Source organism: Cibotium barometz, chromosome 12 (assembly GCF_041138505.1).
Source record: "Cibotium barometz isolate CiBa-2024 chromosome 12, ASM4113850v1, whole genome shotgun sequence".
NCBI classification, from domain to species: Eukaryota; Viridiplantae; Streptophyta; class Polypodiopsida; order Cyatheales; family Cibotiaceae; genus Cibotium; species Cibotium barometz.
The window spans coordinates 26,183,536-26,327,714 of record NC_141057.1 but is presented as its reverse complement, the minus strand read 5'-3'; the positions used below and the strand labels follow the sequence as shown (position 1 = coordinate 26,327,714).

The window sequence follows — 144,179 nt, the reverse complement described above, 5'->3', positions numbered from 1 at the left end:
GAGACCAACGCTTTTTTCCTCATAGAGAGGAAGAGCCGTTGATTCTTTTCCATAGAATAATTTTATCTGGGATTTACTTCATCTATTGTACCATAACAGAATTGAGTCTCATTTTAGGGATCCATCATTCCAGCCTAACCCCATCCAATCCCATGGGTTAGCCAACCGCCCAACCATTGTAGTGATGGGATCCAATTAGGAATTTGGTTAGGTTTTGTCCTGGGTACTAGGGAAAAGAGTTCCCAAGCCCCCTAGCTAGATATTCATTGAGAAGCTAGGAAAAATAAAGGAAAACTATTCTCTACTTGAAAGACTACATAAAAATCAAATCATGTAGATGCATAGAACTTGAAGAGAGCTTAATGCCCATATAAAAGTTTTGAAAATAGACAAGAGTAAAACATTATGCCTATTTAACTAGAGTGGTGAAAAACTATTAAGAATGACTTCAAAATAACAATAAACCGAGAGTTGTAAAATTTTAGTCTTGTGGTTGCACCGAGACTAAATCACATAGGTGGATCGAGCTTGAAAAATTACAATAAACAAAGAATTATAAAATCTTTCCCCTATGGTTGCACCAAGATTTTAGGCATTTTTATTAGTGGACATTTGTCCTCCAATGCTATTGGCCCACTGCTCTACGTAAGATGTATATAAGCAATCATATAGGTGGATCGATCTTGAAGAGATCTTCATGGACATATAAAAAGTTTTGATATTGCTCTAATGAGGTGATAAATAAAGTGGTGAAGGTGTTTACCTAGGACCAAGAGGTCTTGGGTTTCAAAACCCCCCTTGGTGCTTTCTCGATAGCATTGCCTACCGAGTGGATAACTATGGGCCGTGCAAAAACAATAACTATGGGAGGATCTTGGCCAAAGACTAGTAGAAAAAAAAGTTTTGATATTGGACACCAAAGGGAAAATTTATAATGATTTTAGTAAGGGTTTGAAAACTACCAAAACTGTAGTTCTCTCTTATATTTGCATAAACACTCTTACCTTGTGGCTTCCTCATCGAAAATAGTGTGGATAACTACATCGTACAAAGAACTAGTTCCCATGTTTATTATGACATTTATTACCACGTTTATATAGACTGAAATACCGATGGATGCAGGGGTTTTCCGGTGCTTATATTGACGAACACAGGTGCATACCGACGTTTATGCGGAGTAAAGTACTGACGGACATAGGTATATTTTATTTTTAGCATTATGGTGCATACATGTATAATTCTATACCTAGATACACCATTATGCTAAATATTTAAAGATTTTGTTGCATTCAATTGAAATTTTGCACACTTAAGTTATCACCACAAACAAAGATACGTTGATGTACAAAATCATGTTTCATCACTTGATGTGAAACCACAATGAGACATTGATCCAAATTTTATGGTATGCATACTTATACGATAAATGTTTATACAGAAAAATTGCCGCATATGCGAGTGACCTATCCATGCCCAAAAGGGGTGCAAAAAAGATTTGTACAATTCCAAAACCAAAAAGATCTATATAGCTCCAAAACTATGCCAGCTAAAGTAGATGTCCAATCTGTGAGCTAGCATCAATGAGGAGGCTCAAGTACTCCTCTCTGCAAAAACAATGCAATGCCAAAAACCTCAAATTGGCATATGGTACGATGTACTTACCAAAACCACATTTGTCCAATCTATATTTTTTCCATCATGCTCAATACGCTCAAGCAAGGCATAAGTGCCATGGTTGAATGCATAACGCTCCTCCAACTCGATAGCCTAGTGTCCAACCACCCTCTTCTTCATACATGAAAACAAAACATAAATAAAAACATACAACTATACACTAGTTGACATACAAAACGAGAGGCTACATAAAGCATGGATACCTACAAAATACTCATAAAATGAGTCTCATCCACCGCTCCCGAGGTGTGAACTCCCATGCTCTCTAGTTGCTTTGTCACTGCTCTCTCTTGCTCTGCGAGTATTGTCGAGGATTTTCAGCATGCTTCATCACCTCCTCATCCCATCTCTCTTGGACAATGAACCAAGGCTTTTCTCTCCCTATTTTCACCACTTGGGTGATATCGGACCTCATGTGTTTCATACAAAATCTCATGAGATTGTAGATCCACTTGTTAGGTGCTTCCTCGCTACCTGGGGAAGGCTTGAACTCACTCTTGAGTTGATTGCAAATTCTTATTTTCTTCTCCAATGGAAGGTGGAGGAATTTGGTTAAAGTTTCATGGGAAAATACTATTTTACATAGTTCCGTCACACGACTGCACATCTCCTGACCAACATCATCAAGAATGACCTTCCCTTCCCGCACCACCGTGTAAAGATGATGATCTACATTACGGAGAGGGCTGCTACGAAAATGCTGACTCAATTGACGTGATGAGATGGGGGTGTCGGACACACTCTATATGGGTGGACGCTCTTGTGGAGGGGTAAATGCATCTGTGGAACTACCACTGCCACAACAACCACCACTGGCCCTAACACGTATTGTGACTCCTATATTGGAGGAATGGCCCGAGGGTGGGGGGTTTTGAGTAGGGGATGGTATGGGTGTGCCCATGGTCGTGGGGATGACGATGATGGGCGTGCACCTGGGTCGCCATGGGTAAAATAAGCCAGCCATAACATATTTGTGCAATGAAAGTAAAAAATTGGTCGGGGCTCATGACACATGGATTAGGTGGGATAGTTCGTTGGGGGGTAATATCGGGTGTGATTTTCGAGCTATATGTATGGTACTCCATCTGCATATGTGCATGAAAATGGTTATGCAAGTTATGAAACACGAGCATATGAACATGTGACATGTAACAAATATATTTAAAAAAAACAATAAGACCAGAGGACTTACCTCTGCGATTAGTTGTTAGAGTTCTTGGATCACAAAAACATAAAACCCACACTAATCAACACACTAATTAGCTACATTTTAAAAGTAAAAAATCAAAATAATATGGAGAGATTAGGGAGAGAAAAAAGGAGCTTACCTCTGAGAGTTTAGGGATAGATAGTAGAGATATACAACCTACAAAAAGAAACCAAAAATTAAAAATTAGAACACTATGCAAGTGTAAGAAAACATGAAAGCAAGAAAGGTGGAAACATAGGAGAGTGCAGAGATGCAGTAGAGAGAGAGAGAGAGAGAGAGAGAGAGAGGACAACCAAAAGGTCACCGGGGGGAAGGGGGGTTGAAGATATGCAACTTGCAAAAAGAACCCAAAAAAAGAGATCAGAACATTGAATATGTAAGAAATTATGAAGGAACCAAGATGCTAGTGTAGAAGAGTGTAGGGATGTGAGAGAGAGAGAGAGTGAGAGAGAGAGAGAGAGAGAGAGAGAGAGAGAGAGAGAGAGAGAGGGCATGAAAATAGGGGGGGAGATTAACTTATCACGCACAAAAGAAGAGGATTTATTTTTTTTGTGAGCTTACATTGGTGAGCTTTATAAAAAATGAGTAATATTTACGAGCTTCAAAGCACCCAATAAGATAACCACAAATGCTTATCATCACTATGAAGACTATTATAAAATTAAAAAGATAGAAATATAATGGCACTTGATAGAAAGAATTTTCCTTAAAACCATGATTGTACCATCTATCAAGTTTTAAAATCCCCTTTTTATTAGACAATAATAACATATTGTATGAGATCTACAGGATATTCATTAAAAAATGCATCATTTTTTAATGCCTTAAGTTAATTTATTATCTCTTAATAATGCTTGATGTTGCCATTTAAAGTAAACATTTGTATAGATCACATCACACAAAAACTTTCAATGTAAAAAAGACAAATTTGGTCTCACATGCATCATGCTATGTACACCTTTTTTTAAAACAAAATTTTGTAGTTAGTCTAAATACATCGCTCATCTGATTATGTTGTCATGTTACAAAAGCATCCTAAGTGCTCAAATATCAAGTTTGGTGCATTTTCACATTTTTCTTACATGGAATGGTATCTCAAAATAAAGTACCTCATCATAAGTGTTTGTACAGCAAAACTTTTGTCTATATATGACCAGTTAGCCATAGTTCACAAAACTATCAAAAACCCAGGTAGGAAGAAGTACAATCTTGCTAATAATATGCCTTATCCACTATCTCAATAAAGTTTCAAAATCCTAAATGCCAAGCTTAAAGATAGGCACTAACTTCTTGGTTTTGAGGACGTGATAACATGTTCAACACATTCTCTTGTGATAGATTTGGCTGGTGAATTTCCATATCCTCTGTCTTATGCAAGCCTAACACATGTAAGTAGACAAAATAAATATGCTTACATGCAAGGTAAGGCTTTCCTCTAGTTTCTCTCTCCATAAAATTTGGACGAGTGCACCAAGGCTTCTCCTTTATGTGAACAAAGTACTCTTGTCCACTCTCGCATGCTAAATGAAAAATAGAGTGTGGTGCAGGGGTCATGGCACTCTCATTGATCGCTATTGCTAGCATGGATTGCGCCTTAGAAATTCTTTTCTCTGCCTCTTGAGAAATACTATGTCTCCACTTTGTTGACCTCTTTGTATTGCTGATAGGTTCTTGCTCTCCCTTGCCCATCTTCATTTTTCTTGCTGCTTGTGCAGAAGTTTCCCCAACCCCTGAGTCAAAAAGATTAGCAAGTTTAACATCCAATTTAAAACCAGCTTTTAGCAACTTTTCTATCTCTTGGGAAGTGATGTCAATGCCAATGCCCACTTTCCACACATCCGGGTATGTTGGCTTATAAATTATGTTTGGATCCACATGCCATGTGTGTGAAACATCAGATGGACAAAACCACATCATTTGAGGTTTTGGACCTCCAGGTCCAGATGTCGTCTCTCTGAGAAGAAGCTTGGGGCAACTACTCCGGTGGAGCTCCCTTGTATGTAAGAGCTACACTTAGTCTTTCCATCAATGATTCCTAGACATTTTACCTTGGAGTTCAAAGGGGTGCACCTAATGGTCCACATTGTTCATGCGGGACTCTTCCATTACTTGCATTTTTTTTGCAACCCTTGTGTTGTCATCTTGTATAGTGTCTTTATGAAAGTCATCATTTACTTTTGTGTATTCTTGAGATGACCTTCATTACTCACTGTTTTGGACCTCTGTTGCCCTTTTTGTGAAGCTCTTCAATGCCTGAATGTATTGTTGGGTTGCCCCCTCCAAAGCTTACTCTCCTTGCTGCTGCTGGTCCCTTTGTCGCACAATGCCTGGTCTCCATGACATACCCTGGTTTATGTGAGCATTTATCAATTTCGGTTGCCCTCATCCTCTTTCGTTGGATAGTTTCTTTATCGCCATGTAAAGGCCTTGATTCTTCATACATGGGAGTACCCGCAACTACTTTTTGGACTGTGCGAGCAACCTGTGCTACTAGGGTTGGTGTTGCCCTAGCTGCAAACCTTTCCATTAACTTGATCAAGCTAGGCCCTTCACCCTTGTGCTTCCCCATCTGATATGCATATTGCTTGGCACTTTGCAGCAAAGCATTAGCCATATCTAAGATGCATGCATCATATAAGCTTATTTTTTCCTTGTATCCTTCTCCTGCAAGCCAACTTCCATGCACACTTTCAGCTAAGTTTGTACGAGGAGTCTGTGCTATTTCCTCTGGGCTTAGGACAACCTAGAAAACACATGAAGATTAAATTTTCAAAGCATAGAAATGTTAATACGCTCAGTCTAATGCCTTCAAATATGTATGTAATAAAAATGCTTACCCTTGACATCAAATTTCCCCAATGTCTCTTTGCTTTTTGATAAGGCTGCCTCCTTATTTATTGCCAATCGCCATTCTTCACATAAGCTAATATGGTCTTGTCAACTCTCTCTCTTCACACACTGCTTAGTATGTTTAAACAAACTTTGCTTCCAATGAAATAGGCATGTGCGCTCCCTATCCTCCAGCCACCGTTGAAGACAGTCCTAACTGCACACCAATTGGCCCCAGCTTCATCAGCCATGAACCCATGGAAATTTGTGGGCTGATAACCACATTGCTGCATTATTGTATTATTGAGCATCTCCCAAAATAATACTTGGCTTTTGGTATCTTCCTCCTTCATTTCACATGTAGCTATGGTTAAGAGCTCTTGGACACTGGCCAAATAAAGAACATTCTCCCATAAGAGGATGTAATTATTGAAAAATAACCTTAAGAGAAAAGAATAAGTCATACCTTGGGTCATAAACATGGTAAGCCATAGTCGACCAGCCCAACACACGATGAGTGTGATCAAACGAAATCCAAGATGTTGATAAATCACCTCCAGTTCCACGACGCATGTGATTGACTAGATCAACCCTAGATGCGGGTCCTTGTAGAGACATCTTAAAGACGTGACACTTGTCCTCAAGACCACCTTGACCTAGAAAACGACTCCCTTGAAAAAATGAATAGCGAGACCTTCTTTGTAGAAGGAGTATGCTATCAAAGCCTTCTCCTACTGGCATTAGTTTCCTTTTCTCTTGATGCACAATCCGTCTAAACCTGTAAGTGGCTCAACATAACAATTAAAGTGAGTATTAGCCCCATTATTTATAATTAGACCATACACATCTTAAACAAATGGAGAGGGCAAAAACATTACCTTTGGTCCTCCACTAGAGGAGTCGATTCCTCTAAAAAATTGCATAGCTCATGATCTCCAACATCTACAGAGATGTCTTCATTTTTGCTCATCATGTAGGAGAAAAACATGTCTTTTACAATGTCCATCTGCAACTTTCGAGGGCCAACACTTCTTTGTCCCTTTAGCATTTGAGAGACATAACTTCTTACTCTCTCAATCATGTGCTTAGATGTCCCTAGTTGTACTGAATGATCATGCACCCCAAGATGCAACATCATCCTTGTGACACTTGTATCTTTTGGCATCACATAATACACCACACACTTGCAGATTCGCACACAATGTGCAGTCTTACGACAAAAATGGCACACATGCTGCTTCATCCTCTGCTAGAAGTCCAATTGCAATTTTCTTTGAAAGGTGTCCTTGAAAAAACGTATTATTAAATTGCTTATTGCTCAAATAAAAAGGACAGTTGATCCTATGGCATTCTAGAGCACCAATGCAATAGCTAACTCGCACAGTACATTGTATGGCCATGTTAGATGTGATAGGGCGTGTCCATAAGTGACCATCATACTTTTGCTCCATTCCGTCCATATTGCCTTTTTTTGCAAAAGTTGGCGGAAACTCCATAATACAATCTCCATTATATTGCCTAGGAATCTCCACAACCTGGACCACCTTTTGAATCTTTTCCAGCATTGATTTCAAGAGACAAGGCTGTTCTTTCACTTGAATGACACTAAGAGTACTCTTTGATACTATGCAGTCATCCTTATTTGTACAAGGTTGTGTGTTAGCTCTAGCATAGGGCTCAAATGCAAAAGTCGAGCTCTTGTCCACAGCCACAGAGGTCATTTTTTGTTCAGTACACTCATTAAAGGATGAGCCACTAGATACTTCAACAAGGGGAGTCTTTGGTGTACTCTCCACCTCGTTGTAGGACTCCTTTAGATGAGCTTGTAGTGGATCCTTGCTACTTGAAGACTCTAGAATATCAGCAGTCAAAAGAGAGCTCAAAATAAGCTTATACATACTACTTAAGGTGGTGTCAAGAAGATAGTTCTTCTTCCCATCCATGTTGTGATGAGCAATGATGTCCACAAGCTCGCCATTCTCCAAAATGGCATTAACAGCAAGAAGTGTGGTAAATGGTGGTAGGAGTTCTTGCAAAAACTCATGACTAACTAGCATAGATGGGTGAAGAAGTGATATAGAGTGACACATCCTACTGCTTCCTTCCAGCTCCCACTCAAGAGTGATAGAGTGTGCCATTGTGGAAGCAAGTAGAGAATGAGAGGCTGTGAGGTATAGAGTCTCTATTGGATAACGAACATGTAATGCTAAAGGCACTATGTTGTGCAGAAAGAGATAATCTATCTGAGAGTCTAGTGAGTTGGTGAGAGTACAAGGTTGAAGTGGGCAAGTAGTGCAAAATCTTGCTCCATAACGTTCAAGGTTCAAGGGGCGAACAATGCAAAAGGTCACTCCATAATAGTGAAGAGAGGCCATGATGATTAAAGTTAATGAATGATATGGGACATGGCTAGAATAAATGGCACTAGAAACAAGAACCCACATTACAGAGCAACCACTTGCAGAATATCCATCATACTCCATAATAGTGAAGAGACGCAATGATTATGGAGGACGCGGCTAGAATAAATGGCACTAGAAACAAGAACCCACATTATAGGCCAACCACCACATTGAGAATATCTGTCATCCTCAATTAAAACTACACAAAAGAGAATAGAGAAAGGCTTTTTTGTCTCCAAAAGTTTTCAAAAAAAAATTTGCAAATCGACCACGTGGTTTTTTTTAAAAAGAAAGGTCAATTTAAGTATCTATGAGGTATAAATAAAAAAGACACATTTTGTAAAACTTGAGTTCCCCAAATCAAAGTTTGCATCTTCATCTCGCTCACTACAACTCTGGCTCCTTGCAAACAGGTATGCTTCTCTCATCCTCGACCTTGCCATCTCTATACTACCTGTGTTTTTTCTCGCACAGAGGGGTCCTCTGCGCTAGCGCAAAGGACCTCCTTCTTCGAGCTCAACAGTGCGTTCACTAAAAAATTAGGGCAAAATTTGCACAAGTTCTCTAAGCCTATTGAGCACGTTTTAGCATTAATGTAGGAAGGGGGTCCTCTGCACTAGCGCAAATGACCCCCTTGTGCAAGCTCTCAACAGTGAAAAGCTGAAAAACAGGGCCATTTTTGTCCTTTTTTGGTGTCGATCGAGAGTGTGCCATTACATCGCTGTGGGAAGGGGGTCCTCTACGCTAACGCAGATGACCCCCCTATTCCAACCAAATCCTTTTTTTCCCTAGAAAGTCTTTCTAAACAAGTAGACCGCCCCCATGCATCGGCGGGCTTGGGCAGGGGGCGGTCTACTTGTTTAGAAAGACTTTTTAGGGAAAAAAAGGATTTGGTTGGAATAGGGGGGTCATCTACGTTAGCGCAGAGGACCCCCTTCCCGCAACGATGTAATGGCATGCTCTCGATCGTTGCCTGGGACAACTCTTTTTTAGGATCTTTATTGTAAGTTTTTTCATAATATATTGATTTAATTTTTTGCTACTTTGATAGGTTGTCTCTCCAAGCCATGGCCCCGAAGAAAAGAGCACAAAAGAAAAAACACATGGACAAAGGTTTGTGTTTAAACAATATGTTTTGAGTAACTTGGTGAGTTTCAAACATTAACTCGATGACCACATGTGGCTATGTTTTGCAGCAGAAAAGGGATACTCACTTAGGTCAGGACATGTGCGTCAGACCATTAGTGAGGAAGCTCAATCAAAGACACTTGCACGTTCCCAAGCACCTATTTCTCAAGAGGAAGAAGGGATGGGTACGTTTTATCTCCGACCAGATGCTACTCAAGTTATGGAGCAACAAACCACTGCAATGGTATCGCATAGCGCCCCTCCTATTGTCTCCCTAGCCCCGAATGTTAGTCATAGGGGATCAGAGATGCTTGATGCTACCAATGAGCCAAGGGTTGTGCATCAACGACTTCTTGGGAAGCCATTGGATGTGGGTTTTTTAGGTGATGTCTTTTCCAAGTTCTTTGTGAAACGGAATACATATCCTCCATTGATCCCCTTATGTAGATTGATTCCCAATGAATCCATACGCATAGTCTCTATTCAAGTTGAGAAATTTCGTGACTCCTTTGATAGCCATGGCTATGTTGAGGCCTCTACACCTTTCTTGGTCTCTACTGCTCACCCTGGAAGCTCCTTGCATTTTGAGGTCACAAATTTGGATTTGCAAGAGTGGGGACCAAATTGGGTCACCCAACATGAAGCCTTTGAGAATGAACTTAGAGGTACAGAGTGGAAGGATCTTGGGGGCAAAAAGTTCCTCGTTTGGGATGGTAACCATCGTGTTAAAGCATGGATGTCACGTATTCATGAAGGTAATATGGTTTTCTACACATTTTTGGTGCTTTTTGTATCGTGAGTGAGAAACAATTTAATATCTTTCTTTGTTAATAGCTTGGTCAGAGGTTCCATCACGTCATGTTCGTGTGAAGTGCCAATTCTTGGTGATTGACAAGAAGCAAGAAGGAGAACTACTTTTGGCATTATAGTCCCAAAATGAGTAAGTAAACTTGTCTTTTTTAGCATTTAACTTTCAATCTTTATTTGAATAAGTTATCTTGTCTCGTAGATTGGTGCGCACAAGTGTTACCCCTACATTATCGCATGAAATATTTATGTTTCAAAGATTTGGATTGGCGGATAAAACTTCAATATTGGATTATTTGGGTGACGACCTAAAAAGGTGGGCCTCCATGGAATTTAGTCTTGAACGACGCACAGGTGAGCAATGGTACAATGTTCCTGCAACTATCCTTGGACAACTTGTATGGAAGGTAGGGGACAAGTTCTTATTCTTCTCCATTTTTGTGATTCGGAGTATTAAACTATGGTATTAAGCATGGTAGTTTTTACTATATGCAGACAAGTTTTGATAATGCAGTGAAGCTAGCTATAGCTTCCATTGACAAACATAGCATGGGCTTGGAGGAATATGCGACAAAATGTGAGAAACCAAGAGCAACAGTGGAGCAAACATTTAGGGATAGAGCATACAAAATGCTCACAATTGCAAACCCAAGCAATGGTGATGGGTTCTTCCAACTCATTTACAATTATGATTGGTCAAAGAAGGGCATGGTTGCAATCACAAAGGAGAAACTCTACACGCTAGCCACATCTCGAGTTCAAGCAGAGAGGTATGCCAAGTCAATTGACTCTATTTCATGTTACTTTTCCATAATATAATTTAAACACACCAAATTTACATTATCTCAATTTTACAAATAGAAAGAAGGAAGTGTTGCACATGCTTGACTGGGAAGGTGAAGGATGAGGCAACAATTGATATGTTTGGGGACTCCAAAAAGACATTAATGTACATGAGGAAGGAACTATACTGGGAAGATCTCATAGAGGAGGGTGATTCTCTTTTGGAGGGGCCACTAGTTTATGATGATTTGCCTAGTGATAGATTTGGAAGGTGGGTGAAAGAGCAACGAAACATGCATGTGCGATGGGCTTTTCATGAAGTATGGAATGAGCTTTCCAAGGTAAAAGAAGGAGAAAAGCAACCTAGAGCTGAGGAAGCTACCAAGAGAGTTGTATATAGGTATCTATCTAGCACTCATGTTTGTACTTTTCATGTAGTTCTAAAGCAAGGACACTCTAATATTTCTTTGGCTTTCAAATTTCTTTTTCTTAGGTGGGTCCAACAACTCATTGGTGAAGGTTATTTGGATGAGGAGGGAGAAACTATGGGAGATTGGGCAAATGTGAGCCACAAGTACACAATGTATCCCAAGGCATGGGTTGAGAAAGGTGTCTCCGAGTGGGAGCTCAAGAGATGCCCTTGGTGGTTGGATTACCCGCTAGGACATGTGCCTCAAAATGAAGAGGACTTATGGAAGGGTATTTTTAACAATGCTAAGCTTTGAATGTTCTTAACTCTTTCCATGTCTTGCTGTGAAAATATTGGGCCTTGTAGCCCTCATTGCTTACCTTATATTTGTCTCAATGTTTTGTAGAGTTTGAGAGCATTATAGCCCAATCTACTAGTCAAAGAGAGTCACCACTTCATCCTGCCCCTCCACCAGCTTCACCACCACAGGAAAATTTAAACCAATCTACAATTGCCTCCACCTCAAAAAAAGCATCTACCTCCACCGCATCCCAACACCCTCTACGTGAGCACCGCATAAAACGACGTCTTGACCCTATACATGAGACTCAAGAAAGAGAAGTCCATTCCCAACATGACATGGACAATACAAGTGAGAAAATAAAGTTTAAAGTTGACATTAGTACAAGCCTTGTCTTATTTTAATATTTATTTTAGTGGTTGCAGAGTGCTTATCAAAGATGTTGGTAGTAGACATCCATGTGCTTAATGAGGATCCTCATAGGTGAAACCTTCCCTCTTTTCAATGAAAGTGCTCTTTATCTTTCTTGTTTTTTCTTTGCAGTGTGGATGATTTTTTTATGAAGATTCCTGCTTCATTATCTTGCTTCATTATCTCATACAGGTGCTCCCTCGAGTACAATAGCTCATCTTGTGTGGGCTGATTTTCCTACAGGTTTATAGGTTGTGGATGTGAATGAGAATAAGTGTCCAACATGGAACAAAATACCTACATCATTGATTCAGGCCACACTGAGCTTTGCTGCCTTTTTCATGGCTGATGAGGGATGGTTTGTGTGCTTGAGTCTCATGGATCACCTTCCTAAAATACACAAGATAGGAAGGAAGGTTGGGTTAGTCATGCATCGAGTATTATCACTTCATGTTGAGTCAAGTTATATATATGAAAATGGGGAACAGGTAAGCTCCCTCCTCTCAAACCTTATATTTCATTTAAGCATATATAGCAATGAAACTATAACTAAGACATCATTTGTTATTTCAGGTGGGAACATTGGCACTTACGATGTTCTATAGAGAGAATTGTAATCTTCCCATTATTGATCGTGAGGCTGGAGAGAAGGTTGCCAAAAAAATGTTCAATTCTCAAAGAAATTTCATATTTGAGAGCCAAAAGAAACATCCTTTTCAACGCACCTCGATACAAGGTTATTATGTGAGGGGTGGTGCACAAAGGTCACCTTTGTTCTTTAGGTAATGATTAAACTTGTCAATTTTCTTTACATGATTTCCTTTTCTTGTTTTCATGAGAGGTGATTCTAGAATTATTCTTTGCAATAGATGGTTAGTGCAGACTTTTACAGATGAAACGGATGCTATTGTGGATATTTTTGCTGGATATGGAGGCCTTGGACATGCATGCCAAGAGCTAAAGAGACACTACTTAGGGATAGAAAATGATGTTGAAACATGCCTTGTAGATCTCTTATAAGACATCAGACATAAGAGGAGTTTTATATATGCTTTTATGTTTTTTATGGAGGCAAAGACTTTGAACTTTAAACTTATATCAGCTGTGTGGTGCTGAATTTTTATGTTTTTTATGGAGGTAAAGACTTTGAACTTTAAGCTTATATCAGCTGTGTGGTGCTGAATTTTGTTATGTTTGTGTTGTACTCCATGCTATCTATTTTTTCATTGTGCATTCTCATTTCTACATGGAATGGTTAGCTATAAAAGGACTTAGTCGTATATATTGACTTGTAAATTTTTGTTTATTTTACATTCTATGCTTATATGTAAGATGGGTGTGAGGACACATAACAAGGAGCGGGGAGACATAGCAACTAAGTGGTTGACTGTTTGTAAGACCCTTGCACTCAAGTAAATCCCCCCTTAGCACGCATGTACACATGCACTACTCAACACAGATGGATGAGTGGCCATGTATGCATAGGCAAAGAGTGCTTGCCATGGCAAACAAGCACGCACACCTACACTACTCAACACACACGCATGAGTGGCCATGTATGCATAGCCAAACAAAAGTAATCTCAACACACACAGAAGGCAAGCTTATCAAGAATTTTGGCAACAAAAAAGCATGCAGCTACTCATAAGTGCATCAACAATCTAAGCATATAAGAAAATAAACATAATAGAGAACCAGTATAGAAAGATAGATGATGAAGAAGAATGGAGACACCATAGCCAAATCTTTGAAGCTCTCTTGGTTCACACTCACACAAAATTGAGTTTACATTTTACAAAGTATGTTTTATACCTAGGTTTCATATACAATATCTAGGCACCCAAAAACTGGTAAGCACACTAAACACATATTTAGGCACTTACAAATTAGAACTTGTGAGGTGCAAGCACAAGGGAAAATAGTGGGGTGTAGGAGACACAACATTGGTTGCGGTGTAGGGAAAAGCAGCACGGTGGCGGTGTGAGGTGGTGGGGGGTAGAGTAGCGAGTTGTAATGCGGGCCCCAGCAATGTGAAGTACGGGTAGTGGGGCATAGCAATATTAGCTCTTTATGTATTGGAATGTCAGCATGCCTAAAGTAATATGAAAGTTTACTCTCAACTCCACAATGTATTGGAATGTCAACATGCCTAAAGTAATATAAAAGCTTACTCTCAACTCAAAAATGTGGAAGAAAGCTCACAAGCTTGCATCATTTTTCAAAAAAAACTCACCACGGTAAGCTCGCAAAAAAAATTCCCCAAAAGAAGATAACCTAAAATGAGAAAAATAGAGTTCGCATTTCGGCTCTGTAACTTTTTACAGTGTCAAAATATGAGTTGGTTAAAGTGTCGGTAAAAGCATTGGTAAAAGCATTGGTAGAAGTGTCACTAAAAATGTTCTAAAGATGTCGGAATATGTCCATCCTATTATCGATGCAGTTATCGACATTATTTTTGATGAGTTTTATAACCTATTTTTTGACGAGACGAAAGATAATATTTTGTAAAAATGTATACAAGCTTTAAAATTTCCTGCTCCAACACCTTTCCCATTAGAATTTAAACTTTACACGTTGTCGGGCAAAAATTTGAAAGGTGTTTTGAGTTTGTGTACATATGGGATGCATGGTGTGCAATAAAACTTTACCCTAAATGCCCTGGCAAATGTACAGAGTGGGTGGTTTTAAGTTTTTTTTATGAGCTCTTGGTGACGCCTGCATGTGAAAGTGTTGCGGGAACCCTGAATGTGATGATGGTTGGTCAATATGGGCTGATTCTGGATGCAGAGATGGCGCTCCATTTTTAGCAAGCATGTGATGTGGTTGCCAAATGCAGGGCACCGACTAAAATGGTCGGGTTTTGGTAAGTTGAGGTGCAGCTGATGGAAGGCCATGGGTAGCTCTTGTCATGTTTGGAAAGTGTGGGCACCGTTTGTTCACGAAGCATAAGGGAGCAAAGGGGCCATTGTAGCATTGGTGGCCATTATTGAGGTTTTAGACCAAATAAAAAATATAAAATATCAACATGGCCAATAAAAGAATAGCTACGTGGAGCCTTCGTTCGCCGCCAGCACACCATCTAGAGGGTTGGCGAAGCGTGGGACGTTAGGAAGAAGTGAGTCGAGTGACTGGAAAAGGTGGCCGCCTGGAATAAGAGACCACCTTGCTGGGAATCGTGCAGAGGCCAGAGGCGAGAAAAGGCTGGAGTGCAGCCGCAGGTGTGCAAGGAGAGATCTGTAGAGGAGGTGGGTGCAAGGAGTAGCAGTCGCCTTGGGTTAAAGGGGAGCCGCCTTGTGCGAAGGGCTAGTCGTCAACGACAGAGAAGGGCTATAGGCTCTCGGACGACGAGCGTGGAGAGCGACCAGAGAAGTGTGGAGTTGTCACGTGTGTGAAGCGATGGGCTGGTGCTGAAGAGATTGTGCAGAGGCTCACGAGCAAGGAAAGCTGTAGAGGCTCTGTGGTTGGCAAAGCTGCTGGTCACGACACAGAGAGAGAGAGAGCTGCTGAAGTTGAGGGTTGCTGGTGGGGTGCCTTTGAAGAGAGAAGTGGCTGGTTTTGTGTGGGCGACGACTGCAGGCAGAGAGTGGATGCTGACCAGAGAGAGAGCCTAGAGCGCAGTGCAGAGTTGGAGGCCGTCTCAAGTGTCACTGGCACGTAAAGCAGCTGCAGAGGTGGCTGGTAGTGCTGAAGACAGGTGAGAAGGGCCGGTACCATAAGGGTCGAGGGCTGATGGCAGTGAAGCAGAGAAGAGGGGAAAGAGTGAAGCAGTGAAGGAGGGTTGCTGGTGGGGCACCTCTGAAGAGAAGTAGAGACCGGGAGACAGAGGCTTGGTTGTCAGACACAAGGGTGAATTCCCTTGGCAGTAAATCCTCGCCAAAGTCCTGGTTTTGGTGTAATGCTGAGTTTGTACAGTGTGTATGGTGCTGTGTGTTTTTGCTGAATGATCACTGTTTATCATGGTTTTGAGCTATCTTTCTGGTGTGGGTGGGTGGTGAACTGTGACAAATGTTCCAATCGGCCGGTGGTGGCTGGTGGTGCCTCCATTGTGTTAGTATTTTCAAAGTTTGGGAGGTGAAGGGCTATAGAGGCATGGTCTTTTTTCTTTTTTTCACCTCATATGCTTCTGGCGCCCCCACAGAGGAGAGCTCAGGTATCTCTTACGAGGGTGTATGCCCCAAAGTAGGAGATTGAAGGAAGGTGTTTCCAGTTTTTTCTTTGGTCTGAAGGTGAAGCTTAGGGATGAAAACGATGTCGTATTCGGAGTTTTTTGGTGGTTCTAATGAAGATGTAGCAGATTTTCTTGAAAGGATGGAGGTTGCATGCATAAGCAACCACATCAATGAGCCGGCACAGGTATTGCGGTTGTTGAATATATGTTTGAAGGGAGATGCGAGGGCATGGTCTAGAGTTTATGAGGAGTCATTGAGGGATGCTGAGCCATGCATTCCAATGATTGAGGATGGATTGAAGACTGCTCTTTTGAACAGGTTCAAGAATATTGAGGATCCAGATAGAGTTTGGCATGAAGTGTAGGGGTTGACACAGGGTGAATTGGAGCCAATTGATGATTATGTGAAGAAATTCTCTTTGTTATGGGAGACTTTGTGCAGGACTTTGGGAGAGGATCAGGTACCTCCGAACATGATGAAGAAGGATCGTAAGAGGAGGGAATTTTGAAGTATGATAAGTCTTGCTATAGTTTTCTTATTTATTTTATGGTGTGTAGATTTCATTATAAGTCTTGCTATAGCTTTTTATTTTATTTTCCATCAAATCCATTATAGGGACAACATATAATGAGATTAACACATGCCTTTGAAGTCGGTCTGTTATTTGTTGGCAACCATGTATAGATATAGAGTTATTCTTATGAAAAGTAATTTTGTACTTATAGAAAACAAACTTGAAAACATATGTAGATACATAAGTGTAGGTGAAGGAAATCCAAAGTTCATAGATGAGTGCACTATCCCTAGCACCTTTCTTACAGTGCTCCACTGGGTTTGCTGTAGCAGTCTCTTGCCATGTGTCCTGGCTTTCCACACTTGTGGCAAGTGAAGGTCCTTACTCCTACTCTGCCTCTTCCTCGTCCTCGTCCTTGAGAGAATTCTCCTCAAGTGAAGAATGCTTTTTCTTCTCCTGCTGTTGAGTTTAGCCATTTCTTCTCTTTGCCTCTGCTCTCTTGCTCTAGTAGAGCTCCTTCTATCTTGTGTAGCTTCAATTCAGAACCATTTTTTAGTGTTGCTACAATATTTTCATATTCACCTTTGTCCACACTCTTCAAAAGCACTGGTAGTGCCTCATCATCTGCTACCTTTTTGCCAATAGCTGTGAGTTGTTGCTTAATGCTTTTATATCTATTCAAGTGTGTGATTAAAGGTTCACTTTCCTTCATATCCAATTCGTAGAATTGCATTAACAGATTTTTCTTTGAATTTTTAGCTTGTGTGCCAAATAATTTCTTGAGTTCATCCCATGCATCTTTTGCCCATTGTATCCCCTGTGATGTGATGAATGATTTCATCATTTAAACTGAGTGCAATAAGTCCCAATGCTTTTTCATTCCTGCTCTTCCACTCATTTTTCCCTCTCACCTCTGGGCATTCATCTCTTCCCTCAACTAGCCCCCATAGATTTTTCCTCATGAGCAAATACATGGTTTTTGTCTACCATGTGTAAAACCGCTCCCCATTAAATTTGGCTATTTCTTATGCTGTACTCATGATGATGTGAAGTGGGTCTTACCTCTTGATCCAATTTCAAGATTCAAGGGCAGTGTCTACCCTTTTACAACTCAATCTGGTTTTTAGGAGATGATTACAACAGATTTATCAGCGTAAAATCACCAGAAATCAAGGGTAACCAATTTGTACGGAATGGTTGGAGTATCAAACCATCTCTGAATTGCAATCTGAAGTTATAGGGATCTATATCAAATACCTAATGGTTAATTTGAACCCTCAATTGCAGTAAAATATAGTGATTAGTACTGATTAATCACTGATTAGCAAATTAATCCTCTATTTTGTGTGCAGAAAACGGAGTATGTGAGGAGTCCAGATCTGAGGTCTTAGAGTTCAAATGAGCTCAAATGCTTTCAAGGCCATCAATAGCAATTAGTCTAGTAGAGGATTAAGCCAAGAAACACAAGATTTGACCAAACATTGAATGCATAATCTCTGTTTTACCAAAGTCACCAGCAAATTTGATGAAGAGCTTGGATCTCACTGTAGACTTGACTTAATCAAATTCTGACTTCACCAGCTTGTGGAGCATACTTGAAAACCCCCAAGCCTAGATGGAATTAGACCAATTTGAAGCGGGTATGTCGCATGGAGCTTTTTCCCAAAATATTTTTGCGCCTGCAAATCCCGTTTTGCCGCCGCCGTTCTACGCTGAATTCCTTCGATTCCTTTGAGCTGTGTGTAGGCCCTTGAGTTTAGTATGAGTCTCTAAAAGGGCTTGGGCAATGGTTATGTGTGAAGGGAGAGAGAGCTCCTCCATTGGCTGGGGGTGTAGAGGTTAGTTGAAAAAGAGGTGAAAATATTAATTTTCTACTAATCCTAATTAGCGAGGTGATTAGCAAGATAATCGGCTCACAAATTGATGGATTCTAGGCTAGGCTTTGATACCATGATAAAATTACAGCAATGTGATGAGGTATGGTGGATCAAATGCTAGAATCAATATCATTAAAAAAGAGATTAGACGATAATTAACACGTGATTAGTGAGTAATTAACTGATAGCTTAATGTAGGCATGGATAATCAAAAACCAATAAATTCTCATTAGGCCAATCTCTCAATTTATAGAGTTTACATCCAAGCATCTAATCCCACTGATTTCTCCTTGATTCACTCCACCTCTTTTGCTTGATTCTCTCCACCTCTCCCAGAATATCTCCACACCTCCTAAATCTCCTCATGCTACCCTTTATTCTCTCCCAGTAGATTCTTCTCACCTTTTCATAGGTTCTCTCTTATTTACACATTCTCTTTTATAGCCTCTAGCCAAGGGCTTGTTCCCGCACAAACCCTATTCACTTGTATATTTCAACAATATGCCTCTATATCATGTTGCACGTATATCTGTTTTTCATACATGCCTCGCAATGCTAGACTTGCAATCAATATTTGGATAGTCCAATACTAGCGTATCAAAATGTTTTGTGTAAGTACTTATCACCCTTTCCATTTTTAATCTCTTTGTTTTACCTTTTTTAAAGCATCATTGTGTCAATATGACAAGTCATTGAGAGATCAAATAGTTCCAGAAGGCAACGAGATTCCTACAGACCATACACATGCAAATATCATATTACAATCATGTAATAGCTATTGATATACATATGGATGGTTATGTAATATTATTTATTTTAATACAAGACTATCAATCTCTAGATACACTGCATTCCCTTTGTGTGGACCTAGACTAGATTCTCATCATTCAAGAGGCTTGAGAAAGATGGTGTATAAGGATCACAAGAAGTATCTACCAGAGGACCATGAGCTACATAAGGGCTATTTGTCTCCACCTCCTCCTACACTAAAGGCAAGTGATTGGAAGAGAGAATTGGAGAACAACGAAGGTGTAAGATCCCTGTCCCCACCGTGCAAGGAATTCAGGGTGCTAGCAATGGAAGTCCCACACTCGGGGCCTCGCCCACCACGAATATTCGGACAAGAGACTAATCCATCGGTTCTTCCAAAATCGAAACCGAAAAAACTTCCCTTGCACGGAAAGCATGGGCGATTCCTCCAGGATAAATTTTCTCTAGCATAGTCAAAAGCCTTAACTAACTGAACTGATCTGACTGAACCTGTAGTATCAAAGTTAGATCAAGGAAAAGATTGCACTTGGATCATAGAGACCAACGCTTTTTTCCTCATAGAGAGGAAGAGCCGTTGATTCTTTTCCATAGAAGAATTTTTATCTGGGATTTACTTCATCTATCGTACCATAATAGAATTGAGTCTCATTTTAGGGATCCATCATTCCAGCCTAACCCCATCCAATCCCATGCATGGGTTAGCCAACCGCCCAACCATTGTAGTGATGGGATCCAATTAGGAATTTGGTTAGGTTTTCACCTGGGTACTAGTGATGGGATCCAATTAGGAATTTGGTTAGGTTTTCACCTGGGTACTAGGGAAAAGATTTCCCAAGCCCCCTAGCTAGATATTCATGCAAATTTAAAACTAGTTACACCATTTTGGGTAATCATTCCGTGTTTGGGTATTCCGATCCAGACGATTTCTCTCGCAGTGGTTTCTCCATGACACTCTGACTATTTCTACTATCTTCAGTCTTGCAAGAGCCATTTTTCTCCTCATTGTACCCGGTGACATCAAAGTACTCTTCCATTGCTTCGATCCACTTTTCCACAGCCTCACCCAAGTTTTCCCCTTCACCGTTGAAAGGTCCACATTAGGACCTCAATGGAAGGCTTCTTGGGCCCTTTTATTTGGCAGTTTAAGAAGTCAAACCTTTTCTCTTAAGAAGAAACATTTTCTAATTAGAAGCTTCAAAACGGCTACTTTATTCGAATTTGAATTTTGGAGGAAAAATGGAATTTAAAATCTAGCAGACAAAACTATATCATGTAACATATCTATGGAAAGCTCTTGATGCGTAGATCACGGATCTATAATCTCCGCTCAAATCAAAGCTTGTATGTAGAAGTTATGGAGGTCCGAAAATTGTAAAATTGCCTCCCCCCTTTTTGGGGGAAAAAGTGCACCCTTTGACCACTCTTACACCTCTCTTACAAACCCAACATTTCAGTCCACATGGCAACCCCCCATTTGGCTATTCCTTAATTACCTTGATTAGGCTTGGGCAAATTAAAGGGCCCAAGAAGACCCCATTCACTTCCTAATGAGCTGTGATCTATGATGAAGAGTTTTACGAAGATCCAAGTCAAGCTCTTCCTCGTCGAGTTGGGGGTTATTATTTCTACCACAACGACCTCGATCCATGCTCCTATCAATATGAAAATTCTTGTTAAGTCCCTTTATTTATGATTCAATTCCAATTTTAGATTCAACTGATTCTTGGGTTCTTTAGATTGGTCAGTTCCTCACAGAATCATGGGATAAAGATATTCATACAGAACTCATTATCGGATAACAATTCATTCAAAACATCTCATTCATATCTTTAACATAATAATGGTCCATTAGACCAAAATTTCCATCTGATGACAATCCATGAGGATTTCAATTATACAATTTTTTTTTGTCATCCCTTAACTTGATCCACTAGGTCAAGTGTTAACAATAGCAAATTGTCAGCACAATCCACTAATCTCATAGTGATTTGCTAAAGTCATTATTGTCATTCCAGTTATGAACGTCATCACAGGGACTCGTCCCATTCATCCTCATTGTGGTTTTGTTCAGCTTATTACATTTCAACCAAAATTCAAGAATCATCATTTTTCAATCAGAATCAAAATCAATTCATCAGTTCTCAACCAAAATTTCAAAATCATATCAACCACATTCGAATTCATCATCTGGATAGCATTTTTGCTTATAATTTTAAGATCTTAGATTTACTCGTATATACTACCAGTAAAGAGCTGCAGTAGTTATACCCTCGGTATATACGGGTAGTCACCCATGGTCCTTGGAATTATAAGGTAAATACCATCATGTCTAGGCCTCAAGAAAGTTGGGGATTCCATATAATTGTGATACTTCCATCTGAAGACCCAATTGCCAATTTATGAATTTCAGTCTGAATAACAATTTGTATGAATTTATCACACAATTTCAACCTTTTACTCTGCTACTTCATCAATTTTTGACATTTTTGGCTTCTCAGTTGATCCACTTTAGCCAATTTTGCTCTGATACCAGCTGTAAGATCCCTGTCCTCACTACACAACAAATTCAGAGGTGCTAGCAGCACAAGTAGCACTTCTTGTGAGGGGATAGGGTCCCACATTCGGGGCCTCACCCATGGATATCTGGACAAGAGACTAATCCATCGGTTCTTCCAATACCGAACCCGGAAAAACTTCCCATTGCTTAGAGAGCACGGGCAATTCCTCTAGGATAATTTTTTTTCTAACGTAGTCAAAAAGTCTTAACTAACTGAATTGATCTGACCAAACCCATAAGTCCCATAGTCCGATCAGGGAAAGATTGCACTTGGATCATAGAGACCAATGCTTTTTTCCTCATTGAGAGGCACAACCATTGATTCTTTTCCATAGAATAATTTTTATCCGGGATTTACTTCATCTAGCGTACCATAACAGAATTGAGTCTCAATTTAGAGATCCATCAGTCCAGCCTAACCCCATCCAGTCCCATGGGTTAGCCAACCGCCCAACCATTGTAGTTATGGGATCCAATTAGGAATTTGGTTAGGTTTTGTCCCGGGTTACTAGGGAAAAGAGTTCTCAGGTCCCCTAGCCGGATATTCATGCAAACTTAAAACTAGTCACACCACTTACACACCCAATATGAAATTTCCTTTTTCATAGATTCAGCTGTCTTTAAAACAATCATTTAATGAAATCATAGAGTCACTGATTATAATCCTCAAAATCTCCAGTTGAATCCTTATTTCCAAACATTCTTTCATCGGTGTACCTATGGCATCATTGGCAACCAGAACGCTCACCACCTATCCACTTAGGGGCCTTTTCGATGGTTCCTAGCTCATAGTACTCGACAATATATTCACATATCAAAATGGAATCTCTGTTTTGAAGATCAACAAGATCAACCAACGGATCCATATAAAAGAGCCATGGACTCATCCGTTGAGGACCAGCAAGGTCAATCAACCAGATCCATGCCCAAATTCAGAAAACAACTCTTACTCCTTGTTCCAATATCTTCCATGATGCACGCATGGGTATTGTCGGTGATCTAGAGCCCGCAGAGCCCGAGCACCATATGGTCAGCACCCTCTAGGATCCTTCTCGCAGGTGACCTAGCGCTTCACTCATAGACCGCTTCCTTGGTCCCTCATCCATCGTACCGGAAGCTCACCATTTTAATCAAACCGAGGCTGGTCAAGACCTCGGTCGACCTTGCTACGCGAGACGGAAGCTCATAGACCGCTTCACTCATAGACCGCTTCCTTGGTCCCTCATCCATCGTACCGGAAGCTCACCATTTTAATCAAACCGAGGCTGGTCAAGACCTCGATCGACCTTGCTACGCGAGACGTCCTCCATTGACTCTCCGTCAGCTGATGCAACTTTATCAGATTAGGTCTCCAAGACCTCAATCTCACAAGACGGTCAATATGCTTCCCAAGCATTCTTGACATAAAATAGTCATTTAAAAACATATCATAAATACAATTTCTATAACGAACTCTCGTCTTTCCACATTGTTCCATTATCAATCCACATTATTTCATCCATATTCCCTTTCTCATCACATCATAATCATTCACATCACAATTCACATGACACCACATCAATTCTCGTCCATCATATTCAATTACATCACATCCATTTACACCCACCACATCTCATTCATTCATATCCATCACATTCGTTCATTCATACCACCACATACATTCTCATAACCATCACATACATTCTCATAACCATCCCATCACATACATTCTATTCATATTATATCACATCATTTTTGCCCACACCATATCTCATTCATACACATCCATCCATCCAATCGTTCATACACATCCATACACATCCATCCAATCGTTCACCTGTACAACTACCCACATCTATTCATACATTCATATCTATCACTTCACATCCAAATATATTAATGTCACATCACATCATTTTTCATCACATCACATTCCTTTGCATACACATCCACATCACATTCTTTTACATACATTCACTCACATCCCATATCATTCATTTACATCCTGATTCACATGACATCACATCTCATCACATCTATTCTCCTCACATCTCTTTACCCCTATTCACATCACACATCTCATCACATCTCATCACCTCTATTCTCATCACATCTATTCACCTCTCACATCTCATCACCTCTATTCTCATCACATCTATGCATCCCTTCATTCACATCTATCTGATTCACATCACACATCTTTTCACATCTATTTACCTCACATCTCATCACCTCTATTCACATCACATCTATTCATCCCTTCATTCACATCTATCTGATTCTCATCACACATCTCTTCACATCTAGTTACCTCACATCTCATCATCTCTATTCACGTCACATCTATTAATACCTTCATTCACATCTATCTGATTCTCATCACACATCTCTATTCATTCACATCTATCTGATTCTCATCACACATCTATTTACCTCACACCTCGTCATCTCCATTCACATCACATCTATGCATCCCTTCATTCACATCTATCTGATTCACATCACACATCTCTTCACATCTATTTACCTCACATCTCTTTTTCTTCCTGAATTATCTTTCTGGAACAGGGGGTGATATTTCAATTACTAAATTTCGTGAATTTCATTCATTGAATATTCACTTAACTGATTTCTATATTAATCACGATTTCGACTTCGATAAATTTCCTGAATTTTCTCTTTACAAATCGAGTGAATATGAAGCCATAGAATTTTCCCTCTCAGAGTATTTACTTATTCATTTATCAAATATTCATGGGAATTAAACATATAATTAAAGAGAATCTAATTTTGTTATAAAAATTCTTTATGCATCTATTTATTGATAAAATCAATTTAATAGGAATAACACTTGTAAAATAAAAAGATTTCCAATATGCATCTTTCTATGCATAAAATTGAATCTGATGAAAATGACACTTTTATAATAAAAATATTTCTATTATGGATCTTTCCATGCATAGAAATGAATCTAATGAAAATAACACTTTTATAATAAAAAAATATCCAATATGCATCTTTCTATGCATAAAAATTGAATCTAATGAAAATAACGCTTTTATAATAAAAAAAATATCCAATATGCATCTTTCTATGCATAGAAATTGAATCTAATGAAAATAACATTTTGATAATAAAAACAATATCCAATATGCATCTTTCGCTCGATGCATAGAAATTGAATCTAATGAAAATAACACTTTTATAATTAAAAAAATCCAATATGCATCTTTCTATTCATAGAAATTGAATCTAATGAAAATAACACTTTTACAATAAAAACAATATCCAATATGTATCTTTCTATACATAGAAATTGAATCTAATGAAAATAACACTTTTATAATAAAAACAATATCCAATATGCATCTTTCTATGCATAGAAATTGAATCTAATGAAAATAACACTTTTATAATAAAAAAATTCTTTTATGCATCATTTTATGCATAAAAATCAATTTTGATGAAAGTAACACTTTTATAAAAAAATATTTCCAATATGCATCTTTCTATGCATAGAATTTAATTCTAATGAAAATAATGCTTTTATAATAAAAATATTTTCAATATGCATCTTTCTATGCATAGAATGAAAATAACACTTTTAGAATACATAAACAGAGGGGATTACTCTTTTTGAATAACATAAAGATAAAACTTATTTTCACAAAACTTAAGAAATTTTTTCCATAACCTCCTTTGTGTGGCTAACCGTTTCTCAATTTTTACATTCTAAATCTACTTAGAATTTACCCCAAGATGAATTAAACACTCTAATCTAATCAATTTTCACTTCTAAAGAGCAATCAATAGGAAAAGTTTAACTTATTTTGTTTGTTTCTCATTTTAGGATAAAGAAAGACTGAAATTCTTAATGAAGAGAAGGGGGAAGCCTTTCCATCAAGGCATAACATCCAATTTCACATTTAAAAAAACAAGAAATCAGAAAACCATAGAATAGAATTAAAAAAAAGTAGAATTTCTAACTTACATGGAGTTTTATGAGCTTTCCTTTGGCTTGAGGGATTGAGGGTTCTACTCTTGCTTGGATCAAGAGTGGCCACCAATTCTTTGTAGAGGAATTAGTCAAAAACAAGTGAATTATCAAAGAATTCAATGTTCTTGGCTCTGGGGAGGAGTAGAGTAACAGTGCATAAAAAATTATTAAGCTTTTACAAAGGGGGAGGCTTCTTTTTATAGGAAAAAGTGAGCCTCAAACCAAGTAAACTGATTCTAGAATTTTTCAGATCACTTTGGTCAATCTTTGACTATTTTTGGGTCAGTTTAGCTTACTTTTTGGAACTAGACTTGAATTAGGAGAGAGGAGAGATGAAATATCTCATTTTATTGATTTAAAAATGGAAAGCAATGATGAGAAAAAGGTGCCTCCTTCATGAGGGGGAATCCCCATTTTGAGGTGTCAAAAATGAGTTTTTTAACTATTTTCCTTGATCCTTAGTCCACTCTTCATCTTATGTGAGTATTTACTCATTTTTGGGGGGTTTTATCTTCATTTCTTTAATTTATCTCCTCCCTACATTTGGATTAATCTAATTGGTCCCTCAAAACCTTAATTCAAAATTTTCAAAAAAACTGGACCCTTAGGCTAAGGCCTTTTGAGCAGATTATAATTTATTTCTAATGCACCTTAGGAAATTCTTTTTAAACTTCTATTTCAAGGGAATTTAGTTTAATAAGAAAGGATATTATTCCATCAAAAAATATCTAAAAACTGAGTTATCTCTCTCTAGAACATTTTCTCTCTCTAAGCCAAAATAGGTAGAAATAAGATCTTTTTTTAATTCTAAAAAGGGGATTAATTACAGGGGAAGAAACTGGACATCTTGAGGGGCTAGGGAGGAATCTTACAGAAGGGTCTCCACCCCCTGGAATGAAGGAGCTGTCCATATTTTACCGACTACCATATTGGGAAGGTCTTCTAATTAACCATTTTCTTGACCCTATGCATATTTTTAAAAATATAGTGAAAGTGCTTTGGAATAATATTAATGGGGTCAAAGAGAGCAAGGGCCAAAGGAAGGATTTACAAATAAGTGATTTTATGCGACACTTATGGCCACAAACCAGAGGTGATGTAAGTTGCTATTACCTAAAGCTCCTTGGGTTTGATAAAAGAAGATAACGCTAAAGTTAAGAAGTGCATTTCGTAGTTTTCTACTCTGATTGGATGTATGCACTGCCTAAAGGGGGCATTTACAAAGGATAACAAGCTCTCCGGCTAAAAATCACATGATTAGCACAGGTTCTTGAAATTTGTCTTGCCTATGGCCATAAAAGTTGCCTCTTTGACAACATAAGGGATACAATATACAAGATTGGCATCATGGTCCATTTGATTTCATTGAAGGAGATAAGAAAAGACACTTTGGAAGTAGCCTTCTTAAATGCCATAGAAACAATTACATTGGTGGAGAAGTTTCTCCCAACCAATATCTTAACTATACAAATTCATCTCCTAGTTCATGTTGTGGATGAGGTGGTTGTTGCAGGGGTCATCCATTCACATTGGACGTTCTTTTTGGAGAGGTTCATTGATGAAGACAATAAAAGGGTTTATTTGTCAAAGAGCTCGTAGAGAGGGAAGTATGGCAATGGGATGGGTTGTGCAAGAATCCCTAGTGTTTATTTGTCAAAGAGCTCGTAGAGAGGGAAGTATGGCAATGGGATGGGTTGTGCAAGAATCCCTAGTGTTTATCACATAGTTTCTTAGTACCTTAGACCCTTAAATGCCTAAACTATGGTCAATGAAAGAGGATGATAGGGCAGTTGTTAAGGAACAACCACAAGGACAAGGGATTGAGAGAAGCATGGATGTGGCCTTACGAGATAAGATCAATAAATTTTTCATCTTAAACTCAAAGAGTGTGCCCTTACGAGATAAGATCAATAAATTTTGCATCTTAAACTCAAAGAGTATGCAAAAGTGGATCGAGTGGTATAGAGAGGCCACGAAGCAAAGGAATTGAGCTCGTCAAGCTTTTTGAATGAGTCAAACTACCAACCATACCCTTCATTGCTTGCTATATTTCCAAACTTTCCATCCAATAGATGGCTCCAAAAACCTTACAAGAATAAAAAAATTGGATCAATAAGGAGAGAACAACATTCTATTGTGGTGTTAAAGCAAATTTCATGCAGGAAAGCAGGACTAGTGCAAGTGATTCAAATACGGATGTGAACATGCTCGATTACTTTGGAACCATCCAAGATATCATCAAGGTTGGCTTTTGAAAGATTCATATTTTATCTTTGATGTTAAGTGATTCAAGGTAGTCACAACATGAGCACATGTAACCATACGAAGAGACAAATCCGGATTAGTTCAAGTGGACTCCACAAAGATATTAACAAACCAAAAACACACATTTGTACTACCAAAGCATTGCGAGAAAATAATCTTTAAGGAGGACCCAAGAGATCTAAGATGGTGTTTTGTAATCCAAGTGGCACCATGTAGTAAACAAATATATGAAGACATGAAAATAGACGAAGATGAAGGAGAGATTGGTGTGGGCCAACAAGATCAAGTTCCACTACATGTCAAATTACAACAAGAGCAAGGGCTAGACCAAGGTATAGAGATCGAACAATCAAACATAGGAGATGTTTCATACACAGTAGATGGTGATCTCGACGAAGATCGAGAAAAAAATGAGGAACCAGAGCCATAGCTAGAAGATTTATAGGATGACATTGATGCATCGTCTATTCCAACACGATTTGAAGATGGAGGGATTTTCCTTGAAATCTATCTTTTTGAAGATGCGAGAAGAACTGATAAAAATGATCAACTTTGATTTTGTAAACATGCAAATATTCTCACATGTTATGATTTGATGGTAATGTATTTATTGGTTTCATTTCATTTTACAAGTATTTTAATATACCAAAAGTAAAAATAAAAAGAAACATATATATTGGTAAGGATATAAATAAGGAAAAAAATAAATTTTTCAACTTTCATTGTAACGTTTTTAATGGCAAAAAAATTGATGACTATACCGATTTATAGACATAATATAGACGTTTATTCGGATGCCACGACATAAATTTTTTTAATGGCAAAAAATTTGATGACTATATCGATTATAGACATAATATAGACGTTTATTCGGATGCCACGACAACTGTCATTAGAACATCGGCATCATGCATAAGTGAGGCCACTAGTCTTTTAGGGATCAATAACTCTTAAATCCCCCTTACTTTGATTCATTGAAAAGAGAGTAGAAAAGGCACGAGTTCTAATACTAAAGCACAAGAGGAAATTGTTAGATTTGGGAGAAAATAAAAGAGGAAAAACAAAGTGATAGAGCTAAAATATGAGGATGTAGTAGCCAAGACACAAGAATGCACAAATGAGGAGGATTTACTCATTGATTTTAAAGGGAGAGGAGGGCTCCTTTATAGGGAGTGGAGGGCTCCTTTATAGATGGAGAAACACCCTCTCTCTCCTTCTTTTAAGTTACAAATGTAGAACTCTTTCACCTACTGTGACATAGATAGGCTTGTTACCATCAATTTTCCTTGTTGGCTCTTTTGACATGTGTCTCTTTGAACTATTAGCCACAAAGGCATTCGAGAAGCCACGATCCAAGGGAGTTCAAAAAGAGTAAAGTGATGCTATGATCCATTTCTCTGATGATTGACCCGTGAATTAATGTGATTATTTAAGGATTAACCATTCGTAGAGCCTACATTAATGGAGGAGCAACTGTGTGAACGTCATGAATCAAGCTACCATAGAAAAGCTTGGGCTTCATATTCTCCTTGCCATGAAGCTTCTCCCTTTCATATCAAGCTAGACAAAAACTCTCATGTGAAAAATCTTGGCGTGATTAAGAAGCTCAACATTGATATATGTGGTATGCAAGTGCCATCATTGGATTTTCACATTATTCCTACTAAGGCGGGGGATAGAGTGGTATACCCTCTTATATTCAGAAGGCCTTGGATTCCACAAGTGAACATGACCCAAAAGTCAAAGGTAGGAGATTTTCTTATGCAATATGGTGACCATTGAATAAGATACAATATCTAAAGTGGGTAAGCTCAAGAGTTTGAGGAGGAGGAGACCTCCTATGATAGTGGAGATATGACACTGATGCTACGACCTCTTCTTATGATGATGAGAAAGAAGATTCACTAATCAACAAGATTTCCATGGATATGTTTGGGGTTTATCTTCAAGTTTTTGATAAGAATATTGTGACACAAAAAATTAATGTATTTAGCTTTCAATTTTTCTACATATTTTAGAGGCTTTACAATGTTGTGCTCATGTTGTGGAAGTATGAATACCCTCTCACGGAGGTTGTGGAGCCCATAATGGTCTGGCAACATGAAAATTCATCTTATGAACCTTGTGGTCCCTATAGTGAAAAAAGGTGTTCATCAAGCTTGTGGAAATATTGAAATGGTGAGGAAGCTTGTGGGCCCCATTGGGAATTGTCAGTATGGTGGCTGGGCTCAACATGGAAAGATGACATATGCCTTCCTCATGAGACCTCCAAGTCCCACAATGGAATAATGGAAACTAGAAGATTGTTCAAGAATATTACAACACCTATAATGGAATGATGACATGACGGCTTCATGATTCCTTGACAATGGTCCTTTTCTACTAATTATTTATATTTCCTAAGGTTTTAGCATACATGGAAGTGCATCTTTGTAAAGGAATCAAGGCATGTAGAAGAGTGTTGATGTCATGTGAAATATGCATATGCTAGGAGAACCATTCAAACAATCCTAGGTGGACTTCTTAGGAGACTTTTGACGTGTGGGATCAGGGTGGTCTTGTGGGGCGGATTGGTTCTTATCCTGCAAGTCAATGAATCCTTTAATTTATAATTCAAAGAGACACATTTAAAGAAGGATAATTGATGGTGGTGACATGACTCCTTATGTCATTTGAGGTCCTTTAATTTATAATTCAAAGAGACACATTTAAAGAAGGATAATTGATGGTGGTGACATGACTCCTTATGTCATTTGAGGTGGAAGAATTTTGTATTTATAACTTGTAAGAATAAGATACACTACAACAAATGCAGAGCATAACCGACGTCAAGGTCTACACAAATTTAGAAGAATCTATATAAAAAAGAATATTCAAGTGGCTACAAGGGCTATAGCCGCCGCTTGATTAACCGTGTATACAACAACATATATAGTCATGTATGGTTATAGCGACTGATTGTTTGAAAAAAAAAAAGGGATAGCTGCGTGAGAATTGTGGGGACATGTGTCCCCACATCTCTCCCCCATTTTGTCACCTACTAAAAAAACACACACATTATTTAAACACTAGTTAATCACATTTTTTTAAGAACACATAAATACTTAAAATATAGAAAATAATTACAATACAATAATGTCCTGGATGATATTGCAAATTACACATAGAACACCATATTAGTGAATTTGGGAATTTCCCAATTCCCAATTTTTGAATACTTAAAAATGGGAATTTCCCAATTCCCATTTTTGAATACTTAAAAAAGGGGACATGGATAACATGTTTGTAAGTTTCTCAAAACCCTATCATATGACCTATTGTTGGAAAGCGCTTGAAAAATGGAATCCAAAGAGCTATAAAGCGCTCATTTTGGATTAGTGGTGTTCAAGTTATGGTTAATCCAAACTTTTGACCACGTGTCCCAAACTTGTGGGAAATTCCCATATTCCCTAATATGGTGTTATAGTTGCAAATTACACATATTGCAAATTACACATAGTTGCAAATTACACATAGTTGCAAATTACACATAGTTGCAAATTAAATAGTCCATTGCACCTAAATCCTATTTACTACATTGTGTTGAGCTCATTGCACTAAATCGGTAAGTTTTAAAAGATGATTCTCTCTCCACTATGTGATCACTTCAAAAAGCTTCTCTTGAGCTTTGTTGATGTCATCTTGAGTGCACCCTAGAAAGATGTAGGGAGGAAGAGATCTTGAGCTCTTGCAAGCACACACACACACACTCTCACAAACCCTAGAAGAGAACATGCAAGATGAGAGGCTGAAAATTGCTCTTCTTCTTGTTCACAACAAAAAGGGTTCTAACAAAGGAAAATAAAACATAAGTACTAAAGTACTATGTATGTCAGGACTATGGTCCTACGGAAGTCGAACCCTAGCATTAAGTTAATAGCTTTCGGAGTCTCGAGAGTATTATTAGTACTAGCGGGGTTCAGGGGTTAATGGGCGTTAGGGTTTGGTCGATGTGTGTACACATCTAAGTTAGCACAGCTCTTAAGTAAGATGGGCGGCCGAGCTAGGAGGTGTGGACATAGGCCAGGGTTTTGGTATAAAACCCAACGAGAAACCCTAACTCGTCATTATATGGTTGGGAGGTGAACCGACTTCCACCCTCTCTTCTTCTCCACGCCTAGGCTATGGCAGCTTGAGGAAGACGCCGCCGAGCGGAGGCGTTACACTGGTATCAGAGCCAGCGGCGACCGACGTGACCTGCACGAGAAAGAGCTCAACGCCACAGCAAAAGAAACGAGCGCAGCCTACGCGCGCCTGCGTGAACAGCCCACAGCGAGCGCCCCGTCGCCTACCCGTCGTCCGCACGGCACCACCAGACGGCCACCACAGCGGACGCCCAAGGCGGCGACCAAGGCAGACCGGCAGTCCTCGAAGGCGATCGGTGGGCGATCGTTGGCGAGCGCGCGAGAATTCTCCCTTACTTGAGTGGCACAAGGGGGAGGCTTCACCATCCAAGGAGTGGGGTTTTGAACCCACCACCTCAAGCTCCAAGGCAAGTGTGCTAGCCACTTCACCTTTTCACTTGTGTTGTTCTTCTCTTCAAAAGAGCTCTACTTATTCTTTCAAGGGAGGACACAAACTACAAGGAAAGTGACACAAACTACAAGGAAAGTGACCTTTTCACCTTCAACTTTCCTTTTTTCAATTTGTGAGAGGAGTTTTCTATGCTCCAAGTTTGGAAGTTTTTGGTGGACGGATCTTCAACGACATACTACATGCAACACACTTTTTTGCATGCATGTGTTGATTGACGACTCAAGTGGTGATTTCTTCTCGATTTCCGTGCATGCAAGAGGAATTCTTCTACGACGCTTCAATTGGAGTTCGCTTTTGAAGGTAATCCATTCTCTATTTGTAAGCACGTGCATACCATGGCCTCAGCGGAACCGTCTCATGTTCACTTCGATTTTGAGAATGATATGCATGATGTTAGTGAGGCACACCCTTTGGGTGGTGGTGTGGGTGATTCGCGATAGGCCGTTGCGCCTGATCGGGATGACAACATGACCGATGCCTCGAAGGGGGTGCGAGTCCAATAGATGATTATGGTTTGGTAGACACGGTAGAGTTTGGGCGTCTCACTTCAAGGGTAGTTGCACTTGAGCGCACTATAACAAATGTCAATACCAATCTCACAAACATGAGCACGCTTTTTACTGAATTTATGGCACGTTTTGCAAGTGGATCGGTGGCAAGTGGAGGGCCTATTCCGATAGTTATGCCTCCTCTTGTTCCAAATCCTATAGTAGAATCTATTGCACCATCTGCAACGCAGGAAGGGGCTATGTTGAAAAACGTAAAGCCGCCTGTGTTTAAGGGAGAGGAGCGCGATCGTAACAAGGATGCGGTCCATACATTTTTACACAAGTGGACGGACTTGCATCGCTTACGCCGCACTCCCGCTGCTGTTATGGTCACTGAGACGAGTCTCACACTTGAAGGTAAAGCCTACAAGTGGTGGATGAGTCTACCTATTGAAACTCACCCTAAGACTTGGGAGGAGTTTGCGGCAGCATTTAAAAAGGAGTTCTTACCGCAAAACGAGAAAGATCGGAGTTGGACAGCCTGGGACAAGTGCAAGATGGAAGATCTTACACTTAATCAGTATGTGTCCAAATACCATGAAGTCATTCTCAAGCTAGATGGTTTGGACGACTTTCAAAAGGTTCGTGGGTTTGTTAGAGGCCTTGATAAAGAATATCAGGCAAAGGTTAAAACCCAATATCCTAAAACTTTGGAAGCGGCTATCCAAAGTGCCCTTATCTTTGATGACACCATGGATAAGAAGGGCATGGATAGACCGGCCAAATTCAATGGCTCGCAATTTAATGCTAATAAGCGTAAACTTGCCAGCAATTCTACTGAAAACACAAAGAAGTCTAAAGGGTCAAGTGGTCCGTTGTCTCCACAAGACTTTGAACGGGCCAAGAAGGAGAAACTATGTTATCATTGCTTAGGTAGTGATCATGAGAAGAAAAATTGTCCACAGTTGCCTCACAAGAATAAGGATAAGGAGAAGGTCAAGGAGAAGGCTGTACACATGGTGCAAACACTTCCCTTGGATGCTGATCCTAAGTATTCTGCGGTAGAGGTTTCGCACACTGCTGAGATGCATGAGTGTAATCTCACTGCATCTATGTGGCAAGAGACAGTTGGACCACATGATTTGGTCCGTATGCATGGCTCCATTTATGGTCATCGAGTACGTATTCTCATTGATGATGGTGCCATGCACAATTTCTTGAACTATGCATTAGTTAAGAAATTAAAGTTGCCGGAGACAAAGAGTTCTCATCGTTATGTGGTGTCCACCATTCAAGGGGATGATCACGATGTGTGGGATACTCTAGTACGGCAAGTGCCTGTGTTTGTGCAAGAACACACTATGGTTCTTGACTTCCAAGTGATGAATATGTCTCGTACGGATGTCATCTTAGGACGGGAGTGGTTGTATGGGTTAGGGTCATCACTCAAAAGGAGTTATGAACATAATACGTTTACGTTTGAGGCCAATGATAAGCATGTTTTACTTATTGGGGAACGTGATGTACCCCCAACACCACTCATATGTAATGCCGAACTCTCTTTTTTGGAGCATAGTAATCAAATAGAAGAAGTCTATTTTTGTTATTGTGTGTCTCAAACTAGTGGGTTTGATGTGCATGATGTTTCTTCTTCAAATGAATCTTCCTCAGCGATGCCTTCTTTCTCTTTACCTTCTTCTAAAATCTCTTTAAATAATCTTAAGCAACCAGTTAATGCTTTGTCTTTGCAACAACTGTTTTTACAAGAATTTAAAGATATATTTCCTAATGAATTACCAGAGGGTTTGCCACCCGAACGAGCTTTGCCTCATCGCATTGATGTCGTTCCGGGCACCAAACCAATTAGTAAGCCGTCGTACAGGCTTAGTGCGACTGAAGCAGCTGAGGTGGAACGTCAGCTTGCTGACTACCTTAGTAAGGGCTTCATTCGCCATAGTGCTTCACCATGGGCATCGCCCATTCTTTTGGTGAAGAAAAAGGATGGATCCATGCGCATGTGTGTGGATTATCGCTCCTTGAATGCGGTAACCATTAAGAACAAATACCCGCTACCTAAGATAGATGAGTTGTTTGATCAACTCAAAGGTGCGAAGTATTTTTCTAAAATTGATTTACGTTCAGGATATCATCAAGTGCGTATTAACGCTGATGATATAACCAAGATTGCGTTCCGAACTCGCTTTGGACACTATGAGTTTTTGGTTATGCCGTTTGGGCTTACTAATGCGCCGGCAACATTTATGACGCTTATGGATAGCGTACTAAGGCCGTACTTAGGCAAATTTGTCATTGTACTATGGGCTTCTTCTTGCTGCTCAATGTCATTGCAGCACTCCCAATGAAAACATAAATCCATTGGTAGATCTCATGTCTGAGTGCCACCTGCCTAATATGCATCTCTGTACCCATATAGCTCCAATGGTATACATGTTGCATAAAACAATGCATAATCAATAGCGGCCCTCAAATACCAAAGTGTGTGTCGCACACTGTCAAGATATGGTTTTCGTGGAACCTGCATAAACTAGCTCTCTAAGCCAACAATGTAACTCAAATCTGTCATGCTGATCAGGATATAGATCAAACTCTCCACAATCTTCCTTTACATAGTGGGGTTCTCCAACACATAACCTACATCTGCACTAAGCTTGCTATCATCCGATGTGCAAATGAGCTCAATGCCCAAAAAGTAGCACATATCTCCCAAATCCTTCATGTCAAACTTCCTTTTAAGAAGACTTTTCACATGCCCAATCTCTTCCAAGTTGTCACCCCCAAACAATAAGATCATCTACATAGATAGTGATGATCATAATACCCTTATCACTATGGCGCACATAGAAAGAGTAATCTGCATCTGCCATATGAAAGCCAATAGACAAGATACTTAACAATCTTGTCATGCCATGCTTGTGGAGCTTGCTTCAGCCCATACAAGGCCTTACGAAGCTTACATACATACTCTAGGTGACTTGTATCCTCAAAACCAGGTGGTTGATCCATTTACACTTCTTCTTGTAAGTCACCATGCAAGAACACATTTTTTACTGATGTAAACTCCATCCTTTAGCGACAGCCACCGTAATCACAACTCTTAGAGTTGTCATCTTTGCAGGGAAAATGTCTCCTCATAACGTGTCTGCACATATCCTTTGGCTACCAATCTAGCCTTGTACCTGCTTATGCTACATCATTGTTATGTTTCACCTTATACACCCAATTATATCCAATAGCTTTCTTGCCTTCAGTCAATGGCACCAAATCCCAAGTCTCATTTCCATACAATGCAACCATTTCTTCATCCATGGCTTTCTTCCAATCAAAATTCCCAATAGCGTCTTCAAAACATGTGGGTTCAATATCTTGCACAACTTTAGACATATATGCATAATGATGAGCAACATAACCATCATATGTCAACCTATCAATAGGTTTTTTGAATCTCCCTAACCTGTGTTGTCCATGATCACTACTTGGCTTTTTTACAGCTTCTCTTGCCTTTCTTAGACGAGGTGCTATAATAGCTAGAATCCCAAGCTCATCATCGAGGCTCTGCTCCCAGCCACTAGACTCTCCATCAACATAAGAATGTCCTATAGAAATGTTGGGCATACCAAGAGTCTCACCAACCTTCTCTTTGCCTTTCCGTGAGGTGTACCAACTGCATTTTCAAGTCTTGTATTTTGTCGTAGCCTACCACTCCATTGTCTATCAATAGAGCCAACACAAGAGGACTGTAAGATCCCTGTCTCCCAACAGATTCGTGGTGCTAGCAGCGAAAGTAGTACATCTAGCGTGGGGCAGGGTCCTACACTCAGGGCCTTGCCCCCACGGATATCCGGACAAGTGACTAATTCCTCGGTTCTTCCAAAACTCGGAAAAACTTCTCTTGCCCGGAAAGCATAGGCGATTCCTCCAGCATAAAATTTTACTCTAACGTAGTCAAGATCATTACTGACCAAACTGATCCGACCGCACCTATAAAGATACTCGGCCAGATCAAGGAAGAAAATTGCACTTGGATCATAGAGATCAACGCTTTTTTCCCCATCAAGAGGCACAGCCGTTGATTCCTATCCATAGAACAATTACTATCCGTGATTAACTTCATCTATCGTAATAAAAGAAAGGAGTCTCATTTTACGGATCCATCAATCCAGCCTACCCCATCTAGTCCCATGGGTTAGCTAACCGCCAAACCACTGTAGTGATGGGATCCAATTTAGAATTTGGTTAGGTTTTGTCCCGAGTACCAGGGAAAAGAGTTCCCAGGCCCCCTAGCCAGATATTCATGCAAATTTAACACCAGTCACATGCCACTTACACACCCAATATGAAATTGCCTTTTTCACAGATTCAGCCATCTTTAAAGCAATCATTTAATGAAATCATAGTATCACTAATCACAATCTTCCAAAATATCCGATTGAATCTTAATTTCCAATCATTCCTTAATCGGAGTATCTATGGCATCATTGGCAACCAGAATGCTCACCACCTGTCCACTCAGGGGCCTTTTCAATAGTTCCTAGCTCATAGTACCCGGCAATATAATCACTTATAAAAATCAAGATGGAATCTCCGTTGAAGATCAGCAAGATCAACCAACAAATCCGTATAAAAGAGCCATGGACTCATCCGTTGAGGACCAGCAAGGTCAGTCAACCAGATCCATGCCCGGTTCCAGAAAACAACTCTTACTCCTTGTTCCAATATCTTCCATGACGCACGTGTGGGTATCTTCAACGACCCCCCAGAGCTCGAGCACCGTATGGTCAGCACCCTCTAGGATCATTCGCAGGTCACCTAGCGCTTCACTCATAGGCCGCTTCCTTGGTCCCTCATCCACCGTACGCCGGAAGCTCACCATTTAAATCGAACCGAGGCTGGTCAAGACCTGACCAATCTTGCTACGCGAGATGTCCTTCGTTGACTCTCCGTCGGCTGTTGCAACTTTATCAGTTAGGTCTCCACGACCTTATTCACAAGACGGTCAAAAATGCTTCCCCAGCATTCTTGACATAAAACAGTCATTTACAAACATGTCACAAATACAGTTTCTATAATGAAGTCTCGTCTTTCCACATTATCCTTTATCAGTCCACATTACTTATTCCACATTCCATTCATATGTGTACTCATTCTCATCCAATCACATCATTTTCCATCTCTTCACATCAGATACATCACATATCATTTGTTCACATTCCAATTCACATGTCATCACATCTCATCCATTCACTCATATCGACGTCACATCATTTCACATACACATTCGCATTCATTATTCCACCTACACCTCCACATTCATACATCCACATCCATATCCACATCTATACATCCACATCCACATCCGCATCCATACATCCACATCCACATCCATATCCACATCCACATCCATACATCCACATCCACATCCACATCCACATTCATACATCCATATCCACATCCACATTCACATTCGTACATCCACATCCATACATCCACATCCACATCCCATACATCCATATCCACATTCATATCCATACATCCACATCCATACTTCCACATCCACATCCACATTCGTACATCCATATCCACATCCATACATCCACATTCATACATCCACATCCACATCCACATTTATACATCCATATCCACATCCACATTCATATCCATACATCCACATCCATACTTCCACATCCACATCCACATCCGTACATTCATATCCACATGCACATTCACATCCATACATCCACATCCACATCCACATTCATACATCCATATCCACATCCATACATCCACATTCACATTCATACATCCACATCCACATCTCATTCGCACATCCATATCCACATTCACATTCATACATCCATATCCACATTTCATACATCCATATCCACATCCTCATTCGCACATCCACATCCTCATTCGCACATCCATACGTCCACATCCACATCCTCATTCGCACATCCAATTCCACATTCACATTCATACATCCATATCCACATCCTCATTCGCACATTGACATCCACATTCACATTCATACATCCACATCCACATCCTCATTCGCACATCTGATTCCACATTCACATTCACACATCCACATCCACATTCCACATTCACATTCACACATCCACATCCACATCCTCATTCGCACATCCACATCCACATTCACATTCATACGTCCACATCCACATCCTCATTCGCACATCCACATCCACATTCATATCCATACATCCACATCCATACTTCCACATCCGTAGATCCATATCCACATCCACATTCACATCCATACATCCACATCCACATCCACATTCATACATCCATATCCACATCTACATTCACATCCATACATCCACATTCACATACACCTTCACATCTATTCTTTTATAACACAACCATTCTCATCCTATCACAGCCCATACACATCTTATCACATCAGATACACTTCTCACCTCATCCCATACACATCTTATCACATCCTATCACATCCCATACGCATCTTATCACATCCTATCACATCTTATCACATCCTGTCACATCCCATACGCATCTTATCACATCTTATCACATCCCATATGCATCTTATCACATCCTATCACATCTCATACACATCTTATCGCATCATCTCATCCAATCACATCTCGTACACATCTTATCACACACATCTTATCACTCCGTTACACATCTTATTACATCCGATACACATCTTATCACATCAGATATACATCTTATCTTTCATATTCTTCTTTTGAATAAAGGAATTCATAGGATTTATAGAAATCAATTCTACCCATATTTCTTCATTTGGTAAAAATAACCATGAATCAAATTTATACTAAAATTTTCTCTTCTTTCCATTTAATTTCTAGGTTTCCAATTACCAAGGAAATTTCTCTTTTTGCATTTAATTAATTACATTCCAATGTTCTGGGAATTCCTCTTTTCCCAACAAGTATTTCTCATATAATAAATTCATCTAAATTAAAATATCCATTATTTCGATAAGTTAGAAATTTCTCTTTGCCCAACTAAATGAGGGAATTCCAATTGTCATAAGAATTCCTCTTTTGACATTTAAATATTTCTCATAGGTAAATAAATTTATCTAAAAATTTCATCTTTGAAATTAAATAGATTATCCCATAATTCCAATATGATAAGAATTTCTCTTTTCTCATCCAATCATGGAATTCCAAATGTAATGGGAATTCCTCTTTTAACATTTAATTATTTCTCATAGATAAATAAATTTATCTAAAAATTTCATCAACATTGAAATTAAATAAATTATCCCATAATTCCAATATGATAAGAATTTCTCTTTTCTCATCCAATCATGGAATTCCAAATGTAATGGGAATTCCTCTTTTAACATTTAATTATTTCTCATAGATAAATAAATTTATCTAAAAATTTTATCATTGAAATTAAATAAATTATCCCATAATTCCAATATGATAAGAATTTCTCTTTTCTCATCCAATCATGGAATTCCAATTGTAATGGGAATTCCTCTTTTAACATTAAAAATTTATCTATACAAAAAGATAAATTTAACTAAAATCTTTCTTTAATTTTTTTACATAAATTATACATTATCTTAGCCTTCTAATTCTTTTCTCTAAATTAATGGAATACATGGATTCCCAAGGTCATGGGGATTACTCTTTTAATATAAAATTTAATTACTAGAAATTTCTCTTTTTCTTAATTCAATAATTATGCATAATCATAAAAATCAATTTCTTCATGATTACTATGAAAATCTTTCAATTAATCTAGGATGATAATTCCTAGAATATGGTAGGAAGTCCTCTTTTCATACTTTGAATGAAAATATTTTATGTGTAAATTTTACAAAAATTTTACCATAGCTCCGCTACTATTATTGATAAATCTCAGTTTATTTTAAAAGAATGAACTTTAACATTATAGATATGATAAGAATGATCCCTAATTGGATCATTAACCCATTATGGATTGAATCATAAATTCTCATGAAATAACTAACTTAAAAGCATAAAAAAGCCATTAATTTGGCCTCCAATTAACCAAGCATAGAATTTATTCTTGGATTAGGGAAAAGCTTCATTTGGATTGAGAATCGGTCATGGGAATGACCATTCTTTGAGTGAGAGAGAGAAATTACATAAAAACTATTAAAATTAAGCATAAATAGAAATTTATGTATTCCTTTACTACCATTCATCAATTAACTTCAATAGCATTCAAAAGCCATTCCAATTGAGCTTCTCAAGCTTGAGAGGGATTGAGAAGAGAGAAACATTGAGAAATTATGGAAAAAGATCAAAATTCACACTTTACCTTACAAATCGCTTGATTCTTTGATCATGGTAGAGACCCCCAACCAATCAATTGGTTTGGTATGTTGATGGAGTCACCAATGGAGATTGAAGAAAGAGGGAAGCTCCAATTTCTTCAATTTGGAGAGAATTTTAGAGAATAGTAAAAATTATCATTATTTTAGCATAATTCTGATATAGTAAAATTCTCCTCTTTTTTTTACAAAGGCTCAGGTTCTATTTATAGGAGAGGGAGGCTCTAACCAAGACCAACTGATTTCTAGAATTTTCTAGATTTTAGTTTGGATGAATTTGGACCAAATTTGGACCTAGTTTGGTTCCTTTTTTATTCGTCGGTTTGAACCAAGGGAGAGGAAAGATAAAAAATATCACATTATTTTTTAGTTTAAAACTCATTCAAGCATGTGACATAGGCACCTCCTTGAAGGGATCCCCTTTCCTTACACATGTGTCAAAATGGAATCATTATACCCAAAATATCTCATTTTTTTTAGTAATACTCATTGTTTTTTACTAATAAACCTTGTATATAGTCAACTCTTCATCTTATGTGGGCATTTACTCATTTTTGGGTATTTTTCTTTTACAAATTGGATTTATCTCCTCCCCACACATGGATTGATCTTATTGGCCCATAGGAACCTTAATTGGACCATAATCCAAAAATTTCTGAAAATGTAGACCCTTAGGCTAAGGTCCTTTATACCCATTTCCAATTAATTCCAATTGCACATTGCAAAGTTCTTTTTGAATTTTTATTTTTAGGGGGAATTCATTTTAGACACTAGGAGGATTTTTATATCCAAGAATATCTCAATTTTGGACTATCTCTCTCTAGACATTTTCTCTCTCTAGGTCAAAACAGGGTAAAACAGAATCTTTCTTTTATTTCAGAGAGGGGAATAATTATAAGATCAAAAGGGGAGGTTCTTACACCTGCACACTTCAAAAAGCTGGAGGGAGGAATCTTACAAGAACTCTCTAGGTCCACTAAATGACTGTGATTACTGACTTGCATTCTATGCAATCGCATTTCTAGCTACATCAATCCTAACACCATCTCTTCTTACCCTTAACTCACATGTAGTAGGGTTATAGCATCTGCATCCATTTTTCTCAAGGGATTATCCAATAAACACACATTTTTCTCAAGGGATTATCCAATAAACACACCTTTTCAGCCTTTGGATTCACCGTTGTATGCAACTCATCTAATACATGCACATAGGCAATACATGCAAAAGCTTTCAAGTGAGACAAATCAGGTTTCTTGCCACTGAATTTCTCCTCTGGCGTTATATTATGTATGATTGCAGTAGGACTCTTGTTTATGATATAAATAGATATAGAAACAACTTCAGCCCAATAGCTATGCGGCATACTCTTCTCTGTCTCATCAATGCTCGTGCTTTCTCTGTAATGTGCCTATTTTTCCAGAAAACAACTCCATTTTGTTGTTGGAGTGTATCTACATGTAAATTTTCTCTGAATGCCATTCTTCTCTAAGAAATCAGAGAACTCATTGGAGAAGTACTCTCCTCCTCCATCTGACCTTAGGCACTTCACATGCTTCCCTATCTGCCTTTCAACTATCACTCTGAAATTTTGAAAATGAGTGAAAACTTCACTCTTATCCTTCATGAAATACACCCACACTTTCCTTGTATAGTCATATCAATGAATGTTACATAATACTTGCAGCCACCCATGGAGATAGTTTTTGTAGGACCCCATACATATGAATGCACAACATCTAGTACATTCCTACTCACATTTATGTCATGTGGAAATATATACTTTGTCTAATTTTCAAATTGACATGCTTCATATATGTTCTGCATACCATCAACCTTAAACTTAGGTAGCCCTGTCACAATTTCTTTAATCAACATAGACTTCATTCTTTGCACATTTATATGCTCAATTCTCTTATGCCAAATGTATGTATCTACAACAACAATTCCTAAACCATTTACAAACATTGCAACACTCACTTCATGCATATTTACATTTAGTGTAAACATTCTACCCACTCTGTTGTCTTTTGCAACCAACCTGCACTTTTCTTTAAAGTCTTCTACATAACAACCATCAGGGTTAAATCACACCTGTAAACCATGATCAATCATCTGGCCAATAGAAACCAGATACTTTGTAATGTTCGAAACATGTAGTGCTTTGAAAGGTACTTCACCTTACCATCCTGTATAGACAATGGCACATCTCCAACATGGACAATAGGATGAGCAATATTATTCCCTGTCTTAACAAAACCTGGTCTTTCAAGACTCTTTGTTTCCTTGAACCACTCACCATGACTTGTCATGTGGTTTGAAGCACTTGGAATCAACATATCATACATGTGGTTTGAAGCACTTGGAATCAACATATCATACATCACCCTTACATGTTGCTACAACATTTCTAGACACAACGTTAACTATATGTTACATAACAAACAACCTCTCATTATTTCTACTAGAGGACGCATAGTTATTTTGTTACACTTTTCCATTTTGTACGTCATTCTAATTCTTATAGTAATATGCATGCACATGTCGTGGATTACCATAGTAAAAACCATGTCCAGGATTACCATAGTAAAAACAACCTCGTGTATCATTATGTTATCTTTGCCAATTATCACGACCTCTTTAGCTCCCCTTGCCTCTACCCTGACCTCTTCCATCTCTGTGTTGTTGTTGGGAATCCTGGGGTTATTGTTATTGTGCTGACCATAATTCTGAATACCTATTCAGCCACCACCACCTTGGGTCTCAACCTCTACCTCCTCCACTTGTATAGAAGGCATGTTTCTCCGAAATGCCTTTGTTTTGTGAAGATGGTCTTCACCCAAACTCTTTTCTTCGATGGATCATAATTGACACCAAATCTTAAAAGTTGGGAATGTTCTCCCAAGTCGTACATCTTGAATGCCTTGTATTACGGCCCTATACCACGTAGAAATACTTCCACCTTATCATCATCATCAATAGAAACACCAATAGATGTAAGGGATTCCACAATGTCCTTGATCTTCAAGGCATAATCATTCACAGACATTTCTTCTCCACAGAATGAAGCTCATTCTTCAATTGAATCTTCTGTGCCTTGGTGGTGTAAGTTTCATACAGGTTCACCAAGGTGTCCCATGCCTCCTTGGGTGACTTAGCATCCTGTATATGCCTAATCATAGTGTCATGTATGCTAATAGAAAACAAAAACATGAATATCCTTGCTCCTTGTTTCCAATACATGTATTCTTTTACATCTGTAATAGTTGGATTAATCTCCAATATCTCTAGTGCCTCCTTTTGTTTATCTTCACCAATAGCCTTTTTCCATTAGGAAATTTATTAATATAAACCTCCAAGCATGGAAGTTGTTCTTGTAAAGATTTTCTGCAACAATCTGGTTAATTCCATCATTTGACATCTTTTCTGCAATACAAACTCACCAAAAACAACACTTTGTTTAACCTGCACAAACTTGTATTCTTTGCAAATAGTACTATACTGTACCCAAACTGTCACAACTAGTGACTTCAATTTAAATACATACACCCAATGGTAACTTTAAGACCTCTCTATAGAGTACACACAGTGTCTCCACAACCAATTGCACTTCTTACAGTTCCACAAATAGAAATCTAACGAGAATCAAAACTTACTCGCCCACCACAGTGCACGGACGCGAATGCCTACGAACAAAAACAAAGGTCAAGACGCACCCTAAACACATTTTTGGATCTTAAAACTCTATCCAAAGTTTCCCTACAGCTCTGCTCACACAAAGACAGCTCCTCAGTTATTAGAGTTCATTTTGCTAGTGTCTCCCAAGAGATCTCGACAAGGGTGTAGTAGCAAACACAAAGGGGAAAGAGTAGATGAAGATCTTATGCTCATACCTCTTCATATGCTTCTCTTGTTTCCCCTCAACTTCTTAGCATGAACCAAGCTATCATACTAGGAAAAGATGTAAGAAGGAAGAGAGCTTGAGCTCTTGCAAGCACACACACACACTCTCACAAACCCTAGAAGAGAACACACAAGATGAGAGGCTGAAAATTGTTCTTCTTCTTCTTCACAAAAAAAAATGGTTCTAACAAAAGATAATGAAAATAAAACATAAGTACTAAATTACTATATATAAGGTGGTCCATAATGTGAACACCCTAAGTGGAGTGGGTAGGTGCGGACTAGTTGGTTGTAGTCCAGCAATAGAATCTCTATCGAAGATATGTCGGTGCTAGCTACCAAACCCGCCACCCAGTGATGTGAATGTTAAACAATGACACAGGTATCTCATGAGTGTTAGCTCATGTTGCGGTTGACATCTCAACACACCTGTCATGCCCTTCTATGCCACAAACAAGATTTGTAACATGTTGCTTTCCACAAAGAGTAGTGTTGTATTTAACTTGATTGTTTTGGTATGTGAGCAACAATAAGATGTTATTGACTATCTTCATTAGTGTTTTGGGTCTATCCATTAGACCAAAACCTATACAAATCAATTACATTGATCAATAAGCATTCTTGGATTTTCCCACATAATAAACTATGACTCTATGTAAATCAACCTAGTGACTATGCACTAATTATATTCAAGATATTGCTAATGCTATTGTTTATAAGCATATGAACTAAGTTAAGCTTTGTGAAATGTATTTTCATAAGTGGAATGGACTAGTTATTTCTTGCATATACTAAACATTATCTCTACCTCATGTAGAAGCATTTGCGTTCTCATCATCATCACTAAATGCTTTTCACTTCGTTCTCCCTGTCTTTATCATCCTTTTGACGGTGATGAGATTCTGAATGCTTGTAAAATCATGTAAAAAAATTAATGCATTGAGTCATATACATAAGAATAAAGCTTTATGTCCATAGAGGCTTCTATACATGTAAATTTGAGCATGCATAGCTCTAATATGCACACACAAAGCCATATGCATTAAACTTATGCTTTTGATTTTACATTAAGCTTCATGCATATGGTGTATGCCCAAATCTTCTAGTCTAATTAAACTTATGCATAAATATTTTGTAACATACATATTTTCTTCAACTTGTAGATTGAAGCTTGACACGCAAGCTCAACTTCACAACACAAAATCTTGGTCTCTTCTTCAAGGCAATACTTTTTGTTTAAAATACCTTTCTTTACTTGTTTATGGTGCATGAATACGTAAGCTTATGCATTACACTTAAAATTCCTTTCTTTACTTGTTTCTGGTGCATTAATACATAAGCTTATGCATTAAGCTTTATGCATGAGGCTTAATTCATAAGTCTTAATGCAATGGATTGTGAATTAAGCTTTATGCATAAGGCTTTTTCATAAAGCTTAATGCATAAGCCATACTCATATGGATTATGTATTAAGGTTATACATAAAGTTTATGCATAAGGCTTTTTCATTAAGCTTAATGCATAAGTCATACTCATATGGATTATGCATTAAGGTTATACATAAAGTTTATGCACAAAGCTTATGTATAAAGCTTAATGCATATGGATTTTGCATAAATATATTTGTAATAAAGCCATATGCATAAAGGTTATACGTAGGCCGTAATGCATATGGCGTTTACATAAAGCTTATGCATATAGCTTAATCCTATGTGTGCATTGAGAGATCTATGTTCTCTTTATGAATATTCATTAGAACACACATAGAGCATGCATAGAACATATGTAAGCTCTATACATACATATTAGAGTTATGCATGCTTTAATTTGCATGCATAGAGCCTCTATACATAGAGCTTATATAGTTTCTATACATGCATATTAGAGTTATGCATGCTCTAATTTGCATGTACCGTGCCTCTATGCATGCAGATTAAAGCATGCTCTAATTTGCATGTATTGTGCCTCTATGCATGCAAATTAGAGCTATGCATACTATATGTAGGTTTTATTTTGCATATATGCATAGAGCATATTAGAGAGAGAAAATCATTTAACACTAAGAAGAAGCATAAGAGAAAGAAGTATACAGAGAGTTTGCATAAAATATTAAAAGATATAAAGAGTTTATCTTTTTGTTTCAAACAAAGCCGAATGAGCTAACATCAAAAACGAGGAAAAGAGAGAGGAAAGAAGTATGCAATATAGAGCTTGCATAAAAGATTAAGAAAAAAAGAGGATTTACCTTTATGTTTCAAAAGCCATAATCCTACAAAACAAGCACACACAATAAAGATAATTAACAAAACAAATAGAAAAGTGTGAACACAAGTGAGAAGAAGAAGAGAAAGGAGAGGACAAGCATCAAGACCTAACTATGGACATAGAGGTTGAAATAGTTATGAGAGAATAGAGAGAATAAACCCTCATCTTCACCATTAAACTTATGCTTTTGGAGATGAAAGAACATAAATGAAGCATAACATGAGTTTCATGCTTGAGATGCTTAAGGTGCTTGAGGTGCTTGAGGTGCTTGAGATGCTTGCGGTGCTTTAGGCATGAGAGATAAAGGATGGAGAGGAAACACATTTAGCGTGGGTTTTGGGAGAAAAGATGGGCAAAGAATGGATGCACACAACATGGAAGATTTATTTTTGTAATAGTACATGGCTATATATGTGCGCAACTATAGCCATGCATTGGAAAAAAAAATCCCTATTGCATGCATCTGTGACTCTCTCACTACATCACATAGCTCTGTAGTAACAGCTACATCATGCAACTATACAATCAACCTCGTGTTGTGAAAGAGGGTGATTCTCCATCTATGAAAGGAGCCTTTCTCCCTCTTTTTAATTACCGAGTGAAGACTTCTCATTTTTTCATTATTTTGCCTTTGCTACTCCATCCTTACATTTTAGCTCCATTTTTTAAGTTTTCTCTTTTATTTTCTCCCAAATCTAACAATTTTCTCTTGTGCCTTAGCATTAGACCTTGATGCCTTGTTCATTATCTTTTCCAATTGAATCAGAAGAGATGTAGGAGTTGTTGATCCTCAAAAGACTAGTGGCCTTGAAGACATCTCTTTAAATAGCCATAATCTTATTATCATTAAAACTAGTTTAAAAAATAAGATGCCTCCATGAATACATAGGTGTAGGTGGGTTAGTGATTATTCCTCCTATATAAATCAAAAATTATAGAAAATGGGATGAATGTTTCCAAAAATGTCCTTAAATGTCAAAAATTGGGTGAATGTTTTCTTAAACCCTTCAAAACGGCCAAAATTTAGGCAAATGTTTTAAAATGCAGGGATTTTTTTTGGGAAAACTCCAAAAATAGCCAATTGGCAAAGATTCGCCCTTATTTGTTCCTTGGTTAAAACTAGTGGTACCTCCAAAGGAGGTACCATTTGTTTTAGCAGTAGTGAGCATGTGAAAAGTTCTTGGGAATCAAAGTGTACTAGGGGAACTTTCATACCCTTGCTCTCTATTTTGAATCACTGAGAAGACATATCGTAAGAGTATTTGTACAAATGCAAGAGAGAAGTGCAATTCGTACCCCGATGTTGAATCTCAAATTTTTTAATATGGCCATGAAGCTTTGTTCAAGATCTACCCACCTTCGTGTTTTAGCCTTGGTGTATCCATAAGGGTAAAATTTTATAAGTCTATGTTTATTGTTGATTACAAGGCATTTTTGTAATAGTTTTTTGTCCCTCTAGTAAAATGGGCATAACTTTTCACTCCCTTATTCATTTTAAAAACTTTTAATATGGGAGTAAAGCTCTTTTTAACCTCTACACATCTATGTGATTAAAGTTTTGTGTAGCCTTTTGAACATAATAAATTTTCTTTATTTTTATTTATTTTTAGCATGACAATCCGTCTATGTGATTCAATGTTTATGGAACTTTTTGAGTACATAAACAATTTTCCTTTGTTTATCTCTTTTTTTTTAGCGCGATAGTCCATCGCTTCTCTTTCTTTTTTTTAGCATAATAGTCCATTGCTTCTCATAAAAATGTCTGATTTCTCTTAATCTCTTTGTGGACTTATCATTTCCAGTGTATCTAACTGATGTTTGACACCTTTCTACCTTCTCTTTCTCTAAGTTGAGCCATACAAATACTCATCTTATGTCTCTATTCCCATAATCTTGAGTTAGAAGATTTTTTCTATGAGGAATTACACTCTTATTTAGAGTGGCGAGGTTGGTTGAAATCTCAGGGGGGGCGGGGGGCACTTATAAATATGTAAGCCTTTCACGTGGGTTCAATAGAAGGGTTTTTTAAAATCCCTTTTTTACACATTTTTTACATACATAAGGGTACCATTTAAAGGTGGTATTTACAGATTGAATAGGAAAAGGGTGTGTTTTATGCATGGAAAATTTACAGATAAGGGGTTTTTAAATTAGGCCTCGAACACACGTGATAAAGAGGGTTTACATATAGTGACCCCTCCCCCTCGAGGTTGAAATCCTTGCTTCTCTCAATCCTTTCATCTTTCCTTTTATGAATTTTGATCTCACCTTTGATGTCTTTATCTTTATCTTACTTTAGAGATAGGCACTACTAGAGACGGGGCCATTATCCACGCTTTTTTCGATGCTTTATTACTAAGCTTAAAATCCGCTAAACGTCAAAATACCTGTCGAAAAAAGCGTCGAAATAGAAACGTCAAAATAAGCACCGAAATAAGCGTCAAAACAAGAGTCAAAAAAAGTAATTTTACCATGCATTTTTCGACGGTGTTTTCGACGACTATCTTGACTGATATTTCGACTACTATTTCGATGGTTATTTCGACTACTATTTCGATGGTTATTTCGACTAGTATTTCGACACTTATTTCGACTGTTATTTTGACACTGTTTTCAATAGATGCAAGAAACTTTTGATGCTTTTTTCAACAGATGCAGGAAACTTTCGACGCTATTTTCGACGGATGCAAGAAACTTTCGACGCTTGTTTTGACGTGTGCAGGTATTAATTTTTTTTAGCATCCAGCTACAGTCTTGTAGCTGGATCCACCATTATGCCAAATTTATAGAGTACCAAAGGCAACTATACTCTGATTTGAAGAATGAAGCGAGTTTGTTGAAAAAGTTAGAGAGAGTGCCATAATGTTTTCGACATTACAAAGTAGGTACACAATTCACACAAGTGCAAACAATGACCAAATTATATTGCAAGATTTGAAATTTACATATCAAGCTCTGATGAGAGAAGCCAAAATTGAAATTTACATATCAAGCTCTCATGAGATAAGCCAAAATTTGCATACAATCTATACAAGCTCAAACAAAGATGTGAACTGATCAAAATGTGTATGTACAAGGGGAAAGACATGGGCAAGGCCACTCTATGTGGAGCCCTCACTGAATTGAGGTATACCTGCAAAAATCAGGCATTGGTCCCTGCAAAAACCATACAAGATGCTTTTTTTGGTATACCAAAACAACGATCATTATGCATAATGCTTATGCGCAAATCTACAAATCCCCAGCACCCAACCAAGGGTGCAATAATAATAGAGGAAAGATAGAAAATAACTTACTTCTTTTTCATGATATTGAAAGAGAGGAATAGAGGACCTACAAAACCAACAAAAAGGGTGAGGAAAAGATTAGTAATGCATACATACAAAAGCTTATGCATGAGGCCTTATACATAAAGCTTATGCATAAAGCATTATGCATGAGGCTTTTGCATAAAGCACTATGCAAGCCACGCTATCCTAAACTAAACCATATCCTAGCACTATATGCATTAAGCATGCATGCATAGAGCTTAATGCATGCATAGATAGAGCTGAATGCATGCATAGAGCTCTATGCATAGAGCTTAATCTATGCATATATCTCTATGCATTATTAATGCATGCATAGAGCTTAATCTATGCATTAAGCTATACGAATAGAGCTTAATGCATAGATTAAGCTCTATGATTAGAACTCTATGCATGTGCATTAAGCTCTATGCATAGAGGACCTACAAAACAAAACCCCTCTTTTTCGTAGATAAAAATAGGGAAAAGAGATAAAGGAATTTGCCTCTTTTTGGTGAAGCTGAAAAAGAGGATTAGAAGACCTACAAAACATAACAAAAAGTTGAGAAAAGAATTAGTGATACAAAACCCTAAAAGTGTGAATAGCATGGATACACAAGGAGGTTTATCCTTCAACACACTCACACACCAATTTAACAACCAAGAGGAGAGGAGAGGGGAGGGGAGGGGAGGGAAGGGTAAAGAAGGAGGTGGAGAAGAGCTTGGGAGAGAGAAAGAACCTGGAAAACAAATGAGAAAGCAAAAAAACAAGAAAATTACTCATATTTACACACACATACATTTTACATCACATGTACATGTTGAAATATACAAGTGAATAGGGTTGGCAAGAGGATGTAAAAAAGAATCTGTAAATGTGAGAGAACCTGCGAAAAGGTATCTACTGGGAGAGAATAAAAGGTAGCATGAGGAGATTTAGGAGGTGTGGAGATATTTTGGGAGAGATGGAGAGAATCAAGCAAAAGAGGTGAAGTGAATCAAGGAGAAATCAGTGGGATTGGATGCTTGGATGTAAACTCTATAAATTGAGGCATTGGCCTAATGAGAATTAGCTGGTTTTTTATTATCCATGCCTACATTAAGCTATCAGTTAATTGCATCACTAATCACATCTTAATTATCATCTAATCTCTTTGTTAATGATATTGATTCTAGCATTTGATCCACCATAGCTCATTGTTAAAATTACAGCAATGTGATGAGCTATGGTGGATCAAATGCTAGAATCAACATCATTAACAAAGTGATTAGATGATAATTAAGACATGATTAGTTAGTAATTAACAAATAGCTTAATGTAGGCATGGATAATCAAAAACCAGCAAATTCTCACTAGGTCAATGCCTCAATTTATAGAGTTTATATCCAAGCATCTAATCCCACTGATTTCTCCTTGATTCACTCCACCTCTTTTGCTTGATTCTCTCCACCTCTTCACTTTTCCCAGAATATCTCCACACTTCCTAAATCTTCTCATGCTACCCTTTATTCTCTCCTAGTAGATTCTTCTCACCTTTTCACAGGTTCTTTCACATTTACACATTCTCTTTTACAGCCTCTAACCAAGGGCTTGTTCCCACACACACCCTATTCACTTATGTATTTCAACACCTCCCCTCAAGTGAATACTCTTAGAACACCTGGACCCTATACCAAGTTTCCCTCTTACTTGATAGTCCATGACCAGTGTCTAGCACACCTCCCCTCAAGTTAACTTAGCACACCTAGACCCTGTACCAAGTTTCTCTCTTACTTGTTGATAGCCCGCGACCAGTGTCTCAAGTCCCTAAACTCGTAGTCCTTGACACACTCTCTCTCTATGTGTCCAAGGCTACTATAAGTGCCCGCGACCTTGACTAAAGTGCTCACACATACATCTACCACATGGCCTACTTCATAGGTGGCTCAGAGGTGGTTTTACTTTGTTGGGGAAGGTTACATTGGGTTGTGGGGTTTCTCTCTCTCTCTCTCTCAAAAAAGATGATCCGACTCCACTTCCTTTGGAGCCTCCATGAAGTTTGCCAATGTCGTTCCTTCTCCATTGGGTTTGCTGTAGCAGTCTCTTGCCATGTGTCCTGGCTTTCCATAGTTGTGGCAAGTGAAGGTTCTTCCTCCTACTCTGCCTCTTCCTCATCCTCGTCCTCGAGAGAATCCTCCTCGAGTGAAGAATGCTTTTTCTTCTCCTGCTGTTGAGTCGAGCCATTTCTTCTCTTTGCCTCTGCTCTCTTGCTCTAGTAGAGCTCCTTCTATCTCGTGTAGCTTCAATTTAGGTACATTCTTTAGTGTTGCTACAATATTTTCATATTCACCTTTGTCCACACTCTTTAGAAGCACTGCTACTTTTTTGCCAATAGTTGCCAGTTGTTGCTTAATGCTTTTATATATGTTCAAGTGTGTGATTAAAGGTTCACTTTCCTTCATATCCAATTTGTAGAATTGCATTAACAGATTTATCTTTGAATTTTTAGCTTGTGTGCCAAATAATTTATTTAGTTCATCCCATGCATCTTTTGCCCATTGTATCCCGATGTGAGGAATGAATTCATCATTTAAACTGAGTGCAATAAGTCCCAATGCTTTTTCATTCCTGCGCTTCCACTCATTTTTCCCTCTCACCTCTGGGCATTCATCTCTTCCCTCAACTAGCCCCCACAGATTTTTTCTCCATGAGCAAATACATGGTTTTTATGTGTAAAATTGCTCTCTATTAAATTTGGCTATTTCTTGTGCTGTACTCATTGATGATGTGAAGGGGGTCTTACCTCTTGATCCAATTTCAAGATTCAAGGGCAGTGTCTACCCTTTTACAACTCAATCTGGTGTTTAAGAGATGATTACAACAAATTTATCAACATAAAATCACCAAAAATTACATTAAATCAAGGGTAACCAATTTGATGGAATGGTTGGAGTACCAAACCAACTCCGAATTGCAATCTGAAGTTATAGGGATCTGTATCAGATACCTAATGGTTAATTTGAACTCTCAATTGCACCAAAATATAGTGATTAGCATTGATTAATCACTGATTAGCAAATTAATCCACTGTTTTGTGTGCAGAAAACAGAGTATGCGGGGAGTCCAGATCTGGTGCCTTAGACTTCAAATGAGCTCTAATTAAGATGTGATTAGTGAGTAATTAACAAATAGCTTAATGTAGGCATGGATAATCAAAAACCAGCAAATTCTCATTAGGCCAATGCCTCAATTTATAGAGTTTACATCCAAGCATCTAATCTCACTGATTTCTCCTTGATTCACTCCACCTCTTTTGCTTGATTCTCTCCACCTCTTTTGCTTGATTCTCTCCACCTCCTCACTTTTCCCAGAATATCTCCACACTTCCTAAATCTTCTCATACTACCCTTTATTCTCTCCTAGTAGATTCTTCTCACCTTTTCACAGGTTCTTTCACATTTACACATTCTCTTTTACAGCCTCTAACCAAGGGCTTGTTCCCGCACACACCCTATTCATTTGTGTATTTCAACACTCATCACGTTGCTACAAATTTAACATAGTATCAGAGCCTAGCCTAGAATCCAACAAGTTTGCGAGCCCATTATCTTGCTAATCACTTGGCTAATTAGGATTAATAGGATAATTACATTTTTTACCTCTTTTTCAAGTATCCTCTGTACCCCCAGCTGGTGGAGGAGCTCCCTTTCCCTCTAGGCTCAACAATAGCTCAAAAGCTTTTAGCCATAGCTAGCCATACTCCCAAGGCATAAGCCCATTCAAACAAATCGCCAAACCACCATGTATAACTGTAAATTTTTGCTAATTTTCCAGCGCCATTTTTTTGAGAAGAATCTGAGATTTCTGATGCTCGAGATGAAATGGCTGTAATTCCTCTTGGCCCTGAGGTTTTTAAGGGTGCTCTACAAGCTGCTGAAGACATATTTTGATTTGATCGTCTACAGTGAGATCCAAGCTCTTCATCAAATCTACAGGAGACTTTGGTAAAACAGAGATTAAGCATTCAATGTTTGGTCAAATCTTGTGTTTCTTGGCTTAATCCTCTACTAGGCTAATTGCTATTGATGGCCTTGAAAGGATTTGAGCTCATTTGAACTCTAAGGCCTCAGATCTAGACTCCTCGCATACTCTATTTTTTGCACACAAAACTGAGGATTAATTAATCAGTGATTAATCAACACTAATCACTATTTTTTGGGACAATTAAGGGTTCAAATTAACCATTATGTATCTGATACAGATCCCTATAACTTCAGATTGCAATTCGGAGATGGTTTGATACTCCAACCATTCCGTACAAATTTGTTACCCTTGGTTTAATGTAATTTTTTGTGATTTTATGCTGATAAATCTGTTGTAATCATCTCCTAAACACCAAATTGAGTAGTAAAAGGGTAGGCACTGCCCTTGAATTTTGAAATTGGATCAAGGGGTAAGACCCCCTTCACTGTCATCATGAGTTCGGCACAAGAGATAGCCAAATTTAATGGGGAGCAGTTTTACACATGGTCGACAAAAACCATGTATCTGCTCATGAGGAAAAAACTGTGGGGGCTAGTTGAGAGACGAGATGAATGCCCAGAGGTGAGAGGGAAAAATGAGTAGAAGAGCAGGAATGAGAAAGAATTAGGACTTATCACACTCAGTTTAAATGATGAAATCGTTCATCCCATCACACAGGGATACAATGGGCAAAAGCTGCATGGGATGAACTCAATAAATTATTTGGCACACAAGCAAAAAATTCAAAGATAAATCTGTTAATGTAATTCTACAAATTGGATATGAAGAAAAGTGAACCTTTAATCACATGCTTGAACAAATATAAAAGCATTAAGCAACAACTGGCAACTATTGGCAAAAAGGTAGAAGATGATGAGGCACTAGCAGTGCTTCTGAAGAGTGTGGACAAAGGTGAATATGAAAACATTGTAGCAGCATTAAAGAATGTACCTGAATTGAAGCTACATGAAATAGAAGGAGCTCTACTAGAGCAAGAGAGCAGAGGCAAAGAGAAGAAATGGCTGGACTCAACAGTCGGAGAAGAAAAAGCATTCTTCACCTGAGGAGGATTCTCTCGAGGACGAGGACGAGGACGAGGAAGAGGCAGAGTAGGAGGAAGGACCTTCACTTGCCACAACTGTGGAAAGCCAGGACACATGGCAAGAGACTGCTACAGCAAACCCAGTGGAGAAGGAACGACATCGACAAACTTCATGGAGGCTCCTAATAAAGGAAGTGGAGTCGGATCATCTTTTCTAAAAGTGGAGGCTCCTAATAAGGAAGTGGAGTCAGATCATCTTTTCTAAAAGAGAGAGAGAGAGAGAGAGAGAGAAACCCCACAACCTAATGTAACCTGCCCCAACAGAGTAAAACCATCTCTGAGCCACCGATGATGTAGGCCACGTGGTAGATGTATGTGTGAGCACTTCAGTCAAGGTCACGGGCACTTGTAGTAGCCTTGGACACATAAAGAGACAGTGTGTCAAGGACTATGAGTTTAGGGACTTGAGGCACTTGTGGTCACGGTGGACTATCAAGTAAGAGGGAAACTTGGTATAGGGTCCAGGTGTGCTAGGAGTATTCACTTGAGGGGAGGTGTTGAAATATACAAGTGAATAGAGTATGTGCGGGAACAAGCCCTTGGCAAGAGGCTGTAAAAGAGAATCTGTAAATGTGAGAGAACGTGTGAAAAGGTGAGAAGTATCTACTGGGAGAGAATAAAGGGTAGCATGAGGAGATTTAGGAGGTGTGGAGATATTCTGGGAGAGGTGGAGAGAATCAAGCAACAGAGATGGAGTGAATCATGGAGAAATCAGTGGGATTGGATGCTTGGATGTAAACTCTATAAATTGAGGCATTGGCCTATTGCTGGTTTTTGATTATCCATGTCTATATTAAGCTATCAATTAATTGCTCACTAATCACGTCTTAATTATCATCTAATCTCTTTGTTAATGATGTTGATTCTAGCATTTGATCCACCATAGCTCATCACATTGTTACAAATTTAACACATGTGACCAAGAGGAGATGGGATAAGGGAAAAGGAGGTATACCTAGTAAGGAAGCAAAACACATGTGCATGAAAAAAAACATAGAAAAAAGAGAGGTTTTGTTTTACTGTAAAAACCTGTGCCGTCGATATATGCATCGAAATAAGCATGGAAAAAAAGCATCGAAAAGCGCATGGGAAAGTGTGTCAAAAAGCACGTGGGAAAGTGCATCGAAATAAGAGTTAAAAAAAGAATTCCCACGTTCTTTTTGACGGTTATTTCGATGATCTTTTCGACGCTTATTTTGACGATCGCTACTTTTCATTTAAGTTCAAAATCTGTCCAGATCTTGCGCGCCCCTGACATTTCAAATTACCTATCACACCGACTACCACCCTCCACAAATACTTAAGGCAGGATTCCCCTCCAAAAATAAGCATTCGTTCCCATTTTGCAAATCAAATATGGAAACCATGGACGATGCCACACCCTCAAATTTTGTTGATTTAGAGGAGAAGACACTTTGCTCATGTACTCGCTGCAAATACCAAGTGGCTCGACGTCGACGAATTTGCAATGATCATACAAAAAATGGGATGCGTGCTTCAACAATGACGAACCCGTGGATATCCGACCTGAACGATGAAGACCAACAAGAGTAGCCACAAACGAGGTGATCCAACAACCTGAGGAACTTGAGGCGGATTCGGAGCAAATACTAGAACATGACATGGATGACATAATAAATTCCTTACACGATGGAACAGAAGATCGAGGTTTGCAACATCAAGGGGTAGAAGAAAACACATGATGTGTGAAATACAATTCCTAAGAAGAGAAATAGCTACGCAGGCTTGCTCGTCTTCCACTATATCATGGAGCACATGTGTCTGTTTTACACGCTTGCCTATCCATATTGAACTTGCAATCAATTTTTGGATGGTCTGATACGAGCGTATCAAAACTTTTTTCATAAGTGATGATATCATATGCAATTAGTGAGTTATGTACCTTTATATGTATTTTCTTAGCCTGACTATTTTGTGTAATAGCTTATTGAAACATCAAATATTGCCAGAAGATAATGAGATGCCAGTGGACCGTAGTCTAGTAAAAGCAATGTTGCACTCGATTGGCATGGACTACACTACAACACACACCATGCTTGTCCAAATGATTGTGCGTGAAACACTAGATTAGTTTTTCAAGGTCATGAAAACCTAGGTAATTTTCACTGCGTGAAAGACTCATGAAGATCACTTTGGATGTATTTGAGTTTATGATGAGGCCTAGGAGCAGTAATGATGATTTTGTAGATGTCCACCAGTTTTATCTCCTCTTTTTATGATGATTTTATGTACATGAAAAATCAGTTATTTTTCATGGCATTAAAAACCCTAGATATTCACAACGGTGAAATTGTTGACCTTTCAAGAGTTGCATCTACCTTTGATAACTATGCCCAATGATAAATAAATGTCCTTCTTTAATTGAAGACAAGATATTGGTGTAGATTCTCCAATTCAACCTTTGTACATTTCAAGTCCTTATATATCCAATCTATCAAGGTGCCATAATATATGATAGTTTTTTGCACATCTAAGTTGTGTTCTTATGGCTACCCTTAGATTTGAGACTTTTGTTCTCTTGTCACTAAGGTTGGTGGTGGTGAGGCTTTGTTTGTGTTAATTTCTTTAGGGACCCATATGAAGGTATTGGCTTCATAATATCCTTGAGCATGTAGTGGCTCATGTTGGGTAGCCATCTTTTTGTTGGAATTATCTGAGTCTCAGTAGTGTGAAAGGGTTATTGAGGCTTTTGGTGTGAACACATTAGGTGTGAACCACCTTTATCTAAGGGTCAAAGATAAGACCTGGCTGCCTATAAAAGCATGTACTTCGGTCCTTCATTCTCACAATGAGTACCATTAAAGTTGCGCAATCTCTCTCTCATACTTGAGATCTATTGCTTCTCTCTCTTTTTATCTCTCTCTCTCTCTCTCTCTCTCTCTCTCTCTCTCACACACACACACACACACACACACACACACACACACACACACACAATTAGAGATTTCAACCTCCATGGCTCCATGATTGATCAATGTGTGATTTCCAACATGGTAGCAAAGCCATGATTATCAATGTTTATGCTCTGCTCATCATCTACTCTCCCTCATATGATTAGTTTCAACTATCATTCACACTAATTATGATTAGTAATTAATAACCTTTTTCACCATTTCTAATCATAATTACTAATTATGATTAGTAATTAATAACCTTTTTCACCATTTCTTCTTTTTGGTTATCTCCTTCTCTACCCATGCTCAATGGAGCTTAGATTTCTCATCACAAACACAACCATTGCCAAGCCACAACTTGAAGCACCTTCACCACTCCTAGGGCGCAACCCCTTGCAACTTCAACCGGCTAGATTTGCACGTGTGGTCACCCCAAAGCAGCAAGAAAATCCCAAAACACTATTTTTTTTGAAAAAAAACATCTAGCACTTGCATCGCTACAAATTTACACAATTCCACTTCACCTTGGGAGTTTCTTAGCATGACGAATCGAATGGTGCAATCCATTTTTTAATTAGAGGTCTACAACTGCTGATTCAGGCCTAGGTACTCAAACAATAGCATTTTTGGTAAAGTTGAGTTTCATCTTAATTAAGAGTTATTAATCTCATGTATATGAGTTTAAATCTCATGAGTGGGAGATTCTATTACTTGTTCTATGCTTACTTTGCAAAGCCCTATCATTTGGTGCTTCAATTTTACACTCCAAGTTGCCCCTTCTTCTGCACTACAAATAGTCAAATGTTGATTAATTAGTGATTAATCAACGTTATTTTTGGACCATTGAGGGTTCAACCCTACCATTTGGGACTTTCTATAGCTTGCCAAAGCTTCATCGTGAAAAATGCGCTTGATTTGTCCCTCCGACAGTGCTATACAAAATCAGGTTATCCTCTGCACAGTTATCAAAAAAATCAGGGTATCCTCTACACAGTTATCAAAAAATTGCTTTCACTAATACCCTGCTAATCATATGAGGTTTTTAGGGCCATTAATGGTACATATCTCCCATTAAAGTGTTGTTTAACCTCTCTAAAGCATCGAATCAAATTTTCCCCTTGATTTGAGTGATCAATGTGTTAATCCAAAATCGAGTATAAATTTGCATTAGCATTATTTGGAACAATGGGATTTTTGAGCTTAAGTGCTTCATGTAACTCATCTATCATGCTCATAAATTGATTGTACAAGGGCAAGACACCCATTAATAAGGCTAAGACCCCTTTAAGTAGATTTAACGCATTGTCATTTGAAAGGGATATGCATTATCATCATGTCAGGCTTCATGAATGCATCGAGAACATGATCCATCTTTGCCTACATGGATTTCATTACACAATGAAATCAAGGATGAAGAAGACCAAGAGCTACATCTATGTATCAAGATCTACATCGACATGAAGAAGATCAAAGACCAAATCGACATTAAAAAGGTCTTCGTTAGCATTTTGGTCTAGAGGGGGGATTCTCCCTTTATTTCTAAATTCAGTTTTTTGTATGTCATGGGTTTTCTGCATGACTTTTCCCCCAAAATCTGAATATTTTGGATGTATTTTGGAGTTGATGTAAAAGCCTTGGTGCTATAAAAGGCAAAGATGTATTTTGGAGTTGATGTAAATGCTATAAAAGGGAAAGATGTATTCTTATCCTAGTTAGGAGTCGAGGGGTGACCAAGTGATAATCTTAGGCTCTATCATCATATGTTGATTGAGGGAATATTTTATAGTCATGGATTCTCTACTTGGGATGTCCCCCCCAAAATCTAAATATTATGGGTTTCTTTTTATAATGCTCCATCATTCCCTCTTTACCCTACTTAAAGCAATGAGGGGTATTGTTGTGGTATGCTGATGTAGGCTGTGTTTCTCTCCTGAGGCAAGACCTGAAACTTGAGTCTTTTGCACAAAGACCATGCTTATTGAATCTTTAAGCCATTTGAGCCATGCTTTACTAGCCTTTGAGTTTGAAGCCACGGACTATTAGTGTTGGAGTATAAGGAATATTGAAGGCTATCCACACACTCCCTCCATCATCACTCCGAAGGGGGGTTTGTTCAATATTTTAGAAGCTAGTAGTGTGTCCATGGGTTTGAAAACCCTCTTTGGGTATGAATAGTCCCCCTTATCAAGTCTAGATCAAAAGATGAGGCTTGTTGATGCCTATAAAAGAGATGTACATGGTGAAAGTATCATCATAATTTATTCATCATTGTGTTATGCAATCTCTCTCCATTATGCACTCTCTCTCTCTCTCTCTCTCTCTCTCTCTCTCTCTCTCTCTCTCAACAAGTACCATGTAATCTCAATAGTCACACATTTGACAATTCTAAGCATGGTTTCTTGAGCTTTCTTGTTGTGGATCTTGATAAGAATGTTCTCATCTTAGGGAGATGGCTCCATTGGACTATTAGAAGTACTAAAAGTGAGGTGTTGGACATTTTTCCATCTTTTGATTCTCCTTGTATCACCATGGTCCCATTGTTCTTACCCATGTAACAAGAATGGACTTTCTTTGAACAACAAGTGTTGCATGTGGGTTTTTCTAGTTTATGGATAGCTTTTGAGGTGGATGCTTCAGCCACATCATGTGTAATGTTTACCTCTTTTAGGGTTAGGTCTTCTACATGCCTTTTTCCTTTATCCTAAGGTACCTTAACCTAATCATATGAATTGAATAAGATTGATAGATCCATCATATTTTCCCATGAGCATGGAAATATCGATCGCTATAATTATCATGACTCACTTGTGCTATGTGCAACTCTTCTTGAATTTAGAGCACTATTCATTCTCTATGCAACCCTCCCTCTCCTAGATTGTTTAGTACATGTACACACACACACACATGTATATACGTATGTGTGTGTGTGTGTGTGTGTGTGTATACACACACATATATGTATATGTATATGTATGTGTGAGTATATATATATATATATGTATGTATGTATGTATATGTATATGTACGTGTGTGTGTGTGTGTGTGTGTAGAGAGAGAGAGAGAGAGAGAGAGAGAGAGAGAGAGAGAGAGAGAGAGGTAAGACAAGCCTCTCCACTTTTTTGAGAGGATAAATCTCCCTTGTCTCTTTAAGTCCATTTTGAGGAGGTGTCTTGAGTCTCAATTTTTTTCCTCTCCACATCTTTTAAGCTTGTGGAGAGTCAAAGCCTTCTCCTCCGGCTGGCTGCTTTGTGAGGAGGAGGCTATCTCATACAGGGGGGAGGGGGGGAACAACCACACAAGTGGTATGTAATGCCAAATGGGGTCACTGCCTCTATATGTGAGGAAAGGGCCAGGCCTCCAAAGTCTCAAGAATGCTTCCCGTTGCTTTCGCATTCGGTCAAAACCTCCCTGTAACTTCCCCCACTGACCACAGAGGGTGTGAATGATATCAAGCCATATGCTCCTAATGGTCTCAACCAGTAGAGTGTGGGGAGAGTGTGGGTAACCTCGATGGCCTCGCTGCATCTAGCACACCAAATTTGCCAGGCTGCGACGCTACTGCAAATCTCCCATCTCTAGCATGAGCTTGGCCGCCAGAGCAGTCACTTGAAGGAGGGGTTGTGATTGGTATTGTTGTAATACGATGGTGAGAGACCTGAGGGTGTGAATGATATCAAGCCATATTCTCCTAATGGTCTCAGCCAGTAGAGTGTGGGTACCCTCGATGGCCTCGCTGCATCTAGCACACCAAATTTGCCAGGCTGCAATGCTACTGCAAATCTCCCATCTCTAGCATGAGCTTCGCCAGCAGTCACTTGAAGGAGGGGCTGTGATTGGTATTGCTGTAATACGATGGTGAGAGACCTGACGGGCTAGTCCTCCCCCATCCTCCTCATAAGCCCTGATCACTCTAGCCTCTGTGGCCCAAGTGATGATCTGGGCTGATGCCCTTTCCATAGCGAAGATGCGAAGAATCCACTGCCAAATCTGCTAAGCCCTCGGGCAATCCCAAAGGCAATGTCACTGCTGAGACTCCTGATGGTGGTCGCACTGCTACGAACAAGCCACTGACGGACCTCTAACTGCGAACCAAGTACCAACCACCAAAATCCTGTGTGTCATTAGCCCCAAAGAAAGAGTGTGATCTTTCTAGGCTAAAAGCTATCCCAAAGCCTCTTCTAGAAATCTGAAAGGAAGCGTTGTGATAGGCCTTGTGACTTCCAAGTGCTACTGCTGTTGGTGTGCCATCTATGTTAGGCATCTAGATCCTGCGGCCTAGCCGTGTTGTATATGCAAAAAGGGGGCATCCAGAGTCTCCTCCCGATTCGCAGGATCATGCCAAGTCCATCTCCCAGTCCCACTACAGTCGTGTGAGAGGTCGCACTCCCAAATCCATAGTCGCACTCTCAAATCCAGTCTCTCCTTGGCCACCTTGGCCGGTACTAGATTTATGTGCCATTCCCATGCCCGAAAACCGATCACCTTCACCCTCTTTAAGGTGTAGCCTCTAAAATCCTCCAAGGGAAGCTCTAATCCCTCTAGTCTGCCCTAGGATCCAATAGAAAAAGTGAGCAAACCACTATCCTCATGTGCTCCGTGGATCGCCCACGAGGATATTGGGTTTGGTTAACACTCCTAACGACACTGGGGGATCGGGTCTGGAATAGGCATTAGCCACTCTTGAGGGATATCTAAGTCAATGTCGATGCTGAGCCTATCTTGACCCGGGATCCCTATTAGACCTCACTACTGCTCTTCCAGGGGTATTTTCCTGTGTGCAATCCAATCTCCAAGTGACCTGGCTGGTCTCGTGCTCAAGGCTCGGCCTTAGGATACGAGTGCATTCTAGTTTGGGAGTACATATGAAGGCTTCAGAACCAATGATGCCCACCACGACTGAAATTCGAAGGCTTACCCTAACCTTCAATTTGAAGGCCATAAACTAGGTTGACATTTGTGTAAAATTTAGAGAAATTTTGGCCTTATGTGGTCTACCTTTGGAGCCCTATTTTATTTTCTAAGAGCTAGAAGGTTTGAAGGGCAGCACTATGCCCATTATAATATATATAATATATATGTAGTGAGAGGGCCCTATGCTGACATGGAAATTTGTGAACCATGAAAACAAAGAGGACACGCAGGGGACAACTCGAATGCGCAAATGAGCGGCCTTCTTGTTGTGCCCTAATGGCTTGAGAGCACGCAATTGTCAGCATCAGACCCCATATTTACATGAAAAACCTGTGCAACACACAGACACAGACGTTTGAAACACTAGGAGAACCTATACATGTGAAACCCCTGTGCAGCCCACACAGACACATAAAACTTGGAAACACTAGAAGGTCTAGACGTTGAATGCAAGCGATGCAGGAGCAGCAACGGTAGTCTGCCATGGTTCTCAACTCGAGTGGCCTGTTTCCCCTGGGAACCGATCACAGGCAAGCAGTTTACATTAGCTATGAACTCCCCCATCCCAAGGTGTTTCCCTTCTTCTCCGAGAACCTCTGCAATTCCAGTCTAAGTCTCAGGTCCTTATGTTGTAGCCTCCATGAAGAAAGGAGGAGTAGTCTTTTCTTCGGAGCTTTTGGAAGACTACCAAAGGAGGTTCAGAACGGCAGAAAGAACAGGCTGGTGTCAAAGAGGATGATCCTGGCTAGACTGTCGACCCTGCACTCGTCTTTTGGTTTAGAGGAGCCCATCCTCAGAGAAGGTCCTTCTTGTGTGTTTGTTGGGCCAGTTGAAACCGCTCAGAAGGACAGATTGGAAGCCCTCTACCAGCAGGTATGCCTTGATTCATGGAAGAGAGAGAGAGAGAGAGAGAGAGAGAGAGAGAGAGAGAGTTTAACTTTACTGAAGGTTACGGTTAGCAGGGCCGCCCTTTATTTAGGGCTGAGGCTCGATAGAGTTCCTGCTGGTTGGAAGGCCGGGCCAATACCACCTGGAGTAGGAGATCAAGGTTTACCAAGGTTGAAATGACAATGACAGGACACATGCTACAGTTGTGGCCAGAGCCTTATGTGATACAATCCAGTTGTAGCTAGGGGTCTACCTCTGAGATTGCTCAGTAATGGCAGGGGATGCTCTGGTGGTGCCAAAGCACGTGTAATATCCCCATTTACGGTGTTGTGCTATAAGCACGTGCTAGTTGTCAAGGTGTGTATCTGCATCCCTTGTGCAGGTCCTATCTGGATATTCTTGGGATTCAATTTCCTACCAATAAGCTTCTCTTTACTACTATGCTACCGTCCGCTTATGTCCTTGTTATTGTCACCCTGTATATAAGTGCGCTGCACAACACCATTTCGTCGGGGAGTATGAGCAGTCGTATATGATGCTTGTGGTACCTGCCTGAATCCAAGCTCCTTGCGGTACCGGCCAAACTCTTTGGAGGTTAACTTAACACCCCTGTCTGTTGTTGCAGCCTTTGAAGTTGTGCCTGTCTCTTTCTCAACCATTGCCAACTTTTCCTCGAATTTTCCAACAGTGCAAGACTTCTCCTTGACAAAGTATATCCAAATCTTTCTACTCTTGTCATCCAGCAAAAACCTGTAGTAGAAAGAACCTCCATATTGTGCTGTTACTTGGAAGGCTATCATCCCGATGGTCTCTTGCTATATGATATCATCTCTCTTCTATAAACAGTGGCATATTCTTTTATTTGCTCTGATTCTGTGCGATCTTAAGAAACACCTCCTTTGGAGGCAGTGAAAACGTTCTCAGATTTCAAAGCAGATTTAGATGTTTAAAGAGGACAAGCTCCTTTCATTTCAGTTACCCAAAATTCAGGTTTTCTCTGAATTTATTGATGTAAGGAACATAATTGCAATCATACTTGAATGATTGGTATCCAAACGTTTGTAGACCTTTGAAGAAAATGCGTATGATTCTTACTTATGTTATGTGCTCTTCTATTTGGCTTTTGAAGAATCTGAAAGAAATATGTTTATAGGGTTTATCACACCCAATGAAGATTTGTGAAGTATAAGGCTTTGAAGTATTCTCTTTGCCTTTAATGTTCATGTCAGACCATCACAAGAACAAGTCATATCATCATGCCTATTGGTCAATCTTGGCCTTTATATATATATATTTGTTTACATTGCAAGCGGTTTAACATGGGACAGCCCTGCATGCCAACAAAAGATGGTAAATGGTATGGTTCTACAGGTGCTGTTGAAAGCCCAGCTTTCTTCAGTTTTTGCCCGAATGAAAAGTGCAATTAGCTTGTGTCCATTCACATAGCCAAAACACTTGACAGCCCCCTTTGTGTGGATTCACGCGCTCGCAGGCTCATTTAGCGTTGACGACAGCTAGTCAATATTACTTGTTGCCCTTTGTTTTTGAAGTGGCTTATCTACTTGGCCCTTTCCCTTGTTGCCACAGCTTAAGCATTACCCTCTTCATTTTGGTGCTGTATCTGCTATCAAACCAATGGCTGGTCTTTGTTATAGTGTGGAAAAGTCTTGCAGAAAGCCTGATTGGCCCTTGGCTTCTGCTCTGCCCAATCACTCAGATGCGCCTCTACTTCTGAGGCATGCAGTTTGGGCCTTGGCCATGAGGTGACTGATCATGATGGTTCAATAATAATTTGGATTTATTGGGTTCCTTGCCTTGTGAATGGTTATATTGATATTCCCCGACCAACTTTAGGGTAAATTGTGACAAATGGACTCATGGAAAAGCTCTGTTAAGATTGGTATGAGAATCTCATCCACCAGTGAATAATTCTGATTATAACTTTCATGATCTCTAAACATTTTTGAGCCTTTGGATAGCCTCTGATAGTGGCAAGGGCAGTCTTGGTGGGCCGCAGTATTCGTTTGATGTCAATGGGAGGTTGGTTGGACACATTAAGTAGCATGTCAGCATACGCTTGCCAAATGATGGGCTCAGTGAGCGAAGGGCTGATTTCCTTTCAAGGAAAAATGCCAAAAATCTTTTGAGGTATTGCTGTAGAGAATATCAATCAGGTTCTGCTCTTTTTTCATGAGAAAAGCTTGTTTCTTGCATCTAGTGAGACACTTTTACCCTGCTTTTTGGCTGGCTTGTGGATGCTGTTGGCGGAGTTCCTCGTTGCTCTTTTTGTGCAATGCTTTACATTCCTCATTGTACCATCCATTTTGGGGGGTGGTGCTCTTTGAGGCCTTCTTGATTGGCTTGAATGTGAAGAGAAGCTCTGTTTTTTGCTGAAGTATGCATTGCAGGGCTGAGGCGGCGGCTTTCTTTGTGAGTGTGTAGAGCGGGTGCTGATGGGAACAAGTAGAGTAGAAAGATGGCTGTCATAACTTATGTTGCGCTCACCAGAGAAGTGGTAGTGATGGCCAATGATAGTCTTGGGTAAGTTCAATGACATGCGGTTAGAGCTTTTGAGGCTGAAAGAGACATAACAGTGACCAGCCCCTTGTATGAGTGGGATGGCATGGAAATCTGGTATCTTGATCATCAAATTGGGGGACTTATGGAGAAGATGATCTCTACGTTTCAACGAAGATGGCAACAAGATGAAGAGCTTCTTCTTCAACTTGATGCTCAAGAGAGGCTCATGCTTCTTTTATACTGGGGAAGTCTTGCTTTTTGCCAAAAAGTGATGTTTTTGCTTTGCTTTTGCCTTTTACTTTGCTTTTGGTCTTTTTAATAGTAAAATATTACTCAACTTTAGTCAAAAGTTCTTGTTTTGCTTTTCTAACTTCCGGGCCTTGCTTTTTGGCCCTAGAGCTGCTTTTTGAAAAAACGGCTTTTAGCTTTTTGGTCTGGCTCAGTCCCCTCTTTCCAATGGTGCCTTGGCTCGCGGTCAACCCTATTTGACTTTTTGTTTTTTTCTTGCTTTTTGACCAAGAATGGTGTTTTTTCTTAATCAAACCTTATGGACCCTGTCCTTATGTCTTCTTCCACCTGTCTGGTGTCCGGGCATGGGTTTCATCATGTGAAATAGAGCTAGGAGGGCCAAATAGTTACATCTTGGCAGCATATCCTATGGCCCCACATGTCATGCACATAGAAATGATGGTATCAGCATTATGAATTATCTACTTGGGTCCCCCGTTTTGATCATCGACATGCCAGACTTCCATATAATCAATGGAATGACATGTTTACCCATGAAAATGATGGTAAATCTATCTATGAACCAAATCATGGAGTTTTTCATCATTGCCTGCTGATTTCAAAGCGCTTCCATTAACTGCAGTGCCATCGTCCACGTCATCATCTAGCTGTACGACTGTACAGATCCGTACAGCCGTACGGACTATACGAATAGAAAATTTCAGAAACCCTAAAATTGTTCCAAAAATAAAATTTTGGAGGTTTTTATTGCGTGAAAATCATTAAAACAGGTTTTATATCAGTCTTCTTGCGAGAAAGAGCTTTTCCATGGTTTTCTTCATCGACAAGCCTATAGGAGTTGTGGAGATTACTCATGGGATGAGCGAGTGTTTCTTGGACTTGGACTTGGACTTGGACTTGGATTTGGACTTGGACTTGGATATGGATTTGGACTTGGACTTGGATTTGGATTTGGATTTGGAACTTGGACTGGGACATGAACTTGGACTTGGATATGAACTTGGACTTGGGCATTGGATTGGGACTTGGACTTGGATTCATTGGATATTGGATGTGGTACTAGTCTGGTGAGAGATACTTGTGGGTCATCCCCGTGGTGTGCTCGGCATCAGGGATCTCATGCCTAGACATCTACATCGACGTCGACTTGGATATCCTACATTGGCATATCTGTTTGTTTTGTATTCATTGATTGTATTGATGCTGGCTAGCGTGCCCGTGGATTGTTCCTGAATAAATTCTTGAAAGGGGACGGGGCTTGTTCCCTGCTTAGTGTGGTGTATTGTGCAAGATCCCTATTCCCTTCTCTCTCTCCTCTTTCTCTCTCTCTCTCTCTCTATATCTTTATCTCTGACATGTGGTTGAGTCTGTTACTGCACGCCCCACTGGGCTTACACAAGATGTCATTCCATTGATTATTAGCAAACCATGTGTTGCATCCACTCAATTTTGAATTTTTCTCATCTGTTGTGATTTTAGCATTTCTGTTGAATGAGCATATGCATGTGTCCTTCTCAAACGGTACCATCTCATGCTAGCTCTCATTAGGTCCCAATTATGCAAGGTTGAGTACACAGAAATCGTGATAAATTTCATGAGTCTCATGCAGCCATGGAAATGTTTGCCTTTCTTGTGAATCTACGTGTTCCCTAGTAGGCTTCTATTGTCTTTGTTTTAGAACATGTTGAATTGCTTAATGTGTCTAGAATTCTATTTACTGGGAGCCACCTCTATTGTATAGATAGGTTGTGCGCGTTGTCGTGCCATGGCACGTCTATGATGTGAAACCGTGCATGTGAGGCCATTAAATACACATCCAGATGCATGAGGTTATGTGCCATGACGAGTCATTATATGATGCCATGTACATATGTTCATATTGTAAATGAGGTTCAATAAGACAAGCTGAGGCTGAGCCAGGCACGCCAAAGGGATAAGATAATGATGTTAATGGCTTCCCATGTGCATTATGTGTGGTAGCTTTTAAATGGTTTCGATTGGGTCAAATCAGTGAATACCTCTTATGGAATGCAAATATGAGGGCATTTCAATGCACAAAGGAATGTATTTATGAAGATATGGGAAAATACTTGAATGAACAATTGGGGAGTCTATAAATCACATGGCCAATATGATGATTTATACACTACGGAGACATCAAGAGTAATAGAGATTCAATGGACATTACAGTGCCGAAGAATTTGTTGAATGCCGGAGAATAGAATTAAATGAACTGCGTTGCATTGAGAACTTTAACCTTAATGCTAAGGTTATGCTTTGCATTGAGAATTTTAACCTTAATGTTAAGGTTAGAAGTAACACATAATGGGTGGCAGCATACGTGGAAAAGAAATACATAAGAAATGTATTTCTTTTATTTGGGAATTTTCTAGATAGCATGGAAGGGAAATGCGAGCGCAGCCTTTGTAATTGGAAAATCCCGCATGAATAGCTGCAAAAAGTAGTGGGGAGCGCCGAGTTCTCCGCGGGGAAAAAGAGAAAAAGGACCGGAGGCAGACGGCGGCGAAGGGGAGTAAGAGAAAAATTCTGCAGAGATAGGGAACAACGTCCATTCGACCAGTACGTTTGGTTTCATGCAGTGAGCGACTGTGTATGGCGTGTTGGGGCTTGAAATAGAGAGCAAAGTTGCTTCTATCTATTGATATGCTTTTATCAAATTCAGAAAAACCAGCTTCGCGCCGGCTGTGCGCTGTCTGCAGCAAAAGGATTGAGTGGGAAATAGCAAAAATCCAAGAGTGACTCACAATAATATTTTCAGATAAGTCGTGTTTTTCTTAAATTTATTTTTTGACTACCTTTCAAACCTTAGAGGTTTTGTAAACCATAAGACCTTTCGAACCTTAAAGGTTTTGAAAATCATGAATGTCTGGATACGAGGAGTTGTGATATTAAGGCACTGGATATCTGAATTGTTTCTATCCTAATGGAACCAGAGTGCAAGCTTCGAAATTTCTTAAAACCATGAGAACATGTTATAGATATGCCATATATTGTCTTGTACTTGTGAGTTGTTGAAATTTATAAACAGGTTTTCAGGTGATAAAGAACATTATGAGATGTTGGGAATGGTGACAGTGGATGTATGGAATGAAAAAGGACACATGTATGTTGGAAATACTTAAAGGTTATGTTATGCTTTCATGTGATTAGCTGGAAAGTTTTGGAAAAAGAAGGCAGTGAATCTATGCTTGGAAAGGGATAAACAATTGGAACACGAATTCAAGGATGGATTTGTCCTATGCTTTTTGGGAAATTTTGAATGTGAGTTTCCTTGTTAAGTTTGGCACCAACTCTCACAGCTAGAAGTCTCGTACTTTCCTGGCTATTCCGCACACGTCACGACAGCTTTTTGGTGAACCCGACGTGAAACTGCTGGGGTGAGAGTGTGGTGAAATATACAGGGAAGCTATGGCTGAGAATTCTGAGGGTTAGGGGGTTCATTTTGACCCCGGAGTTATGCAGATGTTTCAGATGTTTACCATGTACATGCAACAACAACAAGCTGCTGAAAGAGGACAAATTTCCACGACCAAAGCATTACAATCAATTGTGAAAAAGATGGATCAATTTGATGGGAAGGACATTACAAAGTACCTGCGCAATTATATTAAGGAGATGGAGCTAAACAGGGTGACTGAGGAGGACATGGTTCGAAGTTTCAAGCTGGTATGTGTTCCTGAAATAAGAGAGCGCATAAAAGGATTGCAGACAGCACAGGGTGGCAGAAATTGGGAAGAGTTCAAGCTTGCTTTAAAGGATGAATATTTTATGGAGGATTCTGAGCGAGTGACTAAACGAACTTTCTTGGAATGGGTCACAAAATCTAAGATGGGAATTTCTGCCACAGAATTGCTAAGAGAGTTTGAGAAGCGTTATGCCCAGTTGTCAAGGATAGAGCGTGCAACTTTGGACAGAGAAAAAACAGAGCTCTTCTTACAAGCAGCTGGGAAAGATCTCCAGGAGAAATTGGAAATCCTCCTTGAGGATAAGGATACAGAGCAGGGATTAAAGAGTGATTGGAATGATGTTGAGGATGCAGTCACTATGTTAGCAAAGCGGCAGCGGAGGAGGGATAAAATGGTGATGGGATCTGCACCCCCCATAGCTGCTGTTACCCCTGAGAATCTACCCAAACCAGCTGCTACAATTCCCAAGGTAGATGGGCCAATGGATGAGCTTATCAAGGGTATGCGTGACTTAAAATTGAAGATGTCCAGGATTGAAGAAAAAGGTTTACCATTGGGGCAGGCTTCTATGCAAAGGCCTCAAAGCAAAGAAGGGTTTACATATAGATGCATATGGTGTGATGACCCAGAGCATGCAAAGAAAGATTGTGCTAGCTATAAAGAAGCTCTTAAAAATCAACTTGTGTTTTTCAAAGATGGGAAAATCCATCTTACAGAGACTGGTCTTCCATTGAGTACAAACTTTGGGAAAGGAGGGATGAAAAAGCTGGTAGAGGATATGGCTGCTAGTCATGCCATTTCTATGGTTGAGGCAGCAACCTATGGATTAAAGATTGGTCAATTAAAGCAGGGATTTGAGAATGATGAGGATTATGAGAATGAGGATTTTTGGCCATCAACAATGGAATTAATTGCGTCAAAGAAAGTGTCAAAGCAAGCTTTGCATGAGGCAGGTGATTGTATACGTCTTGAGACTGGCTGGGAGGAGCCTGTGGATTCTTTATCCATTCATGCCTATATTGCCAAATGCCAAAATAATGAGGCACAGGTAGAGGAGAAGCGTAAAAGGGAAAATGAGGAAGGAGGGCCATCAAAAAGAGTTACACGTGGAAGTGAAAAGAAGGATCCTGGGTCATCACATATGCCTTCACAGCATAGCAGACCTCCACAGGATGTTTCAATGGAAGAAGTGCCAGCAAAAATGAAGGAGAAGGGTAAAGGGAAAAGTCTACTCTACAAGCTTCAATCTGATATTGAAGTTGCAACAGATCTCAAAAAGGTACTTGAAGAAAGGATTCTAAACAGCAGGGTGGAATTCACACTAGGGGAAGTCTTGGGGATTGCAAAGAAAGAATTTCATGATGAGATAATTGATATTATACGAAGAAAGGCAGTCCATAATTGAATCTATTCCATCACAAGGGGAGGCAAGCACTTCCAAGACTCATGGAGTACAGGTACAGAAAAAGGAAGAGAGAGAAAATGTGGTGGAATGTAATCACTCTGCTGATGAGGCACGACAAGTACGCTTTGTGGAAGAGGATGATGAAAAAGAAGTTCTTACAAAGAGTCATTACTCCAGGAGCCATTAGGCAAGAGCAACCACTGAAATCCTTGTCAAGATAGGTGATTTGGAAGAGCCATATGTCGCTCTAATTGATCATGGGTCTGAAATAAATCTTATGGCTAAAAATCTCTACAACAAATGTAAGTGGCCAATGGATGTGGATCATGGGTGGATGATTAAAGCAGCTAATAACTCATCTGGAGAGCTTTATGCAGCATGTCCAAATGTAAGGACAACTATAGGGGATGTGAAGGATGATCAGAATTTCTTTGTTCAGGAGATGTCATCGTATCCCCTCATTCTTGGGCAACCCTACATTACAGCTGGAAGGATGGAAACAAAGGTTTTGGATGATGGTTCAACATATGCAAGAATAAGGAGTAAAGATGGTAAAAAAAGCTGTTCAGTTTTTGACAGTTTGCATTAATCATGAAAGGAATCGTGAGTCTCTTCGGGCACAGTCACTCCCAAAGATAAACAGAGAGTTCATGAATTACAGGGAGATGAGGGATTTTGGCCAGGTGCCATTGTAAAGCGGGATTCCAATGGTACAAGGGGAAATGAGTTCTCGCAGGACTCAATCAATGTAAATAGCTTTTCAGCAAATTTTCAGGGATTCTCCAGCTATGGGTCACTGGTTTTTGTAAAAAGCAAGGATTTGAAGCATGGCATGCGAAAACATATACAAAATGAACAAAAAAGTTTTGAGCAGTGTGGTCTTTTGGGGAAGAATGAGTTTATTTCAGGGGTGCTTGATGAGGTGTCATGTGCTTTTTGATATGGGAAGAGCATGCTTACAGGGTGGAAATGAAATGATAAAGGTGTCATCTGTGGAGATGTATGATATAATCCAGGAATTTGAGGGGGTGGAATGTAAAAACATGAATTGTGAGATGGATGCTCATGTTGATACAAAGTACAAAACGGTTGCAAAGAAGGTGAAACCAGTTGCCTTGCCCTTGCCACCAGGAAGCAAGGAGAAGATAGATGAAGCTTCTATGCAGCCAAATCTTAGAGATCCGAAGAAAATTGGGCATAAATTTACTCAAGAAACTCTAAAAGAGCTGAAGATTGGTGAGAAGGATTTTCTGTTGCCAGTTGAAAGGGAATGCTTTGAGGAGATGCTTGTAAAACATGGGAAAGCCTTTGCTTTTCAGCCGCATGAGATAGGCTGTGTTGATCCAAGTGTAACAGCACCAATGGTGATCTTTACTGTTCCACATGTGCCCTGGAACTTGCGGCCAATTCCAGTACCAAAGGCTCTCTTGCCAAAGTTAATGGAGTTACTAAAGGAAAAAATCAGGATGGGAATCTTGGAGCCTTCATGTGCCCCATATTCCAACCGATGGTTTACTGTACCAAAGGAAAATGGGACATTGCGCTTTATTCAAGACATGCAACCTGTAAACAAAGTCACAATCAGAAATGTGGGAGCAGGTCCAATTGTGGATGAGTTTGCAGAAGCATTTGCAGGGAAAGCTATATACTCTATGGGTGATCTGTATTCGGGATACGACCAGTTCCAGCTGGATATACAAAGCAGGGACTTGACCACAATGAGAACTCCTTTGGGATTAGTAAGGATGTGTACCTTACCACAGGGAGCCACCAACTCAGTGGCACATATGATGAATGGAATGAATAAAGTCTTACGAGACTTCATACCACAAAAAACTATGCCATTTTTGGATGATGTGCCAATAAAGGGCTGTGATGAGAAAGATAAAGATGAGGATTTGGATTCAAAAGGGTGCCGCAAGTTTGTGGCAAATCATATAAAGGATTATGACATAATTCTATCCAGGCTTGAAGAAGTGAATCTTACTTTATCTGGGCTGAAATCAGTGTTTGGAGTTGGTGAAGTGCTAATAGTGGGACATCTTTGTAGTACTAGTGGACGTCGACCTTGTCCAGCCAAAATAGATGCAATACAAAGAATGAAAGAGACATGCATTAATGTTACAGAGCTGAGGAGATTTCTTGGAGCATGTGTCTTTTATGTTATTTGGATCCCACATTATGCACATGTAGCAGATCCTCTTTATCAACTTTTGAGGAAAAATCAAAAATTTCTGTGGAGTGCAGTACATATTAAAGCTATGCGGAAGCTGAAATATTTGCTCCAATCATCACCCACTTTGAGAAAGGCAGATTATGAGTGTGGCAGGCCTGTGATTGTTACAGTTGATACTAGTCCTACTGGGATAGGATGGGCAGTAGGGCAAGATGATGAGGATGATCATAGGTATGTAATTAGATTTGGAGCAAAGGTGTTAAGCTTTCGGCAACGAAAGTATCCACAGATCAAGAGAGAGTTATGGGGGATAGTCACTGCTCTAAAATGTGAAAAAGAATATCTTATTGGGGCATCTGTACTTGTGGAAGCAAGTTGTACCACTCCAGATATTGCTATGCTTAGGTGGATTGCTTATATCAAGTCACTAAATCCTGAGTTTGAGCATATTGCGGGAAAAGATAATCCAGTTGCAGATATGCTATCAAGAGCCAGGTATGAAGATGAGAAAGAAATGATTAGTGACATTGATGATGTGGGTACAAAATTCTATACTACAGCATATGCAAAGGGGGATCATATTTGCCTATCAAATGCACTTGAGTCTTTTATTGAGGAAATATATGAAGGGGATTGGTTGTTTATTGGTCAATATTTGAGTACTCTGACAAGGCAAGAAAATTGGTCTGACTCAGAATTTAAGAGAATCCGCAGAAAAGCATATGGTTATTTCCTAAAGGATGGGTATCTCTGGAAGCATCCTAAGCAGAGGAATGCTATGCCACAGAGAGTCATATGTGATAAAGAGACTCAAGGAAAGCTTGTGAAAGAATTCCATGAGAGTCTCTGGGCTGGACATAGAAGCGTGTGGGCCACCTTTACCAAAATAAAGGAAAAATATTGGTGGAAAGGAATGTACAAGGATATTTCCCAATATGTGGAAACATGCATGGTATGCCAAATGTACTCAAATGTGCGGCATCGTGATGGCTTGCAACCAACCTACCCACCTGCCATGCACTACAAATGGGTAGTGGATCTAGTTACAATGCCTTTGGGAATTTGGCAGATGCGGTACATTGCACTTGCAAGAGAAGATTTGACAAATCAGGTAGAAGGGCGTGCTCTTAGAACAAAGAGTACGGAAACAGTATGCAAATTTCTCTTGGAAGATGTGATCTGCCGGTATGGTTGTGTTGGGAAGATAACAGCTGATAGGGGTGAGCTAGATGTTTAAGAGGCAAGGGAATTCTTCTCTAGAATTGGTATCAAACTGTCCCTAACATGTGCTTACAATCCTGAGGGCAATGGAAAAAGTGAGCGAGGACATCCTCCAATCATTAAAGCTTTGGCTAAGGCATGTAGAGAAAGAATGAGAGAGTGGCCAAAGCTGCTACCATATGCCTTGTGGGCTGACCGTACAACTCATAGCTCAGTGACAGGATATATGCTTGCAGAATTAATGTATGGTCAGAAGCCAGTGATGCCAGTTGAAGAAGTAGTCCCAACTTGGAATGTATTGCCCTGGGTGGAAGGATTGAGCAGAGATGACCTCATTGCCTTGCGAATAAGACAGTTGGAGAGGAGGCCTGAAGATGTAGAGCTTGCTAAAGCTCGCTTGAAAGATGCAAGGCTGAAAAATAAAGAAAGATTTGATAGTAGACACAGACTCCGGCCAAAACCTATTGAAGAAGGTGATTGGGTTCTAATGTATGATAGTAGCCTTGACAACCAATTCATTGTTCAAAGAAAATTTGCAAAAAGATGGTTTGGCCCTTACATTGTCAAGCGTGTGCATGGAAATGCCACGTATACTCTGTGTGAGCTTGATGGAACAGAAATAAAGAATCTTGTGGCTGGCAAAAGAATCAAGATATTTAAAAGAAGGCATGATAATGATCCTTGTGATTCACAAGAGATTCAGGATGAGAGGCTTGACAGTGGTAGTATGGATATGGTTGAAGAGGAAGAGGATGATCTTCCTGGAACTGCAGAAGATGAAGACGACATCCAGTTATATGTGGACCTTGATGATGATTTGGCACATACCAGAGGATGTGCAGGTTTAGAGGGGGTGGATGTCGTGCCATGGCACGTCTATGATGTGAAACCGTGCATGTGAGGCCATCAAATACACATCCAGATGCATGAGGTTATGTGCCATGACGAGTCATTATATGATGCCATGTACATATGTTCATATTATAAATGAGGTTCAATAAGACAAGCTGAGGCTGAGCCAGGCACGCCAAAGGGATAAGATAATGATGTTAATGGCTTCCCATGTGCATTATGTGTGGTAGCTTTTAAATGGTTTCGATTGGGTCAAATCAGTGAATACCTCTTATGGACTGCAAATATGAGGGCATCTCAATGCACAAAGGAATGTATTTATGAAGATATGGGAAAATACTTGAATGAACAATTGGGGAGTCTATAAATCACATGGCCAATATGATGATTTATACACTACGGAGACATCAAGAGTAATAGAGATTCAATGGACATTACAGTGCCAAAGAATTTGTTGAATGCCGGAGAATAGAATTAAATGAACTGCCTTGCATTGAGAACTTTAACCTTAATGCTAAGGTTATGCTTTGCATTGAGAATTTTAACCTTAATGTTAAGGTTAGAAGTAACACATAATGGGTGGCAGCATACGTGGAAAAGAAATACATAAGAAATGTATTTCTTTTATTTGGGAATTTTCTAGATAGCATGGAAGGGAAATGCGAGCGCAGCCTTTGTAATTGGAAAATCCCGCATGAATAGCTGCAAAAAGTAGTGGGGAGCGCCGAGTTCTCCGCGGGGAAAAAGAGAAAAAGGACCGGAGGCAGACGGCGGCGAAGGGGAGTAAGAGAAAAATTTTGCAGAGATAGGGAACAGCGTCCATTCGACCAGTACGTTTGGTTTCATGCAGTGAGCGACTGTGTATGGCGTGTTGGGGCTTGAAATAGAGAGCAAAGTTGCTTCTATCTATTGATATGCTCATAGTTGTCACGGTACGAAAATACGATACGGTACGGTACGATACCGTACGGGAATATTCGGTACGATATGAAATTTTGGGATACGGTACGATAAAATACGGTTTTTATTTTTTACACTTACAAGCTATGGAGCTTCAAGCTTGAATGTGAGGGAAGGTTGGGAGGGGAGGAGTCTACAGTGCTTGAGAAACCAGTACATGGATATGTGTCTCTCCCGGTTGGATCTCTCGATTGTCTCCAAAAAAGAACCTGGATGGGTAATGCAATACCAAAGGTCTCCCAGTGTAGCGTTTATGACTAAGGGACCGTCCTTGCACAAATACGAGGAGTGCATCTAGGGTGATAAGTTTAGGGACTCCTCTCTAGATCAAAATGGCCATGTCCAAATGTTCTCCCTTGTGCATAACTTGAGAATCTAATTGTCTAGCCTACCTATACCAGGGATCCCCAAGTGATGTAGCAAGATTCTCTCATCCTACCAATCAAGTGTACACTACCAGTCTACCTCGCCAGATTTTTTAGGTCTCTCCACAACCCCATATGGAATACTGAGTGGACACGAAAGTTGCGAAGTATTGCGAGCATTTGGGATCTTCGTAAAGCAGGGTTTCTATTTTTTTTAAGCATTTGGAAATTTTTTTTCAAGGAAAAAAAATTTTGGGGGGGGGGGGGGAAAAAAAAAAAAACCTAACTCGTACCGTACGATATCGTACGAATTCGTACGGTATCGTACCGTACGACTCGTACGTACGAATAGGTTCGTACGCGTACGAGAAACAACCATGGATATGCTTTTATCAAATTCAGAAAAACCAGCTTCACGCCGGCTGTGCGCTGTCTGCAGCAAAAGGATTGAGTGGGAAATAGCAAAAATCCAAGAGTGACTCACAATAATATTTTCAGATAAGTCGTGTTTTTCTTAAATTTATTTTTTGACTACCTTTCAAACCTTAGAGGTTTTGTAAACCATAAGACCTTTCGAACCTTAAAGGTTTTGAAAATCATGAATGTCTGGATACGAGGAGTTGTGATATTAAGGCACTGGATATCTGAATTGTTTCTACCCTAATGGAACCAGAGTGCAAGCTTCGAAATTTCTTAAAACCATGAGAACATGTTATAGATATGCCATATATTGTCTTGTACTTGTGAGTTGTTGAAATTTATAAACAGGTTTTCAGGTGATAAAGAACATTATGAGATGTTGGGAATGGTGACAGTGGATGTATGGAATGAAAAAGGACACATGTATGTTGGAAATACTTAAAGGTTATGTTATGCTTTCATGTGATTAGCTGGAAAGTTTTGGAAAAAGAAGGCAGTGAATCTATGCTTGGAAAGGGATAAACAATTGGAACACGAATTCAAGGATGGATTTGTCCTATGCTTTTTGGGAAATTTTGAATGTGAGTTTCCTTGTTAAGTTTGGCACCAACTCTCACAGCTAGAAGTCTCGTACTTTCCTGGCTATTCCGCACACGTCACGACAGCGTGTGGGGGCAGATAGACTGTTGTGAGGAGAAGGCACTTAGGGCAGACAGATCTGGACACCTAGCAGGCTGGAAGACCCATAGTAGTTGAACACCCACAATATAGACAATTCTTGTAATTTATACATTCTTTTATACGCTTTGAGTAGATTACTTATGTATAAATGTGCCCAAGGCAGGTACCCTTAGGCCTCAATAGAGGAAGGGGAGGGAGATATGCAAGAAATATCAAGCACAATGAAAAATGTGCTTCTCTATGAGCTCTGCAAAGAAAACGTACATAAGCACAAAAGAAAATTACCCCTCGAATAGACCTCCACAAGGCCCAAGGACACCAAGGAGCACATGGGGCTGTCACGGGTGCACTATCATGAGCTAGTTGGTACACACCGTCGAGAAACGTGTAGGGAACTGCCTCTAGAAAACACACATGGAAAAAATGTACGAAACAAAAGCGACGTGGTCTAGGGCATTATTAAAATCGGACTAGAAGAAAAGCACGTTTCATATGAGGCGAAACGTTTCGTACGTTTCCAAGAGGTATGAAACACGTTTCTATGTAACATTGAGTAGGTTTGAATGGCCCAGGGCGGGCAACAGGCTCGGTAGCTAGTGGATAGTAGGCTGAGCAGTGTGGTCTAGGGTAGACTTGTTTGGGAAGGCATACAAAAATTGAATAGCAACAATAGCTAAATGGCTTAGACTTGAAGTGTTCCATAGCAGTTGAAGAGTCTCCCAATAGCTGAATGGTTAGGAATGTGAAGCCTTGAGGATTGTAGACTATAAAGAGGTCCCTTAAGCCCCCATCAATCAATCAAGAGGTCATTTATCTTTGTCAATCAAACTGCCAAAGAGTATACTATTGGAAGTAGAAGGCTGTGGTGATTGTGAGAAGCAATGTCTTTATCAACTAGGGGTTTACTTGTGGGATTAATCACCTTCCGGGGATAATTGCATAGATAATCCTTGTAATTTATTCATTCTTTTATACTTGCTAGATTAGATTACTTATGTAGAATGTTTGTTCATCTTTATCTGGTAGCACTTTCATAGCACGAGTAGGTCTACACTCACTTTGCTCTCCATTGCTCATGTTGATGGGTTTTCTTATGCTTCCTAGAATGTTCATTCTTATAGGTCTTACAATTTGATCGTTGTTGATGAGGATGCTATGATGAAGAAAATGATGTTCATTCTTTTAGGTCTTACAATTTGATCATTGTTGATGAGGATGCTATGATGAATAAAATTGAAATTTATGCCAAGGAATTGAGAGCTCTTTTCTTGCTCTACAGGCACGAGATTCTTACTATAGTGGACAACCATTGATCGTTGATGACATGTTTGACAAAGTAGAGGTATGAGAGTAAATACTTGAATATCTAGGAGCTAGGGAGGATCAAAGCAAATGATTAAATCCCTGATAGAATAATCAAAACAATAAACGCTTAATCATGGAAGAGCTTAACCAGATGATGAACTCAAAAGTCACAACAATCTAAAGCAAGAGCACTAGATACTTCATTTTATAACTTAACTAGGTGATGAACTCAAAAGTCACAACAATTTATTCTTGAAAGATCCCATACAAACAAGAGCACTAGATACATCATTTTATAGCTTACAAAAAAAGAATCTAGAAAATTCTGCCCTTAAAAAAAGGATCCATCTATATCCACAATCATCTCCTAAGATTTCTCCATGATTCTCTACATTTCTCTTGATTCACAATGCATGGTAGTCCACATGGCTCACGACATCACTCAGCCTGCATTACCCATTACATCATCAGAAGTCTATCCTTTTGCACCCCTTTCTCCAATGTAAGCAATCAACCTTAGGGGAAAACAACCATACAAAACACGACATTTGGAGAACCATTCAGGAGAGCATTTTGCCTCCCCCCAATCAAAAAATATTGATACAAACCCAGTATTTCTACAACTTCGATTTGGGGATGCATCCTAAACTCCTCCAACTGCTAGACCCTGCATTACAGACTTGACTTGGTCAAGATTGTCTGGCTTGAGGTCGTGGGCACCATCCAACCCCTTGTTGATACTGGATCCAATCCGATGGGGTGTAGTGGCTATAGATGATGTTATGCCAAATTTGAAAGCCACACTTTACACCTCAAACAGGGTGTCTGGTCTCTCCCTAATGGAGAGAGAATTTTCTTATGTCTACATATATATCTGTTTTGATTACAAATTTGCACAAGACTGATTACATACATTTTTGACTGGAGATAATGGTAGTGCACCTGCAAAACATTTTGCCATTTCCTGTCAATGCAGAATCACTTCGTTTACATTTTTGATTAAGTAGAAGACTTTTAAGATTTTTGTTGTTGATGGTGAAAATTTGGTCAATGTAGATTCTCATGTCAATGACAAAACCAATTCAATCGATGGAAATTTCAATGATGGAGCATTCATGAGTCCCAATGGATATAGAGAATTCATGATTTACAAGTATATGAACCCTCCCTTATTTACTTTGTCCTGAAAGCCTCTTCACACGCGCACACATCCCCTATCACTTAGGGTTTTCACCCTGAAAGTTTGTTCGTTTCCCCGTTTGCACCCACTTTGCTCGCAGCTGCTAAAGAAGATGCTGTTTGGAGGAGTATGCACCGAGATCTGTAACCGCTGGTACAGGATGCTGTGGAGCTGCAAGATGCATTGAAAAATGCCGCCTGATTGCACTTAATGGGCTTGCTGCTTGCAATGGATCTTTTTCTTCTGTGCCTTTGCGGTGTCTTTTTTCCCTGGAGCATAGATGGAATCCTCAAAGAATTCGCAGCTGCACTCCTAAGTTGTCTTCAGAAGTCTCTAGGCATCAACGTTGCAGCTGCTGCAGCAGCAACCAAGGTAAAGCCTTACACCCAGGCAGCATTTACTACTGGCTCCCTGTGATGGTTGCAACTTTGAGCTCACTAAGGGCTACTGAAGTGAAGCCTACTTCGAATGCCAAGTTGCGTGCAAGAGATGTGGTGCTGGCCTTCAAATTTCTTGTGCCAATGTTTCCAATATTACGAATTGCAGCTGTCATGTGCAAGACACGTGCATGCTCATTCCAACAGCTAATCTCTGATAGGCAGCAGGAATAAATACAGGTTTTGGGCATGAGCCAGGCTAGAAGCGTGGATGGTGTGCTCCTACCCAGGAGAGGAACAGGAACCTGTCGGCTGCAGCTACAGAGCTGGCCGACATAGTCTTCAAGTTGGGTTCAGGATGCTGCTGGCCAACAGCAGGTCGGCCAGGCCTTTTGCACCAAGAGAGGCTATAAAAGGGCTATGCCAAGTTGTTAGAAGTCATTCACTTCTCTAGGGAGTAGAATTGGTAGATATGGGCTCTGTGAGTCAAGAACCTTTTGATGAGGGGCAGCCTAAGGCTTGCCATGATGTACTACCTTTTTGCACTATATGAATATACTGAAACTCAGCCATCTCTCTCTTCTCTCCATCTCTCTTGCTTGTGTTTTGCATCAGGTTGTTCTAGGATGGTGTTTCGGGCTGAAAGAAGACCCCTAGAGCTTCCGCATGTGACATTGGTATTAGAGCTTCAGGCTGATTCTGAGATATTGGTGCTGCCCTTGTCCCACCCACCCTTATTGCATCATGCATGGATGAAACCATCGCCCGTGTCTTGATATTTTGGTGGTGTGGTGACCCGGCAACATTGTATATGTATCAGGCACAACAAGTTTAAACACTGATTCAGTCCTAGATGAAGGTGCATAGTCCAAGGAGAGTAACAAAAGACATGGAAGAAGTTCTGAGGAGGTTGGTTGGTGGTGTTCCACAAGGCCCAAGGGGAATGGTAGTCCTGTGAGTCGGATGCCACTTGGGCCATACCAGGAAAGGCTTTTAGGCAACGGTTCCAAGGGAAGATGATCCTCCAAGGAGTGGAGTGAGAGTGCCAGACTCAATACCGAGGAACATAAGACCATAGAAAGTGTTCAGGGGCAAGGCACGAAGGGCTAGGGCACAAGATGGAATAGATGCATGGATCTTTAGCAGATTTGGAGTTGGATTTGGAGATCGGGCAGGGTTTTCAGTGAAAAGGTTTCGAGGAGGGGAAGGATGACAGGTTTGGGACTCTAGGAAGAGACAAAGGAATGATGACAGCCATCCAAGAACAGAAGTTGGAATCCCGTCATCAAGTTTAGGAGAGGGGGATGTCATGTGCAAGACATGTGCACGCTCATTCCAGGAGCTAATCTTTGATAGGCAGCAGGAATAAATATAGGTTTTGAGCATGAGCATGGTCACCATGAAACTCGTTTCGGTGGCTTTGAAACTCGTTTCACGTTTCAGTATTGAAACGTTTCATGCGCACATTGAAACCATATCGTTTCATGTGGGGAAAAAGGTTGTGATTTTGTGTACTTTTTAGCTTTTATAATTCTTTCTCTTTCCTTCTTTCATCCTATTTGTTCTTTTTTCTTCTCTTTTGTATGTCTTCTTTGTTTACTGATGATAAATATGCTAATATCATCTTATAACTATTGGCCAATATCTTCACATTTTATGTATATGATTGTTTTGCTCCAACGTTTCATTGTCCACCTACATGGTGTTGAAATGTTTTGTTCTAAAATAAATTGTTTTAGCATGGTTTCGTTTCGATAGTGAAACGTTTCGCGGTGACCTTGAGCATGAGCCAGGCTAGATGGTGTGTAGGAGAACCCAAGAGAGGAATAGGAACCTGTCGGCTGCAGCTACAGAGCTGGCCGACATAGTCTTCAAGTCGAGTTCAGGATGTTATTGGCCGACAGCAGGTCGGCCATAAAAGGGCTATGCCAAGTTGTTAGGAGTCATTCACTCCTCTATGAACCTTTTGATGAGGGGCAGCCTATGGCTTGCCATGATGTACTACCTTTTTGTACTATATGAATATAGTGAAACTCAGCTATCTCTCTCTTCTCTCCATCTCTCTTGCTTGTGTTTTGCATTGGGTTGATCCAAGACGGTGTTTAGGGCTGAAGGAAGACTCCCAGAGCGTCTGCATGTGACAACAACTCACTTCAAGACAGAGTTTACGCCTTCAGAGAGGTGCATATGTGGTCTCTTGGTCAGTTTGCAGGGGATGCATGAATGACTCGCTGAAACGCATGCATGTGGTGGCTGGTTGCAGGATTGTGCATGAAAAAAGCAGCCTATAGGGCTTGCACTGTAACATGTGGAAGCTTGATGACTAAGATCGGTACTTCAATGGACAGAATTCAGTAATCTTTCGTGACGAAGATAACACACAACATACAGAAAGATGTGCAGAAATAGAGAGAGAGAGAGAGAGAGAGGGGAGTCGGACACAATATTGGGTCCTGAATACCCTCTGTAGGGCCCCCACCACGAATGGTGTATTTGCATTATTAGAATAATGCGAATTTGTAAAAATATTCCGACTCTTGACCTCACTTTCACCTTGGCTGTAGAGCTCCTCTTGGCTGTCCTGGCCCTTGGAATCCTTCAACCCTTTGTGAGTGTTAAGATGCCTCAATGAGTTCTTGCCTATGCTATTTATAGCTCTTCTCAGTGCTGGTCGGCTGGCATAAAACGGGGGTCGACCTGTTTATATTCTCCCTGACCTGCCAAACTACTTTTTAATAGGTGCTTTTCACACTTAAGATGCTGGCCGCCTTTCTGCCTGTTGACTGGCCGCCTTGTATGACCTGTCCAGGCCATGTGCATGGCTGGGCTGGCTGCTGGGCAGCCACTGTGCCTTGGCCGCCTACCAATTTGGCTGCCCAGTCCGTAGGGCTGGCCGACAGGCTGCCCAGTCCCCAAGGGTTGGCTGACAAAGGCCTAGACCCTTTCTTGGGCTGGTGGGCATTGGCCATGGGCCTCCATGCTCAGTCAAGGGATACAAAACTCCTTCCTAGGGTAGCCCAAAGGGATGGTCCCTTCGCCTACAATGTACATGCAACTACATGCTTTCTAAGACTTAGATGCCTGGTCTGTGGCTACAAGCCGAACACCCGGAACACCTGCATCATTCCAGCGGTACGGACTGGTATTGCTTCATGTGCAAGACAATGCACACTTGACCAAGACCATGTATGGGACTTGTACACCTGAGCTTGTATGCTTGGAGTGGAATTAGCATGATTTTCTCTCTTTAGTTTTTGAAAGTTCGAACAGGAAGATGTTGAAGCAGTAGAGAAAACTTACTTCGAGGAGTAGATGGCCAAACTCAGGGCAGATTTACAGGCTGATATTCAGCAGTTGTAGGAGCAGGTATTGCTTATTTAGAGGGCAGTGGTTGATTCAGCTCGTACGGTTGATGCCATGGCTCCTTCCTTCACACCGGACGCTTTTGTGGGCGAGAAGAAGGAGAGGACACATGAGGTTGTAGACTCTTGGCTCAACTGTTGGAACATGCACTTTGAGTTTCATCCTTTCCTGGATGCTTGGAAGGTACATATGGTGAGAACCACGCGATAAACCCACTACTTGGGCGGATTTCGAGAGAAGTTTCGAGAGGATGAGTTTGATGTAGTGTCCAAGTTTGCAGTCGTGGATATGCTGTCATGTGCATGATAAATGCCATGGACATCCTCAGGTGCTGGTCCAGAAGAGGCAGCCAGATAAATAGTATGAACCAGATAGAGACAGGGTTTGGAGCACAAGATACAGAAGTGGACGTGTATGGACTCAGAGCAAGGCCTAGAGGGCATGAAGGAGGTGTCCTGACAGTGCGTTAGAAAACAAACACAGGCTGTCGGCTGCTCACAGAACAGGTCGGCTGAACCAGAGGACAGGGGCAGTAGCAGGCGCATCATGATCAAGGAGGAGATCCAGTCGGGGCTGGGTTAAAGAGCATTAATGAATTTATGACTGGCCGACCAGCAGTCGGCCAGTAAAACAAGTGTCCAAGAACCATATAAATAGCAAAGTGTGCTCATGGTTTTAGGCATTTCATTCCTTTATGGAGTGGATCATTAGGGTCCTAGTTTAGGACAGAATTTTGGTGTTCACCACCTTTTGTACAAGGCAACCTATGGTTGTAGTAGAAGTACCTTTTTGTACCATATGAATATACTGAATTTTCCAGCACATCTCTCTCTCTCTCTCTACTCTCTCTCTATATCTGCGTTTTGCATCAGATGGTTTTCCAAGAGTGTTTAGGGCTGAAAGAAGACTCCCATAGCTTTCGCGTGTTACGTTGCTGTGTCCAGCCAATCAGAAGGAGGCGCATCCAGCCTTTTATGGAAAAAAAGGCAGCATTTTATGTGAATATTTTTAGTATTTATTGCTGAATTTTCACCAGTCGTGGGACATTTGTGCTGGCCGACTGCTCATGATTGGGTAGTATAAATAGTGGAGGCCACAATCCCAATTGTTCATCTCATTATTCACCAAGAGCTCAAACAAATCAAGGGCTAGACAAGCCAAGGGAATTGCTAAGCAAAGGGGTGGAGAACTGAAGGTCAAGGGCAGAGATTTCTTAGCCAAGAAAAGGTCCAAGATTGGTGTATTTTCTTTCAGATTTCTCATCATTCTAATAAAGCAAATACACCATCCGTGGTGGGGGCCCTACAGAGGGTAATTGGGACCCAATACTGTGTCCTCTTCATCTCTCCCTCTCTCTCTCTATTTTCTGCACATCTCCTTTCAGTTTGTGTGTTAATTTCCATCGCGAAAAGAGTGCTGAATTCTGAGTATTGAAGTTACCGATCCTTCTCCGAAGCTTCCGCACATTACAGTGGTATCAGAGCATCAGGCTCAGCAAAGCTAAACACTGATTCAGTCCCATATGATGGTGTACAGGTCCAAGGTACAGGAAAGTACACGGATACGAAGCCCAAGGCAAGGAACACAGAAGCGGGAAGAGCTCCCAGGAGGGTTTTGGTGGTGTTCCACAGTGCCAAAGGGGATGGCAGTCCTAGGAGCCAGATAGGTTCTTGGGCAACGGTCCCAAGGGAGGTTGATCCTCCAAGGGTGATGTGAGAGTGCCAGACTCATTTCTCAGGAATGAAGACCAAGACAGTGTTCAGAGTCGGGGCAGGAACGAATTGTGGACTAGAGGAAAACAGATGCATAGATCTTCGTCAGAGACAGAGTGGTTTGGAGAACAGGCTGGGTTTTCACAGAAAAGGGTTGCTAGGGATGGATGGATGACAGAGAGACTTCGGGAAAAAGTATGGGATGATGATAGTCATCCAAGAACAGGTTGGAAGCCCGTCATCAAGTTTAGCAGAGGGGGATGTCATGTGCATGATAAATGCCATGGGCATTGTCAGGTGCTGGTCCAGAAGAGGCAGCCAGATAAATAGTATGAACCAGATAGAGACAGGGTTTGGAGCACAAGATACAGAAGTGGACATGTATGGACTCAGAGCAAGGCCTAGAGGGCATGAAGGAGGTGTCCTGACAGTGCGTCAGTAGAAAACAAACGCAGGCTGTCGGCTGCTCACAGAACAGGTCGGTTGAACCAGAGGACAGAGGCAGTAGCAGGCGCGTCATGATCAAGGAGGAGATCCAGTCGGGGCTGTGTTAAAGAGCATCAATGAATTTATGACTGGCCGACCCGCAGTCGGCTAGTAAAACAAGTGTCCAAGAACCATATAAATATCAAAGTGTGCTCATGGTTTTAGGCATTCATTCCTTTATGGAGTGGATCATTAGGGTCCTAGTTTAGGACAGAATTTTGGTGTTCACCACCTTTTGTACAAGGCAGCCTATGGCTGTAGTAGAAGTACCTTTTTGTACCATATGAATATATTGAATTTTCCAGCACATCTCTCTCTTTGTTTATTCAGAGAGGGTTTTGGACCACTTTCCAGAGTCATGGGGTACTAGGACCAGAGGTGTTTGGGATTGTTCTTGCTTGAGCTGCGGAGACATAGAGATAGCCTGCTTAGGCGCACAGAGAGCCAGACTCAGGGGCACATTACAGACTTCTTTAGTCCAACCATCACTGCGCCAGATGGACCACAGCAGCAGCAGGACATGGATACCGCCCACACCAGAGGTACACTGATTGATCGTGCGATTGAGCTTGGGTGGTCCAGACGCCCATGACTACGGAGGAGGGCATCCCAGCATAGACGGAGGTTGCAGCGGCGTATTAGGATTATTCCTGCGAGGCATGCGGGACACCCAGTCAGGGTGCTGACCACAGAGGATATTGAGGAGATCCGTCAGCGTCCGATGCGACACACATTATGAGATGGAGGCACCTCCATAGTGTACCCCTCCGTCCCACATGATATTGTATCCCCTCACTATATTCCACTCACCTCCATAGCGTACCCCCCCCCCCCCCCCCCCCCTCACTATATTCACACCCTATAAGGGTTTCTGTTTACCTTCCAGTTCTAGTTTCATTTTCTAGGTGCCAGTAGTATCATCTTTATTTTTCATTTTCTGGGTTTTTTTATCCAGACATTGTATCAGATCCACCATGATGTAACTTTTGGTCTCATAGGTCATTATGGCCTTTTGAAGACGTTAATATAACATTTCATTTCATTTCATTTCTCTCCTCTCTCTCTATATTTGCGTTTTGCATCAGATGGTTTTCCAAGAGTGTTTAGGGCTGAAAGAAGACTCCTAGAGCTTCCGCGTGTTACATATGCGGAACAGTCTTTTGACATGTATTTACAACGATGTAGAGAGTTGTAGTCTTTGGTAGGGCACATGATGCTATGACTTCGTGTGGATTCTTTATCCGTGGACTTGCACAAGACCACAAACTTCAGGTGAGGAACAATCATAGCAGAATATTGGAGGATACCATCAAGTATGCTAGGATTTATGAAGAGACAATGGGTAGTCAAACTCATAAATAGGTCTCTTAGAAATCTCACACTCTAGGTAGTTCCAAACAAGTAGAAAGAGGAAAAACCTTCTTGGGTCTCCAGATTTTCCGAGATGGCGGGTGTGTTTCATTTGCGGCCATAAGGGCCATATGAAGATGAGTTGTCCACAGGCGAATAAAGCGCCCAAGCAGCTCATGTGACTAAAGTAAAAGGTAGCCTAGGATTTCTTCCGTTAACACTACAGTTCTAGATCATGGTGCTTGCATGGATTGTAACTTCAATATGTCGGTCTTCCGTTGATACTATAGTTTTAGATCATAGCGCCTGCATGGTATTAATCGGGGTTTTTCTTTCCCTCTCTATGAACCCTACAGAAGGGAAGGAGTAGTTTAAATGGGGTAATCTAGGAAAAAAAACACATGCGTTTACGTTATGTCGGCTATAGATGGAGGATTTTCTCTATGGTTGTGGAGGCTGACCTACGTAGCTCGTGCCTTATATGTCCCAAATTGGGGCTCACAATGGGGTCACGACATACGACAAATAAATTATCCTAAAAAGGTAAATCCTACTGTATGAATGTTGCACTGATGTAGACCCAGTGTCTGACATAGCACTCCAGTGTAGGGTGACATTGGTCAGAGCTAACAACCAAGAAGAAGGACCAACCAAATCACACACAATCCACATGGCCTACATCATAAGGTGACCAGAGGTGGTTACAACCATGATAAACACTTGATCTAGAACACAAAACACAACTTGTTCTAACTCCGCAATACAATAGGCGGTTGCAGATGATAGGTGGCGACACACAACACATCAGCAGCAACACATTCGTGGCTCCGATACCATGTTGATTTATATGGTGGAGCTGGACAATAGCTACTACTATGGAGGGTGGAAGAGATACATGGCTATGGAGTGTAAATAGCAAACAATGAAGGAGAGAGGGTTAGAGAGAGAACAAAGCTCTTAGAGAGATAGTAAAGTACATAACTCAATGATGTGACTATTGATTCAACTCAATGATGTGATTATTGATTCATTTATTCAATGAAGTACATGTTGGATTATATCATCTCTAGATGGTCTACATCACCATCTTCATGCTCGTATTGGCCATTTATGAGGCCCTGCATTGGCATATCTTAGCAGATATTATTTAGCATTTTTCTACCATTTTTTAGGTATTTTATAGCATTTTATGCCACTATCTTGCTGTCGGCCTGCTACAGCTGCGCTCTGGGGGAGTATATAAGGGTTGACCCTCTTTCCCCCAGTTTATCTCATTCTTTTGCATCCAATTGAGGTCATTAGCAGTTGCTTTTGCTTCTTACCATTGTATAGCACCTACGGGCTTTCCTCGTGCTCAGTTTTAAGCAATAAACATCAGTTTCCATCATTTACAGGTCTTGTACCTGGGCCTACATTTGTGTTTCTATCTGCTTCACTTTCTTTCATGGTATCAGAGAAAAATGCTGACTTGTGAGCAAAAGAGAGCTGTGTTTGCTGCGTTTTCTGCAGATTTTAGCGTTGAGGGTGCTGCGTTTTCTTCCGGGAGGAGAGGCTTTGTAACTCGCGGCGGTGCCCGGGGGACTAGGGCCTTTGACACACTTGTTGATACCATCAATGCATATTAAAACACTTAAACATGGCCACAACCTTAACACATATCCATCATCACTTTGCATAAAACATAAAAGCTGGACAAACATTCACAAATGCTGAAAATGGAGCTTGCACGTGTGACACCGCATAGAGGCCGGAATGGGCCGACCGTCCTCCCCCCCCTCCCCCCCCTGAGTATTTTATTACCCAAGGAGAATAATTTCATGTACAAGCTTTGAGGGCCTTACTCTCCCCATGGGAGATGCTGGATTATCCATATACAAATGCCTTAACACAGCCCAACACAAGGCAACTGAGCCGGAACATAGGTTGTAGAAATGCCGAGCCAACAACATAATCCATATACCTCCGTATGGGTACTGATTCTTTCCCAAAAACCACGGGTCTTCGTGCAATAGAGCTGGTACAGCAAGTACGATTCTCCAGTCAGTCGGTATAGCAGGTACAATGGTTGGTACAGCCGGTACGGTGGTTGGTACAGCCGGTACGGTGGTTGGTACAGTAGGTACAGTAAGTACAAATGTTGGTACAGCATGTATAGTGACTAGTACAGTAGGTACAATGGTTGGTACAATAAGTACAGAAGCTGGTACAATTGGTACAATGGCTAGTACAGTTGGTATAATGGTTGGTACAACAGGTACAAAGGCTGGTACAACAAGTACAATGGCTAGAAATCATAATAAATGATTAAATACCCTTGCCTTCAGTATTTCTTCGCGATGGAAGCCTCCAAAACAGTCCCCAACAGCCGGTATTCTTCATGGGCAGCCTTCAAGAGAGAGAGAAAGAGAGTAGGCATCATTAAGGCAGCCTGTAACAGTGGTAGAGGCTAGTGTGCAGCAAGAGAGCCTCCATTAATGAAGAGAGAGGGCTCCAATTTATAGATTTGGGCCTCCCATGAGCTAAAATGGCAAGAGAAGGCTACAATGACAAGTGGAGAGCCACACAATAGCTGAAGTGACAAGTGTGAGGCCACTTGTCTCACTTTGATTCACTTTCTAACAAGTGTCAGGCCACTTGTCTCACTTTGGTCCACTTTCTTGCCACATGTCCCAATCTAAGAGATGGGTCCTTCCATAAACTTTATCTCTAAAAATATCCCAACTGGTAGACATTCTGTCATAGGCACTTTGCCAACTGTTGGTATCTGCTCAATTCCAGATGTAATGATGCGAACAGAATTTCCATTGGAGTCGGGTCAAAAATAGCAACTCTCCTAAATTGTAGGAGTGTGGTCCTTTGTATTCTAGGATAATCTCCCATTCCCAAAGCTTGTACTTTTTAAATATTTAGACATCTTGGAGTCCACCAGACCCCTTTCATACTGGAAAATGTCCAGGTTGGTGATATCCTCCTCAGCTTCTTAAAAGTTATCCGCAACTTTAAGCTTCAAGTCATATGTTCAATATATAATCATGTCCCATCAAGTGGGCGAGACGAGACAGCCTCAAAAATCCAATATAACTGAAGAATCCATGTCCCAAAGAAATGGACGAGACAAAACAGTCCCATAAGTCGAGATACCATAATCCAAGCTCAAAGCACACAAACATGTGCCAATCCACATGACCCTTGGCGTACACATAAGTCCCTTGCCAACCAGGTATCATGTCCACTTTACCACTTGCACTCCGTGTTGGTACTTTGACCACACACCTTGGATGAGAGGTGGGCTCAAGTAACAAGATAAAACAATCACTCGCAGGCATAAATAGCCTGGTGTTCCATAAGCATTTCCGCTACACATAGTTTATAGGCATTTCGGTCACCAACTCACTCTACCCTCTTAAGTGCCCATGTTCCCTTCCATCTGCTCTCTATTGTTCCACCAAGATATGGTAGAAACAATCTTCAAGAGAGCACGTAGGACAAGAGAACACTACACACGGCATGTTGTGCTCAACACTACCCTCTGAAGTGCCCATGTTCCCTTCCATCTGCTCTCTATTGTTCCACCCACACATGGTAGAAACAATCTTCAAGAGAGCACGTAGGACAAGAGAACACTACACAGGGTATGTGAACCATGAGTTTCATAAGTCCAATGCATCCCAAATAAAGGGAGCTATAAAGAATAATCCATCCTAGTAAAAGGGAGTCATAAACATAATCCATAAACCTGAGGATGGATCCAAATCCCTAGAAAAGAAGTCCAGAAATCCATAGACCTGTAATACCATAACTTTTATCACATACTCCGTGCCAACCACACACCTTCGAGTAGAGGTGGACTTTATCTATAAAAGCATCATATCCATGAGATATCCAAAGATTTCTTCTCGATAAACTCGGACAGATTCGTCCATAGAAATTGCTTGTGAAGCCCAATATCTATATAAATCTCGTCCAAGAAAGAAATCTCCATAGATATAATCCATCCCAATAAAGGGAGCCATAAACAATGTTTCCTTGAAACCATCTCAAGGCAAACACCTTAGTGAACATCAAAAACACTTCATAGTAAATAGCCAAAGCACCAACTTTGCAAACTCAAAGTATACTTAGCTTTTCTTTGCCAGGTTGGTCATGAAGCCAAAAGAAATATCTCCTCACCATATCCTTAAGATATCCCGAGATATATCTCCATATAGCTTGCCTGTAAGCTTGATAATATAATCCACAATATCCATATGGAAAGAGTGCTAAACGTGTGCACATAAAGCCAACTCCACACTTCCAAGATAAAATTTTGTGAATTCATAAATCCTTAGATCAACAAGCTGTCTACTGCTCATGCTCTTGCTTCATAAGCTATGAAGTGGCTGGCCATGCTTAACAGCAATGATGGTAAGTGTGGTCCCCACTTGAGATCTTTTCTCTTCCTTATTGATAGAAAAAGCCTCCGCTTCCAAGAAAGCCTATGCTAGTATGCTCTGATACCAATGTAACTCGCGGCGGTGCCCGGGGGACTAGGGCCTTTGACACACTTGTTGATACCATCAATGCATATTAAAACACTTAAGCATGGCCACAGCCTTAACACATATCCATCATCACTTTGCATAAAACATAAAAGCTGGACAAAACATCCACAAATGCTGAAAATGGAGCTTGCACGTGTGACACCACATAGAGGCCGGAATGGGCCGACCCCCCCTCCCCCCTCCCCTTGGAGTATTTTGTTACCCAAGGAGAATAATTTCATGTACAAGCTTTGAGGGCCTTACTCTCCCCATGGGAGATGCCGGATTATCCATATACAAATGCCATAACACAGCCCAACACAAGGCAACTGAGCCGGAACATAGGCTGTAGAAATGCCGAGCCAACAACATAATCCATATACCTCCGTGTGGGTATTGATTATTTCCCAAAAAACCACGGGTCTTCAAGCAATAGAGCTGGTACAGCAAGTACAATTCTCCATTCAGCCGGTATAGCAAGTACAATGGTTGGTACAGTCGGTATAGTGGCTGGTACAATAGGTACAACGGTTGGTACAGTCGGTACGATGGCTGGTACAACAGGTACAACAAGTACAAATGTTGGTACAACATGTACAGTGACTAGTACAACAGGTACAGTGGTTGGTACAACAAGTACAGAAGTTGGTACAGCCGGTACAATGGCTAGTACAATCGGTATAATGGCTGGTACAACAGGTACAAAGGTTGGTACAACAAGTACAATGGCTAGAAATCATAATAAATGATTAAATACCCTTGCCTTTAGTATTTCTTCATGATGGAAGCCTCCAAAACAGTCCCCAACAGCCGGTATTCTTCATGGGCAGCCTTCAAGAGAGAGAGAAAGAGAGTAGCCATCGGAAGGTGTGTGTGTGTGTGTGAGAGAGAGAGAGAGAGAGAGAGAGAGAGAGAGAGAGTAGAGAGAGAGAGAGAGAGCTAGCTAGCGAGTGTCTCGAGATTGAGCGTGGAGGAGTTCTGCCGTTGCCCTGCCGCCTCCGCCCTCCTGTTGGTCCTTCCCACTTGCTGATCGTCGCCAGTTCTTGTTCATAGTCGAGCTTCTGCTTCTGCTCTACCTCAGGGCTTGTGTGTGTGTGTGAGAGAGAGAGAGAGAGAGAGATGGGTAGAGAAGTCGAATTTGTAAACACGCCTCTTGTTACGCTGGTGACTGTGTTGGCGCGATACCTGGACGTGGCAGTGTGATCGACATCCTTCACACCGCCTTTCGTTATCAGTGGAGCTGCTTGCAACAAGAGGTATTACTGTAAATACAGCAGGTACACTAGGGTTTCTAGCAAGTGGGTTTCTAGCAGTGACTTGCAGGTACGGTAGGGTTTCAGCAGGTGGTACAGAAGAGTTTCCAGCCAGTACTGCAGGTACAGTAGGGTTTCAGCAGGTACTGCAGGTACAGAAGAGTTTCCAGCCAGCACTGCAGCAGGTGCTGAATTTGGGTTTGAGAGAACGAGTTTTTTTTGCTTTTGTACATGGATTTGGATGACCCGGCTGCTGGTGTTGGTGGCATGGCTGCCAATAGCCTTAACATGGATCTTATTGAGGAGATGATCGAGAAGGATGTGGGTTATGCTTCAGATGCCTCGGAGCAACAAAAACGTCAAAGGCTTGATGTTGATGCAAGCTATACTCCGGTGAATGTTGGAGAGAATGCAGAGAAAAGTTCTCAGGTACCTTCTCCGGAGTTTGCACGTTTGCTGCAGATCACTGGTGAGCTTCTGCAAGAATATGTGAAGGCAAATAGCGTGCAAATGGCTGCAGTAGATAATAGTGGTGTGGCTGACGTATGCATGGAGACTCCTTTGTTGCTACAACAGCTAGTAGATTTTCATGATCGTGCTGCTATCTTTTTCTTTACTGGGCGTATTCCATTGTTGCCTCGTCTTAGAGCATGGCTGGGCCGCTTGGTGTCGCCTGAGGCACTTGAGGAGATTTACGATGGTCCGAGAGGCTTTTATGAAATACTTTTTCGCACTTCGGAAGCCCGTAGGGCAATCTTGGAGCAGGTGCCACTTTTTTTGGATGGGGGTTCAAGATGTTCATGGAAGATTTCTAGTGACACAGATTGTTTGGGATGATACGCCTTTATGGTTGTTAGGGTGTATGCTCCAAATAATGCTCGTGCACGCCGTTTGCTGTGGAATGACTTGTGTGCTCTTTCAATCTCTCATCTTGGCTTTGTGATGGGAGACTTTAATATGTGTGTCTCCAGGGAGCAAGCCACGTCGCCTCATTTTGTAATGGATGGCCCGGAGAGAAAGGCGTGGGAAGCTTTTGCAGCAAGGTCGCTAAAACAAGACATGTGGTCTTGGTTGCATTCAGATGAAAGGGGTTACACTTATGCCTCACAACAGTTTCGGGGCACTTATGCTAGATTGGATAGGATGTATATTTTACATTAAGATCTCTTTTTGCCAGAGGTTCTTACTATGATGGTTGATCAGCAACAGGTTTTGTCAGATCATTGGCCGCTTGTGTTTGAAATGGTCTATCATCCTATGGATGCATATAAAGGCTTGTTGGGACGCTTGCCTTTGCGCTTAAATCACACTTTTTTGGAGCATGAAGTTTTTGATGTTTATATGCGTCAGTTGATACGACATTTCTCCACAAGAGTGTCCATGGCTGATTATCATGCTTGGCGAGTGTTTTTTTTTTTTTTTTTTCCGAGAAAAGATCCTTTCATTAGTTATGTAAAAAACGCCCGTAGGGCTACAAAAGAGATCTCTCCTGCTCCTAACAGAGAGAAGAGCAGTGAAACAACATGGCAGCCCGGGAGACTCTCCCTAGGTGCTGCAAAATACAAGCATCAGTCTAAAGGACTGAGCGGCTAAATCATACAATGGGGGGGGGAAAGAGCCAAACAGGTGGCCTGTAGTGCCAACGGGGGGATCCCGTGTGTAGGGTGTAGAACGGGCCGCAGCGCCAAGTGGTATGAAAGGCCTGGCGCCGTAAAATCGCCTCATCCGAGTCTCCCCGGATGCGGTCGTACTGTCCTCGCAGGGTGTGGATCAACTCTTGCCAAATCCCCCGAACAGTCTCTGCTGGTGGCTCTAATCTCCCCTCAAAGGCCGTGAAGCACCGGGCCCTCCAGGTGAACCAGATGGTGAGGCTGCTGAGGAGCTCCCATCGTAAATCCCTCTCCTGTGTCCAGCTGGCGGACGAGAAATCCGGTGCCGGAACCAGGCGAGGCTGGCCCCTAATAAATCTGATGGCCTGACTGCCCTGCTCCATCTCATAGCCCATAGCAGGCCCTGACGAAGTCGACCAAGCAGCGGCACCCCACGTAAACATACCCTCTGGAGAGAGGGGGGCTAGAATACGCAGCATCCGCAGCCAAATCTGCTGTGCCTGAGGGCAGTCCCAAAGGCAATGTCTCTGTGTCTCCATAGGGTGGCCGCATCGGACGCAGGCCGCCGGAAGACCGCTGTAAACAAGCCAAGTGCCAACTGCTGAGCCCCTGTGGGCGACCAGCCACTGAAAAGCCGAGATCCTGCGGGCCTGTCGACTAGCCCAGAGCCGAGCCCAGAAATCCTCCAGGAACTCCTGTGATAGTCCCTGCAATCGCCAATGCCCCGCTGCCGCTGGAGAAACCGTCCTCCTCGCCGTCAAAATATGCCGTCCCAGCCGAACAGTATACTGGAAAAATGTGATCTCTGTGGCCTCAAGGGATGCATAAGGATCATGCCACTCGTACTCTCCGGGGTCCCACTGTAGCCGGGCCAAGGGGCGCGCTGCATATGCCCATATACGCCAATCCGGGAGCACGTCAGCAGGGTCGGGGTCAATATGCCACTTCCGAGAAGCGGCAGCCACTACCCGAATCCTCTGAAAGGTGCACTCTGCAACCAAAGGCGACTCCACCTCCACTCTCTGGAGTCTGCCCTCATCCTGAATCTCATAGTAGAGGCATCTGCCATCCTCAGTGCTAGCTCTGACAGCAATCAGGATCTCCAACTGTGTAAAGGCTCCCATCCACCGTGGGGCCACTGGCTCGAGAGGCGTGAACCACTCCTCTGTGAGTGCCTCCTGAATATCATCCCTCATAATCAACCCCCCTCTGAAGTGACTCAGCCTCTCCACCTGGATTTCCTCTGGTAGACTGCAGAAAGCCTGCCAGTCTCCAAAACTACGAGCTGGGCCTGCCGCTAAAGGTCCCCAGGCTAGACGAGGCCGAGAACCCAGCATATGACCCTGCTCCGTGCGAACCGCTGGGCTCCAGATGAGCGGCTGCCTGGCCCGCTCCTCAACACAAGAAGGAGGCCGCTGAGAGAGCCCCGGTCTCAGCAGCTCCCAAGCTCTCAGGATACTCAAAGCAAATCTGTCCTCCCATCCTCTACTGAGGCCTGTCCTCCTCATCTCTATGAAGATCCAGCGAATCTCTGGTGCCCAAGTACCCCCTGCAGGGGGCGCCCGAGCCTGCAGTCGCTGCAAGAGGAGCTCTTTCCAAGGCTCAGCGCCTGGAAGCAACCCCCGAACAATAAGCTTCCCCAATAAGGCTCTACTCTGATCGACTGGATCTATAATGCCCAAACCGCCCTGAGCCAGCGGAAGTGTAATAACTGCCCATGCAACCTTTGCCCGAGCTGGCTGACCGTCCCGCCCAGACCACAGAAAGTTCCTGATCAGCCTCTGTACCTGGCTGATGCAAGAGCTCGAGAAAATCCAGCAAGACGTAATGTACCACATAGTCGCTAACAGCACCTGATTTGCCACCACCACCCTCCCAGCCAAGGATAGTCGAGCTGTACTCCAATACAATAGCTTCTTCCGAATGCTCAGAAGAAGCGGGGCAATCTGCTGCTCAGGTGACAAATCGAGGCCAATCTGGCATCCCAAATACCGCACTGCTGTGGCGGGAGGAATCCATCTAAAACCGGGGTCCGGACTCCATGCCGGAGTGGGAGCACTACTGATCCAAAAGGCCACTGTCTTGCGCCAATTGATCAATGCTCCCGAAGCTGCACTAAAAACCTGGAGCGACTGCTCTGCCCGAATAAGATTGGCCTCTTGGCCATGCAAAAATAAGCCCGTGTCGTCTGCAAACTCAGCATCAAGCAAATCCTCCCCCCGGACTGGGAGCTGAAGTCCTCTCAAACCAACCTCCTCTGCCGTCAAATACATACTCATAGCCTCCGCAAAGAAGAGAAAAAGGAAAGGGGCGAGAGGACACCCCTGACGGACTGATCTGGTCAGCTCAAAACTCGGCCCCCGACCTCCTGCAATCAGCACCTGGCTGCGAGCTGTGGAATACAAAGCTGCCACCCCTCTGATCCATCCTGGCTCAAAGCCCAGGCGTAGCATAGTGCCCTCTAAGAATCCCCAATCAACTCTATCGTATGCCTTCTCAAAATCGAGAAGCATCACGACCAAGTCCTCGCCAAGAAACCTAGCTCGGGCCGTCGCCTCCCAGAAAGTAAAGATGTTGTCAAGGATACTGCGCTCCTTGACAAATCCTGTCTGAGTAGCATGAATCAACTCCCCCAGGAAGGGCTGGATCCTCAAACTCAAGGCCTTTGCCAAGACCTTGTATACAGTATTGAGGATCGTAATAGGCCTCCAATGCCGAATGTCATCCGATACTCCCTCCCCCTTGGGGATAAGATAGATCAAGCCCTCTGAAAAGCTCTGCGGCATCACCCCAGTGTCCAAAACATGCTGAAAGCCCCTGCGGAGGCCTGGCCCCAAAAGGTCCCAATAGCGCATAAAAAAGGCCGGCGTCAGTCCGTCCTCCCGTGGGCAACTATGTCGCGGCAGGACCCTCAAGGCCTCGGCAAGCTCAATCTCTGATAGAGGCGCACCTAGAACTGTGCGCATATGGTCTGTGACCCTCCTCTGCACATGGGCCCACACAGTCTGTCTGCATACATCTCGATCCTCAGTGGCTGGCTCCGCTGAAAGCAAGTCACGATAAAAAGCAGTGGCAATGGCTCTGATCTCCCCGAGCTCAGTAGCTATCGATCCATCCGGTCTACCAAGCTGGCGAACCCCTGCTCGCGCATGACGGGGTCCAGTGATCTCAAAAAACTCCCCAGTCACTCTATCACCAAGCTGCGTCCACTAAGAGGCCTGACGACGATAGTAAAACTCATGTCTTTGCTCCTCTGCCTCTCTAACCTCCTGGCGTGCCTGGCTCAACTGGGACGCCACCCACTCACATGCAGGCTGCTGCTCCTGAAGGCGCTGTAGCGAAGCAAGGCTGCGTCTCAGCCGTTGCTCCCGCTCGCGAATCTCTCCCAGTCGTGTCAAAGCTGCAGCGTGTAGAAAAGAGCTAAGATCAATGAGTCCCTGGGCACACTGGCCCGCTGCATCCTGGTCAGAGCACTGACTATCATGCCAGATCCTCTCAATGTCCTCAGCGAGACTGGGGTCTGCAAGAACCCTCTCTGGGATCCTCAACTGCAAGCTGGGCTCCCGTGTCCCCTCCTCCAAAGTCAGTATAACTGGCGCATGATCTGAAAATGAGGTGCCAGCAAGAATGCCGACGGAGCCCCCTCGCTCCCCCAACCAATCGCCCACATAAAAGCGATCAATCCGAGATAGATTAGTCCCTCCCTGTCGGCGATCCGACCGAGAGAAACTAAGACTGTCCTGAGACCGGGAGAAAGCCCCATGCTGCCATGCATCAGTGATCCTCAGTGTCATACAAAACCGGTCCCAAGCTGCAAGCTCCGTGCCGTGCACTGTAACATGACTGCCTCCCACCCTATCTGCCGGGTCCTCAAGCATGTTGAAGTCTCCCCCAACACACCAATGTGCGGCCTCTGGCAATGCATCTGTAACCTGAGTCCAGAACTCTGCTCTGGCACTAGCATGATTGGGCGCATAGATGTTGAGCACACCCAATAGCTCATCATGCATCCTCAGAATGACATACTGTGCTCTACCAGGCACAATGATCCCTCGATCCACAATGGCCTGCCGCCATGCATCTGCAATAACCATGCATACTCCTCCCTGTCCACCCAAAGGACCAAACCCTGCAGACCAGAAAGTGTCCCATCTACCAGGCATCACCGAACCATATCTCCGGATCCTGCTTTCACCCAAGTGGTGCTCCTGCATCATCAGAATGTCAATGCTGCCACCAACCAGGCATCTCTGTAGCTCCTGCCTCAAGCAGCCTCGATAGCGTATAAAGTGTGCTCCGCCAAGGCCCTGTACATTCCATGAGATGATCCTCATGGATGTCCTACTGAGGTGGATGCTGTCTCAGCCGTGCGGCGGGCCTTCGCAAGCGGCTTGGATGGAGAGTAGTCCCCATCCGAACGGCTGCGAGTCTGCCCACCCGGTGTACTGCAAGAATCCCGGATCAGGCGCCAGTGGCTGTGACCCATGGCGACTGCCTCCTGCTCTGACATAGTAACCTCGTGAATACTCACATATCCTGGGTCGCGTGCCAAATCTGCAACTATGCGCACGACCAAATGCCGAATCCCGGATGTATCCACACCCCCGGGATCCAAGACAAAATGAGCCAACTCCCAAAGTCGGCCTAGCACATCTGTAACCTCCAAATCGCTCATGTGATGAGAAAACTCAACTGCCTGAGTCTTCAACGTGCTGAGAGCGAGCTCTAGAGTCCACTCCCGGTCACAAGGTCCACATAGAGGGAACGAGAAGGCCACCGCTGAGTCTAGTGCCTCCTCCCCGCGGGCCGGAGGTATCACTACATGCACTCGGATGGGTGCTGGCTCATGGGGGCCCTCTGCTCCAAAAAGCCGTGTGAAGGTATAATCAAACGCCGCCGAGCGCTGTCGAATGCCGAGGCGACTCAGCCGACTGCGGATAGATGAAATCCGTGAGGCCCTAATCGGCATAGGTCTCCTCTGTGATGCTCGAGCGAGGTCAGTGCTCAGCGCCCTCCGGACTGCAGGTGAGCGCCAGGGAGCTGCCAGGACCTCCCGGGAAGGCGAGGCGGGCGGAGGGGGAGGAGGGGGAGGCGAGGGAGGAGGAGAGGGAGCCGCTGCCGAGACCGGAGCGGGGGCGGGAGGAGGCGATGGTGGAAGCGAGGCGGTGGGAGAGGATGGGTGTGGGGGAGGTGAAGGAGGGGGAGCTGGCATCTCCTGGTCCTCGGTCGCTGCAGGGGTCTCCTCCTGAAGGGGAGCAAATCTGTTCCTCACAGGAACCCAGTGAGGCTGAGACTGTGGCTGCTGCTGCAGCGGTACCTGGGCGTGCTGCTGTGGCTGTCTCCCTCGACGGCGCCCCTGTCCAGGCTGCCACTCCGAGGTCTCTGTGGCCTGAGCAGGTGTCCCTGAGGCAGCCTGCCGAGCCGAATCTGTGGGCGGGCCATCCGTGGCCTGCTGCTGTGGTGAGGGCCGAGGTCTCCTGCGAGGGCAGGCCTTGGCCAAATGACCGACCTGCCTGCAAATGAAGCACTGGTTCGGGAGCCCCGAGAACTCCACTCTCTGATCTATCCACCCCCCCCCTATCCTAGGTAGCTGAATGACCTTAGGAAGGGAAGAGATGTCAGATACCAACACTCTGACCGAAGGTAGCCCAGCTGCTCTGGCCACCACTGAAGCTGCTGAGGGGCCCGTCTCAAGAACCGAGCCCACCAATGCTCCGAGCCTGGAGAGGAGTGGAAGATACTCCCGGCGGAGACCAGGGAAACAAACTGTAATATGGAAGAGGCGCTCTCCCTGCTCCGCCGGAGCTGGGTCAAATCCATGCTGCCAAGGCCTGAAGAAAGCCCGAGCACCCCTGATATCCAGAGGACTCATGGCAAGAACCTTGGCAACGCTCTGGGCGGCCTCGAACTCGATCTGATAATGTCCCCGGCCCAAGAGCTGTACATCAAGGATCTTGCCCACATCTGCAAGAAGGCGAGCCTGAAGTAGATCCCTGATCTCCCCTCTGCTGGGGCGAGTGCCGACTATACGGCAGATGGTGGAGTGAGCCTGAAGGCGTTCCACCTCTGTGGTGAGGCTCGCTTCCTCTTCCGGCGAAAGGGAAAGCCTGATGGGGATGACCTCGGGGGCGGGCGAGGGGGCTGCGGAAGAGTCCCTCTGAGGCGAGGCGGGAGGAGTCTCCATCAGAGTCTGAAGCTCAAGCGAAGGCGAGGCGAAAGCGGAAAAACCTGCAAGAAGCGGGCTGCACACCAAGAGGAGGAAGGACGGATGACGATGAGGGAAAAAAAACCAAAAACCCCCAAGGGGTGAAAAGCAGCACGACAGAGGAGGGAGGGGGGGGGGGGGGGGGGGGCGGCGACAAAGCGAGAAGGAGGGGGGCGGGGCGCTGCTGAATGGAGGCGGGCGTGAGGAGGCGAAGAGGCGGGGGGGCGAACAGGCGGCAGCGGGGGGGGTAAGACGAACAGGCGGCAGCGGGGGGGATGGCGAACAGGCGGCAGCGGGGGGGAACAGGCGGCAGCGGGGGGGATGGCGACCAGGCGGCAGCGGGGGTGGATGGCGAAATGGCGAAGAGGGGAGGGGGGCGAACCGGCGAAGAGGGGGGGGAAGGCGCAACGGCGAGGAAGGAGGGGGGGGCAGCGCAGCAGCGAGGAAGGAGAGGGGGGGCGCAGCGGCGAGCAGAGGGGAGCAAGCGGGGGGCGGAAGGAAAAAGGCGCGAGGAGGGGGGGGGGGAGCGAGGGTGCGCAGAGCAGGGTGGAGGCGGGAGCTTCAGCGAGCGAGCGCGAGAGAAGTTACAAGACCATGCTTGGCGAGTGTTCCTTACCAACACTTGGAAATTAGCGCGGCATTATGGTCTTGCTAATGCCTCTATACAAAAACAGCATGTGGCTCTTCTTGAGTCGCTTTTAAAGAGCTTGCAGGCGTTCATGTTTACTGACTTTATGGATGCTGAAGTTGCGGATGCCATAGAATGGCTGAAAAAGGAGCTATCTAGGGTGCAGGAAGCACAATATGTTTGCTTTAAACTACTTGCAGGTCTTGATGCTTTGCGGGATGCTAACTGTCAATCTCATCGCTTCTATGATAAGTTGCATCAAAAACATATGCGTGAGAATATTGTTAGGCTGATGGATGCCAAAGGCAACCTTGTTACTCAACCTTCTGAGGTTATTCATCATTGCATCAGGTTTTATGAAGATTTGCTTGCCCCTCGAGAGGATGTCTCACCGGCTGTCCTGGCTGCAAGGGAGTCATTGTTTGCTGAAGTACGATATCAATTTGACCCTGATGTGGCGGTTTAGCTTGATGCTCCTGTTACTCAAGGGGAAGTGGAAGCTGTTCTCTCCAAACTTCCCATGGGAAAGAGCCCTGGTTGGGATGGTTTGACAAATGAGTTTTTTCGAAAATATGCTGATCAGCTTGCAGAGCCTTTGACGCTTATTTGTCAAAGGGTTTGGGATGAGGGATATATGCCTGCCGATTGGAAGTTCGGCGTACTTCGTTTGTTGCCCAAAGTCCCTTCGCCTACTTCTTTGGCTCAATGGCGCCCGATCTCACTTATGGGTATTATGTATAAAATCTTTACAAAGATTTTTGCCAATCGCTTGCAGAAGGTGCTTCCTACTCTTGTTTATCCATATCAATATGGATTTGTGCATGGCAGGAATATTTTGCATAATATTCTTAATGTTCAAATTGGAGTGGATTATGCCAAGGCAAAGAAGCAAGAGATTGTGATGGTGCAGCTGGATCTTGAAAAAGCTTTTGATCATGTCAGCTGTCTTTCCTTTCTCAGTTAATGACAGCCATGGGCTTTGGTCCCAAAATGGCTAATTTGGTGCATTTACTTGGCTTTGGCCTATCACGCGGATTATGCTCAATGGAGGACTTTCGGATGGTATTTCTCTCACCCGTTCTCTCCGGCAGGGCTGTCCTCTTAGCCCTCTTTTCTTTGCCATTGCCACTCATCCTATGTTATCTCGCCTAGATGCTATGGCATCGCATGGTGAAGTGGTTGGTTTGCATCTCCGTCATGGCAAGCAATTGGTTGCTCAAGCTCTTGTGGATGATACTTTTATGTTTCTCAGGGCCGAAAAAGCCAATATAGATCGAGCAATGGAAGCTTGGAATAATTTTGCATTGGCTTCTGGGCTAAAAATAAATTCAACAAAATCAGTCCTCATTGTATGCACGGAATTTAATCTTGACGCATTAGGGTGGCAAGGCCGTGTGGTGCATACAGGAGACATTGTTCGTCATCTTGGATATCCGGTGGGTGTGGATGTGGACCCCCAAGATGCTTGGATTTCTGCTCGGATCTCCGATAAATTTGTGTATTGGAAAGCTCAAGGGTGGCATATGCATGTGAGGGTTAAGGTAGCTCAGGTTATTATGCTTAGCATGATTTCCTATTTTTTGCCTTTGCTACCTTGGACGCACAAATCTCTCATCCGTTTGGTTGCTCCCATTCGGTTTATGTTGTGGAAGAGGCAAGGAAATATTATGGGTCAAACATGGATAGCTTGGAATCACATTACGACGCCCAAAAGAATGGGTGGGGCTGCTTTACTGGATGTCCGCTTGCATATGGTGGTGCGTAGGTGGGCGCTTTTATGGTCTACGGCGGCTCGGCTGGCTCATCTTTGATGCTTTTATCTGGGATGCTTATTTGGGTAGGAGGCTTTCTAATTAGTGTACAGGTTTGCATGGTCATGATCCTTTAGAGGATCTTTTGTGGGGGTTTTGTTTGGGGCCATAGGTTCTGTGTGAGCCATGTGGCTGATGTACATTTTACATATAATATAAAACACCATTTCACGAAAAAAAAAAAGAGTAGCCATCAGTGGTCCTTTGTATTCTAGGATAATCCCCCATTCCCAAAGCTTATACTTTCCAAATACTTAGACATCCTGGAGTCCACCAGACCCCTTTCATACTGGAAAATGTCCAGGTTGGTGACAGGCTTCCTCAAGATTGCTGCATTTTTTTCATCTGATGCTTGGGACTGTTGTAATTCTGAATTTTCAGCAAAGATTGCTGATTTTTATGCTGATTGGATTGCTGAAGCCCTCTTCTAGGTGCTGAGGACAGGGATCTACATCTTGGAGAGATCTTCCTTCTTTCTCTTCTTTCAGTTTCCCACCCTCCCTCCCTTTCTTCTTGCTGTGCACAGCTTGAGAGGAGGACTTGCTGATTTTTTCAGCTCCTTTCTTCAGAGAATGTTTCTTGTTAGAGCACATGGCTTCACGAGGTTTCTCTACTGTTGATTCTCCAGCAACATCACAGCCTGGATCCCATGCTCCCGTCGCTCCACAGGTGGTTCCTATTCCCAAATTTTCCTCTTTGAGTTTCTCTCATCCAAGTCTTGCTCCCACCCCTACTCACATACCATCCTACAATCGTCCCCAAGTCAGTGACTCCATGAAGCTTACAACAACCAACTATCATACTTGGTCTTTCTACACTCGGTGGTTGTTGGAAGGATCCGGTGTGTGGATGGCTATCTCCACACCTCACTTGGTGGACCGTGCTTTGAGAAGCATATTGGATGCTCGGGCTCGTCTTATCATCATCCATTGCATGACTCCATCTACACAGGCAGCACAGTTTGTATCTACCTGGAGTAATGCTCATCAGATGGGGACAGAGATCCAGAGGAGGTATGGGAGAGTTTCAACAGTGAAGATTGCCAAGTTGGAGTCAGATCTAGAGAAGTTTACAATCAATGAGTCAGATAACTTGATTGAGAAGATTGGAGATTTCACCTGTAGTATCAAGCTGCAGCTTGAGGAGTACGGGAGCACTATCAACAATCCCATCCATAAACTTCTTGGTAAGTTTCCTGCTTCCTTTGACTCTTTTAGGGATAATATTTATTTCCGTAATCCTCTCCCCTCTTTTGAGGAAGTCGTGAGTTATCTCCATGACAAGTGCATGCTTCGCGGAAAAGGCAAGTTGGAGTCTGCCTTTGTTGCTCTGACAAGGGAAAAGGCAAAGGCGGAAAAGGGAACTCCAACAACAACAACAACAACAACAACAACAACAACAACAACAACGAAAACAAAGGCAAAGGCAAGGGTAAACAGGATTCTAAGAAATCCAAGGACAAAAGCAATGAATGTGATTACTGTGGGAGGTCAGGTCATACTGAGGCTGCTGCTTTGCTCGTCGTGATGATTCTGGAGTAGCCAAAGCCAAGTATAAAGCCCAGAATGCTTCTAAAGAATTTGACAAGGACAACACCAACGATAAAGGCAAAGTTTCAAAGGAGGAATCTGCCAAAGTTGCATACATGGTAGTCATAGATTCATTCACTTCTTCACAGGATTCATTTCTTGGTGATCACAAATATGACTTCTCTTGAAGAGGTTAGTGACACACCTGAAGCGGTGGAATGGGTTGGTGATAGTGGTGCTTCTGCCCACATGCCCGCATATCTTGGAGGACTACCAGACTCTCTCTTCTTCAATTCGTATCGGCGACAACTCTTCGCTTCCTATCACCGGTGTTGGTAATATTTCTTTGGGTTCGTCTGCCACCTTACATGATGTTCTACATGTACCATGGTTTTCCAAAAATCTATTTTCAATATACAAAGCTTCTCAGAAGGGACTTGGTGTGTCCTTTGATGATGAGGTCATCGAAGTGATTGACTGGAAGACTCTCTCGGCTATTGCCAATGGAGTCCATGATGGGGGTCTCTACAAGATCACAGATTTTTCTTCCCGGATCCCTCACACTGATTCCCATATTCATCAGCTTTTCTCCCCCTTTATGGCTTTGGTTTTTGAGGCAGATACTTCTCTGTGGCATTCTCAGTTCGGTCATGTGCCCATTGCTGCCTTACAGAAGTTCCATTCTAGGCAGGTTGTCAGCGGATTACCTCAACTCAGGTCTCTCTCACACATCTGCACATCCTACATGATGGGCAAGCATCATCGAGATGCATTTTTAGAGGAGGCCACTCATCAAGCAACCTAAAGATTGGAGCTTATACATGCAGATCTTGCAAGACCTATGGAGGTTTAGTCTCTTGGCGGGGCTCGATGTTTTCTTCTTCTTGTGGATGATTTCACTCGCAAAGTCTGGGTATGTTTTCTGGTTCGCAAGTCAGATGCTATTGCCAGTTTCAAGACTTGGATCGCGATGGTGGGAAATCAGTTTGGGGGTAGAGTTTCATTCCTCCGGACTGATAATGGTGCTGGGCGAATCATTCCTCAGGCTATGGAAGAGTCATCTTGGCTCTGGTTGGCTACATTTGCAGAAATCGGGATTGGTGGGCAATCTTGGTGAAGGGTGCTGGGCACCATATTGCTAGCTTGTAGTTGGGCTACTTGTGGGAAAGTATAGTTTTTGTAAGTTGTTTTGATGTTCAATCATTTTAGAAGAAACGGTGGTGTATGGCTGGGCCAAGCCACCCATTTTATGCCCTTAAGGCAATATATATCCTTCAGGAGGGGGGGGGGGGTGGGGGGGGGGGTGCAATCCATCTTTTGGTCCCTAGTACAGTATCATTTCTTTTCAGTACTTCCACATTGTATGATCAATTGTTATGGCTATGTATGTGGGATATGGCAGTGATCAAAGGATGATAATCTTGTGATTTCAGTACTAAATTTTATATAACCACGCACCCGTTTGTGACATTTCGGATCTCCCAATTGAGGATTTTTACCACTTTGGGGCGGGATCTAATTGGCAATAATAATTTATCCAAGGTAATACACTTTGAACAAATAGAACTCCGATTTCTTTTCGTTGACATAAAGCTCGTTGCTTTCCAGCAGCTTCATCACTTTCCCTGGACTAGGGCTCACAATGGGTACAACACACTAGCTCATCATTAGTGCGATACTTGTACTGATTTAGTACCTTAAATCAGTACCTTTTTAGGATTATTTGCTGTACCCATTGTGAGTCCTAGTCCAGGGACATGTCAGACACAAGCTACATAGGTCTTTCCTAATTTTAGGTGTCAAGAGTCTGTCACTTAAAACCCACTTGGAGAATAGTCAATCCATGTAGGTCAGCCTAGAAGGCCTTGTTGTGCGCTACATGATCATACCAGTTGCATGTTACGTTTACATACATTAACTTTCATTTACCGCATCCACACCTTGCATATAAACAAGCTTGCCAAGATTGCATTGGAGTCATCTAGGTGAGTATTTCTGGAACCGAGACTTGTGCATTCTTGGAACCTAGGGGCTCTAGCAGTCAATGCATACGGGTGCTAGCAACATGCCACATGGCACCTACACTTGCCCATGGGCTGTGCCTACATTTGCTGCTGCTGCTGGCTCCTACAGGCCAGCCATCTGTACCTACAGGTAAGGTGTGTCACATTTTCAAATGCCATGTGAATTATGAGATATGGAGGAGGCTCCACTGCCGCATCAGAGATGGATTTGGTCGACCAGCTTGGACCATTGACTTTCTAGACAAGCACTGTTTGGGACTTTATCTGCCGGAGTTGCAACGATACAGAGATCCGCTTTGGAGAGTGGACCAGACAGATTCCACATACCTCACAGCCACTATCGCTGGGTTCTTTCTTTGATCCAAGATGTGGAGGTACCCAATGATGACCACAAGAGGGCACAGATTTGGACGTCCCCACCTGACGGACTAGGCAACATAGGAGTAGAGCCACTTTGGCCACTTCGCTTCCCAGGTGCCACTTTAGAGAGCACTCCAGCATTTGTAGCGAGCTCTACGGCTGAGGTCTATTAGGCCCCATAGGGCAACTTCAGATCTGCGAGATACTCCAAAGGCACAGGGACACTTCACTGCATTCAGTGGATGTGGGGAGCTTATATAAGGTCATAGATGCTAAGCCTACAAATTTACCGCTTTTCCCCTCTTCATTCAGAGGACATATATTCGAGAGAGAGCTTTTCCCCTCTTCATTCAGAGGACATATATTCGAGAGAGAGCTTTGACAGCACCACTTGTGTCAGTCATTCTCAGGCTGTCTTGTGACTTTGTCACATGATCCTTGTAACATGGTCTCTCACGTGATGACTTCATCTAGGTAGTCAGATTGTTTTCTTTTTTTAACTTGATATTGTTACTACGCAGATTCATTCTGGTCGGATAGACTCTTTTGTCTTTTGTAGACATTAATATTACCTTCTTTCTTTCTTTAAAACTAAACTCTAATCAAGCCTAAACTAAGAGCAACATTGCTTTGATTATACCTTGGGAGGCTCTAATACCAACTTGAATATCTAGAAGCCAGGAAGGACCCAAACAGATGATTAAATCTGTGATAATATAATCGTGATAACAAACACTCAATTGAGGAAGAGCTTAAAAATGGTACGAACTGAAAATCACAACGATCTAATCATGGAAAATCTCTCATTATAGCTCACAAAAGGAGCATCTAGATCCACAATCATCTTCTATGGTTTCTTCATCATTATCTCCATTCCCCTTTGGTTCTCTCAATCATATCACATGTTAGCCCACACGGTCCACAATATCACTCAGGATACATTACCCATTAGATCATTGGGAATCTACCCTTTTTCACTTCCTTTCACCTTTCTCAATCAACTTTAGAACAAAATCAACGATACAAAAACCTTACATTTGGAGAACCGTTGCCTCCCCTTACTCAATAAATGTGGGTGGGGAGAACATTGCTTCTCGTCACTCACAAAATATCGATGCACATTGCAGACCCAATAATTTTAACTTGAAAGCCTAGTTGTGTTCTGCTAGGTGTAATTGAAGGTTCTCTGGAAGCTCAAAGTGCTGAGGATTTGAGGTCAGTTACTGGTTCCTCACTCAGGGTCTAACTAGAAATGTTTTCTGGTTGCTAAATAGGTGAGATTGCGCTGGTATGGCTCAAAGCTGGTTTTGAAGTACCCTCGATGCAGCCTTAAGCGGTTGTCTGTGTATGCTGACGCTGAGGTGAGCCCATTGCTATGGGGCGTATATTTGGAAGTTTTCTTCGGAATGTTTTGTATAAGAATTTCATGTCTATCTTCTATTAAGAGGCATGCTTTGTTGATTGTGGGCATGGAGGGAGGGTGAACAGGTTGATAATTCTCAGGTTATGGCATTAGCTAGCATATGGATGATTTTCCTAGCAGTTGGTCTTGTAACGGCAGTGGGTCCACCTGCTTGTGCCCTTAACAAGGTTTGCAAAGATGCTGTGCATTCCCACGTTTTTCACCATAGTCTTCCATTCACCTCAGAGGTAGGGGTGGCAATGAATGCGGTCATAACGATGGCAGTTGGGCTTGCAATCGGCATACCTGTGGCAACGGCTGCATGTAAGCCTGAAATCTACTTTATGTAATTTAGTTTTGTCATGTATAAATTTTTAAAAGCATTTTTCTAGGATTTGTGGATTTCAGCAATGCAATCATTCATACAAGGAAAGGTGTGCTGAGGTCTCAGCTTTGGTTGTTGGTACCAGTAGGAGCACTACAGGGCCTTTGGAGGGGTGATCTTGTTGCACTAAAAGGGTGTTGTCCGAGCTGCGGAGAAGAGGTAAGAAACGAGGGTTTCAAGTTATGCATGTCTGTTTTCATCTGGCCCTCTCTTTGTAAGTGCACAGTTTTTAAGGAGTTTTGGATGTAGAGTAATTGTTCTTTAATCCTTGTAAGGGTAAAGCTTCTGCTGCCCCCTGACCTATACCATGGAGGGTTTTCACATTAAGAATCATTCAAGAGTTATTATTATTATTATTTTTTTTCAGAAGGGACTTCATAAAGGCACACTTCTAGGGAATTTTTCTCTGCCTGTTTAAAAACTTTATTGTAAACTGTGTAATCTGTGTGACCAGTAGTTAAGTTTTGATTGGACTATGAAGCTTAGCCAGTGTTGTTTTCATCCTTATACAGGAGCAGATGCATTGATTGTCCTATCATCTTCACTTTATATGGAAAGAGATTTTGAGCATATATATTCTCAGCTTTTTCAGCCTCCTTCTCTAAGGCCCAGCCTGTACAAAAAATGATTTTCCCCTGAGCTTTGTAGCATCTGAAAAAAATTAGTTCAAGGTCATGGTCAAGTTTTTGCTAGTTTAGTGCAAGAGTGACCGAGTGTGTGCATCCATTTGTGCATGTGTGCAGGTGTGGATGGGTAGACCTAGAAGATTTAGTTGAGGTGTCTGGGTTCCACACTGTCATTTTATCTATAACCAGCTTTACAGGACCATATAGGCCTATAAGTTTTGATTGTTGCCAATGGGAACGTAGTCCAACGGTTAGGGCTTGTGACTAGGGGAGGGGAGGTCCCGAGTTCAAAGCCTGTAGGCCCCTGTTTGTATTATGGCTGCTTTGTAACCATAAGTTGCATTACCTCCAGGAGGAAGACCAAGCCAAATCGCAACTACAGAAGGATCTATCCAAAGCAAAAAAAGAAAAGAAGAAAGAGAAGTTTTGATTGTGCCTTTAATTGTGAAGCTGCACCATCTGACCACACCCAATGCTTTGTTAAGTAAATATCTTGATCATGCAACCACTGTTGCGGATGGGAGGAGGGTCAGGATTTCCATGGAAGGGGGCGCTTGGCTCTTTGGAGAGACTAAGCCTCTTGTCTCTGGCAATTCTTGGGGTGCGATAAGTAGTACCATCGGTGAGAGGAGAGGCAGTCCCATGATGAGATCTAGTGCGTTGTTTATGATCCACACGTTCCCTCCGGAAGCATCATGAATGGCTAACTATCACGGTCATCTGGAGTGGGCCATCGAAATCTGGGATGGTTTTAATGGTTTCCTGCTGGTCTCACCCTCCTAGGTGGAGCCGCATCAAATCCTCTGTGACAACGGAGCTCTATCAAGTACATACCGTGAATCTCTGATCTTTGCAGTGTATCCCTTGTGAAAGAGGACTGAAACCCTCTCTGAAAAGGAGTGAAATCTCCCCTGAATCTTATAATAGATTGGACATCTGAACAAGGATCGCTCCTCTGTTTCTATCTTCCTAGTAGCAAACATCATGCATACCCTCTCCTCTTGTGAGCTTCCCTGTTCTCTTCCTACTTTTATGCGGAGCTGGTGGGAAGATACTTTGAGCTGACCAATGTTCACAACAAAACCATCATCCATAACTCTCAGGAACTGCCCTCTATAGAAGTGAACCTTCGTAGTGAGAACCAGGAAGGCGGAATCTAGGTTGTAATCAAAGGGGGCAGATGGCCTATGTGAAGGCCATGAGGTGAACCATCTGGTGATGCAGGAGTACTAGTATCTACTCTCCCCTCCTTTGCAAGCTGTCTGGAGGAGTCCCTGAGGTAGCGATCTCTATCTAGTGTATACAGGTGATGTATGCAGGCAACTGTCTGGAAGAGGGTATTTAAGACAGTGGGGTGGCGCCTCCTGTCTTCCTGGAATCTCAAATCCTGGTGGTTGATCAACATACACTTCGTGTAAGCTCTCCATTCAGGAAAGCCGAGTTGATGTCCATTTGGAATATGGGGCATCTATGATGTTCTGCAAGAGCAAGAACGGTGTGAATGGTAGTCATCCGAGTCGTTGGAGCGAAGGTCTCATCAAAGTCGACCTCAGGGCGCTGGGCTATGAAGGTCTCATCGAAGTCGACTTTAGGGTGCTGATCATAGCCCTTGGCAACCAACCTCACCTTGTGCTTGTCCAAGCTGCCATCAGCTTTATACTTCGTTTTGAAGATCCACCGCACACTAATCACCTTACGTTGTTGTGGCCTAGGCACCAAAGTCCAAGTGCCTTGCCTGCATAGCATAACACTAGGCCTCTTATGAAAGAGCCTTGTCCATAGAAGTGGGATTAGAAGGACCATGAATAATAGAGGAAATAAGAGCACAGTTAACAAAAAAGTTGCCCTCATGAATTTGTCTATAACTCTTGAAGATCGCTTGAGAGCACCAGACGGAGGAGCAGAAGGAAGCTCTCTCAACCCAGAATCACGAATTGTCTGATAATACCATCCAGGCACTGGTCTACTTGAGCTTGTTGGAGAAGGAGCAGAATCATCATCATCATCCGAACGAGAGTCCACACTAGAGGTCTAATAGAAGCAGGGGGAGGAGGAGGAGGAGGTAGAGGAAGAAGAAGAAGCTCACCACCCCCCTTTGAAGATGCAAGAGTTTCGTCGAACACCACATCTCGACTCACAACAACCTTGTCAGCCCGTTGATCATAAAGGTGATATGCTTTGGACACAAAAATATATCCGAGAAAAGTCATATTGTGAGACTTCAACTTAGAGCGATGCTCCTTGGGCACATGTACATACGTCGAACAACCAAATACCCGCAATGAACAAAAGAGGGCTTCTCACCATGGAAAGCCTCATATGGAGTTTTATTTGGAAGAGTAGTCGTAGGAGACTTGTTTTGAATATAGACAGCAATAGAAACGGCCTCAACCTAGAAATGACGAGGTAAAAAGGAGTGCTTAAGCATAGCACGGGACATCTCCATGATAGTTCGATTCTTTCTCTCTACAACTCAGAATATGCTGTGGTAAGCTATCTCCGAATGCCTTGATCCTTGCAATACTGTTGAAACTCCTAGAATGTAAACTCGTCCCCTTTGTCAATCTTGAGAACGTTGATCGAAGAACTGGTCTCTTTTTCCACCTCAGTCCTCCAATCATGAAAGTGCCAAAAGACCTCATCCTTGGTCTTCAAAAAGGAAACCCAAGTATATCTGGAGAAGTCGTCCACCATCACAAGCATGTACAATGCCTTACTCAAAGACGCGGTACTCATCGGACCACACAAGTCTGCATGATCAAGAGCAAGTGATATCAAAGATTTGTGTGTCGCCTCCTTTGGAAAGGCGGCTCGGTGTTGCTTCCCTTGTAAGCAAGAGGAACATATGGAAGCTGGAGCCTTGATGGTCGGTAAACCCTTGACCAACCCATCCTTTGAAGCTCATCGAAGAAGTTGATAGATCAAATGGCCAAACCAAGCATGCCAAAGTGCTGAAGAAGAACCATGAGAGATCAAAGCGGTCAATTTGTATAAGCCACTATCTTGGACTCCCTAAGCCAAGATGTTACTAGTCTCCGTAACATGAATAGTGATCTCGTGACAAGAGAAGATCACCTCCGCAGCCTGAGCTGTAAGGGCAATCATTGACAAAAGGTTAAATGCTAAATCCGGAATGTAAAGAACATCAGAGAAGTACCTCTTGTTGTCGGAGGAGCGGAAGATGGGAATGGTGCCACGTCCATGAACTGGTACGGAAGACGAATTACCCAAGGTGATAGTGCCGGTCCTAGCGGTAAAGTCCTCGAACCGATCCCGATGAGGTGTCATCTGAGCATTAGCACCGCTATCCACAATCCAAGACTTGGCCGGAGAAGCCACAAGTGCCAGTGTACAACGAGAAGTACCAGCTAATAGGAGAGTACCATCATCCTTCTTGGTCTGGGAAACCGCTATAGAGGTAGAGTCCTTTCCTTCTTCATCCTACTTCTTGTAACATTGGGGCTGTTTATGACCCTTCTTGCCATAGTAGTGACACTCCACGTCCTTGGAGTTCTTGTCAGAACCCCCTTTCCCTTTCTTCTGTCAATTCTTCCCTTCATCTCGAGCAGCCAAAGCTCCATCAGAACCACCAAAGGGGCTGTTGTCTTGAAAAAATAGGTTGACCAGCAGCAACAAATCTGAGAAAAAAAACGCAGGGCTGAAGATAAGGCAAAAAAAAAAACGCACAAGCCTAGAGCTCTGATACCATGATAGAGTGTGCACACAGTGGATTCAAAGGGAGCACTAGAATGTGTTGAACTGAGAGCTGAAGAGAGAGAAAGAGAGATATGAAGCCAATTTATTCAAAGCCCAAGAAGGCCTCACATGGATGCAGTGAGGAGAATCTTGAGATATGTCAAAGGCACAATAAATCATGGACTTCACTATTGCTGTGAAGATGAGTTTAAACCTCATACATATTGTGATGCAGATTTGGCAAGAGATCCATCAACAAGGAGAAGCACCACAAGCATGTGTTGCTCAATTGGAAATGGTTTTGTTTCTTAGACATCAAAGAACAACCTATAGTAGCCTTAAGCACTACCTAAGCAAAGTGTAGAGCTTCAACACAAGTAACTTGTGAAGTTGCATGGATAGAACAATTGTTTGCAGATTTGGAGATAGAGTTGAAGGAACCCGTGCCTATATACAGTGACATTATGATACAGTTAGCTAAGAATCTAGTGTTTCATGCACGTTCCAAACACAATGAGGTACGCTATCACTTTGTGAGATAAAAGGTTCTACAAGGACAAGTAGATCTACAGTTTGTGAAGACCGAAGGCCAAGTAGCAAATATCTTTACCAAAGCATCGACAAGAGAGAAGTTTGAAAAATCTCGAAGACTACTTGGAGTTGAAGACATAAACTTGAGCTTGAGGGGGAGTGTTGAAATATACAAGCCCAAGCTAGATGCGTAGAGGATGTGAGCATGAGTCCAACGCATCGAGAACGAAGACAAACAGATGCCTAGAACAACGGATATGCAGTTTTTTGTGTTATGTGTAGAAACACACTCTTATAATATATTTTTTATGTTTATTAGGGAAATAAAAGCAAAAGCAATAGAAAGCATTAAGATTAAGTTGTATATAAAGGCATGGCCCCTCAGTTTAATATGAGGCGAGATTCTTTTGTGCTTCCATTGTTTTTAACAGACTCTACCAGCATCACTGAGTACCTTTTGAATCTAGTGCCAAATCAAATCCAAAACTCAACCACTTGCACTCCGTGTTGGTACTTTGGCCACACACCGAGGAGGAGAGGTAGGATTGAGAGAAGTACGCAAAGAACACAGGATTGGGTCCCAATCTACCCTCTTAAGGGCCCCCACCGCTGTGGCCGGTGTATTTTCTTGATTATATTGCAAAATGAATTTTCAACAGAGCTTACTCGCTGTCCAACTGTATGGACTGAGATGGACCTGATTTGGGATGGTTTTGGCCGCCCTGTAAAGTTGCATTTACTGTGCATACAGCCACCCTCGTGTGTTGCTGCTTGCCGCCCTGTATGGTGCATTTTCCTTGCCTAGGAGCTGCCTTTTGGTTGTGCATACAAGACCTGCAAAACGCTGCCCTGCTGGCTGCCCTTGAGCTGTGTGCTAACACCACAGGTGTCTGGCTGAAGATGATGATGTACTTGCCCTTCTTCTTGGGTGTGTTTTCCTCTCTCACTATGGCTGAGATTAGATGCTCCATTGTTAGGCTATGACAAGATGAGAATACTCAGCCCAAAAGCAACTATATATAGGGACTTCTGGCTGAGCTAGGGTTGGCTCAAGACTCCATGAAAAGGTGTATCCAGTTGGCACACATCCACAACACACTTTATGCCAACTTCAGAGATGGGCGCCTAAAAAAGTTCCACCGTATTCTCCCATATCTGGACACTACCCAATGCCCTCTTTAGGTCCTGGACTCAAGGGTGCGCATGGGCTGTCCATCTTGAAACGTGAGTGAGAGAGAGAGAGAATGAAACGAAAGTACAAAGTACAATATAAAAGACCTTAAGCCTAAAAGGCCGACACACTAAAGTGTGTTCACACACGGAAAAACCCCTATCCAGTTAGGGTAAAAAGTGCCCATGGATAGATCCTGTTCACACCAGAGACTTCCCCGAGAGAGCATATAACAAACCCCCTTGAAGTGAATGATGTGAACGTGAATAGGGTGTAGCAGACCACCTTGGTAGAGGCTGTAGGTTTAAAGCTTTGTGAAAAGGTTCAAACTTCTCTCTAGAAAGAGGCTTTGTAAATCTACCACATTGGCTTGTGTAGGCACATAAGTCAAGTCAATCTCTCCATTATGGAGCCTTGACATAATGGTAATGACATAATGATATGCTTTGTGTGAGCATGAAATACGGGATTCCGAGCAACTGCCAAAGCCCTCTGAGACTGTTACTATATATGGTGGTAGAAGACGACTGTCTAATACCAAGATCAGCTAATAGACGTCGTAGCCAAACATATTTCATAGTAGTTGTAAAGATTGTCGTGTATTTAGCTTCACAACTAGAAGTGGCCACTGTAGGCTTCTTCTTGCTAAGCCATGAAATGCATGAACCACCAAGAAGAAAACAATTTCCACCAGTAGACACTCGCATGTCATAGCATCTTGCCCAATCACTGTCTGTAAAAGCAATCAAGCATAATATAGAAGAGCTGCCATAAAACAGTGCAAAGTCAATGGTGTCTTTAAGATAGTGAAAGACATGCTTACATGCTTGGAAATGTTGAGTGCCAGGGCTATGCCTGAATCTACTCAACTGTGAAATAGCAAACTGAACATCCATACGATAATTAAGGCATCCCACATCTTGCTGATAAGTGGCGGCATCAAATGGCTCACCAGCATCCTCAAGTGAAAGTTTTAAACCTTCTTCAATAGGAGTAGAAAAAGGTTTACAATCTGTCATTTGGAAATGCTCAAGGAGCTGCTCAATGTGTCTCCGCTGAGATAGCAGAATACCTCCCTTAACAGATATAAACTGAACGATGCAAATGCTCCATGTTTGTGACAATGAAAGCATGTTGCAATTTAGCTTTGAAAGCTGAAAGTTTGTCCTCATTAGGACTAGTAACTAGCATGTCATCCACATAAAGAATAAGGATCAGTAGATTGTCCCCATCTCTGCGAATATAGAGAGTACTCTCAGTTGGACTATTACGGAACCCATTAGTAGTCAAGTACGCATGAATTTTCTGGTACCAAGCACGAGGAGCCTATTTAAGGCCATAACGTGCTTTATGTAACCTGCGTACTTTCTGTTTTACCCCTTTCTGAACAAAGCTAAGAGGCTGAGATACATACACTTCTTCGTGCAAATCGCCATTAAGAAAAGAAGTCTTAACATCCAATTGATGTACATGCCAACCCTTGTGTGCAACCGAAGCAACAATAGTACGAATGGTAGTCATACACGAAGTAGAAGCAAAAGCCTCCTCATAGTCAATGCTCTCACGCTGATCATAACCTTTGATGACTAAATGAGCCTTATGACGATCAATAGCACCATCAGGCTTACGTTTAAGCTTATACACCCACTTAGTGTCAATAGCACGCTTGCCAGCAGGCAAGTCACATAACTCCCAAGTACTGTTCTTTTCGATGGAGTCCAACTCCGAGTGCATGGCTGCAACCCAATACTCATCCTCCAAAGCATCAACATGAGAAATAGGTTCCTCATTACATGCGGTGGCAACAAGAGTAGTGTCGACAGAATGTGAAGATGCAGCATGGGTACGACCAGGCATAAGAGTAGACTGTTTGCTATCATGCAAAGTGTCAATCAGCCAATGAGGTACATTCGAGGTCTCATGAATAGCTGCATGTTCATTGTCCAGTGCATCACCCAAGGTCTCCATGTGGCACATTAGGACCAATTTGACTAGTGTTAGGTGGCCGAATTTCAGGAATTTCAGCATTATGTGATGGCTGTAAACGAGCCAAAGCGGGCTCTACATCATCAGCATGTTACCCAAATAAAGGCAATAATGTATCAAAGACATCTTCTGGTCCAATTGATGGCTGTTTTGACATGAAAGCAATGGTTGAGATGCAAACTCATCAAATATAACATCGCGAGACACAATGATTTTGCGTGTAGCAGACACATAAAGTCGATACCTATTGCTTTCACTGCTGTAGCCTGTGAAGATACATTTAATGGCCTTTGCAACAAGTTTATGTCTTTGTTGTGTTGGTACATGCACATAAGCCAGACAACCAAAGACTCTCATATGAGTAATCACTTGGATTCTGCCATTTCAAGCCTCATAAGCTATCATAGATTTCAAGGCTTTAATGGGACAACGGTTTAGCACATCGTTGGCACACATGACTGCCTCAAGCCAAAATTTACTAGGCAAATCCTTGCTTTTAAGCATACATCTGGCCATCTCCATAAGAGTATGATTGTGTCTCTCAGCAACACCGTTTTGCTGAGGAGTATAAGGTGTAGTACATTGATGAGATATGCCATGAGACTGCATAAAAGTTGTGAACTCATTGGATAAATATTCCTCCCCTCGATCTGTACGCAAAGCAATAATCTTATGGCCACATCATTGCTTTAAAGCCATTTTACCTAGTGTCCATGACCTTTGGGAAAATCTTCTTAAAGATGCTGACGTGCCTACAGACACGAGTTGGGTCTTAAAAGACTTTGTAGGAGTAGTTCCCGTCTTGAAATTCTTAAACTCCTCTCGGAGCCTGGCTGAAAAGTCGTCTCCTTTATGCCTTCAAACCTTTGACTTTACGACCTTATACACCAAACTAGACTTAGAAGATTTACATGTAAGGATTAGATCCCTTATGACGAAAGTTTTTGCCTATAGATTAGAAAAGGATAGATGCAAGGCTTTATTAGTAGAAAAGTCAGCTTTGCATTTTGATTTTTCTTGGTTAAAAAGTAAAAATCAAGATGTAGATAAGAGAAAGAAAAGATTCACCAAAATTGTAGACAAAGATGACATTTGTACTTGGTTAGATTTTCTCCTAGATAACCTTTATATATCCTTAGGCGACTTTTTATTTAAGCAAGCAATTGGTATCCCGATGGGTACTAATTGTGCCGTCTTTCTTGCTAATTTTTATCTTTTTACTTATGAGTTTGATTTTATGGAACGCCTTATTTTTGCTAATACTTATCTTGTCTTTCTTCACAAACTTTGTAATGTGAGACGTTTTGTAGATGACCTCTTCGTTCTCGACATTCCTTCCTTTCAAGAGTTTTTTTATATCAGTCTAAATTCCTTAGGTGGAGGGATCTATCCCAAGGAATTTTGCGAACTTAACGGCACCTCGAATAGCGATAGTTGTGCTTTTTTAGACCTTAAGATCACTCAATCATCTTCAGGCTTCATAGTAGATATTTATGACAAACTCTTACAACCTGAATATGCTAACTTAAAGATCATTCGGATGCCACACTTTTCTTCCAATATTTATGATACAGCTAAGTATGGTGTTATCTGCTCTCAACTTTTTAGATAAGGAGTAAGTTTTATAGAAGTGGGGAGTTGAAAAGCCCACTTAATTCATAATTCAATGCTCTCTTTTGTAAAAGTTGCTTGTTCGAGTAGGGTTTGTTGTTTTAACTTAGAGTAGGCCTCGTTTAGTCTTTTCTTTCTTGCTCTAGCTTAATATAGACTTAGTTTGGTTCTTTCCTATGTTTTGTAATTGTTTGTTGTTATACCTTAGAGCAGACTTTGAGTGCTAGTCTCTATCATGGCTGAGTATGCCCATCACCTGTGGTGGAGAGTGATAGAAACTCAGTTCGCTGGTTTTATAACGCATGTTCTTTTGGACTAACCTTATACAAACCTGCACCTACGCTTGGGCACTGATGACGTGAGTAGGGATGTCATAGCTTATTGTCCACGCTATGCATGATAGAGTTGATGCACCTACACTTCATGTTCGGACAGACATTGGAGTTAATGGTTGCACTTTTGAGTCAAAGTCTTTTTTAAAGTTTAGCTTAATGTTTGGTTCTAGCTCTTAGTGCTTTTGGTCTAGAGTTTACAGTTCTCTGTTTTGCTATTTTGTTTTTTGTTTTTTGTTTTGTTTTGTTTTGTTTTGTTTTTTTTGTTTGTTTGTTTTTGTTTTTTGTTTTTTGTTTTTTTGGTTAATGTCTTAATTAAAAGTCTTCATTTTATATTATCTTTTGATTTCCTCTCCTTAGTTGCTAGGTTTGTTAGTTTATTTATTTTTTATCTTTGAAATGCTTTGTTTTTGTCTTTGTCCTTCTTCACTATTATTTCTTTCTCAAATCTCTCAATTCGTAAGTTTAGATTTTTTTGACCTTATGAAGGTATATAAATAATCTTATGGCCACAAGCATTTTCAGCCAAGGGTAAAAAAGCATGGAAGGATACAAGCACATTTGATTTGGCTTTCAAGCCATATACCCAAGTGAACTGAGTGTAGTCATCAATGAAAGTGACAAAATATAGATGTCCTCCAAGAGATGGAGCCCGCATTGGGCCACAAACATCACTATGTACAAGCTGCAATGATCGAGTAGCTCACACATTGCCGGCAATCTTTGGGAAAGGAATGTCGATGTATCTTCCCAAGTAAACAACCCTCGAATACATGCTTAACAGGGAGTTGCAAGGGAGGCAACTCATGAACCATGTTATGCTTTTGCAACCGCATAAGAGATGGGAAATTAAGGTGACCAAAGTGAGCATGCCACAACTCAATGTCATGTAGAACTGTAGAGGTGGATACTGTTAGCATTCATCTCCTATCTGTACCATATTATACTGTAGGGAGTGAGGGCCTGTGATGTGGGTGTGCCCGCCCGTGGGAGGAGTCCCCGTTTTTGTCCATGTTTCCCAGTTTCGTAGGTGTGTTGTGGGGGGGCTATTTTTGCTTTCTCTGGTCGGCCTGTAGGAGTCAATTGACCATGAGAGGCTCGACCAGATGCTGGCCGACCCAGTCGTGGGCCCATGTAGGGGTTGTTGGCCATGTTTCTACAGGCCGATTGCATGCCCTAGCCCACCTTGCCCTCCCACATTGTTGTACCGGTTATACTGTGTATATAGCAGAGTTATAGAACACTTCTTCTCTCTTGCACCTCTGTGTTTTGTGCTCTCAGTTTTCTGTCTCATTTCCAGTGCACATTCCGACATGGTATCAGAGCCCAAGGTGGCTTGAAGCTTTGGAGACAGTGAGAGCATGTGGGGCTACTGTGCTTCGTGCTGATTGGAGAGTGTTCGGGCTGTACGAGACGTGGAGAAGTGGTTAGAAGGCGGGCGTCATTGATGGACAACCACCCTGCTAGAAAATGCAGCCTCTTTTTCAAATTTTTTCCAACCCACCCTCCCTTCACAAGACCATGTGAACTCTCGAGATGGCAGATTTTCTCGAGACGGCGGAGAAACCTGTAAAGATTCCCACCCTCCCGACGTTCCTGGTGGACCAACAGTTGGAAGGGAACAACTATGGCATTTGGATGGTGATAATGGAGTCTGTTTTGGAATCTTATGATCTGGTTGACTTCGCCACGATTGGAGTTTCAAGGCCAGATCTGAAGGAGGAGGACACTTCACTATCAGTCAAAGAGTGGGAGGCCCAGCCTCCAGGTGTCATGACTCAACACAAAATGAAAGAAACAGCTCAAACAGAGAACGTGAGTTAGAGAGAGTGTGCTGGAAAGTTGTACTTGATGATAATGCAATGAAAGTACAAAGTACAATATAAAATACCTAAGCCTAAAAGGCCAACACACTGGAGTGTGTTCCACGGGAAAAAACCCCTGTATAGTCAGGGTAAAAAGTGCCTGTGGATAGATCCTATGCACACCAGAGACTTCCCGAGAGTGTAGGTAACAGTCCACAGCCACCGTGGCCCCTAAATGACCATTGATAGTGGCTAAATGACAATGTGGCTTTCACACATGGCACTACACACTTACTTGGGACTTGGGACAAGGACGTGACCCTATACTTGGCTGTCTTAGACATCCAACCGTAGGTCTAATAAGTGTCCAGTAGGCCCGGACAATCATGCAAAGAAGGTTACAAAAGACTTGTGCCAGAGACACCACTAGACTAAACCCTAATGACCTAGATGGCATCTAAAGATCAGTCCCTTGGACTAGGGTTACAACATGTTCAAGGCCCATCAGAAAAGGGATCCTCTGTCCTAGATGAAGGAAAATTTTCAAGCAGGACCGTAGGAACAGATGGTGCACATGACAGTTACTTGGGGGGAACTGGCATAGCAGGCAGAGGCTAGACCCACGCTCTTCTATGAGGATGATGGAGGTGGCCTAGCCTTCATGCTCTTGCACTGCTGCATCTCAGCAGCGACAGTGGCCACAACCCTTGTCCGACACAGGACCCCGGAGATTGGCACATGCCAGCGCTGGGAGCTCATATGCAGCCTTGCCGCTTGGCACATCTGGCGAGCGCATTGCAGCAAGACTATTCGAAGCGAGACCACTCCCCCAGCGGAGACCATTCGAGCTATATGAACTGATCTTATTCACACCCTATGGGGACGCCTGGAGCACCTGGCAGGGGCGCACTGCGCGTGCAGAGACAGCCTGAAGCCTTCTTCCGCACCTATTGAGATGTGCTTTCTGTGGCCACCTGTTGTTTGTGCCATCGGGAGATTATATCCTTGACACATGCTAAGGCAATGGTTGCGAAGAGTTTTGACCAATCTACCAAGTGTAGCTTGGCTCGTTTCTCTTATGCCAGACAGGTGGCGTGTATTTTGATCCCTTAACCTTCAGAAGTTTCCAGTTGCTGGCTGGGTCTAACTCTGATCTCATAGTAAACCATACAGTTGGATGGGTTTAACTTGCCTTTGTTCTTCTTCGACAATATTGGTGTTTTCATCAATGAGATCTTGATTATTTCTTTTGTTAATGTTTCAGAACCTGGTCTGATCATTAATTTTATATTCAAAACCATCCTTAACTAACGTTTCGTTTTTCCAGCACCAAGGCAAGAAGAAACTGAAGCCATTTTGGTGAAAAAATGGTTGGCAGGTCCATAAAAGGAGATCATAACCTGTGCCTTTTTTCATGCATAATGCAGGTGTATGCATTCATACGAGCAGATAATTCTTCACATCCTCGACATAAGACGGAGTGTCACGTGTGTGAGCATCCGCTTGTTTTCCATGCAAAAGTGGAGGTATTTCCATGTGGTAGCTGCTTGTGGCTAGTTAATCTATGTGTATTTCATGGGTGTTGGAAGTGTTTGAGGTCGTGTTAAGCATGTATTGTCATGGGAAAATGGACCGGAAGCTTCTTACTTATTTCATTTTAGTGAAACCCATTGCTAAAGATTGACTCAGCTTGTTTTGTGCGCGCAGCGGTCAGCTTCACTACTTCGTAGACCATGGGCATATGGGCGGGTTTATCTGGTCAGACGCTCAAGAGATTTAGCTCCTCCATGAGAGAATGGTTGCAATCCAGTTTTTTCAAGTACTGGCACAGATTATAAAAAGGCAGTGTCCGTAATGGTGAGCTGTTTCATGAAACCCTTCTACAAGATTGTGCAGCAGGGGTTTGTTTTTCAGGTAAACTTTGGCCTGCCAGATTTTTTTGCCTGCCTCGTTAATTATTGTCCATAACCCTCTTTGTGAGTGAAAAGTAGAGCGAAAGCATGATTCTTTGGCTGCTTTAATCAGTCCACAGGAGAAAGCTTTTGTATAGCCAGAATTGCCATCCTTGTTGCATGCTAATTTTATATGTCCAATTCTGACCCAAAAGCATTGAATTGAAGTGATCTTCCATGCTTTTTGGATATATGAGAAACACCTGGATCAAGCTTTGGATTCCCAAGAACTGTACAACTTTATTGAAATTAGACTTCTCTGCTTAAGGTGAAGCTCTCCTTAGGTGAGTTCATGATTCTAAACTGTACACATCCGGTGCCTCCCAAATTAAGTGGTGGGATCGAGGTCTGACCCACAGTCCTTATTCTATCAATCAATGCAGAAAGTTTCACAATCAATTAATTACTCAATTTGAAAGTCGACATGATTTTATTTGGAGAAGCTTCTTTAAAGCTTGTTGATAGCTTGATTGTAACAAAAAAGAGTGTTAATGGATTAACACGCTACCTCACAAGCACAAGAGAGAAGAAGAAAAGAGTGCATGCAAGGGTCGAATCCGGTGATTAGCACTTGGCCAACCCTACTAGGGTTAACTGCTTAATGTGAGGCGGCTAGGGGCTCACTCTACACTCTCTTTGTGTCACCCAAAGAGAGATCCAAGCAAGCTAGCTAGGAGCAAGAGGTAAGGAGCTATGGAGAGCTCAACCTCTACCTCATGTCAATTGTATGCAAACAAGACAAGGTGGAGAGCAATGAGAAGGGAGCGGTGGGATGGGAAGAGTTGCCACGTGCAATCCAGCTGAGCGGACCGGATGCCGTTGTTTCTTCTTTATACCCTCCATCCACCTCTCCTATTTTCCCACTAGCCAAGAGGCCACACCATAAACCCGTACCTACAGAACAACTCCAAGTCCTAGGCCCACACAAGAAGAGCTTGTTGCTGTTGCAGCTACAGAAGCTGCCAAGAAGGCCATAGAAGAGGAAGAGGAGCGCCAGAGGCAGGAGTTTCTTAACACGAGTTTATACGAGACCCCACCCCTTGATAGGTTCACGGATATACCTCCTCATGATCAGGCCGGGCCTTCATCCCCCCAGTGACACCTAGAATACAGTCAACACTCTCCGTTGGGCTCACGCAAGCAGTTTCAGTTTCAGTCAGAATTATGTAGAGAGCATCCATGCGGCCCGCGGAGATGTGCCTAACTTTGCCCACGGCTTTGCCAACATGGCACGGGAACTCATCCAACAAATGATAGACTGCATCTCCTGACAACAAGAAGTAGCCCAACTTTCACACAGAGAAATGTTATTAGCCAAAGCCCAGGAGAGAGCGGTGTCTGAGGAGTAATACCAGACCAAAGTACAGTTCATGGAGCTACAGAAAAAGTTCGACCAACAAACAGAACAACTGGGCACAGCTATCAATAGAATTACTAAGCTCCGGCAACAAGTCAACCAAGCCCATGTAGCGGTAGCAACAGTCCACAAAGAGGTCATAGTCATTGAAGGACTACATCTTGAGGCCATGAGCCGGGCCCAGATAGCAGAGGCTGCTCTAGCCTGCACCACCGCCGATTTTGCAAAGCATTGCGATTTAATAGAGACCATCCATCGCCTACATGAGCAGCTTGGAGATGCTGAGGCCCAGGCCGCCCAGCCGCCATCCACTCCATCAGCTCCTTTGTCCAGCTCGGCCGACCACAAGGTGGATGCGCTCATGGAGACCGCCACAAAGCTCCCCATTTTGGCGTTCCCCCCTCAAACCGCTTATTAGCTCCTTGATCCAGAGTTCCGATCCATCCGCCTTAACCTTCTCCAACACAATATATATATAGAAGAGTCCCTCTCCTGTCCACAGTATACATATTCTCTATCCAAGCTCCCCATAGATAGCCTAACTCTCATCCCCCATTTTTTCTTCCAGGGGCTGCTTACCTTCCAACACCCTCACGACCTCTTTGAACTCCCCTTCCACCCCCTTCATGCCACCCTCACAACCTGGAGTTTACTACTTCGTTATGGCTTCCCTGCCACAACCTAATCTGATCTCATTGATTTATCTTTACCAAATGGCATCTCCCCCTCATCTCGAGCCAGGCCTTGCAGTACCTCTGCACCCCTCGTTGGCACGTCGTCCACGACGCTTACCTCTCCCTCTTCAATGATGCTCTCCCACCCTACTCGGCATTTGGCTTACTCATTCTCTACCACCACTGCTTCATCCAGATCAAAGTCATGGAGGCCAGTGGCATATACTAGTTCGACGATACCCACATCGCCTTTCCATGGGAGTACACTGAAGCCGAGGCTACCGTCGCTGTCAATTTCTTCTATGCTCACAATCCTCAAACTGTCGTTGTCGCTGTCACTGTCACTGCAACTGGCCCTAGCCCAAACAACAACAATGACAACACTGATGGGCAGGGTGGCTTGCCTCCTTCAAACCCACAATCTTCTTCACCACCACTCCCTCCTCCCCCATCAGGCCCCTCGTCTGCAGCTCCGCACACACAACCCCGACCCCCACCACCCCCTTCAAGCACCTCCACTCTTCCCCTTTTTGGTGTCCCAACTTCTTTTTCCCCCCTTTCACTTTCCCACTCCACCCCCATCACCTACACCCCCCTCGCCACCTTCACTATCCCTCAACTTAGGAATGCACACAACATTCCAGGATATCCCCTCCACCTCCACCTCCACCAGACCCCCACCTTTGCTTGACGCAAGCCTCACCACCCAACCTTCATCATTGACACCTCCTCCATCCCCATCGCCGGCCTCGCCACCCAGCAACCCACCACTCGAACAAGGGGAGATCCCTCCACTACTACCATCTGAGCGCGAGGAAGTCGATCCTCCGCCAAATCCTTTGAATTGGTGTGATCCTCTGGATCGCAGGGAGTTTGAGTAGGCCATTGCCATCCTGCTCAGTCGACAGCTCCAACATCACCCAATAACCCGCATCACCAACCGCCTCCACATCAATGTCCTTCACCCAGTTGGCTTGGCGACGACCCTTCCTCAGCAAACCCTTCATCTGGGACGTCTACTGTAATGCGCCCGGCACACTGAGGATCAGCCCAGATTACCTTCTCATTCGAAGACGGTGGGCCTGGAAGACGTTCCACGACGAGCAACAGAAGAACCCGAAGTTGCAATTCAGCTTTTCATGGTTCGGGCCCCCGTCACCACAACATCCATGTACTGAAGAATCCATGGTCAGGCACTTCCACGAATTCATCCGCCACTACGACTAGGTCCCCAACCCAGCGGTGATTGCCACGATTGGATTCTTCAACCTCATCATCACCTTGCTGGAGTCCTTCCCGACATGGGACCATTACTTCGAGGGAGCCCAAGGCCTCGCCTTTGACATCAACAAAGGGCCCACACTCAAGCAGCTGTTCGGCTACTATGAACGAGTCATGTGGATGTCAGAATATGCAGCGGAAATGACAACCAAACTTGGGTAGACAAGAGCAAGTAGACTGCAGAAAATAATCAGCACAAGAAACACAGAGAGATAGGTGTGTAAACTCTTCTCTATACACAAGATCCCGAAAAACTGAATGAGAAAGTGGTGGGGGCTGAGGGGCAATATATACAACTCCATGTGGGCAGTCGGCCAGCTACAGATGGTGCCCACGACTGAGAAAATACCCACGACTGCTGAAAAAGCAGTCGGCCAGCAATCTGATGCCTACGCCTGAGCAAAGCAAGTCGGCCAGCACTCCTAAAGCCCACGACTGATGTAGATCCAGTCGGCCAGCAATAGGGTGCTCCTGGCATCACCTGGCAGCCCTCCAACCACTAGGAAAAAATTGGGAAAAATAGGGAAAAAATACGGGGAGTGTGGAAAAATGATATACGGGCGGGCACACCCACAACAGAGGCCCTGGTGTATACAAATAGACAGGAGATGACTTCTAACACCCCCTCTCAGCTCCTGGCTGTGAAACCAACCCCAGGTAGCTGGAGTGCCGCCTGAGCGTAGCCTGAGGTAGAGACTTCGTGAAGAGGTCTGCCGCATTGTCCTCTGTCGAACAATAAAGTAGCAAGATGTCACCCCCCAAGATCTTCTCACGTACAAAGTGATACTGTATCTCTATATGCTTGGTCCGGGCATGGAAAACCGGGTTCCGAGCAATAGCTATACAACTCTGGTTATCACACTAGATGACTGTGGGCTCCCTCTGTGGAAACCCGATCTCGCCTAGCAGCATCCGTAGTCATACAACCTCACAAGCAGCACCACAAGCACCCCGATACTCTGCCTCTGTCGAAGAAAGAGCAATAGTTGGCTGCTTCTTGCTGCTCCAAGAAACTGCTCCTGAGCCGAGGGTAAAAGTGTATCCTGAAGTAGACCTCCTCGCGTCTGGATCTCCTCCCCAATCTGAGTCACTCCAACCTTGGAGCTTGACTCCATTCCCTCCTGTGTAAAAGAGTCCCAGATCCTTCATACTCTGCAGATACCGCAAGATCCGCAATCCTGCGTCCCAATGAGTCTTCAATGGCGTCTGCATAAAAGAGCTCAACAGCCCCACGGAGAAGCTCAAGTCCAATCTGGTGTTCAGCAACCAGATCAATGAACCAACCAACTGCCGGTACTGCGAGGCATCAACTGGCTCACAAGGATCTGTAACGGTTAACTTTGTGTTCGGGTCCATCGGCGAAGTAATAGGCTTGTAGTTCTCCATCCCAAAGGCCTCAAGTAACTCATGAACATACCGCTGCTGAGAGACGAAAAACCCCCTCTGGGTCTGCCAGATCTCCAATCCCAAGAAGAAGTGGAGTAAGCCTAAGTCGGTCATCTCAAACTCCTTTGACAAGGCAGCCTTCGTCACTCCAATGTGCTCCACATGACCGCCGGTGAGAATGAGATCATCCACGTAAAGGATGATAAGTGTGACCATGCCGCGTTCCCGAAAGAGATACAGGTTCGGATCTGCAACCGATCTCTGAAATCCAGTCCGAATAAAGAAGGAATCAATCTTCTGATTCCAAGCCCGCGGAGCTTGCTTAAGACCATACAGGGCCTTACGTAACCTGTAAACCATCCCTTCCGATCCTGGAACAATAAAGCCTGGAGGCTGCTCAACGTACACCTCCTCCTGCAGGTCACCATTAAGGAACGCAGATTTTACATCCATCTGGTACACGGGCCACCTCTGAGAAGAAGCAAGGGCAAGAATGGTCCGAATCGTGGTCATCCGTGCTGTCGGTGCAAAGGTATCCTCGTAGTCGATGCCTGGCCACTGAGCATAACCCTTAGCCACGAGCCTGGCTTTGTGTTTGTCCATCGACCCATCAGCCGCGTACTTGGTCTTAAAGACCCATTTGACACCAATGACTGACCGCTTCGACGGCCTCGGTACCAACTCCCAAGTGTTGTTCTTCTCGATGGCATCAAGTTCCACCTGCATGGCTTCCCTCCAAGTATCCTGTGAAAGGGCTTCCTTCACGGAAGTGGGCTCTTTATCCCGCATGATACGAGACATCAGAGCATAGTTTACCTGAAGAAGCTCCGTCGTGTTGCTTTTATCTCAGACTCGATGTGATCTTCAAGGGCCGTCCTCTGTGGTCCACTCGGAGGGTAACTCCGTGACACCTGACTCCCGAAGGGTGTCTAACAACCACCTAGGTACTCGAACAGATCGTGGAGCCTCCTGTGGTCGCGGGGGCTCAACTCCAGTTGCGGGCTCAACCTCCTGTGATGACTGAGGTGGATCAACTAGAGTGGTAGACTGGGAATCATCATCAGACTCCTCTGGATCTCCAAGAAGTGGCGGCTCCTCGACAGTGGATGCTGGAACATGCTCGTCAAAGACCACATCCCGGCTGACAACAATCTCGTTCCTCTCTGGATCATACAACCTGTATCCCTTGGAAAGAGAGTTATACCCCACAAATACCAACTTGCGGGACTTGGAGTCAAGCTTTCCCCTCTGCTTCTTCGGAATATGTACATACGCGTCACTCCCAAAGACACGGAAGTGCGAGACATCGGGTTTCCTGCCAAAATATGCCTCAAATGGAGTCATATGGGGTACAGAAGTCGTCGTTCGGAGAGCGGTTAATGGTATGGACAGTTGTTGCCACAGCCTCACCCCAAAGTGGACGAGGAAGATCACGATGCTCCAGCATGGTCCTCGCCATCTCCACCACAGTCCTGTTCTTACGTTCAACAACTCCATTCTCCGAAGGCGATCCGGTATTGGCCAATTCCCTTTTGATGCCATGATCTGCACAAAACCGGAAAAATACAGTCGAGGAGAATTCACCTCCTTTGTCAGCCCTGAGAGTCTTGACCTGAAATCCAGACTCTTTCTCCACCATCACGTGCCAATCCTTGAACCGAGCAAAAGCCTGGTCCTTCTGGGAAAGGAAGTAGACCCACGTGAATCTGGTGCAATCATCAACAAGCAGCATGAAGTAGAGAGATCCTCCCAAGGATGGTATCTGCTGTGGTCCACACAAGTCAGTGTGAATCAACTCCAATGGTTTTGAAGCCCGCCTGGAAGCCTGCTTCGGAAAGGATTCCCTGTGCTGCTTACCACGTATGCAAGAACTGCGGCGTCCTTGCCTACTACCAACATCTGGCAAGCCAACCACCATCTAGTCCTGGAAGGCGCGCCGCAAAGCATCCACATTTAAGTGGCCAAAACAAAAGTGCCACAAATCTCCGAAGTGAGAGCCTGTCAGTGAGGAGAGTGCAGAGAGCTTGTAGATGCCGTTCTCTACACCGCCTTCCCAAACAACTTTGCCTGTCTCACGGTCCCTTAGAGCAACTGAGTGCTCCTCAAATTCCACCCGAAAGCCAGTCTTGCATACCTCATGCACTGACAAAAGATGAAAGCCCAGAGCAGGGACATAAAGAACACGGGAAGCATGCTTGCCCCCCTTGCCGTCGGGAATAATCTCCATCCGGCCCTCACTATGAATCGGAATAGTGGAGTTATCGCCAATAAAGATACGACCTAACTGCCGTTTCAGATCCAGAAAGAAGTCACGGGATGGAGTCATGTGCTTGGAAGCACCACTGTCGAGAATCCATTCCCGGGTATACTTCGCGGTGAAGCCAACTGCCTCCTCGCTCGAAGATGATGAATCATCGGAGTCCACCATCTCCAAGTGCACAAATGCCGGAGTCTTCGCAGCTGAGGCTGAGGAATCAGCACTCTTCCCTGTCCGCTTAGGGCACTTCCTCCAGTAGTGGCCTTTCTCGCCACAATCATTACACGATCTTTCGGCCTTCAGCTTCTCTCGTTCTGGATCAGGCTTCTTCTCAGAAGACTTCTCCGGTGAAGCCTTCCCTTTGCCCTTGTTGGTATTACGGCCTTTCGACCGTTGGCCAGTTAAGGCCTCCGAACCTCCACCGTGAGGAGGGTTCGTGAAACGTTCCTCCTGGTCCAAGACCATTGGCACAAGCTCCTCCCAAGTAATGGTGTTGAGCCTGCCACTCGTGATCGACGAGGAATAGAAAGCGGAATACTGACCAGGCAAGTGGGAAAGTAACGTGATGGCCATATCTTCGGATGATATCTCTTTCCCAGCTTGAAGGACTTCCTGCTGAAGGGCCTGCAGCTTGTTAATGTGTTCCCGCATCGTCGAGGACTTTGCAGGGTTCATAACCCGCATCTGCACTTCCAAGGATATCCGCTTCATGGGTGACACCCTGTTGTACAAAGAAGCCAAGTGCTCCCATATGCCTCTCGCCAGCGTCATGTGCTTCACATGGTTGATCACCTGTGGTGTGCAATTGAGGAATATAAACGACCGGACCTTGGCGTTGACACGGTCCCACATGTGTGCCTGTGCCTCTCGGTCCTTCCTCGTCGATAATAACTCCCCTTCCTCAGCTTCCGGCCGTGGCACCCCTACGATAATAAAATCAGCAAGATCATATGACTCCAGAACTGACTCCATCATGACCTTCCAGATGCCGTAATTGGACCCGTCCAACTGACGATCCACTGGGAACGTGGGGAGAGTCGGAATCTTCACGTGCTTCTCAGCCATCTCGAGTAAATCTGCCATCTCGGAGAGTAACCTGAAAGGGTGGGTGGGTGGGAAAAATCTGAAAATCTGAAAATATGCAAGTGGCTGTCCAGCCCCTTAGCCCGCCTTCCTCTTGCACCTTCTCTTCCCGTTCAGCCCGAAACAGTCCACCGATCAGCAACCTGTTGCTCCCCCTCTTGCTCAGAAAAACGCCCAAGATCTCCTAGAGCCTAGGGCTCTGATACCATGTCAGAATATGCAGCGGAAATGACAACCAAACTTGGGTAGACAAGAGCAAGTAGACTGCAGAAAATAATCAGCACAAGAAACACAGAGAGATAGGTGTGTAAACTCTTCTCTATACACAAGATCCCGAAAAGCTGAATGAGAAAGTGGTGGGGGCTGAGAGGGGCAATATATACAACTCCATGTGGGCAGTTGGCCAGCTACAGATGGTGCCCACGACTGAGAAAATACCCACGACTGCTGAAAAAGCAGTCGGCCAGCAATCTGATGCCTACGCCTGAGCAAAGCAAGTCGGCCAGCACTCCTAAAGCCCACGACTGATGTAGATCCAGTCGGCCAGCAATAGGGTGCTCCTGGCATCACCTGGCAGCCCTCCAACCACTAGGGAAAAATGGGAAAAATAGGGAAAAAATACGGGGAGTGTGGAAAAATGATATACGGGCGGGCACACCCACAACAGAGGCCCTGGTGTATACAAATAGATAGGAGATGACTTCTAACAGTGGATGCCTGCTTGGAGGCTCCAAACTTTTGAAGACATGATGGAGACGACCTTCTGAACAAGCTACCGCGTCTTCCATCGTGCCCCTCCCGCTCCTACCTCGATGGGACTTCGTCCGCACTTACTCTATCTACTATAGATAACTTCTTCGACGAGTTCCGAGGATGGACCTGCATTTAGGAGGGGGGTATGTTAACCACTTTCGTTAACATGACCTTTCGCGCGGCTACTATACCTCCTTTGTAATTCATCTTCTTGTAACCGCGCTAAGCGCCAATTGTAAATGAGATATGGGATGACGGAGCTTACGGCTTGTGTAATGCCAATCATAAGGAATTTATGTACATAGAGCTAGTTAAACTAGGAAGACTAGTTTTGGGTCCCCATTTTGTAATTGGGCGGCCGGACATTGTAAATATGAGCTCATATATATAAGACATTTTATGAAATATAAAAAGGGACAATCCCATTTGTCTCAATTGAGTCTTGTCTTCTCTCGCTCTCTCTCTCTTGAGCTTATGGTGGCTTACGTGTTTGTGATGCTTGCTTGCGTATGATTGTTAGTGTATGTGAATAAGAATGGTGTGGCTCTCCCGTTCTCCTTCACTTCCTTCTCATTGCTCTCCACCTTGTCTTATTTGCATACGATTGGCATGAGGTAGAGGTTGAGCTCTCCATAGCTCCTTCCCTCTTGCTCCTACCTAGCTTGCTTGGATCTCTCTTTGGGTGACACAAAGACTGTAGAGTGAGTCCCTAGCGGTTTCACATCGGGGAGTTAACCCTAATAGGGTTGGCCAAGTGCTAATCACCGGATTCGACCCTTTCATACACTCTTTTCTTCTTCTCTCTTGTGCTTGTAAGGTAGCATGTTAATCCATTAACGAAGAGTTGCGAGTAATGTAGTTATTGAACTTCTCATCCACTTAGCAGTTTGGGAGCTATGAATTTGTAGAGATAGTGCAAGCATTAGTTAACCATTATGAAAAAGGTTTGAGTAGCTTCTTGTTGGTTGATATAAGTCATTGTTCTGCTCTAGCTCTTCTCAAGGGACTAGTTATCTTGTTGAATAGTAGTACTGATGTAAACACATATGGAGGTAAATCAATTGGTGTCAATGTTGCTATCTAAAGTTAAGTACTACTTATTAAAACAACATGGTGGTGGTATAAATGTAAGCATAGGTTGCACTAATTTACGGATGTTTTGTTCTCACTATTGCTTTCATTCCCCTGTCTACATGACCACTTTCATGATATCTTGCAAGTGTACTTACATGGTGAGCACTCACTTTTAAATCGTTTTGAAGCGTTTCTCATATACTTGCCCTTCTTCTGTTTAGAAATTCACTTTTAGTATTGAAAGTGTAGAGAATATATTCTTTTACACATCAATGTTTGCACTTTCGTTGTTGTAGTCTTGAAGTTGTTTTTGATATCTTTTATTGGTCGCTAGTTCCTTCGTGCTATCTCAAATGCATAACCATGGTTAAATACATAAGCATATTAGAAATTAAAAATGGGAGGGAGAAGAGAAAGCAATAAAATACTAAACACGTTAGCATAAGTCACCTTAAACTATAACTATAGGAGGAGGTGCTATTCTTCCGTGAAGCAAAGTATCCATCAAAGAAAGTGGATGATGGTGAATTATGACAAAGTCAAACATGTGACAATGTACTTACATGGTGAACATTAGCTTCAAAGTTATTTTAGAGTGTTCTCATTGCTTGACTAATAAGGGCTATCTAGTTATTGTTTGATAAGCCCTTTGCTTGAACTCCCAGTAACACTTTTTCTTCTTAGCCAATTCGAAACCTCCTCTTGCTTTGGCAAGAAGTCCAATGGATCAACATCCTATCAACTCGATATTGAAGACCCCAAGAGCTCCTTCCTTTGTTGACCCACAATGCACAATGACTATGCTTATATATACATATGTGGCCCCAACCAATAGAGATAAAACGAGGTTGTTAATATTTAAGCTCATATATGTTAAAACGAGGTTGTTAATATTTAAGCTCATATATGTTAATATAGAAAGACTTTTGATGTTGTGGCATCAAGTAAGGTTAATTACCAACTTATTAAAGTGCTTTAGGGGTTTTAGGCTCACAAATGCAAAAATAGCTAATAGCTAATAACACATGATGATGCTCACTTTGCAGTGCAATATTGGACAAATCGATGGTGGAGTCTCTGTTTTGGTCTTTGTAGTAAAAATTATTTGGTGAAAGAAGTTTGCAAGTCAAAAGGACAAGCATAAGGGAAGCAACCTTGTTTATTTTGGTCCTTTGGGAAAAATTTGCAACGTTATGATGAAGATTTTTGGAGGGAGGGAGGGAAAGCCGCTAATGCTTGAATAGATGATGAGAGTTCTTAATTTGTAGTAGTGAAGGTAGTCCACCCATGCTTGGAGTATGAACACCCCAAAGGTGTTGACCTCATGGGGGTGTCCTCTTTTTTTGGAATGCCAACCTTTTCTGGGTGGAAGGCCATCACATCCTAAGCCACTTCATGATCCACGACATCCTCACCGTTATGAGCACCTCTCCAGAAGCGGCAAGCATGCCACCACATCCTAAGCCACTTCATGATCCACAACATCCTCACCGTTACGAACACCCTAAAGTGTAAGTATGGATACTATTGCTTCATAGCTTGATTATACATCCTTTTTGTGTATCAATCTTTTTTTGGTGTAGAATATTAGTGAAAAAAATGTTAGCCCTATAAATGGGTTAACATATCTCCCTTCTTGATATCAATCTCATGTCCTTGATGTAGATAAGTACAAGACGTAAAGGTAACTTCCACCATGTAGAGATGTTGCTTGTCAGTTCCTTGTTTCTTTGGAAGAGAGGAGACGTTACTATGATGAAAAAAAGTTAGTGGAGTATTGATGAGATTTGATGTTGAGGCCTTTGTACTCTTTTTTAGGCTTTTGGCTTTGAATCCTCTTTTTGAGGTATTTACAGTATTGTAGAATGAAACATGCAAAGCACCAACATCCAATTGAATGATTGAATGGTAAAAAAGTGGAGTTAGTTAAATAGAAGTTGGTAGCAAATAGTCAACATGGATCCATTGTTTAAGGAACACCAACCCCATAACTGAAGTGCATACTAATTTCAAATTTATTTGGTTTTCTATTAATTTTTGCAATCTTGTGTTTTTCTCTCTATTTTTCAAAAAGATATAAAAATCCCCAAAATGTGTGCAAGTAGTTTTGAATTCAGACCAAAATTGGGTACATAGATGCTTAATCTATATAAGAGGTTCAAGAAACATCATCAATTAATATTGAGCTATGAGAAGAAGAAGAGTTGGAAGAAAGAGCACAGCAACATCATAGCCAATATTGGCTATTAGCACATCAATTGGAAATGACATCAGTGGGGTAGCCTACAGCTGCAAGAACACCCACAGTCGGAGTAGGAGAGACTAAATTAGAAAACACAATAGAGGTGTGATCCTGAACTTTGCAACTCTATACACCTTTGATACCATGAGGTTTTAGACCAAAAATCATTTTTACATTGCCAATTATGGAAAACAATGGCTGAAAGACGTTGGCTAGACCCCAAGAATCTTGATAGACCTTATCATATCGCCAAGTTTAATAACACCCCTAGTTGTAGTAGATAACAGGGAGAAGTTGGAATTGTATCAGAAGAGCCTAATGAAACCAGATTAATCCATCCCATGTGGCTAAATTGATGCACAAACTTTAGGAAGACACGAACCCTACATAGCAGCACTTGGAGATCTTTGCATTGATCTGTGAAACATTTGGAGAACTGGATGACTAGGGCATTTGGCCTTACACTAGATGGAAGAGGAGGTTAATGCTTTCGATCACCACAACCTAAGGAAAAAGTGGGCTTTGAAATCTTGAAAATTGCATTCATGATTGGCTTCACTCGAAGCGGAGAAAAATGGAGCACGGCTACACAACTAAGCAACATTCACCAAAATGACGAAAGTATTTGTCGACTTATTGTTCGCATGAAACATTTGAACTAGAGATGTCAAGAAGGGAAAAGAATGAGTAAGAGGACCAATTGTTATCAGAATTTCTCATTGGATAACGCAATGCTGGCCTTCATGATCATGTGATTGCTAGTGATTTACTATCTTGGATGCTTCTTATGCGGGCTAGCCATCAGGTTAGAACACAAGAGATAAGCTTGAGAAGGATTTGGTGAAAATATCCTCTTAGTTGTCTCAAGAAACCCAAGCTTCTAATCCAAACCCCAAAGAAGCACCAATTGCTCAATGTGTGTTGTGATGAAATTCAAGAAATTGGATATGCCTAATCAAATTCTTAAACAACTTGAATCAAAAGGAGTTTAAAACTTTATTTAATGTCCAAGATGTTTGAAGAAGGACGGCTTGCACCCCCTAAAGAGGTAGAAATACCTCAATTACACATTGAATATGAGATCGTTGAAAGAGCATGCCCAACATATATTCCTAGTTTATCACAATTTCTATCGTAAATAATCAGAATGCCTATTGGAACATTGCTCCAAGGAAATCCGAATCGATGAATAGACTAGAGGGAAGGTAAGCTTTGACTAGGATCCTTTGAGAGTAGGATATAAATGACTTGCTCCAAGGAAATCCGACGCTATGAACAGATTAGAAGGATGGTAAACCTCTGAGTAGGATATAAAGGACTTGATGAGCAAATACTTTTCCATCCTAATTCACAGATATTGATAGGGTAAATTGGGTGGCTATTATGAGAGTGATGATACCAATGCCACCTTACCATTCGTGTGTAGACTATAGGAAACCCTAGCAATCCTGGATGGAGGTGCTATTGTTATTATTGTAACTAAGCATTACTCAAAAACATGGGGTAAAAACCTCTAAAACACATGGACTTGATTATCAAAATAGCTAATGGAGTGGCTCTCTCTCTCTCTCTCTCTCTCTCTCTCTCTCTCTCTCTCTCTCTCTCTCTCTCAACACCCTCCCGATAATTAAATATATGGTGCCCATGGCAATAGTCAAGGAAAGGTCGAAATCATAAAAAATCAATCTTTTAAAATGGTTGGTTCCAAATCATCACTGCTATAAGCACAAGGATACTGTGAGGGAAATACTCTCATCTAGCTAATTGAAGGATGCCACATGCCCACCTCATCAACAAACTCCTAGGGTGGTCCCAAAAATGCCATGCAAACTTAAGACCAAGTTACCTTAAGCTTAAAGAAGATAGCATGGTTGGATTCCAAGGTTGGATTCCAAGAGGCTTGATGAGTGTATCACCCAACTTTGGCTTCAAAACTACGACCATAGCCTTCGCACTCAACAAGCCAAAACAAAGAAGAGGCCAAACAATGCCATAAAGCATTGTCTAGCCACATGTTAATAGTGATTTCCCAAATAATTCTTAGAATCTCAAGACTTCTACCGCGTCAAAAAAAATTCAGTAACTCGACCAATGTTGTGGCCTAATAAAGATGCATCACCATAAGAACTCTTCTCCCATGAGGTAATGCTTCAACGTTGACCATAACCTTGGCATCTACCCATAGCATCCTAAAAGTCAAAAGGTACAGTAGCAGTGGAAATAATGCAAGTGGCTTGGTTAACAACCATTTTTTACAATTTCAAAGTAAATGATTTTGCCTTTTATTTTATAATAATGTTGTTTAAGTTACTAAGATCATTAATCATTTGTATTGTTATCATCAAGATGTTTCTATTTGTCATTGTTGATCTTCACCACCTGAGCTTGGTGATGCGAGGATGTGGTCACCATTCGTGTCCAAAGTAGTCAGCAAGTATAATAAGTAAATCAATCTCCTAGTAATTTGGAAGTATAACAAAATTTCATTAAAAATGACGTGTGTAAAATTGATCAACATCATCATTTTCAGCAACCAAGGTGACACAAACAACAAAACTCACACATGAGTTAAGCCAAGAGTATTTTTAACTATGTATAAGAGTATACAATACAATGATGAGAGTTCACGTATATGTTAGGCCATCCACCAGCTCACACTATGGCCACCCAAAAAATTTAAAAGTGAAGTCCTAGTAGACTAATAGCCTTATAGGATTGGCTTGCAACACTTCAGCACTAAAGTATTACATGAAGCACATCATGAGAGAATTAATTCTACTCTTGGAGTCAAAATTGCCATAAGTATTCCATCATTGGACCATTAATGGGGGCTCATTCACCAAAATGTAGATGTGGACATTATTGCTTCATAGTTTGACCATACATCATCTATCTTTGCTCTTTGTGGTGTAGAATATTAGGGTAAATATATCTTTGCTGATGGATAGAGTGGATGGATCCTATTCCTCCATGATGTGATGGGTGGGTTGTTCCATAAACACCACATCATAGCTCACTATAATCTTCCTTTCCCTTAGGGTTCTACGGTTGGTAACCTTTTGAATCCATATCCTGTAAGAAGACACACATTTTTCTCTTGGTATTCTACTTGGTCCCCTTGATGAGTCTACAATAGAATATGCACATGACAATCAGGATACACTTTTTTCTCTTGGTCCTTGTTGTTGAGTCTAGACCATGCACATGACCATCACATCCAAAGGAAGATGATTTTTTTGATCTTGATATCCCACTTAGTTGATGAGTCTAGAACATACACCTGGTTATCATGTGCACCTCGTTCCTCTACTAATGACATTACCATTGGTGGCATCCAAGATGGCTACACCAACCCAACCCTCAGGTTATCAAGGGCACAATGGAGAGAAAATTCCACATGATATATGTGGGTGGTATATCTAACAACTTCTTAGTATCACTATTGTTGGTTGATTGGGTCAATATTGGGAGGTGTTGGATTGATAGGTTCAAAGAGGTTTAGGATATCTTATATAAACCTTTTGGCATACTAGAAAAGATGAGGGTTAGGATTTGGCTTTTCCTTAGGGTTAAGACATGGGTTGGTCATGGTCACTGATGAGATTCCCAAGCTAATAATGCCTATGTGCTTTTTATGTGAGCATGCATCTAACTATGGGTCTAGAGACAATAGAATGTATAATTTACTTTGTCCTAGCTGTAGAATGAACAAAACAAATATTAAGACCTTTTTATAAAGTGGTGGATTTATATAAGTGACCTATTTATCAGTAGGTGGCCTTATAAAATATTAAGACCTTTTTATAAGTGGTGGATTTATATAAGTGCCTATTTATCAGTAGTGGCATTATAAAATATTAAGACCTTTTTATAAGTGGTGGATTTATATAAGTGACCTATTTATCAGTGGCCTTATAAAATATTAAGACCTTTTTATAAGTGGTGGATTCGTAAGTTAGTAGTGGCCTTATTAGTTTGTACGTGGTCTGTTGGGATCATTGACTATTTGTATGCATTGGCACACAACACCATTGTAATTATATGTTGTACCATTGTAGCATTACACGTATAACTTGAATGGAGAAAAAATTATCCTTCATTCAAATATTTGTAGTCTCTATCCCTTGTTGATATTTCTACTAGCCATGGAATCCAACTTCTTTGCAACCATTCATTGATTCTCTCTTTGATTCCCAACCATGTTGAAGGAATCCATATGGTGCTTAGATAAGAAAACCTAGATAAGTAAAAGATATTATCCAAGCCACTTGCATTATTTCCATTGCTGATGTACCTTTTAACTTTTAGGATGCTATGGATAGAGATGGCAAGGTTATGGTCGGGGTTGAAGTATAGCCTCATGGGAGAAGAGTTCTTATAGTGATGCATCTTTCTTAGGCCACCACACTGGTTGAGTTATTGAAGAAAATTTTGATACAGTTGGTGTAGAAGCCAAAGTTGCTTAGTCGCTTCTTTGTTTTGGATTATTGAGCCTATTTTCATTGTTTGTCCGAGTCCTCTTCTTTGTTTTGGCTTATTGAGTACAAAGGCTATAGGTGTAGTTTTGAAGCCAAAGTTGGGTGATACAATAATCAAGCCTCTTGGGATTGAACTGTGATGTCATCTTTAAGCTTAAGGTTTCTTGGTCTTAAATTTGCATGGCATTCCCTAGGAGTTTTTTGATGAGGAGGGCATGTGGCATCCTTAAAGTAGCTAGATGAGAGTATTACCCTCATAGTATCCTTATGCTTATACCAATGACGATTTGGAACCAAGCATTTTTTAAGGATTAGTTTTTTATAGTTTCAACCTTTTCTTGACAAGAGCGGCCTTGCATAGATAATTTATGGAGCCTAAAACGTGTTTCGGGCACGTCTGACCTCCATTTTTCAGTTCGCAGGCGTTCACGTTGTGCACTACGGGTAAGTTTTGATTCTCTACATATTTCTATTTTTGGAATTGTAGGAAGGGCAATTGGTTGTGCAGACACTATGTGTACTATAAAGAGGTCTTAAAGTTCCCATCGGGTGTATGTATGCAAATGGAGGTCACTGGTTGTGATAATTTGGGTGCAGTATAGTACCGTTGTGCACATAATATAGCAGTTTGTGCAGGTCGAATAAGAGTGCTATTTTTGGTGAGTTTGTAATACATATAGAGGCTTTTAGTTTCAATTAAGTCTCAAGAATTTTTCCCACATCATACCAGGTCTCTTGTATTGACATGGCTAATTTTCTTGCACGAGTTCTCCATGTATATGCTTGTCTTGTTCATTTCTTTGTTCTCTTTCTCCCCAAGACATAATCTTGCCTTCCTGTTTAATCTTTCTCGATATAAATGCAAATTGTAGCACCTGAGATACATCATGTGACTTTCCCACAGGTTGTGCCATTGCCAGTCGATCTTTTGCATGTAGCCATTTATAGAGCCACACCCTTACAGATGTCATGAGGAATGTGTGCAGACTGATTGCTTGTGGAACTTTGATAGAATAGTAAAATTCCAAATCTCAATGAACCCCATCTTGTACAAGTTATTCAGCAACATGGCACTTGACTTATCATAATATGGCAGCTTCCAATAGAAAGATTGTAGATTCTTGAAGAAGCAAGGCTTTCCATTTGTAAAATCAAAATTTGAAACGTGGTATTTCCCTTGGCTAGTCCACCCTCCTGCAAAGCAATGCATTATGTGTGGGAAGCATAATCTCAAACACTGCTCAACATTACGGAATGTTGCACAGCTCCAGATGCAGACATCATCATATTCATTTGCCAACACTAGGAATCCATGTGCATCTTTCCGCATATAGTGTGTGACATTCCCATCTTGTTTAACTCTCCAAAAGTAGATTGTGGATTATGGAGGTTAAAGGTCCATCCTAGCATCATGGGTAAGGATCAGTATGCCATTGAGATCCACAATCAGTGTGCCAGGCACCGTACTTGTGCGAGTCGCTAAAGTGATTGTGTATTGACCTCCTCAATGGCCTCTTCATTGCTAGAGAATATAGTACCTGCCATCTTAGGGCTAATATACACTCTTGAACACATGAAAATAAAATTTAATTAAGATCGATCTCATAAGAGCTCCCAAGATATTATAGGAATCCCATCTTGAACACATGACACTCTCATTTAGTCAATGATGAAAGAAAATAGAACGACACTCTCATTTAGTTAAGACAACACAAAAAAATTGCACATGTAGGGTGCTGAGAATTATAACTCCCATGCATATAGTATGTAGGAGCTACAAGGGATTTCATAATTACACCACAGAAAGGTTATGCATACAAGGTGCTAAAAATTTAAAAAATGCCATGCATATTGTAGGCACGAGGCATATGACATGGAAAAAATAAACCCTCTTAGCATAGGCTAAAACTTGGGAGTTGGTCTCCAGACGCATTTCCTTTGCTGCATGTATGCACCATTCTTCCCTTATTTCCTTTATAAAAGGTAAATATTAGTACATGTTCAGATGTTTATATGCAAGAACTTTAAACAATGAAAATAAACACACCAATGCCACGTGTGTCTTGACTAGCCTTGCCCTTTTTGGCAACAACCCTTCCTAGATCATCCAACATTCCATTATCAGCTTCATTGTCACCTTCTATAGCATTTCCTCTTTCATCATCACACTTATAACTACCATGCACACTATCATGCTAGGCACTTCAGTTGCTGCTACATTGTTGCCACTACTATTCTCAAGCATATTTGCACCCGAAGATATAGTTCTTGTTGCTGCGCACCATCTCTCTTCATGTCCATAGTTTCTTCTGGTGTGGGTGTTGATGCATCATGGACCTACATCATGGACCTACATCATGCAATCTAGGTCCACTGCATTCTCCTCCTATTTACCACTTGAGACACCTGGGTGCCATCTAGGTTTACCTCGGTGCCATCCACATGCTGCTCTCCTTTGAAAAGTCAATGGTATATAATGAATAAAACATTTTATGTTGCAGGCTTACTAAAATTACAAATCACCACCTTTATTATCATTGAAATCCCTTCCATGTTGAAGGCGCCTAACTCTTGCTCTCTTACATTTTCACTCCTTATTTTTTATTCAAGATGTTGATCTTGTGTTGTAGTGTAAGAACCTAACACCATGCTTTTTGCCTGATGAATAGGGATACCTTGAAAGGCATCCAAGTGCATGTAGTACACACATTTCTTCTTCTGCAAAGGCTTGAAAATCATAGAGGGTGGTATTGATGTGTACATGGTAGGATGTACACCCCAATGACCTCTTCTTATAGCAAAGAGAAGCCATATGCCACATAGTTTCTGAGAATAACTCTCTAAAGTATATCCAGTTCATCTGACTCTGCTTGAGGAGGTGCAAGATCCAAGTACAACCTCTACCCCTTCTACAAAGCTGCATAAGTAAAGTGGATACAAATGTACACTAACATTGAACTTCTTCCAATTCTCTCTCCAATATGTCATATTGTTCTTGAAAAACATGTGTAATAAGAACTTTGGAGAGAAACCATAAAATTTTATAGTACATTTCTGGTAGTAA

The 144,179-nt window shown here is 42.1% G+C and overlaps 1 protein-coding gene across 2 annotated transcripts; it reads left to right on the top strand.

Moving 5' to 3' along the window:
• Nucleotides 1-64,090: 64,090 nt before the first annotated feature.
• Nucleotides 64,091-124,927, top strand: LOC147633231 (PGR5-like A protein). Of its 2 annotated transcripts, XM_086806248.1 has the most exons (8): nucleotides 64,093-64,406; nucleotides 64,512-64,749; nucleotides 80,600-80,662; nucleotides 110,308-110,394; nucleotides 110,522-110,759; nucleotides 110,906-110,979; nucleotides 124,006-124,104; nucleotides 124,286-124,927. In XM_086806248.1, the coding sequence occupies exons 1-8, from the start codon at nucleotides 64,360-64,362 to the stop codon at nucleotides 124,367-124,369; spliced, it is 930 nt and encodes a 309-aa protein (XP_086662374.1). In that variant the 5' UTR covers nucleotides 64,093-64,359; the 3' UTR covers nucleotides 124,370-124,927. The 2 variants fall into 2 exon arrangements, with proteins under 2 accessions (XP_086662373.1, XP_086662374.1); XM_086806247.1 differs by having other exon boundaries at nucleotides 64,091-64,749.
• Nucleotides 124,928-144,179: the final 19,252 nt, after the last annotated feature.

Excerpts from the sequence above, each read along its gene's own strand:
- LOC147633231 (XM_086806247.1), top strand. The coding sequence starts at position 64,360 with ATGGTTCTCAACTCGAGTGGCCTGTTTCCCCTGGGAACCGATCACAGG. Across the intron at positions 64,750-80,599 it reads TGGAAGCCCTCTACCAGCAG|GCACGAGATTCTTACTATAG; the intron begins GTATGCCTTGAT and ends CTTGCTCTACAG. Across the intron at positions 110,980-124,005 it reads GTCCGAGCTGCGGAGAAGAG|GTGTATGCATTCATACGAGC; the intron begins GTAAGAAACGAG and ends TGCATAATGCAG.